This window comes from Sciurus carolinensis, chromosome 8 (assembly GCF_902686445.1).
Source record: "Sciurus carolinensis chromosome 8, mSciCar1.2, whole genome shotgun sequence".
In the NCBI taxonomy this organism is placed as follows: domain Eukaryota; kingdom Metazoa; phylum Chordata; class Mammalia; order Rodentia; family Sciuridae; genus Sciurus; species Sciurus carolinensis.
The window spans coordinates 86,656,784-86,800,962 of record NC_062220.1 but is presented as its reverse complement, the minus strand read 5'-3'; the positions used below and the strand labels follow the sequence as shown (position 1 = coordinate 86,800,962).

The 144,179-nt window shown below is 36.0% G+C and overlaps 1 protein-coding gene across 1 annotated transcript; it reads left to right on the top strand.

Moving 5' to 3' along the window:
- Positions 1 to 27,045: 27,045 nt before the first annotated feature.
- On the top strand, positions 27,046 to 132,313 carry Hibadh (3-hydroxyisobutyrate dehydrogenase). The gene is made up of 8 exons (XM_047562469.1): positions 27,046 to 27,218; positions 39,305 to 39,465; positions 51,358 to 51,467; positions 53,857 to 53,978; positions 120,676 to 120,809; positions 122,351 to 122,427; positions 129,144 to 129,300; positions 131,349 to 132,313. Exons 1-8 carry the CDS (start codon positions 27,128 to 27,130, stop codon positions 131,505 to 131,507), a joined length of 1,011 nt encoding a protein of 336 aa, XP_047418425.1. The 5' UTR covers positions 27,046 to 27,127; the 3' UTR covers positions 131,508 to 132,313.
- The last annotated feature ends 11,866 nt before the right edge of the window (positions 132,314 to 144,179 follow it).

The window sequence follows — 144,179 nt, the reverse complement described above, 5'->3', positions numbered from 1 at the left end:
CAGAAAACTGTCATGTCACTGTCTTTCTGACACAAGCCCTCACTTCAATTTTAGTCTTTCTTCCCTGAGATAATCTTGACATGTTATGGGGGCAACTGGGGAGCATTTACCAATCTTGACTCTGTGCCTTTCGGCAGCTTGATTCGGCTATGTGCCTGATTCAGCTATGCACACCAGCATTTGGGATCTGCTGTGGTTTAGATATCAAAATATTCCCAAAGTTCCATGTGTTAAAGGCTTGGTCCCTGGGTAGTGCCATAGAGAGGTGGTGGAACGTTTAGGGTCTAGTGAGAGGTCTGTAGGTCATTGGCGTGTGCCATTGGAAAGGATTGTGGGATCCTGCCTATCTCCATCCTGCCGCTCTTTCTTCCTCAGTTGGAGAGGTGACTGCTCACTCTGACATGCACTCCTGCCATTGTCATCCAGTGCCCTTACCAGAGGTCAAACCAACTGGGCTTGTCCAATCTTGCACCTTGAACTTCCATTACTGAGCCAAATAAATCTTTTATCTTTATAAAATTAGTTGCCTCAGAAATGTTTCATTGTAGTAATATTAAATTGACTAATATAGGATTAATCACCTCTGACCAAATTAGTCAGTAGATTTTCTTAATCAGGTTTTTGCTTGGTTTCCATTTTTGGCTTTCTTTTTCATTCACATCTAGCTGCAGACTTTTGTATGTGATAATCTTGGTTTTCCCTCAAGAACTTTGCTTTAGACCATTTCTACTAGATCTCCTCTGGTATTAAAAAAAAAATGAGCTAACATAGAAGTCCCAATTGCTATCTTTTCAAACACCTCTTTATAAGGATGATCCTTGGCTGGCATACTGGAACTTGAACTTGGGAAAGATTCTTGACACCCTGACTGATTAAAAATAAAAAAGAAAAAAATGGCTTGCTGTACCTAAACTGTACAAGTAATGCATTTCATGCTAAACACCTTTTTCTTTCTAAGACTCCAGAATTCTGTGATAGGCAGAGGGTTCTATGTGACCAGTTCCCAATAAAAACCCCAAGTACATAATGAGTTTTCATGGTAGACAACATTTCACTTGTGTCAGCTGGACTCCTTGATGAGGAATTAAGCATATCCTGTGTAACTACATTAGCAGAGGAGAATTATAATCTTATGCTTGGTTTCCTTTAGACTGTGCTCCATGCACCTCTTTTTTAAAAAAATTTTAAATTTTTATTTGTTTTTTTTTTCATTCATGTAATCATACATATACATAGGGTAATACTGTCTGTTTCATTCCACTATCTTTCTGTTCCCCATCCTCTCCCACCCCTTTTTCCTCTACACCATCCAAAGTTCCTTCATTCTTCTCTTCCCCCCACCCCCCACCCTCATTATATATTGTCATGCACTTATCAGAGAAAACATTCAGCCTTTGGGTTTTTGGGCTTGGCCTATTTCACTTAGCATGATATTTTCCAACTTCACCCATTTACCAGCAAATGCCATAATTTTATTCTTCTTTATAGCTGTGAAATATTCCATTGTGTATATATACCACAGTTTCTTTATCCATTCATCAATTGAAGGACATCTAGGTTGGTTCCACAATCTGGCTATTGTGAATTGAGCAGCTATGAACACTGATTTGGCTGCATCTCTGTAGTATACTGATTTTAAGTCCTTTGGGTATAAACCGAGGAGTGGGATAGCTGGGTCAAATGGGTGGTTCCATTCCAAGTTTTCTGAGGAATCTCTATACTGCTTTCCAGAATGGCTGGACCAATTGCCACTCCACCAGCAATGTTTGAATGTGCCTTTTTCCCCACATCCACACCAACACTTATTATTGCTTGTGTTCTTGATAACAGCCATTCTAATTGGAGTTAGATGAAACCTTAGGGTGGTTTTAATTTGCATTTCTCTAATTACTAGGGATGATAAGCACTTTTTCATATATTTGTTGATCACCTGTATATCTTCTTCTGTGAAGTGTCTGCCCAGTTCCTTAGCTTATTTATTGATTGGATTCTTTGTATTTTACAAGACAAAGGTGCCACAAACTTACAATGGAGAAAAGATAGCCTCTTCAACAAAAGAGCAAAACTGGAAATCCATATGCAGTAAAATGAAATTAATTTCCAGCTGGCAAAACTGGAAATCCATATGCAGTAAAATGAAATTAAGCCACTATCTCTCACCTTGTACAAAACTCAACTCAAAATGGATCAAGGATCTAGGAATTAGGCCTGAGACCCTTCACCAAATAGAAGAAAAAGTAGGCCCGAATCTCCATTGCATTGGCTTAGGACCAGACTTCCTTAACGAGACCCCCATAGAGCAAGAAATAAAAGCAAGAATCAATAAATGGGATGGATTCAAACTAAAAAGTTTTTTCTCAGCACAGGAAACAATAATGTGAAAAGAGAGCCTACAGAAAGGGAGAAAATCTTTTCCACACACACTTCAGACAGAGCACTCATCTCCAAAGTTTATAAAGAACTTAAAAACTTTACATCCATGCACCTCTTAAGTGTATGAGTTTACTTTGTATCCTTTTGCTTAATAAATCATAGCCATGAGTATGACCACAGGCAGACTCCCAAGTCCTCCTAGTGAATGAATGAACCTGGGCATGGTCTTGGAGACCCTTGACATATAATATACAGAACTTACTAAAGAAAAATCTGAATGTATATAATTTTTGGTTTGATTTTTCCTCAAAAAGAGTTAAAGAGCTGAGGTTCCACATGCTCACATTATGGTACCATTGTGGTTGGGAGACCCAAAGCACTAGTATGTGGAAAATTGGCAGATGATGTAGACTTCTCAAAAGACACTTATTCTGAAAGGTTACATAGGGTACACTCTAGAGAGATCAGTGAAGGAAGAGCAAGGAAAGTTTGGAGAATTCAATATGGAAGAAAGACAATCCTTAAACAGAACCCAAGGTCAGATCCCAGAAAAGTGAATAAAGACAAAGGCCTGTCTTTTCTCAGTCATATTGGCTGAGTAAAGTAACACCAGGAATTTCATTGAAAAACGAACAAACAAACAAAAACTCAAATGCTTAGAATTAGCACATAGACAAACATCTTTCTTAAAGAATATTGCTCTTGCTGGGAATGATGTCCCAGGTCTATAATCTCAACCTAGGAAGGACTGAGGCAGGAGGATTCTAAGTTTTAGGCCAGCCTCAGCATCTTAGTGAGACCCTCAGAAACTTAGCAAGATCTGCCTCAAAATAAAAAACAGAGAGGCTAGTGGTAAAGTGCCCCTGTGTTCAATTCCCAGTACTAAAAAAAAAAAAAAAAAAAGTTGTTTGTTGTTTTTGTTTTTAATTAATTTCTTATAGATGTACACAATGGTGAAATTTACTGTGGGGTATTCATCTATGTACATAGGAAAGTTATGTCAGGTTCATTCACTGTTTTCCCTTTTCCTATTCCCTTTCCCTTCCCTTCATTGCCTTTGTCTACCACTCTGAACTTCTTTTTTTTTTTTATTATTGTAAACAAATGGGATACATGTTGTTTCTCTGTTTGTACATGGCGTAAAGGCATACCATTTGTGTAATCAGAAATTTACATAGGGTAATGTTGTTTGATTCATTCTGCCATTTTTTCCCCTTCCCCCCCACCCCTCCCACCCCTCTTTTCCCTCTATACAGTCCTTCCTTCCTCCATTCTTGCCCCCCTCCCTAACCCTAACTCTAATCCTAACACTAACCCCTCCCACCCCCCATTATGTGTCATCATCCACTTATTAGCGATATCATCTGTCCATTGGTTTTTTGAGATTGGCTTATCTCACTTAGCATGGTATTCTCCAGTTTCATCCATTTGCCTGCAAATGCCATAATTTTATCATTCTTTATGGCTGAGTAATATTCCACTGTATATATATACCACATTTTCTTTATCCATTCATCAATTGAAGGACATCTAGGTTGGTTCCACAATCTGGCTATTGTGAACTGAGCAGCTATGAACATTGATGTGGCTGTATCTCTGTAATATGCTGATTTTAAGTCCTTTGGGTATAGGCCAAGGAGTGGGATAGCTGGGTCAAATGGTGGTTCCATTCCAAGTTTTCTAAGGAGTCTCCACACTGCTTTCCAGAGTGGCTGCACTAATTTGCAGCCCCACCAGCAATGTAAGAGTGTACCTTTCTCCCCACATCCTCGCCAACACCTGTTGTTGCTTGTATTCTTGATAATCGCCATTCTAATTGGGGTGAGATGGAATCTTAGGGTGGTTTTGATTTGCATTTCTCTTATTACTAGAGATGTTGAACATTTTTCCATATGTTTGTTGATTGCTTGTAGATCTTCTTCTGTGAAGTGTCTATTCATTTCCTTAGCCCATTTGTTGATTGGATTATTTGCATTCTTGGTGTAGAGTTTTTTGAGTTCTTTATAGATTCTGGAAATTAGCGCTCTATCTGAAGTATGAGTGGCAAAGATTTTCTCCCACTCTGTAGGCTCTTTCTTCGCATTGCTGATAGTTTCCTTTGCTGAGAGAAAGTTTTTTAGTTTGAATCTATTCCAGTTATTAATTCTTGCTTTTATTTCTTGTGCTATGGGAGTCCTGTTGAGGAAGTCTGGTCCTAAGCCAACATGTTGAAGCTCTGAACCTACTTTTTCTTCTATAAGATGCAAGGTCTCTGGTCTGATTCCGAGGTCCTTAATCCATTTTGAGTTGAGTTTCGTGCATGGTGAGAGATATGGGTTTAGTTTCATTCTGTTGCATATGGATTTCCAATTCTTCCAGCACCATTTGTTGAAGAGGCTATCTTTTCTCCATTGCATATTTTTGGCCCCTTTGTCTAGTATGAGAAAATTGTATTTATTTGGGTTTGTGTCCGTGTCCTCTATTCTGTACCATTGATCCACCTTTCTATTTTGGTACCAATACCATGCCGTTTTTGTTACTATTGCTTTGTAGTAGAGTTGAAGATCTGGTATTGCGATACCCCCTGCTTCACTCTTTCTGCCAAGGATTGCTTTAGCTATTCTGGGTTTTTTATTCTTCCAGATGAATTTCATAATTGCTTGCTCTATTTCTGTAAGGTACATCATTGGGATTTTAATTGGAATTGCATTGAATCTGTATAGCACTTTTGGTAGTATGGCCATTTTGACAATATTAATTCTTCCTATCCAAGAACATGGGAGATCTTTCCATCTTCTAAGGTTTTCTTTAATTTCTTTCTTTAGTGTTCTGTAGTTCTCATTGTAGAGGTCTTTCACCTCTTTTGTGAGATTGATTCCCAAGTATTTTATTTTTTTTGAAGCTATTGTGAATGGGGTAGTTTTCCTGATTTCTCTTTCTGAAGATTCATCGCTTATGTATAAAAATGCCTTAGATTTATGTGCATTGATCTTATATCCCACTACTTTACTGAATTCACTTATGAGATCTAAAAGTTTTCTGGTGGAATTTCCTGGTTCCTCTAAGTATACAATCATATCATCAGCAAATAAGGATAATTTGAGTTCTTCTTTTCCTATTCATATCCCTTTAATTTCTTTGGTCTGTCTAATTGCTCTGGCTAGAGTTTCAAGGACGATATTGAATAGAAGTGGTGAAAGAGGGCATCCCTGCCTTGTTCCAGTATTTAGAGGGAATGCTTTCAGTTTTTCACCATTTAGAATGATATTAGCCATGGGCTTAGCATAGATGGCCTTTACAATGTTAAGGAATGTTCCCACTATCCCTATTTTTTCTAGTGTTTTGAGCATGAAGGGGTGCTGTATTTTATCAAATGCTTTTTCTGCATCTATTGAAATAATCATGTGATTCTTGACTTTAAGTCTATTGATATGGTGAATGACATTTAATGATTTCCTGATGTTGAACCAACCTTGCATCCCTGGGATGAAACCCACTTGATCATGGTGCACTATCTTTTTAATATGTTTTTGTATGCGATTTGCTAAAATTTTGTTTAGAATTTTTGCATCGATGTTCATTAAGGATATTGGTCTGAAATTTTCTTTCCTCGATGTGTCTCTGTCTGGTTTAGGTATCAGGGTAATATTGGCTTCATAGAATGAGTTTGGGAGGGTTCCCTCCTCTTCTATTTTATGGAATACTTTGAGAAGTATTGGAATGAGCTCTTCTTTAAAGGTTTTGTAGAACTCGGCTGAGAACCCATCTGGTCCTGGACTTTTCTTTGTTGGTAGGCTATTGATGACTTCTTCTATTTCATTACTTGAAATTGGTCTATTTAAATTGTGTATGTCCTCCTCGTTCAGTTTAGGCAATTCATATGTCTCTAGAAACCTGTTGATGTCTTCAAAATTTTCTATTTTGTTGGAGTATAGATTTTCAAAATAGCTTCTAATTATGTTTTGTATTTCAGTCGTGTCTGTTGTGATATTTCCTTGTTCATTCCGAATTTTAGTGATTTGGGTTTTCTCTCGTCTTCTCTTTGTTAGTGTGGCTAAAGGTTTATCAATTTTGTTTATTTTTTCGAAGAACCAACTATTTATTTTGTCAATTTTTCGTATTGTTTCTTTTGTTTCAATTTCATTGATTTCAGCTCTGAGTTTAACTATTTCCTGTCTTCTACTACTTTTGGTGTTGGTCTGTTCTTCTTTTTCTAGGACTTTGAGCTGTAGTGTTAGGTCATTTATTTGTTGATTTCTACTTCTTTTGTTGAATGCGCCCCATGAAATAAATCTTCCTCTAAGTACTGCTTTCATAGTGTCCCAGAGATTTTGATATGATGTTTCTTTGTTCTCGTTTACCTCTAAGAATTTTTTAATTTCCTTCCTAATATCTTCTGTTATCCATTCATCATATAATAGCATATTGTTTAATCTCCAGGTGTTGGAGTAGTTTCTGTTTTTTACTCTTTCATTTATTTCTAACTTCAATCCATTATGATCTGATAGAATACAAGGTAGTGTCTCTATCTTCTAGTATTTGCTAACATTAGTTTTGTGGCATAAAATATGGTCTATTTTAGAGAAGGATCCATGTGCTGCTGAGAAGAAAGTGTATTTGCTCTTGTTTGGATGGTATATTCTATAAATGTCTGTTAAGTCTAAATTATTGATTGTGTTATTGAGATCTATGGTTTCTTTGTTCAATTTTTGTTTGGAAGATCTGTCCAGTGGTGAGAGAGGCGTGTTAAAATCACCTAGTATTATTGTGTTATGGTCTATTTGGTTTCTGAAATTGAGAAGGATTTGTTTGACATACATGGATGAGCCACTGTTTGGGGCATAGATGTTTATGATTGTTATATCTTGTTGATTTATGCTTCCCTTAAGCAGTATGAAATGTCCTTCTTTATCCCTTCTGACTAACTTTGGCTTGAAGTCCACATTATCTGAAATGAGGATAGATACCCCAGCTTTTTTGCTGAGTCCATGTGCATGGTATGTTTTTCCCCATCCTTTCACCTTTAGTCTATGGGTATCTCTTTCTATGAGGTGAGTCTCTTGCAGGCAATATATTGTTGGATCTTTCTTTTTAATCCAATCTGCCAGCCTATGTCTTTTGATTGATGAGTTCAGGCCATTAACATTCAGGGTTATTATTGAGATATGATTTGTATTCCCGGTCATTTGGTTCATATTTAAAATTTTATTTATTTATTTATTTATTTTTTGACACATCTTGGTTCCTCCTTCATTTGACAGTTCCTTTAGGATAATTCCTCCCTTTGCTGATTTGCTTCTTTGTTTTTTATTTCTTCCTCATGAAATATTTTGCCGAGAATGTTCTGTAATGCTGGCTTTCTTTTTGTAAATTCTTTTAGCTTTTGTTTATCATGGAATGATTTTATTTCATTGTCAAATTTGAAGGTAAGTTTTGCTGGGTATAAGATTCTTGGTTGGCATCCATTTTCTTTCAGAGCTTGAAAAATGTTGTTCCAGGCCCATCTAGCTTTTAGGGTCTGGATTGAAAAATCTGCTGATATCTGTATTGGTTTCCCCCTGAATGTAATTTGGTTCTTTTCTCTCACCATCTTTAAAATTCTGTCTTTATTTTGTATGTTAGGTATTTTCATTATAATGTGCCTTGGTGTGGGTCTGTTGTAATTTTGTGTATTTGGAGTCCTATAAGCCTCTTGGTCTTGATTTTCCATTTCATTCTTCAGATTTGGGAAATTTTCTGATATTATGTCATTGAATAGATTGTTCATTCCTTTGGTTTGTTTCTCTAAGCCTTCCTCAATCCCAATAATTCTCAAATTTGGCCTTTTCATGATATCCCATAGTTCTTGCAGATTCTGTTCATGATTTCTTACCATCTTCTCTGTTTGTTCAACTTTGTTTTCGAGGTTAAATATTTTGTCTTCAATATCTGAAGTTCTGTCTTCCAGGTGTTCTATCCTATTGGTTATGCTTTCTATGGAGTTCTTAATTTGGTTTATTGTTTCCTTCATTTCAAGGATTTCTGTTTGGTTTTTTTCAATATCTCTAACTCTTTATTGAAATGATCTTTTGCTTCCTGAATTTGCTCTGTTAACTGTCGATTGGTGCGATCATTCAATGCCTGCATTTGCTCTTTCATCTCATCGTTTGTTTCCCTAATCATTTTAATTATGTACATTCTGAACTCCCTTTCTGTCATTTCTTCTGCCATGCTGTCATTGGATTTTATTGATGTAACATCTAGATTTGTTTGGGGCATTTTCTTCCCTTGTTTTCTCATATTGTTCAGGAATCAGTGGGTCATTAAGATATTGCAGATTTCCTCTATCGACTTATAATGTCCCTGAAGATTGCTAGTATATCTCCTCTTATCCTTCAGTAGCCTGAAGTCTTGGAGGAAGTTGATAATGCAGAGTTCCACAAAGAAGCTGCCTCTCTAGGGGTGGTGACCCTCAGGTGGTGTATATTCCCTGCTAGTGGGTAGAGGTGCCTCCACTTGTTGACCAATGGTCATCCAATGGGGAACTAGGCTGTGGGCTGAGGCAAGACCTGTTTGTGCCTGTGTCTCTGGTTTTACCGTTCCTGTGGGAAAACCTCCCCCGGCAGGGAAGACTCACCTGGTGGGGAGGTCTCGCTGGTCAGTTCCCCTCCTAGAGGTTCCCCTCAATCTACAACTACCGCCTGGGCTGGGCTGTCTTCCTCTGCAACGTTCCCAGGGGCCCGGACCTACCTCCTGGGCCTGGGAGCCTCACCCTTCGCAGGCGAGTCTCCTTAGGCTGCCTCTCCCAGAGAATCTGCCCGCAGTCCTGGAAACTTCGCTCCGCCCCTAGGCGTGTCTCTGTGCGGCTCTTCCAGCAAGAAGCCACCTAGGTCCTGGGACCCTGCTCTGCACCTAATCGCCTGGCTATGCGGCCCTTCCTCTGAGCCGCCACCTGGAGCCCCGTACAATAGCTCCGATACCCAGAGACCCACCACACACCTCCTCCTCCGGACAGCGGCCGGGTTTCGACGCAGTCACTAGGAGCCCAAGCAATTCACTTCGCGTCTCCTCCTCCCGCCAACCGCCTGTAGCCCTAGGCAGTCACTCCAAGTCCAAGTGACCCGCCCTGTTCCTCCTCCTCCTCCTCGGGGTAGCCCCCCGGGTGTTCAGGAGCAGTGGCTCCGAGACCAAGTGACCCACCACGCTCCTCTTCCAGGCAGGCCACCGGTGTTCAGGAGCGGTCGCTTTGAGTCCATACAACTCACCACTCGCCTCCTCCTCTGGCAACTGCCTGTGGCTCTGATGCAGTCACTCCTAGACCAAGCGACCCACCGCGCTTCTCCTCTTCCTCCGGGCAACCCCCCGGTGTTCAGGAGCGCTTGCTCTGAGTTCAAACAGCTCGCCACGCAGCTCCTCCTCTGGCAACCACCTGTGGCTCTGATGCAGTCACTCCTAGACCAAGTGACCCGCCGCGCTCCTCCTCCAGGCAGGCCACTGGTGTTCAGGAGCGGTCGTTCTGAGTTCAAATAGCTCGCCACGCAGCTCCTCCTCTGGCAACCGCCTGTGGCTCTGATGTAGCCACTCCTAGACCATGCGACCCGCCGCGCTTCTCCTCTTCCTCCGGGCAACCCCCTGGTGTTCAGAAGCAGTAGTTCTGGGTCTAAACAGCTCGCCACGTAGCTCCTCCTCAGGCAGCCGCCCGGAGCCCCAGTGGTTGCTCCGAGTCCAAGCGCTGTGCTGAGCCGCCTCCTCTATGATGATCCCAGTTGTCCGTGTTTACCGCTCCTGTGGGGGGAGGGGCGTCTCGCCGAGCAACTCTACTTCATAAAGTTCCCTGCGTTCCGGGGCTACCGCCCCATCCGGGACGCCTCCCCAATGGCAGAGACTCACCCAGCGGCTTTGAGTTGGTCCCAAGTCTCTCACTATCTCCTCTTTTGAATCTTGCATCCTGGAGCAACGTGAAATGCAGCCGCCCTCTAGGCCGCCCTCTTGAATCTCCTCCCACTCTGAACTTCTAATCTTTTCCCCCGTCTTATTGTGGGTTAGCTTCCACATATCAAAGAAAACATTTATTTGACCTTTGGGTTTTTGGGATTGGCTTATTTCACTTCATATGACAGTTTCCAGATCTGTCCACTTCCTGGCAAAAATTATAAAATCATTCTTTATGGCTGAGTAATATTCCATTGTATATGTATGCCACATTTTCTTTATCCATTCCTCTGCTGAAGGGCACCTAGGTTGGCTTCATAGCTTAGCTATTGTGAATTGTACTGCTATAAACATTGATGTGGTTGTGTCACTGTAGTATGTTCTTGATAAATCTTTACTCAGGAATTATTTTAAGGACCCGAAATTCACAAATGGAGTGTGAAAAATAGGTTGACATTATTGAGAAGTATTTTAATTATTCTACCATAGAAAATGCAAGTTGTTTGTATATGGATGGGGTGGGTTAAGTTTAGCACCATAGGCCAAATATTTAAAAAATACTAAACCAATCCCAGTTTGGTCTCCTTAATTTTGTTGTCTCACAGAAAATCAGGGTTCAAATTCCCAATAAGAAGGCAGCTTCCGATTTTTTGAAAGTGGTTAAGGGCACAGACATTGGGATCAGTTGCCTGATTTTGAGTCCTAGGGCTAGCGATTAGCTATGTGCTCTTGGACAAGTTAATGACCTCTTTATGTTTTAATTGCAAATAATCTCATACTCAATGCAAATCATAATTATAATTATAATTATAATCAATCTCAAATGCAAATCACAATTATAATTATTTCATAGAGTTGCTGGAAGGACAACCTGAATTAATCCCTATAAAAAAGTTATATAGTTCCTGGCATATGGTATGTTCTCAAGAAATGATAGCTACTATTATCATTATTGTTATTTTGTTATTGTTGTAAGACTGATTCCTGTGCTCTTAGAAAGTGAATTCTTAGGATGGTGGAAGAACATGATATGTTTTAGTAACTTGTAAATGAAATAAAAGAGAATGTCCTCTAAGAATTTGACTATGCAACTGATAAAAAGGAATCATTGGGAGGATAGCTAGGAGATAGCTAGAAGGCCCAGAAATTTCAATGTAATCAGGTTAAAGTTATTATCTTATCTTGTGTGTGTGTGCATGTGTGTGTATGCATGTGTGTGTGTATGCAGTATTGAGTCTAAGGGATTGAACTCTGGGCTTTGCACATGCTAACCAAGCACTGAGCTACATTACCAGCCTTTTTTTTCTTTTTTAAAATTTGAGACAGTCTTGGTAAATTGCTCAAAAAGTTGCTGGGATTAGAGGTGTGCACCACAATGCCAGGCTAGTTGTTATCTTATTTTAAAACTGTATCAGTCAGGTCAGGTGAAGTGGTGCACACCTGTAACCCCAGCAGCTCGGGAGGCTGAGTCAGGAGGATCATGAATTCAAAGCCAGTCTCAACAACTTAGTGAGGCCCTAAGCAACTCAATGAGACCCTATCTCTAAATAAAAATATAAAATAGGGCTGGGGATGTAGCTCAGTTGTTGAGTAACCCTGAGTTCAATCCCTGCCCCCCACCAAAAAGAGTATATCAGTCAGAAAAATTTGTTATTCAATTATGGCAAAATAAAATAGTAGGTCCTGGACTTTGAGTTTTATGACTTTGTTAGAAAAAACTGGAAGACCTGATGAAGAGCTGTCAACTTTTCAATTTACAAAAACTGGGTATAAGAAAGATCCAACAGTCTATGGCCTCCACCTTGTCCCCAAAGAAAAGATGCTTTACCACCAAAAAATAAGAAATAGCATATTTTCAGGATAACGACAGCCCTTCCCAGAAAGTCTGCTCATCTAGAGAGATATTTTTTCTTTTCCTCAAAAACAGGTGGAAGTCTCCTTGAAGATAAGCCACACTCTCTGATCCAGCCCGTGGGATAGGAAAAGTCAAAGAGGTAAACAAGGAAAAGGAAACCATACCATCTAACTTTGGCCTATTGTCTCCAGTTGCAACATCATTTCTAACGTGAAGAGAAACATGGAGATTTAGGCATTGACTTTGAGTACTTCCAGTTAGGAAGGTCACCAAAGTGGCAGCACATTCTCTAGACATTTGATTTGTTTGTTTCCCATTGTTTTGATTTCATGCCCATGAAGCAACCCTGGAATTCCAGTGTGGGTGCCTCCACAGGGAGACAATGGGTTGACCACATGAACTTAATATATTTCTGGCAAATCACTGAAATGGCTTCTGACTATGATGAGCTTCCCATGTAGCTTCATTATAGGACAGAGAATGTGCTGATTATGCCCACAGAGGGGTATTGCTGTTTTATTTTTCCTGGTATACTAATAAATTTGCATTCTGGTGTCTATTTCAGTCTCTTGTCCCAGTCTCTCAGGACCTGATTACTCCTAGCCCTGAGAAAATGAAATTTCTAGATTGTGGAAGTAGTCACTCTTCTTGTAGACAATGTCACGTACACACTGTTCCATTTTCAGAGTCAGGTTTATCTACTAAGACATTTACAAGGAACACACAAAGTACAAACTAAGCTGCTGTAATAAAGAGACTCTAAACTGTAGAAACTTAAAGAAGGCAGAAGTTTTTTTTTTTTTTTTTTTTTTTTTCTTTCATTAGTCTAAACAAGGGCTGGCCTGGAGGCTCTGCTCCAGGAAGCAGAGGCTCAGGTTTCTCTCAGAGATCCATGTCTTCCCTCTCCTTGCTTCATTATCTGCTGGGTGTTGTCTTCATCCATACAGTTGAAACTGGTTGCCTCCATGTTTGTATTCCAGTCCTTGGGGTGGGAAAAGAAAAGGTCCAGGGCAAGGGACTCCAGCTTTAAGGAAAGATCTGGAAGCTGAACGCATTTCTTCTGTTCATATCCTATTGGAATTTCATCATATAACCACCTCTGGTTGCAAGAGAGACTGGAAATGTTTGCTCAATGTCATGTGCTGTGACCAAGAGCAGAAAACACCTTGATTGCTCTAAATAATTTACTTGGACTTTTGAATGATCCCTATGAAATGTGACCTAATTTTATTACTATGGAAAGAAGAAACAAAGGATGGGTACAGTGGTTTGTGTTTATGTTCTTCCTTGGGAGGCTGAGGTGGAAGGTTCACTTGAACTCAGGAGTTTGAGACCAGTTGGGCAATATAGTGAGAACCCACCTCAAAATAAAATAATACTACTAATAAACCTGACTCCCCTTCCTTTCAAATGGAGGTAACCCCCATACTGAAATCTGTGTTTATTATTTTATTGCTTGAAAAAGTATTTTTAACACATGGGTGTGTATTCATAAAAAGAAATTTTTTCTGTTTTACCTGTTCGAGTGCCATCTACATGGATTTATATTTTTGTGACTTGTTCAACAATGCTTTTGAGGGTCATCCAAGTTGACAAGAGCAGCTATATTGTATTCATTCTTACTGCTACGAGAGTTTTCCATTTTGTGCATATACCACAATGTATTTACCTATTTTGATGGATATCTGTCCCCGCTCCTCCCCAGTTTTTTGTCATCTGGAGCAATAGTATTGTGATCCTTCCTGCCCAGGGTTCCTGATGAAACTATGTGTATATCTCTCTAAGGTAAACACTTAAGAGCAGAATTAGAGTTTATGCAAATTTATTAGATAATGTCAAACTGTTGTCCACTGTCATTGACCCAATTTACATTCCTTCCAGCAGTGTAAGAAAGTTCCCATCTTTTTATCGTTTCATTGTATCGAAGGACAATATTATAATAATTTAAAGACCTTAATTGGCTTTATTTTTTATTCTAGAATTAAACACACTTCATTCCAGAAAAGATAATAAGTGTTCCAAACAGTCTAGCAAAAGAAGCTGGTTTTATAGAGAGAAAAAGGGCTTGAAGAAAGCAGGAATAAAAAGCAAAAGCAGACTGGTCATCTCAAAGTTACTTCACTTGTAAGGTCAGCATGGCTACTAGCAACAGGAGAGGGCAGAGAGCAACACAGGACGCTGGAAGAGGAAGCCAATGTCGAGGCAGGCTGTAGGAGACCAGAGAGAACAAGTCTTTCTTAAAGCCAAGCCCATTAAGGGAATGAAACATTCATTTTATTTCTTTAAGCAAATTAAACATTTAAAACTATTTGTGGGCTGGAGCTGTGGTTCAGTGGTAGAGCGCTTGCCTAGCATGTGTGAGGTACTTAGTTCAATTCTTAGCACCGTATATAAATAAATGAATAAAATAAAGGTCCATCAACAACTAAAAAAATTCTTAAAAAAATTTGTGCTATGGTCTGAATGTGTCCTCCCAAAGTTATGTGCAGAAAACTTTCAGTGCTGAAATTCAGGCCCTCACCTCAAACTTTATTCAATTACTTTTTTGTAATCCCTATTTACAAGGTTAGATAATTGTTGACCACCACAGTCAAAGGTACAGCAACTAGAAACACATAATACCAGGTGTACTCATTGCTACTATAGGATCAGTGCTACTAGGTTCCCTTAGATGACAGAGCAAGGACATATGAGTGTGTACACTAACCTGTGTATACACACATTGATAAATACTTCTATATGTAACCATCTGTTCATACTGATGTCTCCAACTCTAAGTCATTTAAATAAACAAGTATTGTGAACTTTTATATGTTCTCTACCTGTGACACAAATCAATTATCTTATCATTATGTTCCAAAACATTTTGAAATTGATTGTTGGCAAAGACTGATCATGCCCATCCAAATCCTATTATTTTTCTCTCAGTTACATTTCTAGTCTTTCTTTTCAGGTGCATATTGCTACATGACTAAGTTCTTTATCCCTTTCTTTCTTCTTTTTGCCTGGGATTCAAGACAAAATGTGAGGCTAGAACAAAGTGCCAGGTAGTAAAACAGGAAGAGAAGCCTGGATACTTGATAACTCAGAGCTGTTACCCTGGCTCTTATCTGCCTATCTCTAGACTTTTCTTTTTTTCCTTTCTTCTCTCTCTCTTTTTATTTGTGCTGGGTATTGAACCTAAGAACTCACACATGCTAAATATGTGCTCTACCACTGTGATATACTCCCATTCACACTTCTTTTATGCATGGAGAAAACACATTGCTATCATTTGGACTTTCTGTTTCATCCAGCCAAATCTGATGCAAACTGGTAATGTTTCAAAGTGACTTTAGATATAGTTTCTTCCTTTCTTTTTTTTCATATCCCTCTCACCCTTTCTTTCTTTCTTTTTCCAGTGCTGGAGATCCAAAACATAGAATCTTATACATGCTAGACAAGCACCTTTAGTCCAGATATAGCTTCTTCTATATCTAAAATATTTTCATAACTGCTTCTACATATAAATTATCTTCATGACTGCTCCTATGTCTAAATTATTTTCATGACTGCTTATTTATTATCCAAGAAAATACTTTTTTTGGGGAAGGTCATTTTGAGTTGTCCTAAACATTGGGGAATAGAGAAGGTGTATTAGAAACTATTGTGAAAAAGGTAAAGGAAAACAGAAGAGAAGGAAGGAAGGAAGGAAGGGAGGATGAGAAGGACAGAGGGAAGAAGGAAAGGACAGAACCTGGGGAAGTCAGAGTGATCTGGGCAAGGGAGACACTTTTGTATCATCATGGAAATGAGTAAACATGAATCATATCTTCAGGACAATCATATCTGCAAAAATGATTACAGAGTGTGGACCTTATTGGGAAACTGTTTTTCCTTTCTCTTCTAGATTCTTTTGTTATAGTCAACTGCAAGCTTCTAGGCTATGTTTACTTTCCACCAGTCTGTTTTTACTCTCTTTCAAGTGGGTAATTTCTATTGTTCTATTTTCCTGTCCACTGAATCTCTCCTTTGTCCTGCTCTGTTGAGTTCATTAACTGAGTTTTTATTTGTCACTTCAACTTTCAGTCCTAAAATTTCCATTTATTTCTTCCATCTTCTATTTCTTTGCTGAAACTTTCTGTTTCTTTGTTGAGATTCTTTGCTTTTTCATTTGCTTCAAGTACTTTTTAATTGCTCATTGAAATATCTTTTTTTTTTCTGATGACTGTTGGTCTTCGTCAGATAAGTTTAACTTTGGGTTTGGCATCTGCTGATTGTCTTTTTTACATTCAGCTTGATAGCTTCCTGGGTTTTGGAATGATGAATTTTTTTTTAACTGAAATCTAGATGTTTGGGTATTATGACATGTTGAGCCTTATTTAAACCTTGTATTTTTATTGGTTTTTCCTAACATGGCTCTGGTAAGGGAATGAAAGGGGATGTTGATTTGTAAATGACAAATAGCTTGGGGCAGGGGTTGGAATGTTCCCTACAGGGCATCCACTGACCATGCTAGCAGAAGGAGTTACCTCCTTACTGCTGGACAATGGTGAAAGTCCTGACTCTTCACTTGGTCTCTTCTTACACACCACAGCAGAGAAAGGCAGGAGCACCTCATTCCTATAAGGTAAGGGTGGCAGCCTGGGTTCCCTGCATTGGTCTCCAATGACTTCAAGTGCAAGGGAAGGCATGTATGTGGAGAATTCATTATTGCCCAGTGTTGGTAATGGAAGTCTCAGTGCCTTAGAGGGGTTGAGGGGAAGGGAGGTTGAGGTGTTGGAATGTTGGAGTGTCTCATTGAGGGCTGGGAAGTATAGAAGTCTAGGCTTCCCACTTGGCCTTTGCTTTGTGCGGTAGGGCCACTGTTTGAGTATGTGTATGTGCCTGTCTTCCATCCTGACATTTTCTGTCTTGCTAGAGTGATGCTTTTACATTCTTTGGCTATACAGAGCAGCCTGTTATTGGGACATTTTTGGTCTATGCCTTTAGGTATTTTGGGGTTTCTGTTTTTTGGCTTTTCCAACAATGAATTTGGGATATATTAGGGTAAATAAAAGCCCAGGAGTTTACTACCACTGTGTTCACTTTGGGTCCTGAAGTCCCTAGTGAGTATGACCTCCTTTCTTTATCTTTCAAGTTATCTTATATTTGTTTTATATACAAATGGGCCCTAAATTATGATGGTTTGATGATAGTTCAACTTAATGATGGCAAGAAAGCAATACAAATTTGATAGAAATTGTATGTCAGTTTTTGAATTTGCATCTTTTCCAGGGCTACCAGTATGTGGTATGATCCTTTTTCAAGATGCTTAGGAATGGTAGAGTAGAGGAGGTTGCTTTCCAATCTGCTCTGTGGTATGAGACCAAGAAAATGCATAAACAGCTTCTCAGTAAAAGAGGGATATTACTGGGATTTGATACTGGACTCTCAGAACAGCTTTGGGACTCAAAAGTTTGGATACAATAAAATAAAAGAAGAAAACCTATTGATGGCAGCCTCTGGAACTGATTCACCATGGGCAAACTTGGGAGAGGGTCCAAAAGAACCTATTTCAGTTGGCACTGTGGTGTGTCTTGGTATGGAGAAATCAGAGACCAAGGACACTGCTGGATGATCCAGAGGGTGAACTATACTACATCTTCCTACAGAAAAGATGCTGCATGTTTCCTAGTTGTCTGCTAAGAGTCAAGGAAGCAAGTCATATTCTTGCTGTGCCATGGTGGCTGGTGGCTATGGAAGCAAGTTCAGGAGCCCAGACCTGAGTAATCTGAGCTGGGTCCAAAAACCAGATCTGGCAGATAACTGCCACATGATTCAGAGTGTGCCTAAGAGATCAGGAGAAATTCAGGTACAGTGAGTGTTTTACCCAGGGGAATAGGGGGCATAGAAACCTGAGAGATCCTGGGTCCCTTCCTCCTCTGAGTCTGGTGGCTTGCAGAACCAGCTATGGTGTGCTGGGAATTTAATTGGGTGGGTGGAAGTGAGTGTGTCCTTGGGGACTAAGCCCAGGTGCTGGGAAGGACAGGATCCATAGGTGGTAGAGGGGGCAAAAGACTGGTTCCTCCACTGCATGAATGGAACAAAGGGGAGACTCCTAGGGTGCAGTCTCCTAGTGTGGATCGGCAGAGTACAAGCCCTGGAGGTGCACCAGTAACATGCCATTTCTGTTTATTGTGCCAATTAACATTGCAGATGTCATATAGGAGCTAAATATTTAGTTTAATGTTGTACATTGGTTTGCATTGGTTGTTGTTTTATCTTCCCCTAAACCATGAGGTACTAGAAACCTTCAGGGACACTATAAATTCACTATAGGGACACTAAAAACTCTGCCACCTCAGATTCACACTGATAAATGGGTAGACACAGAAACAATATTAAAAAGCGAGGGGAAAAATCATCCCAAATAAACCCAAATACTTCAATAATGGAATCCATTGATACCACAGTGGAGGAAATGTCAGAAGGAATTTAGAATGTTCATAGTTAAACTGATCTGAGAGGTAAAAGACAATGTAAAGAGTGAAATAGACAGGAGCTGGGGAGATAGCTCAGTTGGTAGACTGGGTTTGTATCCCCAGCACTCAAAAAAAAGAAAAAAAAGAGTGAAATAGAAAGGAAATACAGGAAAGATCACTTCAAGAAAGAGAGATTCTGAAAAAGAATCAAACAAATCCTTGAAATGAAGGAATCAATAAATCAAATTAAAAATTCAATGGAAAGCATCACCAACAGACTACACCACTTGGAAGACAGAGTTTCAGGCAAAAAACCAAAATATGTAATCTTGAAAATAAAGTTGACCACGAAGAAAAGATGTTAAAAGACCATGAATAGAATTTTCAAGAACTATGGGATAATAGGAGAAGGCCAAATTTAAGATTCATCAGGATAGATGAAGGCCCTGAAACAGAAACTAAAGGAATACACAATCATTTCAATGAAATAATATCAGAAAAATCTCCCAAACCTCAAGGGTGAAATGGAAAAGCAACTACAGGAGGTGTACAAGATTCAAAATAGACAAAATTACAATAGACCCACACCACACACATGATTATGAAACTTCCTGTATTAGTCAGGGTTCTCTAGAGGAACAGAATCAACAGGAAGTATGATTATGAAAAGGGGATTTATTAGATTGTCTTACATGACCAGAAGCTGAATAGTCCATAATGACTTACAGCAGGTTGGAAAGTTGTAAGAACCAGTAGCTGTGCAGTCCAAGAGATGGAAATCCCAGAACAAGAAGGATCAACAGTGCTACCCTAGTCTGAGACCAAGGTTTCTGGAAACTACCTGGAAAATCCCTGGCAGAGTCCACTATGGGAGAGTGAGGAAGCAAGAATCTGATATCCTCAGACAATCAAAGCAGTGATTAACAACCCATTCAAGAAGAGTCTAGCTTGCATCTGCATCTATTTCCTTGTTGTTCCAACTTTTATTCCATCCAAGCTACCATCTTATTGGGTGGTGCTGCCCATGCTTAGGGAGGATCTCCACTTCAGCTTACTATTCCACATTTCAGTCATTCCTAGACATGCCCTCACTGACACACCCAGAAGCCTCTTAATCATTGGCATCTCTTAATCCAATCAAGTTGGCAATTCAAATTAACCATTACATTACCTAACATACAGAATAAGGATAGAATTTTAAAGACTGCTAGAGAAAAATGACAGGTCACATTTAGTGGTAAGCCAATCCAAATTTCAGAAGATATTTCAACCCCGACCCTAAAAGCTAGGAGGTTTTGGAATAATATTTACCCATCTCTGAAAGAAAATAGATGCCAGCCAAGAATACCATATGAAGCAAAATTAGATTTCAGAATTGAAGATGAAATAAAAACTTTCTGTGATAAATAAAAGTTAAAAGAATTCACAGCTAGAAAGCCTATGCTACAAAACATATTCAATAAAATATTTCATAAAGAAAAAGTGAAAACGAAAACCAGCAGAGGGAGGAACTACACCAGAAGAATAGTCAATCAAGGGAGGAACTAATGCAAATTAAAATGTAGAAATAAATCAAAATGACAGGGAATAAAAATCATCTCTCAATAATAACAATGCACATAAATAGCCTAAAATCATCAATCAAAAGCCATAGGCAGATCAGATTAAAAAACAAGACTCAACAATATGCTATCTCTAAGAGACTCACCTCATAGGCAAGGACATCCACAGACTGAAAGTGAAAGGATTATGGATCTTGTAAACAAGCAGGGATTTCTATTCTCATATCGGATTTAAAGTGGATTTAAAGCCAAAGTTAATCAGAAGAGACTAAGAAGGTCATTTCATGCTGCTTAAGGGAATTATACAACAACAAGAAATAACAATCCTAAATATTTATGCTCCAAACAATGGAGCATCTATGTATATCAAACAAACCTTCTCAATATCAAAACTTAAATAGACTATGACTCAAAAATACTGAGTAAATTTAACATACCTCTCTTAATACTGGATACATTTTCCAAACAAAAACAAAATGAAGACACTATAGAACTAAAAAATACAATGAATAGTTTAGACTTAACAGACATATGTAGAACATTTCATCTATCAATGACTCAATACACTTTCTTCCCAGCAGTACATGGGTCATTTTCTAAAATAGACCATATCTTAGACCACATAGCAACACTTAACAAATAAAAAAATAGAGATAATACTTTGCATTCTGTCATATCATAATGGAATGAAATTAGAAATCAATGATCAGATAAAAAATAGAAGCAGAAGAAATAAGGGGTGAAATAAAAAAATACTTAAAAGTAAATAAGAATAGTGACACAACATATCAAAATCTCTAGGATGCCATGAAGGTAGGTCTAAGAGGAAAGTTCACAGCATTGAGTTCATTCACTAAAGAATAGAAAGACATCAAATAAATAATCTAACATTACATCTCAAGGCCCTAAAAAAGAAGAACTAATCAACACTCGAATCAGCAAAAGACAGAAAATAACTAAAATCCGAGTCAAAATCAATGAATTGAAATTAAAAAAGCCAAAAAAAATCAACAAAACAAAAAGTTGGTTCTTTGAAAAAATAAAATTAATAGACCCTTAGCCAAAGTAATAAATGAAAGAGGGAAAATACTCATTATTCAAATACATGAAGAAAAAGGAAATATTACCACAGACACTACTGAAATACAGTGGATAATCAAATTATTTTGAAAATTTATACTCCAATTAGAAAATCTTGAAGACATTTATAAACTTCTAGAGATATATGACCTACCCAAACTGAACCAAGAGGATACAGAAAATTTAAACAGATCAATTTGAAGTAGTGAAATTGAAGATGCCATCAAAAGCGTGCCAACAAAGAAAAGCTAAGGACCAAACGAATTCTCAGCTGAGTTCTACCAGACCTTTAAAGAAGAACTAACATCAATACTCCTCAAATTAGAGAAAGAGAACAGGAGGGAACCCTTCCAAACTCATTCTATGAAGCCCTGATACCAAAACCAGACAGAGACACATCAAGGAAAGAAAACTCCAGACCAATGTCCTTGACAAACATAGGTGCGAAAATTCTTAATAAAATACTGGCAAATTGCACACAAAAACATATTAAAAAGATAGTGCACCACGATCAAGTGGGATTCATCCAAGGGATGCAAGTTTGGTTCAACATATGGAAATCAATAAATGTAATTCACCACATAAGTAGACTTAAAGACAAGAATCACATGATTCTCTCAACAGATGCAGAAAAAAGCATTTGACAAAATATAGCATCCATTCATATTTAAAACACTAGAAAAACTAGGGATTGTAGGGATATACCTCAATATTGTAAAAGCTATACATGACAAATCCAAGGCCAACATCATTCTAAATGGAGAAAAACCAAAAGCATTCCCTCTAAAACTGGAACAAGACAGAGTTGCCCTCTTTCACCACTTTTATTCAACATAGCCCTTGAAACTCTACCAGAGCAATTAGGCAAGAGGAAGAAATTAAAGGGATACTTACTTACAAGAAAAGAAGAGTTCAAATTATCTCTGTTTGCTGACAACATGATCCTGTATTTAGAAGATCAAAAAAACTCCACCAGAAAACTTCTAGAACTCATAAACAAATTCAGCAAAGTAGCAGAATACAAAGTTAACACCCATAAATCAATTGTGTTCCTATACACCACCCATGATAAATATGCTAAAAGAAAATTAGAAAATCTATCCCTTTTACAATAGTCTAAAAAAAATACTTTGGAATCAGTCTAATAAAAGAGGTGAAAGACATCTACATGAAAACTATAGAACACTAATTAAATAAATTGAAGAAGACCTTAGAAGATTCGTGGATAGGTAGAATTAATATTGTCAAAATGACCTATCAAAAGCACTACACAGATTTAAAAAAAATTTTTTTTTAGTTGTAGATGGACAAAATACCTTTATTTAATTTATTTTTATGTGGTGCTGACGATTGAACCCAGTGCCTCACACATGCTAGGCAAGTGCTTTATCACTGAGCCATAACCGCAGCCCCAACACTAAACAGATTTAATTCAATTTCTATATAGGTTCCTATGATGTTCTTCATAGAAATAGGAAAAAAAGAATCATGAAATTCATTTGAAAAAATAAGAGGCTCAGAATAGCCAAAGCAATCCTCAATGAGAAAAGTGAAGGAGGAGGCATCACATACCAGACCTTAAATTATACTACAGAGCTATAGTTACAAAAAAAAAAAAAAAAAAAAAAAAAATGGCACCAAAACAGACATGAAGACCAATGGTACAGAATAGAAGACACAGGCAAACTCACATTAAATATAGTTATCTCATACTAGACAAAGGAGCCAAAAGTGTACATTGGAGAAAAGATGACTTCTTTAACAAATGGTGCTGGGAAAACTGGAAATCCATATGTAGTAGAATGAAATTTAACCTCTGTATCTCACCCTGCATAAAACTCAGCTCAAAGTGGATCAAGGATGCAGGAAGTAGACCAGAAACCCAGCACCTGCTAGAATAAAATGTAAGTCTAACCTTCCATCATGTCAGCTTAGGACTTCCTCAACAAGACTTCTAATGCACAAGAAATAAAATAAAAAATCAACAAATGGGATGGTATCAAACTAAAAAGTTTCTTCACAGCAAAGAAAACAATCAAGAGTGTGAAAAGAAAGCCTACAGAATGTGAGAAAATCTTTGCCACCTATACCTCAGATAAGGTGTTAATTTCCAGGATATACAAAGAACTCAAAAAGCTTAACACCAAAAACAAAACAAAACAAAACAAAACAAAACAAATAACCCAATCAATAAATGGGCAAAGGAACTAAACATACACTTCTCGAAAAAAGAAATATAAAGTCAACTAATATATGAAAAAAATGTTCAACATCTCTAGCAATTAGAGAAATGCAGGGGCTGGGGAGATAGCTCAGTTGGTAGAGTGCTTGCCTCGCAAGCACAAGGCCCTGGGTTCAATCCCCAGCACCGCAAAAAAAAAAAAAAAAAAAAAAAAAAAAGATTTCTAGAGAAATGCAAATTAAAACTACACAGATTTCACCTCATGCCAGTGAGAATGGCAATCATCAAGAATACAGGTAACAATAAATGTTGGTGAAGACGCGGGGAAAAGGGGAAAAGGGTACACTCAGACATTGATGGTGGGACTGCAAACTGGTGCACCCATTCTGGAAAGCAGTATGGAGATTCCTCAAAACCTAGGAATGGAATCACCATTTGACCCAGTTATCCCACTCCTCAGTATATATCCAAGAAAATCAGCATACTATAGTGACACAGTCACATCAGTGTTTATAGCAGCACAATTCACAATAGCTAAGCTATGGAATCAACCTAGATGCCCATAAACAGATGAATGGATAAAGAAATTGTAGTATATATACACAATGGAATATTAGCCATAAAGAAGAATGACTTTATGACATTCGCCTGTAAATGGATAGATCTGGACACTACCATGCTAAGTGAAATAAACCAATCCCCAAAAGTCAAAGGTCAAATGTTCTCTCTGATATGTGAATGCTAACACACAACAAGAGGTTGGGGGAAAAGGAAGAACAGAAGTTCAGTGAAGTAGACAAAGGGTTATGAAGGTAAGGAAGTGGGGATAGAAATAGGAAAGTTAGTGGAATGAATCTGACATAGCTTTCCTATGTACGTATATGAATACAACACAGTGAATCTCCACATCCACAAGACTGAGATTCTAATTAGAATAAGATATATTCCATGCTTTTATAAATATATCAGAATAGATTCTACTGTCATGTATAACTAAAAAGAACAACAATAAACCCCCCTCAAACTCAATAGCAGATGGAGAAGGGATTAGGGAGAGAGAGGAGGGGAGGGAAGGGGGAAATTTTGGGTACTAAATTACAGCAAATTATATTCAATACTTTTATATATTCCATGCTTATGTATATATACTACATTTCTTATTCTTATGTCAAAACACATCTTAATGTTATAATAACTAAAAAGAACCAATAAGAAGGGAAAAATTGTTAAAACGGAAAAAAAGAGGTTTAGCAGCAGCTTTTTGGTACTGTTTTAAAGGTTAGGTATATGAAATACATTTTCGATTTAATAATATTTTCAACTTTTGATCGACTTATCGGCATATAGCCCCATTGTAATTGAGCAGCATCTATATAATGTCCAGGGTTTTCAGTTGTACTTTGTGAAAGGAATAAGGAAAAAAAGCACATCTGCTACATCTTTCTGGAAGCAGAAGTCAACAACCACTATGATGCTTTGAACCATAACTTCAAACAAAAATGTGTGGCAAAGAGGTAGGATGAAGTTGCAGTGCTTTTCAAACAGAGGTATCAGGAAGGCAATCAAATAAAACAAGCTAACCATAGGCAGTGACTGCCTTTGCAAATGCAGTATCTGTGAAGACTTTTTTAAATATTAAGAATTACTAAAACAAAATCAGAGTGCTTCTGGGAAAACTTCTGTGAACATTTCTTGATTTATCAATCAATATAGAACTTCTGGGAGAAGACAGATGTCTACATGACATAGAGATCTGGAAAATTATGCTTTATCCTAGGATCACATTTGAGCAAAAGGAATCAAACTTTCAATACCATTCCCATTTCAAAGTCATCACTATTGAAAGAAAGAAAGAAAGAAAGAAAGAAAGAAAGAAAGAAAGAAAGAAAGAAAGAAAGACCTCATGTAGCTCCTTTTGCTCTTCCTGAGCTCTTTTTTTCTAACCTTGGGAAAATGCTGTTCACAGGAGGCAGCCTTTTGTTTTTAAAAAAATTATACACAAACATTTTCAAGAACAGAGTCCCATAAACAACCTAGAGAAGTAGCTCATAATAAAAATGACAGAAGTGATCTGATTGGGTATAAAATCTCAAGAGGACCGGGATATAAAGAGCTGGGGAGAGCAAGTGATGTGTTGCCTTGTGTGTAAACAGCTCTCTTGGGATTGACAAAGTTGGTAGCTTACTGCACTTCAGCAGTTAAATGTAGAAACCTGTAAGGCTACGTTTATTGGTTGCAGGTCTATTCCAGCTAAAACTTAAGAAATCCAGAAGAGAGAAACATGAAATGCTCCAGAAATTAATTAACAGTCCTATAAGTGGTGGGGTCCCAAATCTTGTAGACTGTCCAATATTTGAAACAAGTTTTTCCTACCTTTCTCCCTGCCTTTCCTTCCTTCTTTTCCTTTGGGATGGTGCAGAGGATTGTGATAGACACAATGAAGGAAATTGTTTTTCTACCAGTTACAGATGGGTCCTTGCCCTGGAAACATTGCTAGCATGCCCAGAACCATGAGAGAGGTGTGCTTGGAAATTATCCAATTACTTGCTTTCGCTTTAGCAGCTCCAGGGATGACTGGGCACAGTTAAAAAAAAAAAAAAAAAAAAAAAAAAAAAAAAAAAAAAAAAAAAAGACCTAAGTCAAATTCCTTGTTTCTACTACTTAGATTAGAAGGTTGAATGAGTACAACCCTAGGCAAATGAATAAAAAGTAATTTGGAAATGGGATTGAGAAACCTTGGAGTTTCTATTGCTCGAGCTCTTTCCTCCTTTACTATCTTTCTCCAAAGGCTACAAGTGGCTTTGGTGCAATTATAGCTCCCAACCCTTTGGTGAAGATAGGAGTCCCTGAAATTATCCACAAGGGGCAGAGATTCAAATATGTACACTAAGGACCCAAAGAATAAAGAATAGATGTCTATTTCTCTAACACGTTAACATGCATACGTATAGACTATTTTCTGGATTTTAATTTACCTTTACGTTCTGCTTTCCAAATTGATCAGGCTGTAAGATTTTCAACTATTAAAGAGATATGTTTTGGAATAGAAAGAGCAAGTTCCTAGAAATTCTACTTTCAAAAAAAAAGTTATCAGTTTTTCAAATTTGTTGAGAAATTGTAGGGTTATACATCATCATATCAATTTTAAAAAATTATTACATATACCGTAGATTTCTTGTTTTTCAATAGACACTAAAAATACAAGTGCTAACATTAGAAGATTCACATTTGCAAAGACTGGAAATTCCTGGTCTTGACTAAAATTTTTGCAGCTGCTGCGGGTCAAAGTTTGTCCTTGCCTGCAACGTAGAAACGCATAGCTACAGCTCTTGGAAGAAGTGTTTCTGGGGTACAGGTGCTCTGTGGAGGCGGTAATGAGCGACAGACACCTCCTCCCACACACCCTCCACGTTTTAGTAAACAAGGAGACACACGCTCGAAGGTTTAAAACGTTGAGGGAGCCTGTGGGCGGGACCGGGGTGGTGGAGGTTCTCGAGTTCTTATTGGTCCATTGCCCTGTCTCTAAGGGGATTGACAGGTCCTGCCCCTCCCGGGCCGCGCCTCTCCGTGCCGCGCTCCTCCCGTTGCGGGCAGACGCCCTCCCAGAACAGCGAGAGCGCATGCGCGAGCGGTCCCACGCCGCTATCGCGCCAGCCCGCCCGCGGGGTTGCGCACTCTCTCCGTCAGTGGCCCAGCTGGGAGGCGGTGGAGGTCACCGCGGGGAGGCGGGGCGGGGGGCAGCATGGCAGCCTCCTTGCGGCTCCGAGGAGCCACCTCCGGCCTCCGGTACTGGAGCCACAGGCAGCGGCCGGCAGCAGCCAGCCTTGCAGCGGGTAAGGACCTCGCGCCTCTTCCCTTGGTCCTCTTCTGGCCGCCTACTACTGGCGACCAGAGGGGCTGAGGAGGTCTTTTCAGCCAAGGTTGCTGTGGTTGGGTTGGGGTTTAAAAAACAGAATTTTCACTGGTTCCAAAGGCCTGGCCCCCACTGCGGCCGCCGCTCCTGCCTGTAATTCTGTCTCTTCTGCCGCATCCCCTCACTCGGCCCCAGATGTGCGGGGTTCAGTGTCCTTTTGGAACTTAGGAAGGGGCGGGCAAAGGCTAGGGGTGAAGGAAGAGTATTTGGGTCCAGGACAGGCTTCGTTGGAGTTTGGGCTCCGAGGACATTTGGAGGACCGAGCAGCAGGGGCGACCCAGCACTCACCCCGGCGACCCCTGGCCTTCCTGACGCCCCAGGTTGCACACTCAGTGAGAGCACCCTCGGGCCCACAGCTGGTTTTGGGAGAGATGGCTGGACAGTGTCCTAGCATTCCAGCAAAGTTTGTCACCCTTGACCAGCAAGGCGGGTTTACCCCTCTTCTGTAACTGCTGCCTGGAAGAGTCACTCCTGTCAAATTATTAACCCACACTCTTAACGTCCTCAAAATTGTAGCCTCAAAACGTCCAGGCAAACTGAACCTTCCCTGTGTCCCTCCCCCCATACCATTAGAAGTTAAGGACACTAACCAGGAACTTAGGAAGAGGCAGTTTTTAGAGCTACATGAAGATCCATGGAAAACTAATTCAGTCTTTGATTTTTCACATAAGGAACCTGAGACCCCTTTTGAATAAATAAGTTAGGATGTCCCCAACAGTATCTAAAAAGTAGTCCTTCATTCTTCTTCGTGCCTGCATGTTCTAGGACACCAGGGTTCCTCTTTAATTGAAAAATTGTTGATTTGTGGGAACACTGTTGTGTTTCTGTAAAAGTGAATTTTAACAATGCAAGGTTTAGTATGATCATATTCAGGATTAACAAAGCCTTACTAGTGGGGTTGGGGGTTCTCTACCCAGTGGTAGGGCACTTGTCTAGCGTCCACTAGGCCCTGAGTTTGGACCCCAGCAGACCGCATCTCCTGTCCTCCAAGAAAGGGTACTCAGTTCTTTCATATTTCATTAGTTGAGTCAGATGTATTTGCTGTTTAGCGATTATACAAGATGTTCTAATGATATTTGAATGAACCCTTCATATAGCTTTTAGAGTTGTGAAGGTTCTTACAATTCCTGGTAGAAAAATTGGAGGCCTAAGACTTTAATACTTGCTTTTATAAATTGGAAGGGCCTACCTCACAGTGCTAGTTAGACTACTTTAGCATGTGATCTTCAGGTTCTTCAGCACAAAGTTGTTGTAAGAATATAGATTTCTGAAAAACTTTGAAGTAGTTCTTTAGTGATAAGTGTTTAAAACATAAGCATTTGTTTTTTTTTTTCTGTGGAATTGTTTTAAACACTCAGGTTGATTTTATTTTACTACAAAAGTGTTAACTTTTTTGAGGTTCAAATCAAAGGATAGAAAAAACAAGTTTGGCATCCAGAGTTTGCAAGTTTGGCATCCAGAGACATTAAGAAAAAGAACCATGATTAAATAGTAACATTATATAATATTCTGAATTTTTTAGGTTATTTACCTCCATTGTATGTTAATGTGCTTATATTAGATGGATGGCAATGTTCTAAGGATTCATATAATTTATTATTAAAAAAATGAAATGTTTAAGTTATCAGTTAATACCACACTTCAATTTTAACATACTTAAAACATCACAAAGGAAATAGAAAAATAAGAAATATTTAACTATACATATATTGATTTCATCACCTTCAATAAAAGTAAATTTTGTTTTTCATTTTTAAAGGAAATTACATTTAGTTTTAGACCTTTTTTTGTACAGAGGAAGAAAATCTACAGCTGAAGGCCCTCTACACATGTGACTTTCAAAATGTACATGGAAAAATATCTTATATCAGGTTATCTCAGTGACCACCTGACGAGGGGTGGAATGGGAAAATTAACCAGCATCATATACAGAAATGGGAATACTAATTTTTTATTATTGATTCTTTTTGTATATATGAAATCTACTTTCAAAGTAGTGTAACTTCAGCATAAACCAAATTCAAATATATAATGGCATTATTTTTCTTGTACATCAGCTTCCAGGGTGGCATATGAGGTTCTGAAAAGTTGCATGTGGTCCTTGGACTAAAAGTTGATATTAAATTTGTGATATTACATAAGGAGAATATTTATTACTAAAACAAGTTAGCCCAAATCATAAAGGTATTTCTAGAGTAAGTCACCAACCTTAATTTTGCAACTTTTAAGCATTAAAGCAAATAGAATGTTCATGACATAATATTATATGATAAAGTGGGACATGGTATTCTATAAATCATATTCTCCTTTTATCCATTTTCTCTTTTTGCAGTTCCAGTTATCTACCATTAACCACATACTGAAAATATTAAATGAAAAGATATTTTCAGAGAGAGAGACCCCATATTCACATACCTTCTTAAAGTATATTGTTATAATTGTTCTATTTTATTGTTGTTAATCTTTTACTGTGCTGAATTTATAAATTAGAGTCTATCATTGGTATCTCTGAACAGAAAGAAACAGGTTGGTACATCCCAAGATTTTGGACATCCACTGGATGTCTTGGAATGTATCCCTCTTGGAAAAGGAGAAACTACTCTACAGTGTAATCTCATGATATAATGAAAAAAAATGCATTCAGAAGATTAGAAAGACTATGTAAAAACCTTAACAATGATTATATTTGTGTAATGAGATTAACTTTTCCCATGTAACTATACTCTTTCAATTTTACAGTTTTCTACAATGTACATGTATTACTTTGATTAGGAAAAAAACCTTCAGAAATGCAAAATTCTTAAGCTGTTATTACCAGTTTTTGCATTTCAAAATTAAGACTGATTTTTGTTAGCATTTCAGATTATCAAGAAATGGGTAATTTTTGATCATGTTATATTTGAGAGATCAAAATCTATAAGCTTACATCTGTAAATTTACTTATTTTTATTTTTTCGATTCATTGTATACAAATGGGGTGCAACTTTCATTTCTCTGGGTCACATTGTGTAATCATACATGTGCATAGGGTAATGATGTTTGTCTGGTTCTATTATCTTTTCTTCCCCCTGCCCCTTTCTACCCCTCATTTCCCTCTATACAATCCATCTTTCCTCCATTCTTGCCTCCTTCCCTGTCCCCCCATTATGTATCATTATCCACTTATCAGAGAAATCATTCGGCCTTTCGTTTTTTGGGATTGATTTCTTTCACTTAGCATGATGTTCTCCAACTCCATCCATTTACCTGCAAATGCCATAATTTTATTATTCTTTATGGTTATGGATATATACATATTCCATTGTGTATATATACCAGAGTTTCTTTATCCCTTCATCTATTGAAAGACATCTAGGTGGGTTCCACAATCTAGCTATTGTGAATTGAGCTGCTATAAATATTGATGTGGCTGCATCACTGTGGTATGCTGATTTTAAGTCCTTTGGGTATAGACCAAGGAGTGGGATAGCTGGGTCAAATGGGGGTTCCATTCCAAGCTTTCTAAGGAATTTCCATACTGCTTTCCAGAGTGGCTGCACCAATTTACAACCCCACCAGTAAGGTATGAGTGTACCTTTTCCCCCACATCCTTGCCAACACCTATTTTGCTTGTATTCTTGATATAGCCATTCTGATTGGGGTGAGATGAAATTTTAGGGTAGTTTGATTTGTATTTCTCTTATAACTAGAGATGTTGAACATTTTTTCATATATCTTTAGAATGCTTGTAGATCTTCTTCCTTGAAGTGTCTGCTCATTTCCTTAGCCCATTTATTGATTGGGTTATTTGTATTCTTGGTGTAAAGTTTTTTGAGTTCTTTATAAATTCTGGAGATGAGTGCTCTATCTGATGCGTGTGGCAAAGATTTTCTCTCACTCTGTAGGCTCTCTCTTCATATTGTTGATTGTTTCCTTTGCTGAGAAAAAGCTTTTTAGTTTGAATCTATCCCATTTATTGATTCTTGCTATTATTTCCTGTGCTTTGGGAGTCATGTTAAGGAAGTCTGGTCCTAAACTGACATGGTGAAGATTTGGACCTAGTTTTTCTTCCATTAGGTGCAGGGTCTCTGGTCTAATTCCTAGTTCCTTGATTCATTTTGAGTTGAGTTTTGTGCAGAATGAGAGATAGGGGTTTAGTTTCATTTCGCTGCATATGGATTTCCAGTTTTCCCAACACCATTTGTGAAGAGGCTATCTTTTCTCCATTGTATGTTTTGGCCCTTTGTCTAGTATGAGATAACCATATTTATGTGGGTTTGTCTCTGTGCTTCTATTCTGTACCATTGGTCTACCTGTTTATTTTGGTGCCAGTATCATGCTGTTTTTGTTATTGTTGCTCTGTAGTATAATTTAAGGTCTGGTATTGTGATACCTCCTTGCTTCACTCTTCCTGCTAAGCACTGCTTTGACTATTCTGGGTCTCTTATTTTTCCAAATGAATTTTGTGATTGCTTTCTCTATTTCTGTGAGTTATGTAATTGGGGTTTTAATTGGAATTACATTGAATTTGGTAGTATGGGCATTTTAACAATGTTAATTCTGCCTATCCAAGAACATGGGAGATCTTTCCATCTTCTAAGGTTTTCTTTAATTTCTTTCTTTAGCATTCTGTAGTTTTCATTGTAGAGGTCTTTCACCTCTTTCGTTAGTTAAAGTCTGTCTATGCTAAGCCCATGGCCAACATCATTCTAAATGGAGAAAAACTGAAAGCATTCCCTCTAAAAACTGGAACAAGGCAGGGATGCCCTTTTTCGCCACTTCTTTTCAACATCACCCTTGAAACTGTAGCCAGAGCAATTAGACAGACCAAAGAAATTAAAGGGATAGGAATAGGAAAAGAAGAACTCAAACTTTCACTCTTTATCCACGACACGATTCTATACTTAGAGGTGCCAAAAATTCTACCAGAAAACTTCTGGAACTCATAAATGAATTCAACAAGTAGCAGGATATAAAATCAACACTCATAAATTGAATGCATTTTTATTCATAAGTGATGAATCCTCTGAAAGAGAAATTATGAAAACTACCCCATTCACAATAGCATCTGTAAATTTAGAAACTAATGTTGCCAGATTTTCTTGCTGGTTTACTAGTTGATCAATGACTATCACCTTTGTATGATGTCTTATTATTATTTTTTTTCAACCCCAGCTTATGGTCTAACTTTGCTATTTCCACATACTACTATCAGGACTTCCTTCAAGAAAGATGTGTTTTTTTAGGTTTGAAAGTTTTTAGGGTAATTATAATACCATTGTATTCCTTGGAATTTCTGTCCCTCTGGGAACAAATTCTTCTTTATTTGCCAAGCACTCCTTCTCTTGTTTGATCTTCACTAAATGTTGTCTCTCCCCAGATACAGTTCATTTCCTAAATGCTTCTATACCTTCTTCAATCTCTGTTTCTTTCTTCTAACCCACTTGGCATAGGATTTGTCCCATAGTTCTACTTCTTGATTATTGTTAATAAAAGTAGCTAATATTTATTGACTATCATGTGCTAAGCATTGTTTAACGTTTTACATGCATTGTCTCAAATAATCTGTACAATCATTTTTCTCAAGTAGGTGCTCTTGTTGATAAAACGGTAGATACTTTTGTTGATTTTAAATATTATCACTATCAATAAACAACTTCTCTTTTAATATCAGATCGACTAATACTGCCACCCTATCTCTAACTGTCACAAGCTAAGGTGAAATAAAGGTAACTGAGCCCATCATTGAAAGCTTCATCTTCAGTGGTATTCATGTTGGCTTATCCACCATGGGCCTTATTGTGCTTGATTGCCTCAACCTCAGCCACATCAGCATTCTACTTTAGCTCTTCTAGATCTTATCATAGAATTTGGCAGAATTTCTCTTGCTAGGGTTTCACAAGAACTGGTCTTCTGATTGATTTAATTCCATGATTCTCATTCTGTTAACCAACAAATATCATTATTACGCCTTGTCTTTGGACCCCTTCTTTTCACCCTCTAACACATGGACACACTTTCTCGTTGCCTCATTTCATTAAGTCCCTTTCTAGTTTTATATCCAACTTCAAACTTATGTATAATCAGCAGTTTCACTGATGCTTTTGATAGCATCCTAGTATTATTTTTCTCAATCTTCTGCTTTAGTTCTGGGTCATATCCATTGCCTTTGGTTTGCCTTCCCTCTGGCTGCCACTTAGGTAGTGATATGGAGAGTCACAAAAGTTTGCTGATAAGCTACAATGCTTTCATGGATCTCGTGTTCCATTTTCTGATTTCCCCCAGCTTTGACTTAGTGCTGGGGGAAACCAGACATTTTGGTAGAAATGGCATTACCATGTATTGGTTTAGACAGTTTGGAAACTGACCCTGAACCTGGGAGAAAAGGATATTCGAGAGTCAACCTGCATTGTGTAATGGTTGCTGCAAAAGTTTAACCTTTGCTAGATCCACTTTGTCACCATTGTTACTCTATAATTGTGTCAGAACTGGATTTTATTCCCTATAAGCCCTTTGATGAAACCTTTCTAGTTAGTAGTGATTTATTCACATAATGCTTATTCAAGCACTTATTGTATGCCATTTCATTTTCTTATAAAAGTAGTTATCGGAGTTACATATATATTGTAAAAACTCAAAAGGATGTAAAAAGTAAGATCTTTTCTTCAGATCTGGTCCATTACTCAGACTCTCCAGATTAACTGCCATTTTTTTTTTTTTTTTTTTTTGCGGTGCTGGGGATCGAACCCAGGGCCTTGTGCTTGGAAGGCAAGCACTCTACCGACTGAAGCTATCTCCCCAGCCCTTAACTGCCATTTATTATGTATCTATATAGAAAACCAGAAAAATAAGCACACTGTACAGTATAAAGTTTTGCGACTTACCTTTTTTGTTTTCACTCAATAACTTGTCCTGGAGATTTTTCCTATGCTTTTAGATACATATATCACGTTCTTTTAAATATTGGTATAATATTTCATTGCATTTAGTATAAATTATTAAGTATCTTTTTAATGCATATTTTATTATGAATTAAGTGGACTATTAGCAGTTATTTAATTTTTTGTGGTTTTTCTGTTGTAACAAACAGTGCTATAATAAACTATTTGTGGTATACAGAAGTTAGTGTATAGTACAGAGCAACAAACTGGTTGGGCACCTGTTTTTATAAATAAAGTTTATAAAACTTTTATAAATAAAGTTTTATAAATAAGGTTGTATCAGAACACAAGCACACCTATTTGTATTTGTATTGCCTATGACTGCTTTCAAACTATAGTGGATGAGTGGAACGATTGTGACACAGGCCTTATGGATTGCAAAGCTAAAAAAATTTACTGTTTGATTCTCTTCTTCTCAAGAATGTCTTTTATGGTTTTTTCCCAAATCAGGATGCACTTGGTTTTCACACATTACATTCAATTGATATATTACTTTCTTAATATAAAGTTGAGAACTCTAATGTTTGTTTCTATAATGTTTCTATAATGTTCTAAAAGTCTATGATGTTGATGTTTTAAAAACAACTATTTGGACTGGGGGTATAACTCAGTTGGTAAAGTGCTTGCCTTGTGAGCCCAAGGCCCTGGGTTCAATCCCCTGCACCACCAAAAAATAAAATGAAATAAAAATAGCTATTTGAGCTGGTCAAGGTGGCACATGCCTGTGATCCCAGCAGCTCAGAAGGCTACGACAAGAGGATTGCAAGTTCAAAGCCAGCCTCAGCTAGAGCAAGGCGCTAAGCAACTCAGTGAGACCTGTCTCTAAATAAAATACAAAATAGGGCTGGGGATGTGACTCAGTGACTGAGTGCCCCTGAGTTCAATCCTGGGTACACCCCCCCAATTAAAAAAAAATTCCTAACCCCAGCTATTTGCAATATAGTTGACGTATAATAAATTGCACATAATTAAACTACAATTTGATAAGTTTGATGTATATGTACCTGAGAAACCATCATCACAATCAAGATATTGAATGTATCTGTTACCACTACCCTAAATTTCCTTGTGCATCTTTGTATTTACAAATAGGAATCTTTGTATATTTTCACTGGGTATAGATTTCTAGCTTGACAGTTTTTTCCTCCTCAATATTTTAAAGATGTTGCTCTAATGTCTTCTCAGTTGCATTGTTTCTGAAATCTGCCTCCATGCTTTCCCTCTGACTGCTTTTAGCATTTTGATTATGATGTGTCTTGGCATAGTTTTATTTTTTGTTGTATTGGGATTCATTAAACTTCTTGGAGGCAGTTTTTAAAAAATTGGAAGATTTTTGACCATTAGTTCTTCCCATAGTTTTTTTTTTTTTTCCTTTACTTTTCTAATTTGAGGACTTCAATTGCATATGCGTTTGGCTGGTTAAAACTGTCTCAACTCATTAATGCTCTTTTCATTTTTAGAATTATTTTTTCTCTCTGTTTTGCTTTGGGTAGTTTCTATTGCTTTGCCAGTAAGGATATTGATCTTTTCTTCTGCAATGTCTATTCTGCTGCTAATTTTCCACTGTAATTTTCACCATCACATTGTAGATTTCACCTCAAGTAATTTTGATTTGGATTTTTAAAACTATCTTCCATATTTCTACTTTTGAAATGTATGGATTACAGTTATAATAATTTATAATGTCCTTATATTTTTAGTTCTAACATCTGTGTCATGTCAGGGTTGGTTTCATCTTTTTGACTTCTAAGTGTACTTATTCCCTTGGGCTTCAAAGAAGTTCAGCCTTTGAACTTCAGCCTCTCTGTTCTTGTTAACTTTCACAATTTCAACTCTGATTTTGAAATAGATGGTCAAATCAATCTGTCTCTCTCTCTTTCTCTCTCTCTCTCTCTCTCTCTTTCTCTCTTTTCTTATCCTAGCCATGGAAACTTTTCTCATTTTGTCCCTACAACCTTGGTCATATTTCTAAGTTTGCTGGACATCTTTCAGCTCACAGATAGCTCATAGTTGCCCTATTTAAAATGGAACCAACTCTCCTTTTTGATTTCTCTACTTAAGGTATTGGTACTACTATTCTCTTAGTGTCATTTTTGACCTTTGCCTTATATTTCAGCCCATAGTCCAATCCATTGTTACATTTTTTTCCTGCCTTGGAATAATTTTGCCTATTTGTCTTTCCCTATGGTTACTACTCTTTCTGTTTTTTATGGACTGAATATTTGTGTCTCTTCAAGATTCATATATTGAAATTCAAACCTTTAAGATGATGGTTTTGAAGGGTAGGATCTTTGGGACGGAATTAGTTTATGAAATTAGAACTCATAATCAGAGACATGAGCTCTCATCCTCTCTTTTTCTGCCATGTGAGAATACAAAGAGAAAATGGCCAACTGGCATCTTTGTTACTTTCATTTGGACTTTCCTCCAGAATTCTTATTTAAGCCACCCTACAATCTGAATATTTGTTATAGCAACCTGAACTAAGATCTAAAGAATTACTGTTACATTTATGTTGATCTTCTTGAATTCAGACTCTTTCTTCCAGTTGGTCTTCTTGAATTCAGACTCTTTCTTCAAGTTCATCTGTTGTATACTGCTGCTTCATTTCTCTTTCTAAAGTGTAAGTCTGATCATATCATTTCTTATCCCACCCTTCAATAACTACCTCTTGCCTCAAAACACAGTCACATTGTTTAGCATGCTTTAACCTTCCACATGTGGTCATATTATTTCTTCTAATTTAAATCTTCTGTTTCATTTCTTTGGAAATACTACAGGAGGAATGGAAGAATGGAGGGCAGTGTCATACAAATCAAGAACCTAGTCAGACTGACCTCATTTGAATATTGAGTTACAACTTAATAAATTCTTAGCCATTTACTGAAAGATGGGTTTAATGATAGTACATGATGACAGTGTTATCTATAAAGTCTTTAGTGTCTGGCATGTAGTAAAACATTAGTCTTCCTAGTTTCTAAAGTTTTTAGATTGTTAAATTATACCTTCCAGCCATGCGTAGGGGCGCACACCTGTAATCCTAGTGGCTCGGGACGCTGAGACTGGAGGTTCAAAGACAGCCTCAGCAAAAGTGAGGTGCTAAGCAACTCAGTGAGACCCTGTCTCTAAATATACAAATTAGGGCTGGGGATGTGGCTCAGTGGTTGAGTGCCCCTGAGTTCAGTCCCTCAAAAACAAAATCAAAAACAAAAACAAAAACAAAAACCTTTCCAACATTAACACAATAGCCCAGAACAATAAGACTACATTTTCTCTCAAGCTATTTTTGTTAGTGTGCTTAAGAACATTAGAATACTCTTAAAAGCCAGGTGCAGTGGTGCATACCTATAATCCCAGTGACTTGGAAGGCTTAGGTAGGAGGGTCGTGAATTCAAAGCCAGCCTCAGCAACTTAGTGAGGCACTAAGCAACTCAGTGAGATCCTGTCTGTAAATAAAAATCTAAAAGGGCTAGAGATGTGGCTCAGTGGTTGAGCACCCCTGGGTTCGTTCCCTTGTATCAGAAGAAGAAGAAGGAGAAGGAGGGGAGGAGGAGGAGGAGGGGGAGGGGAGGAGGGGAGGAGGAGGAAGAGGGGGAGGAGGGGGAAAGAATCCTCTTATAATATATACCTCTCATTCTGTTTAATTTCAGAATAAAATTTATTTCATTTAGGTGTCATTTCTCTGTCATTGAATCCTTGTGGGCCAGAATGTCAGACAAAGGGATCCCGTTATACCCAGTGTGTTAAACTTGGCATTAGTAAGGTGTTCTTGCTTGATCTTACTTGATACCCACATTTAATAGAAGTGATAGTCAATAATCATATTAAAAGGAATTAAATATGCTTCTAACCCAATAAGCATTAGAACTTCAAACATTTTTTTAGAAAAATGTTATTATATTCAGAGTAAGTTCAAGGAAGAACAGGGATCTATAATTTGAGAGGATCTGAAACATGAGAGGGTGACTGTGATTAGTTGTTGCACTCCACAATTTTGAAACTGGAGAATTTCAAAGAAAAAAAAGAAAAGAAAACTGGCAAATGAAATGCCAAGTGGAGTTATTTCTCTCTTCCTTGCCTTGACTGGGAGCTTTTCCAGGTCAAGGACCCCACCTTGCTTTGTCTGTCCCCCACTATCCTCAGTACTTCATATGCAGTGAATGTTTGTTGAGTGGAGTTCTAAAATCTGAGACCTTGTATTCAATGTTATTTCTGTGGTAGTGTAAAACCTTTTTTACTCTAAAGTTTTGAATCATGTGCCCCCAAAGTAATTTAGAAAAACCTTTGATGAAAAACAAAAACCATTCTTGTATATAAAGACACTTCTCCTTTTCCCTCCCTCCTTCTTCCCCTCCCTCCATCCCTCCCTTCCCTCCATTTTCCTACCTTTCTTCTTGCCTTCTCTGTAAACCCCTCTTTTCTGAAGGTGCAAAGGTGCTAAGCCCAGGTCCTGATACTTTTACCTTTACAGTTTTAAAGCCCATGGAAGCATTTCCTTTCTCTCCTTTCCCCACCCTTCCCTCAGGACCACATGTATAAAATAGTAACTTTTCTTGAAATATATTCTCCTAGATTTAACATTTTATTAGGATTTTTAAAACTCTGTGTATTAAACATAGGGTCTTGACTTTCTAAGCTTGTGTTCTGTCACCAAGCTTCACACCCAGGCTAAGGTTTGTCTAAGGGTATAGACCTTTTAGTCTTTTACCTACATCATTACAGGAGATAGTATAAATATAAGGAATTAAAATGCTTTAAATAGTGGGTAACTGACAAGAGGAGATTTATAAATGATAACATTTTTGAATTTATTGTTAAAAATGGTAAAGGGATGTTATAGAGGCAGAAAATAGGAAAGATCGCTTAAAGTTTTATGAATGTTTTATGAAGAACTAAATAATCAGAAGTAAAATTTGCTTGCACATTATTGATACCTTTAAGTGTGGTTAGGTTATTACTTTAAAACTGTTCTTTTAAAAGGCCCTTTTGTAGAAAACATAAATGACAACTGACTTATAAATATTGAAAGAATGTTTACAATGAAAAATGTTATCTGCTCCTATTGAAAGTATTGTATTGAAATCAGTGTGTTCTAGGTCAATGGCTTCTAAGACTCCGGTTGGATTCATTGGACTGGGCAACATGGGGAATCCAATGGCAAAAAACCTCATGAAACATGGTTATCCGCTCATTATTTATGATGTATTCCCTGATGCGTGCAAAGAGTTTCAAGAGGCAGGTGAACAGGTAAGGTCTTCCCTGCATATTGCTTTATATTTTGATAATTAAAAATGAATGTATGCCAGATGCAGTTACTCACACCTGTAATCCCTGTAAGGTGGATATAGGAGTATTACATGTTCAAGGACAGCTTCAGTAACTTAGCAGGACCCTCAGCAACTTAGTGAGACCCTGTCTCAAGATAAAAAATAAAAACAGGATTGAGGATATATTTGAGTGGTAAAGCACCCCTGGGTTCAATCCCAGTATTAGAATAAAAACAACAAAAACAGAATGTACATTCAAATAAATGATATCTTGGAAGTATATCAAATGAAGTTGTAAGCCTAATTCATAGTTAACTTTATTTCATTGGATATTTAACAATTATTCAGCATCCACATGTGCAGCAAAGGAGCACTTCCATTACTGTTTTGGGGAAAGGATATATGCTGTAACAGGTGACCTGGAACATTTCCCAAATTTGATCGGAGGGTTTTGTTTTGCTCTGTTAGTTTCCTGAGATAGTAACTTTACTGATTATGCTGTTAAAGCAGTTTGTTTGGTGGGAGTAGCCTTCCAAGTTAGTGAAGGACAGGCATGATTGTCTTAGAACAGAAATGGGCTTAGAGATACAAGCTTAGCTTGAGTCCTGGATCAGATATTTACATGCTGTCTTAATGGTGGCAAGTTACTTTACCTCTGCTGGTTTTCTCATTTGTAAAATGTGACTGATGAAAACCTATGTCATTAGATTTTGAAACTTCAATGCGAGAATATAGGTGAATGTATTTTGTAAATAACTGTATGATAGTACTTTTAGTTATTGGCTATAAACCTAGAGATGACCTAAAAACACTGTGTGTTAACAGATCTCTAGAGTGTTGTTTTAGGCTACCATTTATGTTTCAAGAATTTGGACATTGGAGTTTATCATATTGAATGAGACTGCTGGTTCAGTCTTGTATATTGAGAAGATGGATTTTACTTTATTTTTTTGGATTTGTTGAACTTTATTAGTAACTCAGATGACATGAGAACTGGGAGAAATCTAAAAACCTCCTGGGAACTATAGAAAAAGATGAGAGAAAAATAAAATTCAGCTGGGTGCAGTGGTGCACACCTGTAATCCCAGTAGTTCTGGAGGCTAAGGCAGGAGGATTGTGAGTTCAAAGCCAGCCTCATCAACTTAGTGAGACTCTGTCTCTAAATAAAATATAAAAAAGGACTGGGATGTGGTTCAGTGGTGGTGTCCCTGGGTTCAAATGCCTGGTACCAAAAAAGTGAAGTGAAGTGAAGTGAAGTGAAGTGAAAAGTAAAGTAAAGTAAAATAAAATAAAATAAAATTTAGCAGTCAACTTCTAGATGATAGACTTCAAGGTGAATACTGTGAAATGCAATGCCTAGATAAAGGACAGATTTAGGTAATTTAGAGGCCATTTGCTGAACTGGACATCTGTATATTCTTCCCTCCCATGGTTACATACCATCTGGAAATGGCAGCAGTCTTTTATGAGAATGAGAGTGTGATTTTGGAACTTGACCAAATAATGTTGAAACTTCCTTAAGCCTATGCAGTCTGTGAGAACCAACACTGTCCTCCCAGTGCTTATAGATGACCTGAGGTAACTTAGCAACTTAGTAACCTTGTTTGAGAGATTTGATCAATAATTTTGCTAGAGAATCTGGAAGGGTGACTTTTTGCTATCTTCAAATATGGTAAGCATTTAAGTTGATATTCAGTCTGGGATGAATCAATTCTCAGTTATTTTGAGGAAATGGATTTTACTTTTTGAAATAACACATCTGTGGTAGTGGTGTAACTTTACAGTGGTTTACATATTGTCTGTAAGAGTAGCTGTGCTACTCAGTTTCTAAACTGAGTAAATATCTCCAATAAATATAGAATTTAACTGAAGAGAAAGAAACCTGGACTGGCAAAGCAGAAGCTTATGACCTTTTAAGTTATTATTGATGCTGTTATTTTCTCTCTATGCCTATAGCCTTTACACCTTACCAGTGGAATAACTGAAATGATGATCACTACTTTGTGAATCTTTTCTGCTTCTTCCTAGATTCCAGATCTTTCTGATGCTCTGCCTGAATTATCTCATATTCCGAAGTTACCCCCCTTACCTCCATTTCCCAACAAAATTCTTGTTCTTTGTTAATTTTAGGTAGGTATGAGGCAAGCCTACTTTAAGAATAAGGCTTATCCCTGAGTATAGGAGATACTTACATATAAAAGGGAAAGGAAAGAATCTAGTATTTAGTGAGTACCTATAGTTTGTCAAGTCTTTTGCTATTTTGTGTTATCTCATTTTATCTTTGCAACATTTTTTCTTATTCATTTTATCATTTTATTATCAGGAAACTTATTTGTGGAAAAATTAAATAATATCCCAAGGCTATACAGTGAGTGAATAGTAAAAACCTGGATCTAAACAAAGGTCTTTCTTTGACTTCAGAGCTTTGGCTCTTAATTACATGACACATAGTCACTAAATAGGGAAACTAATGTGTCAGTCATTTTGGAGCATTTTCCTTATTCTGAAATATAGCAACTTGTTATCTGTTTATAAACTAGGTTTCTGAAAAATGAAGTGCCTAGATGCTTTTTGAATAAGTGGTCTCAAGTCACTGATCATATATTCCCTGTCCCATTCTCTCTTTAATGTGTGGTTCTGTACTCTTGAAGTTTGTTGGAATTAATTAATAATTACCCATTATAATGGGCTGTTGAGTGGGAATACAGAAGTTAAGTATGTCTTAATAGAAGACACAGGAGTAAGTATTCTTGACCTTGGATTTGGCAAAGAATTTTTAGATCTGACAACAAGAATATGAGCAACAAAATTGAAAACAGATAAATTGGACTGCATCAAAGTAAAAAATGTTTGTGCTCCAAAGAACACCATCAAGAAAGTGAAAAGACAATCCACAGAATGGGATAAAATATTTATATCTGATATGGGACTTATATCTTGAATATATAAAGTTAGCTTTTTCATTGCAATGAACTAAAGACTTGATAAGAACAACTTAGAGGAGGAAAAGTTTATTTTAGCTCATGGTTTCAGAGATTCAGTCTATGGTTAATTGAATCCATAGCTCTGAATCAAGGCGAGGTAGAACATGAAGGTGGGAAGGGCACGATGGAGGAAAGCAGCTCAGGACATGGCAACCAGAATGGAGAGAGAGCTCTGCACATCAAGGACAATATATAAACCCCAAAGGCATATCCCTAGTAACCTGTTTCCTCCAGCCACACCCTACACACCTATAGTTACTGCCCAGTTAATCCATATCAGTCACAGCTGGCAAGCTTTCATAATCTAATAATTTCCCCTCTGAAAATTCTTGCATTGTCTCACATATGAGTTTTTGGGGTCACCTCCTATCTAAATCATAATAGAAGCCTTACAACTCAAATGTAAAAGACAAATAATTAAAGGGGCAAAATATCTGAATAAATGTTTCTTCAAGGAAGTTATACAAATGACCAGTAAACACACGAAGATTCTTAACATTATTAGTCACTAGGGAAGTGCAGTCAAAACCATGAGGTATGCACACCAGGATGGCTAGAATAAAAAAATTAGAGAACAAAAAGTTTTGGTGAGGATGTGAAGAAATTAGAACACTCATAAAATGTAAAATGGTTCAGCTAGTAGGAGTTCCTCAGATAATTAAGCATAGAGTTATGACATGACCTAGTAATTATACTCATAGGTATAGGCACAAGAGAAGTAAAAACATGTATGCTGTTAACTTATGTTAATAGCATAATTCATAATAGCCAAAAGGTGGAAGCAACCCAAATGTACAGCAGTAGATGAATGGTTAAACAAAATGTTTTATGTCTATGTGATGAAATATTATTCAATAATTAAAAGGAATGAAGGACTTACATTTGCTACAATACAGATGAACTCTGAAAAGATGTTAAATGAAAGAAGCCAGTTCCCAAAGACCAGATATTGTACAAGTCCATTCATATGAAAGTCTAGAATAAGAAAATATGTAGAGATAGAAAGTACCCTGGTTGCTTAGTACTGGGGTTGAGGTGGAGGTAGACACAGGAATGATAGCTAATGGGTATAGAGTTTCTTCTTGAAAAGATTCTAAAATTGACTCTGGTAATGGTAGCACAACCTGTCACAGTACTAAAAGCCATCAATTATATAGTTTTAAATGGGTAAATTGTATGATATATGAATTATAGCTCAATAAAGTCATTTAAAAACAGAAGTCTAGAGATATAGCTCAGTGGTGGAATATGTGTTTGGCATGTGTAACGACCTGGGTCAATCCCCAGCATGACAAAAAAATAAAAAATAAAAAATAAATCCAAGTCCTAACCCTTGGTACCTATGAATGTGACTTTTTTGGAAACAGGATCTTTGAAGACAAAAATTAAGGATCTTGAGATCATCCTGGATTTAGGGTGGGCTCTAAATCCAGTCACAAGTGTCCTTCCAAGAGACAGGAAAGAAGACATAAAGACCCAAAGAGGAAGGCCATGTGAAGATGGGAAGCAGACATTAGAGTTATGCTCCTGTAGCCAAGGAACTTCATGAGCCACTTGAAGCTGGAAGAGGCAAAGAAGATCCCTCCCCTAGAGCCTTTGGAGGGACGAGACCCTGCTGACACCTCAATTTCAGACTTTGGTCTTCCGAGTTTTGAAAGAGTAAATTTTTGTTGTTTTAAGCCACATGCTTATAGTAATTTGTTGTGGCGGCCAAGGGAAACTGATAGAGCAAGTATTGGGAATCTACAGAATGCCCTGGGTTTGGAATTTGTCTTCACCACTTAGTGTCTATGCAAACATGGGAAAGTTTTAAAATTATCTCTAAATCTGTTTTATGTGTGAAATAAGGATAATAATCATACCTTTTTCATGGAGATATGAGGATTAAATGAGTCAGTATGTGTAAAGACTTAAAATCATCTTTGTTACATAGTAAGTACTGTTTGTTAGTGTTAGCCAGAAATTAGTTTCTATAAACCTTAGATGTGCCAGACTTGGTGGTGCCCTCCTGTAATCCTGGCGATTCAGGAGACTAAGGGAGGAGAAGTGATATTTCAAAGCCAGCCTCGGCAACTTAGCAAGGTCCCAAGCAACTTAGTGAGACCCTGTCTCTAAATAAAATATAAATAAAGGACTGGGGATGTGGCTCAGTAGTTAAGTGCTCCTGGGTTCAATCCTTGGTACCAAAAAACCAAACAAAAACAAAACCAAAAAAAAAAAAAACCTTAGATGCACTTCTACTGTACACATACATCTGTTTTTCTCTTCTGATGCTCTCCATTCAGATGGCAGTGTCAGAGTGTCCTCACTTGTTTGTGAAGGAAAATTACTTTCTATTGCTCTGATTATGAAGTTCCTGCAGATTACCATAGCAAAACAGATCATAGGACTGGGAATATTGCTTGCTCAGTGGTAGAGTTCTTGCCTAGTGTGCACAAGGCCCTGGGTTCAATTTCCAGCACTGAAAAACAAAAACCCAGGACCTTCATTAAGTCATTAACTTAACAGATATTTCTTGAGTACTTTCTGTGTGCCAGGCGCTGGAACTATAACCCAGAATGAGTCATCATCCTTGTCTTTGGGGATCAGTAGTGGTTCTTAGATTATTGAAACACAAATATGTGATTCCAAATTGTGATAGGTAGAATGAAAAAAGTAAAAATATCATATATATTTTTAATATGCATTATCTTAAGTGAGAAGGCATTTGCTTTAAAGACCTGACATTTAGTTAGACAGCAGAATACATAGCATTTACCTGAGATAAGAATGGGATTGAAGGAGCTTTTTCTTCAAAAAGAGGAGTCTCAGACTCTGTTTGCTAGAGATTTTACTTTAGTTCAACAGATAATCACTTGAATACCTGTCATTTGTCTAAAAGTTCACCTAGTGCTGTGGTAAATAAGACAGGTTGAGCTGAATGTGACAAGGTGTTAGATATGTCTCAGGGGACAAGACAAACTAATATTACAAGGAATTCCTATTAAAATTATAATTTGACTATAATATGCTAATAAAGCAGTTTTTAAAAAATAACTATTAAAAGCCATTTCTGATGAAGAACTACAGAAATATTGTGTATAGTCTTTGCTTACCCACACATAGAAATGATGTAGTCTAAAATAAAAGTCATGAAGACAAGGTCTCCCAGACTCATGGATGGAAATTAAAGAGTTCCAGGACACAGACTTAATGACCAGGTTTTTCTTTTCCCTCTTTCTTGTGATATGTAAGTGGGTGTAAGGAAAGAATATGGGTTCTGGGTAACTTTCTTTCAGACTAGCGAATAGTGAAGACTTGCCTTCACTTCTTGTGTGCCCCTCTGACCTCTGTACCCAGTACACAGACAGGTTCTGTGTGTGGTTCACATTGAGGCCGGAAGCCTGGAATATGGAATTCTCTTTTTTTGCATCCCATCTTCCTCCCATCTCTGGTTCTCTTAAGAGTCTGGACTCAACAAGATTCTCTGAGTATTGATTATTATCAGCAGTGGAGGGTAGGAGAATGAAATATAGATGAATGAAGTGAGAAAGATAAGAGGGTGAAAAAGCTTTGGGCCTGAGAGGAAGTACCTGTCATAATAAAATGAAAACATTTATTGATAAATGATATATGTTGACAGCTTAGAAAATGTTTTGAACAGTGGCAATATCACTTGAACAAGTGTGATTTTCTAGAATATTCCTTTAATAAAAGGTAATAGTAATTCAAATGAAGTAAGTTCACATATATTAATATGTTAATATTTTTTATATTTATGTTTACAAAGTATTTGATAAAATAATGAACTTCATTCTGCACTATAAAGCAAAGACACAACTTGAAATAAGACTGGAAAAATATAGGTGAAAACCATGAAACTTGTTACCCTGCGTAAAACAGTGCCCTGAAGGGATTAAAGGTTAAAAAATTCTGGGTGTATTTTAGTTGACTCCAACATTTTAATGACAGGTATTCACCTCCCCACACTCTTCCACCAGTGTGAATATTAAGTGAAGCTGATGAGGTGAAAGCCAAAGTAAACAAAAGTTTCTCCCCCCTCTCCCAAATTGCAGAATGCTTGCTTCCAGTTGATTTCTGATCAGCAGGGAGATTAGCAGGGAAGAAAAAAGTTCCAGAATAGGCATATCTAACTCAAAGAGCAATCAGCTAGTTCTAAAGATCCTCGTAAAAAGTACCACATGGGGCTGGGAGTGTAGCTCAGTGGTAGAGCTCTTGCCTAGTATAACATGAGGCCCTGGGGCCCATCCCCAGGGCCACTCCCACCACAAAAAAAGTACTACATGGCTTATTAAGGAAATAAAAATTTTGACATGTTAAGTGTTTTACATGACCAATTAGCTTATTTATGCCTTTAAAGATTAACCAGTTCTAATGAGGCATTTATAATTTATTAAATTTGTTATTTGTGGTCATTTCCATTAAAAATTTGGTCTTCCCTGGTTTAGTATTTGCTTATTGTATCCTTGTTTCTGTTAGAAATTTAGATTTGACCTACAACACATCATCACAACTTTTAGCATCTTTGTTAACAGTGTAACTAATGACAACCATTAGGCCTGCATCTATTAGAAATTAAAAATCAATACATGGTCAACGTGTGTTTTAAAACATGAGATTGTCTGGGGCCAAATCCCAGCTCTGCTCTGTACTATGTGTGTGGCTTTGAATAGATTATTAATCTCTCTTTTGCGTAAATTTCCTTGTCTTATAAAATAGAGATAGTAACAATAACTCCCTCTTAGTCCTAGAGGACCTGGCACATAAAGAGTGCTATTACTGCTCCTGCTATTCTTCCTGTGGTGCTGGTGGTTGTATCTATACCATGTTTCTCAACATACATTTCCCCCCAATACTATACATACAAGCACATCACTGTTTTTGCTGAATCATGAAGTTTAAAGTGCTTTGGAAGGAAATAATAGACATATTTTTAAATGAAAACTGATAAAAATTAAAATCAAATCAGATGGCTATTTGACAGCATACCTGTTTACGGAACTATTCTGTACTGTCCCTTCTCTCCCACATCTGTGATAAGAAGATGCTTGTCTCTCTTTGTAATTTAAGCCTTAGCATGAAGGGCATGCAACTTGTGCTTCATTTTCATTGTCTAGGATTTTCCATGGAGATGCTGATACGTGCCAAAAGTCTGGGACATAAGCATCATTTTCATATGAGTTTTCTGGTTGAATGAGGCTTAATTAGATCCTCTTTTGTTTTCCCTTTAAAAACTTGGAAACCATTTTGTTGTTCCTGGATTGTAAGGCTGAACATGTTTGGTTAAGTAAATCTCTTGGGTTCTAATCTGGCATCCACTCACATCTTGTTAAATAAGAACTTTAAAAGCCTCTTGCTGAGTGGGCTCCATCATTGTTGACCAGATGTTTCAAAATATAGGCACAAAACGTTTTTGTCAGTCAAATGTAGTATAATTTTGAAGTAACAGTGTGTTTTTCTACTTCCAAAGATTAAAAACCACAGGAGTAGAAGTTTAACAAGGTCACGTTCATATTGTTTCTTTGCAAGCTCTGTTACCCATTTACTTGGAAATAATGCTGAACTTGACTTTTCTGTCTTGACTGGAAGAGAGCAAGATTTTTTCTCTTCATATAAAGTAATGAGGCAACAATTGTCTCCTTCCAGTGGATTTGTAAAGAGGAGGTACAGTTCCTTCAGATTATTCTTGGTCCTTCTCCCTTTCCCTGCTTCAGCAGAGCACATTTTGTCTAGAATTTATCCAGTCCTTTACTCTTTATATTACACAGTTACCATTGATGTATCCTGGCAGACAGATGAATCAGGGTGAAGTCCAGAGAAACTGGCTGTGAGAATTCTTAAAGACTGGAGATATTGAGATATACATGGAAACCAATAAAAAGATAGACTCATCTTAATTCATAATGGTATAAAAATGAGGTTGTTGTAATTAGCATGAGACCTGTCTGGACAGCCTCAGCAGTCATAGCAGAGCCAAGATTCAATCAGCCAGGCCAGGGATTGTCCACAGATGTGGAGGTATTGCCGACCTGACCTGCACAGCGTGAGTCCTGCTAATGCTGTCCATTTGTACTGAATCACTGCAGGTGTTCCAGCCCCATCAGCCCTTTCTCACAGGGACCATACATTTCCTAGTATTTAATGTTACTAAGTGTGAAAAGTATCTCTGCCCAGTTTCCTTTCTACTTTGGAGATGGAATCCCTTAACGATAACCCAACCCATATTACTATTTTTATCTTATAGATTGATTGAGAAACTGAAGCCAGAGGTTAAATGATTTGTACAAAATAACACATGACTTCTTGGCTGAGCTGCAACTGAACCTGGTTCTCTGGCTTCCCCAGATTAGTGTTCTTTTCTCTGATCCATGCTGTCTTTGCTTATCCACTCAATTAGCAAATGTAATTGAAGGGACTCTAATTAGTTTGGCTCCTAAAGGCTTTTGTGGTTAGTGTCAGATTGGCAATGAGGTTGTTTTTTTTCCCCTTAGCTTTTGAGTTGTGGCCAAATTTCATCAATTATTTCAGTCTTGAAGTCATCACATTGATGGCAAGATTATTTGAGTGTTTGCCTATCTGATAACATGCCTTTGTAATGCAAATTAAAGGCTGCTATTATAATATACCAATGTATGTCATTATAAGACATGGAGCAATCATGGCCAGTATAGTGGTGACATTCCAGCTATCACTATCATTGTGTGTTTTTTCCAGGCTTGTGAGCTTTGACACTACTTTCCTATATAATTGAGGGGTTAGCAGTGCTCTGGCAACCCAAGCATCCCAAGAAGCAGATGCTAGGGATGCAGGGGGTTGATTGGCCACCCCATGCACTTGGCAATTGGATGATTTGGCACTGCCAGGTCATGGGCATGAGAAGCTTGAAGGTGTGAAGCACCCTTAGATCTGTAAGCTAATTGCTGGTGCCCTTTAGGGACCTCTCAAGGTGTTATCTAGATGAAATTGAATTTCTTTCAATGGAAGAGAACTCAGTTCCTAAGAAGAAACCTAAAATTGACTCTTAGACCTCAGAACTTGTTGATATCTCTGAAAGATCTAGAGATGAAACTACAATAGAAGGAAAGGCCTGAAAGATAAGCTATTGTTTGCATTGTGTTTACTATTGTGCAGATGAATAAATGGGGCTCTCCAAGTAACCCATGTTTTTGAGATAGTCTAGGAGTAGAAATTATGACTCTGATGACTTCATTTCTTATCTTTTCATTTTACTGAGCTATATTTTTCTTGAATAAATTTGAGTAGTTTTCCAGGAAATGGTTGCCTCTTTTTGAATCTCAGTATTTGTGTGTAAGAAAAGTTTTCATGTAACTTATTTCTTTGTAATTTGATGGAAAGTTTTTAAGTTTTCAAAATTATTTGTGGCCTATCCCTGTTATACATCAAAATATACATGTTGAATATACCTCATGTAGACTTCTAAAATGCGCCATTATTGTTAGATTGCAACATTGAGAGAGAATATCTATGTTTTGTTTTAGAGTATGAGGTGTTCTACATTTCTTCTCTGGATTTAGTACACAAATTGCTGGAATACTAATTGTCTGAAAATTTATTTATTTATTTATTTATTTATTGCTGTGCTGGGGATTGAATGCAGCTTGTGAGGCAAGTGCTCTACCAACTGAACTATATTCCCAGCCCTGATTGTCTGAAATTTAAAGAATGATTTATGAAATTGCTTTATCCAGAATTTGATTTAGAAGCTGATGTTCTAAGAAAAATTGAAATGTAATTATTTCTAGTTCATAATATTTAGATTACACATCATGTTTGGTTTTCCATTCCTTGACATTCATCAAATGCACATAAAAGATAAAAAAAAAGTTATGTAAACTTCTACCACATGAAAAGCAGAGACATTTCCATTCCTAAGATGCTTTCTCATCACTTCACTTTTTCTAGTAGAAAATAGGTCAGTTTCTCCATACATGATGCTTGTCGAATTGTGTCTGTTTTTACATATATCAGTCATTCTGGAGAGGTCTTCAATTATTTGCCTGATAGTCATTTACTTTTTTTTTTTTTTTTTTCATGAAAAGAGAAAAGACATTAGAGAAAGTTTTGTGACATTTGGGATGACAGGCTCCTTTTATTAAAGGAGAATTAGAGTCTGAGAGTGAACTCTTAGTTTCTCCTGACCTCTTTGGTTGCCAACTGGCTGGCCAGGTTTATCAAAGTATATATGTGAGAAAGTGAGAGGAGCCAAGGGCAAGGGAGCATGTGAGTGAATGTGTATGCCTGCTTGCATACACATATATAGAGGATGCACAGAGCAACTTTCCTCTCTAGTATGTTCATGGTCATTTTAAAGCAGGAATGAGATTGAGAGGGTAACCTGATACCTATTCATGTGTTTCTTGTATATAGTTTTCCCATGAGTTCTGATAATTCACCACATTCTGGTGGTATTCATAGTTATTGCAGTAAGTGCTCATGTTCTTGTTCTGACCTTTTCTGAAACAGTGAATTTTCTTGTTTGTTACTTTGAAAATAGAAAGTAGAGGATGGTGGTGATTTGGATTTGAGATTTTGCTAAGGGATTTTGTTGCCCATCAGATTACTCTATCTCCTATAGTAGGGCTACCAATTGTTTTGTACATTTAAACATTTTTTATTTTGCCTTTTTCCCATTGACTTCCTTCACATTTTTAAAAACAGATTTATTTCACAGAAAATGCATCAGTACATGGATAAAAGTGGATTCCTTATTTTGGACAATAAGGTTTTAATTTTTGTTATTTGGAAGCAAGGTTTGATTTTTATGTTCTGTCACTTTTAAGCATGCATACAAAGTGGATCCTACTTGTGCTCTAGAAACTGCTTACATTTTAATTTAAATAACATGCCTTTGCAATTTTTTTTTAAAGGTAGTGTCTTCCCCAGCAGATGTAGCTGAAAAGGCTGACAGAATTATTACAATGCTGCCTACCAGTATCAATGCTGTAGAAGCTTATTCTGGAGCAAATGGGATTCTAAAGTATGTATTTTTCAACTATGGATATTTTCTTGTTACGCTAGTTCATGAATTTCACATTTGTTAGAACTGTTAGGAAATTCTTTTTGTTAAAACTTTCTATACTGTTTTCTTATATCATAAAGTGAATAGTGTGTTTTTTTTCCCTCAATGTAAAGGGTTTATTTTTTTCACTGAAGTCAAGTTTGTTTGGGAATAAGGTTTTTTTGCTTCTGTTTCTTTTCTTTAACTCTTACGTTAAACTTACCCTTTCTTTGGTAACATATTTAAGAGGCTTTTAAAGATTGCATTTTAAACTGTACAACTATTAAAAGTATAATTTTCTTATGGCTTTTAGAAATTCAGAAAAAGGATTCTATGAAAAATAAAACCAAACACTGGAAAGAACACTGTTATTTAACATTTTATTATATAATACTGTCCTTCGGGTTAGTATATCTGTAGTAAGAACTTTGGGAAGTTGGAATAAGGTTAGCAGCAGCTCTTTAAATGAAATATAATTTAGGTTAGAGTTTCCTACCAGTACCTATCTTCCCTGGTTCTGGGCACCTTTTGGTTAATTGCCGTCTGTTGCCAAATCCTTGTGGTGGTTGTGTTAGGATGACAGTGGTTGAATTCCCAACTTAGTTTTCTGGTCTTAACTGGTTCCTATTCCTAACTTATTTTGTTGTTGAATTTCAGCAAAGAGCTTGTACAAACTAGTAGGCTCTATGGACACATAAAGAGCTTAAAGAAAGGGTTGAATTCCAGGAAATTGTAATACATGAAATTTGAGGTTTTTGGAAATTGAATTACTTTGGAAAACTAATAAAATTGGAAGCAAAAGACACTTGGATATTAGGCAGAAAACTGATAAGATAAATGTTTAGATTTCAGGGATGGTTGAAAGACACTCCTTCTGCATGGAGCCAGGGAGCTCTCGGTGTGTGTGGTCCTGAGGCACTCTTGCTGACTCACTACCCCGCCTGTTTCAGTTATGGCCCTGTCTTACCTCTCAGGGAAAAATTGCAAAAACTTGTGGGGAGACAGGATCCTATATGTATTAATATCCTTTACTTTGGAGGATGGTGGCCAGCCACCTAACTCTTTGCAAAGCACTCTCCAGGGAGTGCTTTGAAAGAATTTGGCTTTACATTGAACTATAATTTGCTTCTCATGGATGGTTCTTTATTTTCTTCTGGGTCAGGATCATTTCCCCATAACCAGTGCATGTGTAATTTTTTAGATGATTTCCATTTTGTTTAAAGATTTAATATCTTAAAAATAGAAAGATCACAGAAGACTGATAAACTTAATTCTTATTTTTTAGGTTACATAAAGTGAAACCTACACAGAGGTGATCTCTAATAGTTTGTTGTGTCTCTTCTATGGAATATACCCAAGCTTTTAAACTGAACAATTCATATGTCTAAAATTGTTGTTTAAATCGTTTTGTGTGCTATTTTTTCCCTATAGAAAGATTTTACTTTCCTTTTTAGTAGTTCTTATCAGTGATTTTTTTTTATCCCCTATTTTCTCCTTTAATATTTACACTTGCTGAGTTCTCATTTCCAGTCATGATTCCATGTCCTGGCTGGGAAATTTGAATTAAGGGCTAGCCATTGCCCTTAATAAATTATAATTGAGGTGACAGTATACTAGCCAGTAAATTAGGCACTGTTTTTTAGATAGTAAGGGAACTAGGTAGGTATATATATCCTTTATTTGTAGTAAAAACAGTAACGTTTTACTACAAGAATGCCATTTTGAATATTGAGGTAAGATATATGAAAACATTGCTTCCTCTTTGTGTGTGTATTTTAATTTCCCACAAAGAACAAAAAGATTGTGAAATTTCCTGATTCATTCTTGTGATTTCCTACCTGTTTGATATTTTTGTCTTTAAAAATGTTTTACTTGTAAAAAATATATATATAATCCTGAAGCAAATAGCTAGATTTCAATTTTGTTTAGTTCATCTACTAGAAATTATATAGATATGTGAAATTTGCAGGCTTGTTAAAGACAAATTACTTTTTAAAGACCCAGTGACTTTACAAACAAAAATTAAAATCCTGTCAAATACCCTTTTAAAGTTCACAGTTGTTTTAAATTGCTTACATCTTAGCTTCACCTATATTATATAGTTAGTGTGTACTTTACTTGAAGCCAGAATGTGTACCATGTAGTTTATTAGATTCTTTTGGGTTTATTTGGAAGAACTTGGGTTTATTTTGAACTGTAATTAATCTGGAAATGAATATGAGATTTTTGAACCAGTTCTAACTAATAATGTTTTTAATACTAAACCAAAGACCCCATTGATATCTGGCATCTTTTAGCTGATTCTATGTAAGTAGTTACATGCAATGTTATTCAAAGTCGTAAACTATGAATATTTTTATTTATTTAGAAAAGTGAAGAAAGGCTCATTATTAATAGATTCCAGTACTATTGATCCTTCCGTTTCAAAGGAATTGGCCAAAGAAGTTGAGAAAATGGGAGCAGTTTTCATGGACGCCCCTGTTTCTGGTGGTAAGTGGTAGCTAAAATATATGCATACCTATTTCTGTTTGTTGAAAGTAGCTCTTATGATTTTGTGCTACCCAAGATATTTCTAGTTATTTTTAGATGTGTTTAAGGATTCTTAGCCTCTCATTAAAAACAAAACCAAAACAAAACAGGCATATTTAGTACTCTAACGATACGTTTTTCTCAATTTAGACACAAGGAAATTATAGTTTGAATAGTTGCAAATTTTTGGTCTCATTATTATGGTTAGAGATCGGTCAGTTCCTAGAAATTTAACTTTTTTTTTTTTTTTTTTTTTAATACTAAGGATTGAACCCAGGGATACTCTATTTCTGAACTGTGATTCCAAGATTTTTAAAATTTTTATTTATTTTATTTTATTTTTAAAAATTATTTTAGTTGTAGATGGATGCAATAGCTTTATTTTATTTATTTATTTATTTATTTATTTATTTATTTATTTATTTATTTATTTGTGTGGTGCTGAGGATTGAACCCAGTGCCTCCCTCACACATGCTAGGCAAGCACTCTACCACTGAGCTATAACTCCAGACCCTAAAATTTTTACTTTTGAGACAGTGTTTTGATAAGTTACCCAGCTAGCCTCAAAACTTTCAATTCTTCTGCCCTAGCCTCTTAAATTGCTGGGATTACAGGTGTATACCATTGTACCTGGATAGAAATTTAACTTTTAAGAACTAATTCAAGAATTAGCTTGAGTGATTCTTTAACTATTGAAGAAAGTGAAGAAGTGGTAAAAAGAAAAAAAAAAAAAATCATCTCAAAGGGAAATAGGCCCAGATGGTTTTACAGATGAGTGTTACCAAATTTTCAAGGAACAGATGACCTAAAATTTATATAGATTTTTTCGGAGAATATAAAATGAGGAAAATACATCTCAACTCACTCTACAAGACCTGTATAACTCTTGATACTTAGATAAGACAGAAATAGTAATAGAGAGAAAAATTACATGTAAGTCTGTTTTAGTCATGATGTAGAAGCAAAAACTTAAAAAGCATATTAACAAACCACATCCAACCATGAATAAAGGAGATCAAACACTACAAAGAAGTTTGGTTTAGCTTTGTGTACATAAATGGCTTAATATTAGAAAATCTGTAAATGTAATTCATCATACAACATATTTCGATCATCTCTGTAAGAGAAGGAGACCTACTAATGAAATTCTAAAAACTTACTGTACCAAATAATGGAAGGATCTGGGTATTTTGGAATGGCAGGATTACAGATATGATTTTCTATAATTTTCAAGTTTTTCAAAATTACTGTGTGATCAAAATTACTCTGTGCCTATTTGTATACATATGTATACATGTATTTTTCATAATAGACAATAGAATAAAAGTTTTATTCTGATTGCATTAAACTTGATTGCAAGTTTTGGTGGTAATAAGTAACATATAATAATTCAAATCAGTTTCTGTTTTTTCCATAAGGAACTTGATGTTTGTTGTAAAAGTATCTTATATCCCAAATGATTTTTTTCCCAAACCATTTTTGTATATAGGTGGAAGAATATAATAATTGTTAGCTTTTATTGTTATATTGAATGGGTTTAGGCACTTTGATCACAAAATACTAATAAACTTGGTGTTGGTGTGGCTTTTTATTGGATGGAATTAATAAACTGAACAATTCTTTCTTTGAATGGATCTGTAGTTAAATTTGAAAATTGATATGGTGGGGCCTGGGGTTGTAGCTCAGTGGTGGAGTGCTTGACTGGCACATGTAAAGCACTGGGTTCAATCCTCAGCACCACATGAAAATAAGTAAATAAAAAAAAGGTATTGTGTCCACATTCAATAAAAAAAATTATTTAAAGAAAAGAAAATTCATATGGTACATTTGATCTTACTGTTGACTTTTCAAATTTTAAAAAGTTTTAAAAATTGACTCATAACTGTTACACATATTTATGGGGTACCATCTGATGTTTTGATATGTGGGTACATTGTAGCAATGTTCAAATCAAGGTAAATGTATCTTATCTCCTCAAACATTGATCTTTTTTTTTGGTGGTGAAAGCATTAAAAAATGCTTTCGCCTGACTTTTTTGAAATATGCATACATTATTATTGTATATAGTTATCCTACTGTGCAAGGAACATCGGAACTTATTTTTCCTAAGTATAGTTTATTACCTTTTGGTCAACCTTTTGCCCTCCCTACCTCCTCCTTACTCTCCCTAGCCTCTGGTAATCATTGTACTACTCTCAGCTTCTAGGAGATCAACTTTTTTAAGATTGAACATATAAGTGAGACCATGTGACATTTGTTTTTCTGCTTGACAACATACTGACCTCTAGTTCTATTCTATATTTTTGCAAACGATAGGATTTCATCCTTTTTGTGGATAAATAGTATGCTATTTATTTACTTAATTTTTATAGACTGCATTTTGATTCACAGTACACAAATGGGGTACAGCTTTTTGTTTCTATGGATGTACACCATGTAGATTCACACCATTCATGTAATCATAGGTGTACATAGGGTGATGATCTCTGTCTCATTCCACCATCTTTCATACCCTGGTCCCCTTCCCCCTCCCATTTCCCTTTATGTATGTACCAAATTTTCTTTATCCACTCCTCAGTCGATAGATCTTAGGTTGTTTCCATCTCTTGGCCATTGTGAATAGTGCTGTAGTGAACCTGGGAAATGTGATGTCCCTTCAACAGAATGATTTATTTTCCTTTGGATATATACCCAGTAGTGGGATTGTTGAATCAGATGATAGTTCTGTTTTAAATTTTTTGAGAAACCCCCGTGTGGTTTTCCATAATGGCTGTACTAATTTACATCACCACCAACAGTGTTGTATGTAAAGATTCTCTTTCTTCACATCATAGCCCGTACTTTTATTTGACTTTTTGATAATACTTATTCTAACTAGAATGTCTGTGATTTTGGTTTGCAGTTCCCTGATAAATAGTGATATCAAGCATTTTTAAAATATACTTGTTGGCCATTTTGAATGACCTCTTTTGAGAAATGTCTATTTAGGTCTGTTGCCTATTTTTTTAAATCAGATTATCTGTTTTGTTTTTGTTTTTTGCTATTGAGTTGTTTGACTCCTTGTCAGATGTATAGTTTGCAGATCATTTCTCCCATTCTGTAGGTTGTCTCTTTGCTCTGTTGGTTGTTTCCTTTGCTGTGTGCTCTTGTTGTTGTTTGATACTTTGTTTCAAGAGTGCAATTTGAAAATATATTGCCCAGGCTGGCCTTAAACTCAAAGATCCTTCTACCTCGGCTTCTACCTCATGAGTAGCCTGTGAATACTGGAATTACAAGTGTGTGGCACCATAGGAGGCCAACTGGATTTTAAAGTGTTGTTTTAATTTTTAAATTGCAGTCATAATTGTGTGGAAACTTTGAAATTACTCTTTTGTTCTTATCAAACTGTTTAAACCCTAATAACTGTGAACACATCTGAATCTGCTTTACTGTTGATTAAAAGCTTTGTGTAGGGATTTATTGGTTGATGTATGATCATTATGAGATGAATTAGTGTATAATAGCAGCTTGTTTACATTGGTCTTCTCATAGTTATTAATTTTATAGCTATGATGGGTTAGAAACAATTCCACTTTCTCAGTTAGAATAGATAAAACTTCCTGTATGTTAAATAGCCTGGTTTTTAAAAACATTATATTTTAACCAAGTAAACTTGAATAAGAGGGATGTGGGAGAAGCATAGCTTAGATACCAATTGTGGACCCACAGTTTCATAGATGTTCTAAATTCATCAATCTTGAAGTGTGAGATATTTGGAATCATTTGAACAAAACCTTAAAAAACATTTCTTCCTGTGTATTATCCTTTTTTCCAAGCCCAATTTTATTACTTATCTCAGGTTTTAAAAAAAACTTTTAAAGGAATATGTGTGTGTGTGTGCGCGTATGTGTATGTATATACATCCATATATATATATATATATATATATACACATATGTATACACATATACACACAGATACAGTAGTATTATAAAATTATAAAGTGACTAACGTACACTTACTGCTTTGTGGTTAGCTTTTTCATTTTTTTTTCTTTTTTAAAATTTTTATTTTTATTTTTACAGACTGCATTTTGGTTCATTGTACACAAATGGGGTACAACTTTTCATTCCTATGGTTGTACAAATCTTCTGATTCTTTGAGAGAAGTGAGAAAGCCAGGAGTCAGGACCGTGAGGGACCAGAGCACTGGCATCTGGGACCAGGGAGTTATTTAATTTCTGTTCTTTGAATGTAGTAATGCTGCGCCCTAGCATGTGGAAACCACAATACACTGAACAGCAGTGACTTGGAGGCATGGGGTAGGGTGCCTGCTATCTTTTCTAGTAAGAGGCATAGTTGTCTCTATTCTTTTTTTTTAATTTATTTTTATTGTAAACAAATGGGATACATGTTGTTTCCGTTTGTACATGGATTAACAGATAGCATTTGCATAATCATATATTTACATAGGGTAATGATGTTGATTCATTCTGTTATTTTTTAGCTTTTTCATTTAAAGTAATTTTTTTTAACCCAGATGAATTTAAAAGATTTTTGAGAAGTGAATGGTTTCCCCAATCCAGCATTTTCCTCTACTTCTGGGGAGCAAGTAAAAAGAATCATTTCTGTATCATTTTACCAGCCCATGAAGTAACAGATAGTAGATTTTCCTCACATTTCATTTCAATATTTAACAGACCCATCGTAAATGACTCCTGTATACATCATTTATTTATTTATTTTGATAGTCCTGGGGATCAAACCAAGGGCCTTGCATATGCTAGGTAAATGCTCTACCACTGAATTACATCCCCAGCCCTGTACATCATTCTTATTATAAATAATACAACTCTACTTAAGTGCTCTATGACTCATAATATGAGGAACCATTGTATACTTGTACAATTTTCATTGTATAGTAGATTTTTTTTTATAAGGTACTTTGGCATGATTTAACCTATTTGGTGCTTCTCTTTGAAGCTGTCAGACTGTACATGTCTTTATCAAAGCTCACATTTATAGCCATAAATTCCCTTCCTCTTCTGAAGTTTAAATTTTTTTGAGTAGAGGGAGTCCTTTTGTTTTTCTTTGTTTTTATTAAATACTGACTATATATAAAAATATCAGATATATATATAAGGTATAAATTGTAAGGATATGTTGAGCTAATTCATACTACCCAGTTTAAGAAATAGTCTTATATTTATTACCCTTGAAGTTATTTTTAATATACTTTAATTTCTAATTAACACATAGGAATTATACATATTTATGGTACATTTCTTCAATATAGGTATATGACAGATAATGCTTCTCTTTACAGTTTAGCTCCATTTAAAATCTCTTTATAGTAGTTTTACTTTCCAGGATTTGGAACATTCTAGAAATGGAATTATACGTATATTCTGTGACTTGCTTTTTAATGTTCAGTTCCTGGATTTCGTCTGTGGTGTTGGTAGAGTCATTTACTCAGTGCCTTCTTTTTCTGGGCACATGGATCCCTGCATGAGGGTTTATGGTCTGGCAAACTGTGGATTGAATTTGGCACCTACCATAAAAAAAAAAAAAAAAAAAAAAGAAGGAGAAGGAGAAAAGGAGAAGGAGAAGAGAAGGAGAAGGAAGAAGGAAGAAGGAAGAAGGAGAAAGATCAATGGAGTAGACAAAGGGGAGTGAAGGGAAGGGAGAAGAGATGGGATAGGGAAAAACAGTGGAATGATTCTGACCTAACATTCCTATGTACATCTATGAATATACCACCGTGAATCTCACCATCAGGTACATCCACAAGACAGTAATTTAAACAAACAAACAAAACCTTTAAGCAAATAGCAGAAAGATCAATGGAATAGAAGGTAGGATGAAGGAGGAGAAGGGAAAGTACCAAGGACTGAATTACAACAAATTATATTCCATGCTTCTATAGTCATGTCAAAATAAATTCTAATGCCATGTATAACTAAAAAGAACTGATTTTAAAAAAATAAAGAATTTAGTCCCTACTGATATGTATGGTGGGATATCCATGTGTAGTGAATAAATATCCTGCCTTTACATGGTTCTTATGTGTAACTCATTACTTTCAACTGCTGTATGGCATTTTTTCTAGATAAGTACACCATACTTGGATCTTTTCTTTGGTGACGAACATTTGGATTGTTTCCAATTTTTTTATTATTTGTATTTTTATACATCACAGAAGTGTGTCTGAATTTTCAGTCTTTGGTTTTTCCAGCATAATGCTTGGAACATGGTTGGTCTTAAATAAATGTTTAAAAACTTTGGAGTTCAACTGGGAAGACAACCACATGAGTTAAACAGGCAGTAGTGATATTTTTATAAGTGATGATATTTTACCAAGATTGGAAATAGCACACAGGGATGTTTTTAAGTAGTTTATCTCAAGATCATACTGCTATTGAGTGGCAGAGTTGAAGACTAGTATGATGATATTTCATATTCTGCTGTTTTAGGGAGTATTATTTCCAAAGAGATCTGATTTATTCCAGGAGGAAATAAAGATTGTAAAATGGAAGAATGCCCTTTGAAGTATAATTTTTTTCTCATTAATTGGTTAAAATAACTAATAGCTGATGTGATATACTGTTATAGTAACCACCTCTTGCATTGACTCTGGGCTTAGCCATCTGACTTGCTTTTGGCCAGTGGTATTTTTGTAAATGTTAGGCAAGGAGTGGCTTTGAAAGCACTTTGTACGTTGACATAATGCCTTCTCTTGTTACTAAAAACTCTTCCACCTGCAGAAAAGCCTGGGCTAGCTTGCTGGAGATATGCGCACTAAACCACCAAGCATCTGGGTGAGGCCATCTTAACCAGTAGGCTCCAGTCAAGATGTCAGATGACTGCAGCCACATTAGTGACCTCAGGCCTGATCGACTAGGCCAAGTCAAAATTGTTTACCTACAGATTGTGAAAAAGAAAAGTTACACCCACAAAGTTTTGGGGATAGGTTTTACGAAGCAGTTGATAACTGATGTAGCCAATTGAGTTGGAAAACTAGAATTCTAGTCCAAGAGTTGCTAATAAGCTGGAGAAATGAGCTGAGTCCAGAAAAGAGTTGTTTGCTTGCTGTGTCTATATTTCTGAGTACCATGGACATCTTTGACCAAATGTTACCTAAGCATCTACCCTGAAGAGCTGGTAAGAGATACTCATATTAGAAAGATCTGAAGCATAGTTGATGAAAATTCAACAAAATTTTTTAGGTTTTCTTATGGACTTGTTTATCAAGTGTCTCTTGTGCTCTTAGAATTGAGTTTTATTGTTAGAAAGGGCCTTATGAGTAATTTAGTTTTTACTGTTATTTAATAGATGGAGAAATTGAGGTTTAAAAAGGGTAAGTGATTTGCTTAGGGTTTGCCATCTTTTAACATATCTGGGACTAGAATCCTAGTTTTCCAAATCAGTCCAAGGCACTTCACACACTCTGCCAGACTTCCCTTCAGTCTTTTTCTATGATGGTTTCCTCCCTTTTTTATAGCAATCCCTTTCTGAGAACTCATTTTCAACAATTTCATCACCTCAGTGGCTAGTCCCCTCTCTTTTTGCTAGCTGATAGGCACTGGCATGTAGTGAAAACATAGGGGAAATTGCCTTATTTTCTAACCTGAAGAAGCTTAACATATCTGTTCCAGAGTTACTTGAGAAGAAGTGGTTGAGAAATTATTATTCTAGAATTCGAAGACATAAGGAGAGATCAGATCATTCCTATTAACTGTTCCAGGGAGTCTTTGTTCTGCAGATAGATTGGGATAGAACCAGTTTTGGGGGTCTTTTCTGTTTGGTGTTCCCTGGCTAGTACTATTTAATCAAATGAACCTCCAGAGAAATCAAAAGAAAATGCTGTTTTGACATATACCTCCCATGTTTGAGTTTAACTGGGACAGAATCTATTCTGAGGTATAAAGACTTGGGAGTTGAACATGATTATACCTGAAAGCAGAGGAATGAGAAGATTGTTTTATATAGCAATAATGAGACTATTTTCCCAGATGTGAAACACATATAAAAACTTAAAATATAGTATATAATATTATGTAATTATGTAACATATAATAATAAAAAATAACATAATTATAATAATGTTAATTTTCCATACCCTTCTCTGTTCTTATTGTATTAGCATCTCTGCTATTTTAAGGACCATTGTGTTATGCTTATGATTGTTCCTGTTTCTTCTATTAGACTCTGAAGAGGGCAAACAGTTGAATTCTATCTTTATCCCCACTGGGTACTTTTAGTGGGCATTTAAAAAAGTATGGCTGATTAAATCAAGAATCTTGTATGTGTGTGGTGCTGGAGCTCAGATCCAGGGCCTTTCCCATGCTGTGCAAGCATGCTGTTGAACCACATCCCAGCCCCTTTTCTGTTTTTGAAATTCAAGACCAATGTTAAATATTTGGGGCCTTCCTGCAATTATTCTCCACTCTCAAAATATTAGAACAACTTAAAGAGGAAGTTCTTACATTAAAAGTTTAAAATTTGGGAAAACATACTAATAATGTGTGAGTATTTGCAAAATAATGTAATATGGTAGTATTCCCAGTACTTAACAACCTGAAAGAGAACTTCTCATTAACAGTTTGGTCTCCAGCAGCATTCTAGGCACTGTAGAGAAACATTGCTTGTCCTGTCTGAGTTAGCTGTTAACCCGTTAAATTCCAGGTTTTCACTTCTGCAAATATTTCAACAATATTGACACAGCTGCATTAAAATAAGTTGCAAATTATAACCTGGAATTTATATGTGTAATTATATTATTATTATATTATAATTACATTCTTATTATAAAATTATATACTATATTTGAGTTTTTATGTTTGTTCCACATCTGGGACCATAGGACAAATTGGTTAATACTTTTTATCTCATATTCAACTTTATGGATATTTAAAGAGAGAGTGACATCAAATTTAATTTATACAGCTAATTCTGGGACAACAAAAATTTTAAGTCAGGAAATGGAAAGTCTGTGCTAAAGGTCAACTGGAAACTCATAGATGATTCCCAGTAATAACCCAAGGGAACCTGTGGTATTTGGACTTAGACTTGATAGCTCTTTAGTAAATATTCTTAAAGAAGAAAGGGAATTGGTTAGTTCATATCATTTTCTTACTACCTTTAGTTTCATTTTTGTTGATGCTGTTGTACTTCTGTTAATGAAGAACTAAAAGAAGAAACTTTCAGAAAAAGAAGGTAAACTATCAAAGTCAAGGCTTACATTTCTTCAGTGAATTACTTGGCACTTAAAATTATTGTTATTTATATAATTGTTACAGAATTACATACTGTTTTCTGTTTATTGACCTTTATCTGATCTTCCTTCTTTGCTGACAGCACCTTGACCACAAGAGACATGCCTCAATCTCCATTTCATTCGATTAAAACTTCTGAGTACTTTTTCTGGGCCAAGTGTGCTGTAGTCACTAGGGTTAGCACTTTGCCTCTTGGAACTTTTGTTTAATAGGAATACAGAGAGTAAATAAAAATAATTTCAGTAGGAAGTGCTATGAAGAGAATGAAAAGGCACTATTAGTTGAGGTGGAGGGTAATAAGAGGGCTCTTTCATAAAGTAGGTGGATGCCCTTTTTTGGGAAAATGACATTTAACCAGAGATATGAAGGTGAAGGTCCAAGGGAATAGTATGTTTCAGTGGAGGGCACTGCTTTGTGTAGACTCTGAGACATGAACAAGCCAGTGGGTTTCTGGAACTTTTATTGTTATAGCACCAGGATTTAGCTGGTAGTTTTACTTGAAGGTTGTTAAAATTGAATAACCTATACTTGACTTCCCATATGTCTCATACTCTGCCTTTGTTTAACACTTCATGATTGAGGCTTCATATAACTCAGCCTTTTTGACACTGGTCTCATAAGTATGATGCCCTAATCTATTATTTTATATAAATCACATCATTATGAAATTTGTAATCCTTACTTAATGCAAATGTTTAGTTGTACCAGTTTGGATACATATACTTCTTTGTGTGGAGGAAGTGGATGTGTTGCCACAGAGTTGTTTCCAATTTGATCAGTTCTCCTTTATAACAAATGCTGGGCAGAAAGCAAATTTAAATTTATTGTTTGTGACTAATGACCAAATACCGTTTGCTCCAGAGACATCATTATAGCATTTAACTGTGCTTGAACAATTGAAGATAAATTCATTGATTACTTAATATATCTATAGGTTTGCACAGAGAATTTAAGTTGAAGTGACTCTGAAGTGGCACTTGTAGTTAGCCCCAGGCTGGCAAGCCTCATTGATTCACTAAACTGTATTGTTCCAGTTAGGAATTAATGTCAAAGTTAAATAATTGAACTTGTATGTATGTGTTTATATAGCAGCTCCCTACCAGGAAACCAAATTTTATACTCTACTTGGCTGGGTTAAGTTTTAGTAATTTGAGGTATTCTTAGAATATGGAATAGTAAGCACAGAACCTATTAAGTTTCCCTTAGAGTGTTAGACTTGCTTGCTAAATCTCCATGAAAGTTTCATATAGATTCCATTATTGTTTTTAAAATCAAGAGTGCAGTCTTTTCCTTTATTGCTCACTGAGCTGTATACCTACTGTTTTTCTACCAGATCTGTATCTAATTTATGGTAAAGGGACCACAAAAACAAAAATTATTTCTATTTTGGCACCTATTGCTATTATAGTTAAGGGTCTGTTGGCATTTCTATTAAATGTTTTCTTAGAGAAGTTTATAACTTGGCAGTTTTACTTGGCTTTGGGCTGAAACATTGCTATTTCTGTCCAAAAGCAAATTCTTTTATCAAATTTCATAGAACTAAATTTTCTGTGGTTTATAATGTGTTAAGGGGGGATGGACTATCATTATAGGTCTTTTTTTTTTTTTTTGATGGTCTCATAAGCTCTTTGCACAGTAATGTTACTTGTTACCTCAGTAAGAATTTATTTTTGTTGTGGAAGATGAATGAGTTCTGTAGAGCTGCAGTTACAACATGGTGCCTATAGTTAACAATACTGTATTCTATACTTAAACAATTGGTAAAAGGGTAGGTCTCATGTTCAGTGTTCTTACCACAAAACAATAGCAGCAGCAGTAAGAAAGCAGGAAGATGAGGAAATTTTTGGAGGTGATAGAATATTTACTACCTTGATTATGCTAATAGTTTCATGGATATATGTATATGTCTAAACTCATCAAATTGTAGACATTAAATATGTATGAATTTTGGCATATCAATTAATAAAGCTGTTAAAATAATTTTTAATTGTTGTGGAATAAGTTGGCCAAATAATTTATATTCATGGGCCCCTCCCTTTCAAGAGTTGTATTGTGGGTCAGTGGTAGAATACTTGCCTAGCATGTGCAAGATCCTGAGTTCAATCCCCAGTGCACACTCATATTATTGTTATGATGTTTTTAAAGTTAACTTTTCAATTGGCATTTCCTATGTATTATAAAATTTAAAAGTACATTGTAGCATTGACATTTGTGTGAAAGACTTGATTTATTCTATCTTGAAAATAAAGTAATAAGACTCTTTGGTCTTATTTAATTTTGGTATTATTTAAAGTTTTAGTAACTCAAATAGTTCAGATATCCTTTAACTTAGTGGAAAAATTCATTTCCATAGAAATGACTTAAGACTCATTGGTACTAATACACAAAATTAATTATGTTAGTTATGTTACTTAGCTATTTACATTTTCCCATAATTTTATTTATTACCCTGTATGTATTTGGTATCCTTTTTGTGGTAAATAAATTTCAAGGCTTTCTTTGAAATTGTCCCTGAAGAAGATGTGCCCATAAACTCATTTTTATATTCTTTGGCATACTAAGACTCCCTTACAATAGTTGTCACAGACAAGAGCCTCTGTATAAATTGTAAATAATTTCTTAACACAGTGAAAGAAGACTGTTGACTCACTGACTTATTGCCTGAGATTGGAACAAAAATAGTTTTGTCTCCTATGAAAATTGTAGAATGGGTTTGAGAAGGTCAATGTTTTATCACTTTACTCAGAATTTTCATTATTGTTATCATTATTCATTGTTAGTAATAGTTATTCTTTCTAATAACCTTGTTTATTTCTAAAAATTTATTCTCTCAATTTGTAATTCCTTCATGTTCAAATCTGAAGGCCTAATTTTTAACTCCATGGTCATTTGCCGTCAAGTAACCATTTTAAGGGTTGCTCTTGCCAGGTTCTGCCTTGTGGTGGAGAGACATTGTATTCTCTTTACATGGTTATGCTGGAAAGTGTATGGATAAGGCAGGGGTCCTGCCTAGAGTAATCCCAGGGTATTTTTAATGTCCTTTAATTGCCAGTCAGGATGTAAGTCAGACCAGACACAATTGGGTCTGGTCACGTAGTTTAGGACTGCCTAGCCATGTTTATATAGGGTGAAATAGAGTTAGCAAATAAATCTGAAGCTATTATTTATGTATAATTTATGTTTTTAACATCTCTTGATTCCTAAGCAGTGTCAAATTAGTTCTGTTATACTTTATCTACTATATATCTTTATGTTGTTTTGCTTGTGATCCCTAGATAGCATTGGGGGTGAGGTGGGAGAAAGAGATGAAATTAAGAATTTTATAAAGGTCTTTTTACTATGATCAAAAGCAAACTGTTAAGAGACTTAGTTACAGTTTTCCAGGTGCCTGATTTTCTTAAAGTATGTTTATGTTCGATAATATTAGTGATGAGAAGTATATGAAGTTTTAAATCCTTCTTTCTATATTTGCCATATAATTCTGTTTTGTTTTGCATTGTGTTGGGTGTTTTAGTTGTGACCATTTTAAATTTACATGCAAATTTCATAATAGATACCCCTTTTTCAGGGCCAAGATTGGTAGAGCAACAGACATGCCTTCCCCGTCTTGCTTTGAAGGGATCTTAACCGCACCTGAAAGTGGAGGTTTTTGCTTTGTATCTAGCTCAAATTACCTCCAGGGATATGGCAGATTTTTTTTTTTTCTCTCTTTTTTAGATGAGTACTAAGAATTTCAAGATTAGCACCTGTCTTTTATTATTGAGGTATAGACTAATAGTTGTAGTTATCATAATTGTTTATCCATTGCAGCCTCTAAAAGGGCATTATTCTTAAGGAGTTTTAAAAAATGAAATTTAATATAAGGCCAGAAATAACAAGTAATTTAATCGTTAATTAATTTCATTGCTCCTAATTCTTCTTATGTGTGAAAGTAATACTTGTTCTCAAGTGGCCAACATTTTTAATGTACTTTGTCTATATATTAAAAGAGTAGAAAAACAGTCTTGGCGGACACTGAAATAGTTAATTGACTTTTCCAGCCAAGATAGGTTTGTAAAACTTTCTGAAAATTAAGAAGTGGAGGAAAAGAATTTTTCTTTGCACTAATGACATATTTTATTAACCCTTTACCTTAGGCTGTAAAATTTTTTTTTTTTTTGCAGTGTTCTTTCACTGGATAAGCAGCTGGGGGAAGAAGGATAGTTTATTTTGTACAATTGTTAAATATCTTTCTGCAAACATTCAAATAGTTAAAAATTATTTTGATCTCAAATCCTGGGTAGATATAGTTTTTTTCCTAAATATGTGATAACTTTGAGAAAAAAGTAAGAGCAACCATGTAATCTGACTTTGAGACCTATAATTTTTTAATAGCAAACTTTTAAAAATAGCATTTAGAAACATTTGATGATATCTTGTGGTCTTTAATTGGGCTGAACTTTTATATTCTTATTAGTACTCATATAAAATCAACAGGTTTTCATGATCAGGCATTTACATCTTAAATCCCGCTCTCTGCTCCATAAGGAAATAGACTGTTCAACTCTGTATACTTTGAAGTTAAGTGGAAGAGTCTACATTTGATACAAAAAAGTTACCTTACATGATGTCCAAGGGCTAATAGACAAGGGAGAGCGACAGAGTGAGTGATAGAGCAAGTGAGCAGGAACTTGAGCTTGAGCATGCTTGGAATGAGAGATGACTTTATCCTTTTCCATTTGAGCTGCTAGTTTGTACTGCAAACTGTAAAGTTAAACTTTTTGGAATTGTTACTACCCCAAGTGGGAATATAAACTATATTGAACAAAATTTATTTAGCCTGTTAAAAAGTCAACATAAAACTGTAGTTAATTAGTTTATATTATTACATCACTTCTAGTAGAGATTCAAACTAGTACAGAGTAAGAAGAGCTGCATCAGGTGAGCTGACTGCTACCCATATGGGGCTTTAAGATAATGATGAGTTTAAATTTCCTCTTAGAGTTAAGTGAGAATAAAACTGGAGGCAATAAATACTCTTGGCTAAAGCCATTAAATGAAAAAGCTGGGAATTCTCCAGCTCTTGACTTAAATTGTTTGTTTATCAGCTGGCGCCTAGTCTGGAGTCAAGAGCTGGAGATTTCTATCTGTGACAGAACTTTGAAACTCTTGCAGGACACTTTCATTTCAACTTAAGGTAACTTGAGTTTATAGCTTCGGCTTTAAAGATTACTAATGATTTACTCATTTCCTTACCATTTAACCAGAGTGGACTTTTTCCCAGGAAGGGATCTGTGTTTATTTAGGGCCTTTGTCTGCGGAGGGATTAAAAGGCAGCCCACCAGCATTGTGAACTTGATGGTAATAAAAGGTCACCAAAACACACCATAAAAACATTCTTACCATGGAATTAATTATACAGTGTAATTTTACAAAGCAACTCGGTTACTCCATCCATCCCCCTCCTTAAACATTTCATCATTTAAAATTTAAAGTTTTGATGCAGTTTTGGTTTACGAAAAAATATTTTGCTTATTTTATGCTATTTAAACATTGAGGATAAATTATCACGGGCATACATGCAGTTAATAGCATTTAAAAGCCTAAAATTTTAAAACAAAAATGATTTTTTTTTTTTTTCAGTTATGGAATGAATAGCTTGTTTGGGAGGAAGGTGGAATAGTCAAAAGGGTTGACTGGTATTTCACTAAACAGCTCAGTTTCTAAAAACCAAAGCTCAGTTTAAGAGTTTATCTGTGCCACCAGGTGGCATTGCATCCAAACCTGCTTGTGATAAAAGAATTTTAAAATACATTATTTTGTTTTTGAGAGAATATAATGCTTCTAGATTTTGCTTTTGAAATCAACTTAAGACTGCATCTGATATCAAGGTTGATTAAATGTCTCCAAAGAATTGAAAAGATTTCTGAATTTTGCAAGTATGTGTTTTTAGTTTGTTGATATTGAAATGAAAGTAAATTAAAATGAAATATTTTTCAGGGATTGCCTTTTTTAGTAAAATAAACATTTGGTTATTATTATTATTGCTATTATTATTTTGCTGTACATTGCATTACTTTTTTGCTGTACTTGTCAAAACAGTAGAGAGGGGATCCTGCTAATAAAAATTCTCACAAATATTTCAAAACCCCCCAGTGCTGCAGATTACACGCCCCCACACACCCCTACACACACTCTCCCAGTCCCTTGTAAAAAAGTGTCAGCAGGTTTCACTGTATGGGAATTTTTAAAAAGAGGGAGAGACCTTTGAAAGGTGCAAGTTGGTCCTTTTCACAAGGCTAACTATGAGATTCATTAGGCAGTTCATGTTCATGTCTTAAAAGCTGTTTTTGGGGAAAGTAAATTCTTGAGTTTCCTGTACTGGTTTCAGGGAGTCTTTATAGTTTTAGAATCAATCAGCTCATTTTAAAAGTGATAATGTAAAAGCAAAAAAAAAAAAAAAAAAACTCATTATAAATTTTATACAAGTGAGATATTTTCATTAAAATACGCATTTATGTTCTATTTTTATGAACCCCTTAAATATAAGTTAATAAACTATAGCAGAAACAAATTATTTAATACAACTATCCAGGTGCTACAATATGTTGTCAGAGTAAATAAGATTCAGTGTACATTATATTGATTTTTATTCTTTTAAAAAGTATATTCACCATACAAAGAGATGTTTAATGCTTGACTTTGATCATTTCTCAAAAAACTTTATGAAATGTTATTCATTGTATACTCTTGCCTCTTCTCTGAGGCTTCTTAATGTGCACAGCCTGTTTAAGAAATGTATATGTTTTCAAAGTAAATGTTTGACCTCCCACCTTGATGGTCCCTTTTAAAAACAAAACATAAAACCCTCTTTTTTTTCCTTATATTTTGAATAACTTGATTGGAATGTGTGCTATACTAAACTAAATATATACACCCTTCAGTATTATAAGAGAGATCTTTTTTATTTTAAAAATTATGATTTCACATTTGAAAGTAGTCTAGACAAAGGTACTCATGACATTTGACCCTCAATATTTTACTTTTAAACTTGATACAACAGTCTGCTTCCTAGCTTTGTTGTATGCTAATATTTCTACTTATTTAACATCAAAAAGCTGTAGTGGTTTCTCTTTATAGATTATGCCTGCGTTCTGGAATTGCCTCCTGCTGTCCATGAATTGCTTCATGGCTTGTTGTGTTAGAATTTCTCGCCAGGGTTTTTGTGAGCTTATACAGCCAATATTTTTAGAAAAATCAAATTTGATACAGTAAACTGAATTAGCACAAATTATACTTACTATTCATAATTACAATCAAAGTAATCTTCTTGGCCTGGCAAATGCAAATCTCATGTAATGATATGCATATATATAATTGCCTACAATGACTGTATTTTTCTTATTTCTTTAATGTTAAATGACTCTTTTTAAAATTCCAGAAATATACTTTTTCATTCAAAAGAAGTTATTAGAAAAAAAATCCTACTTGTTAGGGTGTATGCTATTTAGTGATGGAACTATTAGATTTTGGCTGCTTTCAGTTGAAAATAGTATTGGTGTGAGTGGGTGTTGCCATGGGAACCTCCACATAGATATAAAAGGCAAGACTGTCTTAAGCGGAGGAGGAGGGGTAATGTTCTAAAATACTGGTGACCTAAATGATCTATTTTACATATGTGTTAGTTGGGAGAGGGTGTAGCTAAGATGAGAAAGGGAGAGAAAGTAGTGCAGAAAGTACATGTTAAGAGTTAAGACCATCTATTTATACTTTCAGAATCTCAGATGGAGGTGTTTGAAGTCTGATTCTTATTTATTTGTATCATTTACATATATTGGGGAACTCTTCTTCAAATATGTTATTTTACAACTACATCTATGGAATATGTTTAACTTGATTTGACTTTAGATAAAAATGTTTAATTCAGTGAAATTTCCTGGTTCAGAAGGATTTACGTCTTTGAGATGGCTTTATTTATATATTTTATTGATGGCTATGGTTATTTAATTCTTTTTCAAATACCTGAAATTTTTAAAAAACTAAACTGGCTAGGCGACAGCTAATGTGTCTTTCATGGGAAAGTTGGGGTTCAGGTATTATAGTGTTTTTAATAGTAGCTTTTAAAATTTTAAAAATTTCAGTAATTTTTTGTTAATATTTAGGCAGGAAACAATGGCTTACTGTATCTTTACTGTGTGCGCATATATAATGTGTGGTTCCTACTTTTTTTTTTTTTTTAGGGGAAAAAAAAAAGCAAAAAACCAAGCATCAAATCCTTTATATCCTTTAGGAACACATGTGCAACTCTGATAAAGGTGATTTGAGATCAACCATCTTAACTGTATGCAAAGTAAAATTTTTGTTTTTTGCATACTTAAGTTACAAAAACAAAAACAATGAAATTGTACCCAATATGAATGGGCATGGTAAAAAGCAACATCATCATCATAATCATCATTATCATCATCATCATCATTGAGATTTAACACGTCAGATACTTATGTAAAAAAAGAAAAGACATTAAACTGACAAAAACTGTTTAAACATCTTTTTAGTCAATTTGGAGAAAAAGTAAAGTTGTTAAGTTTTTAAATTAAAAAGAATAGTTTAAATTAAAAGGGTTGAAGGGGTGCACTCAGGAGGGAAAAAAAAAGAGGGGATTAAAGACAAACACTGCTTCCTGGGCCTGGCTGCATCTGATATAAACGAACCAGCCCTGGGAAGTGTATTGTTTTCAACCCCAGGTAAACAATTCCGGGTATCTCTTTGGGGGTGGATGAGTGTTGGTTGGATAGGGATCCTTGAGAAGTGAACTGGCATGCAGAAAGTTCAGTTATCAATGGATTTTTCAGTGTGAAAAACATAGAAACAAGAGTAAAGAATGAGAAAGTATGTTTGCATAGAAAATTGACCAGGTGAAACCTTTGAGTGATGTGAAGTAATTCCCAAATGTTAGAAATAATTAATTTTCAGTGATCATTTTTTTTTGTTTTTTTTTTGAGAGACTTTGGCTTTCTAGTATAAAACATTCAGCAATTAAAATACTTTTAAGGGAACTTTTGGCATACTATTCTGCTTCTGAAAAAGGAAGGATTGTAGAATTAAATTTCTTGGAAATATAGGTAACAAGAGAGAGAAAAAGTTATGTTTATTTAAAAAATTTTTTGACAGAATAAAAGTAAGAGCAAGATCCTGTTTTTCTGTTTTAGTTTTTCCCTGCCGCTTTCTTTCCTCCATTCTTCCTTGGAACAAAGTCTGACAGTCTTAACAAAGTGGAAAACATTAAAATGCATACAGTCTTATCAATAAGGATGTTAAACATATTTTTAATTTTAATCATCTTAAGACAGTTACATAATAGAGAATTTCCTAGAAGAACTCAATTCTAATATTGATTAAGTACCTTTTGTGGGTCAGGCTGTCATACTGAGTGATTTATGTTTTTTAAAACATTAATTCTTAAAACATCCCCATGGAATACAGATTCTTCTCATTTTAGTAAAGAAGTTGAGTTCACTTTGGAAGAGATAAAGAACCACAATGCAGTGATTGTAAGAATTAGCTTGACTTAGCTCAAAGAAGACATTTTAGGTAGAGGATTTCCAAATATTATGGTAGGACCATTACTTTCAAGTTTAGAATTTCTTTTGGTCGCTAGAATAAGGAAAATGCATACCACCATTCAGTGACATCCTGCCCATTCACACAAGCTACTCCCAAATATGGAAAGAATTATTAGCAAACTTTAAAAGATCCAATTAGATGAATTAGCGCAGTTTTATTTTTGTTTTTATGTGCTTGAATCTATTAAAGGAGAGGGACAGAGGGGTGAGAAAAGGTGGAACCAGAAGTGAAAACCAGAAATTTTAAACTTCTAAAATAACTTTCTTTGTAGGTTGTTTAGGAGTTGGAGTATTAAAAAGAGTATGTCTTATTAAGTTATATTATCATAATATGAATTCACATTTTCTCTTTTTCAGGTGAATGTAGATTTAAAACTTTTAAAATACCAAATATTGGTCTTTACAAAATATCAGTGAGAATTTCAGTATGCATGATTGATCAGTGATATACTTTTAAAAAATGTTTACAGAATTCAGCATTAAAACTTGTGAATAACAGTGTGCCAAGCTTATCAGTCAATAAGAGCAATGAAAGCACTACACCATTCAGTTCTAATTTGACATCACAACTATCATTTCATTTTTTACTGAAAGAACTCTATAATATATTAGGGATTTTGATGATTTTCATCTTGTCAGTATTTTTAAGTACTCCCAATAAACACAATCCTTCAGTAGTATTATTTAAAAAAAAATTGATTCCAGCAACTTTTTAACAGGTGATCTTTAAGAGTGTGTGTGGGGGGGGTGTTTGTGTTTTAATAGTTTTGCCTTGAAGAGAATGCAGTGATACTTTCTGTATTTATTTCAGATTATATTTTTAAAAAACCCAATCCATACTTTCTATGGTGTAACCACATAATTTTCATTGAAAGTGGTAAGAATTTAATCTTTATGATATTTTGCTTCCTCTCAATATTATATTTCTTAGTATTTCTCTGAATATTATAGGATTGAGTATACTGAAGTGTGAAATGCTAAAGTGAATATTTTGGAAACAAACAGAACCCCATCCAACTCCTATTTTAAGTATTCTAAGAGTGAGAATTTCAAGTGTTTAAATAGCCTGATATGTCTGGTTTATGACTCATAGATTTCTAGCTCCAAAATGATTGGCAGCAGTTTGAGAAGAGTGAGGAGGAGGCCCTAACCAATATTCTTGTTAGAAAAGATTAGCAAGAAATTTATGGGGAAAAAACCTGTTAAACAGATATTTTGACCCTGACCCTTACTAGGATAAAATTCCAAGGGTGTAATGATTATTACTGATTATAAAATTGCCCAGAAATGAGTGATGAGAACTGGAGTTTAGATGAGTCTTATTTTTGTGTGGTTTTGCTCATTTTTTTCTTTTTGGTCAAATTGGAAGGAACCTTCAGTAGGCTATCTGATTATGGCAGGACCAAAGTCAAGTTCAGCTTTGCCTGATTTTGGTGAGTTATCTTTTCTAACCAAAGTGCTACATGATAATGAGATTCTTTACCAGGAAAAAAATGAACAATTCTCGATCTTTTCTGTGCATCACTTTTAAGTCATGTGTTTTTTTGAATATAGAAATTGTGACTTTAAATGGTGAATCGTGATATTGCAGGAATATGCTAATGTTAACATACAGCTGTGTTTTCATGAAGGGGAGATGATGTGGGCAAACTATAGTAATGAGGGTGAAGAAAGGGAAGGGACTTGAAAGAATTCTGTTTTTGTTGTTTAAGGGCTGAAACTGTGGAATTTATGTGCATTGTCAATTATACGGGGATTAGAAGTTAAAAAAAAATAGGAAAAAACCCTTCAGAATGGTAAAATTTTGATGTCTGAACTGAGCACCCTTTATTAATTATCTTTGCAATACAGTTAAACACGAAAATAAACTCCTAAGGAATTGTTGACACATATTTTAATTTGTAGTATGTGTCTTGTGGCTATGAGGTTACAACTTGGGAATGAGTTTTGGGATAAGGTACTGTGGGAATGAATCTCCTGTGGCTCACCATTTACTATTTCCCATGTATTTACTGTTTCAAAGTAGAGATGCACATCAGTGTAGCTGTACATCTATGCTGGGCTCTTCTCCCCGAGCCCATCAAAACAGTTTTATTGTCTAAGAAGTAAGTTAACTCTGTGTTTCACTCCCACATCCTATGATAACTTAAACTCTGAATTTCTTTTTCATTTACCATAAAAATGAAGGTGATATGCCTTCCTTTTACTCATGTCCGAGTTTTAAATGTTCTTGAATTTTTTTATATGGTGATACCCCCAAATGCACAATTGTAAACTATAAACATCTACGTATAATTTTACGTGCAAATCTTTTTTGAGAGAAAAACAAACCTTTCCTTTAAAAAATAAAACCTAAAGTCTTGAGTAATTGCTATTTAATTTTATTTCTATTATTTGCTTTGGCTTGCTTGATTTTAATAAATTTTTAAATAAATAAAACATTTAAATATGAAAGATTCAAAGTAAAGTTTAAGATGGAAATTTTATCTATTGAATTCATTTTTTTTTCTGTTTTCTACTGAAAGTTCTTCAATAAATGTACTTACCTTTGACCCTTCTTTTAATTAGACCCAAAAAAGACTTTTTTGGGGGGATGTATGACCCCAAATCACAACTTTTATTGGTATCTGCCTTATATATGAACACCTGTCTTTGATATGGTGATTGCTTTCTAAAGGGCTTCTTACTTATTCTCTTTCAGTAATGATCTAAAATGAATGGATTGGTTCAATCACTTGTCTTCTTAAGGTGTTCTGCATTTAACCTTTGTTTGAGGGAAACAAATGTTATTATGTCTAGTTTCAGTTGTACCCACTTTGCCTTGATCATGTTGGGGCTTATACTTTTTCTTGTCAATGTTTTCTTATCAATGTACTCAATGTGTAGTTATGGAAGTGAAATAGTGACAAAGTTTCTGTGGGAAAGAAGTTCATGTTTCCTGTCTTTGTTGGTATTTGTGGATTCCTAATCTCCTAATAGTCTTGGGATGTAGATTTGTACATCACAACCAAGGGTGGGTAGTTTTATGGTGAGGAAGAGGGGGAAAAGATAGTATTGAAGCAATTCCTGTCTAGGTCTGCAAAGTGCAGATTGCATTTCTCTTTCAGTGGTGTTAGGTTTATGGCCCTTTTTTTGGGAAAGTGCTATTAAGTGTTTGGAGACCTTTATCTTTGTCTGTTTTGTTGCAGCAGATGGAGTTGTCCTCTGGTGGTTTTGCTAGGTATGATAAATGTCGTACTAAAACTGTGCTTGTTGGAAGTTTGATCTGCAAAGATTACTGTCTTTCAGTTTCCTAAAGAAAATGGAATCATGGTATTCACACTATTAAACAAGCCCATCAGCAGATCAGTAATAATAATATGTTTATTAAATAATATGTTTATTATTATTACTCATTGATGTTTGTGATTTTTCCTTTTAAAACAAAGGTTTAGGAGTAAAAACCAGAAATAATCAATTTTGTCAGAAATAATGTAAATAGTAGAAATAGTTAAGCCTTTTGCTTCAGAGCTTCCAGGGAGAAATGTTTAGATAATGAAGAATTGTCCCTATTTTATAAAAGAATAATGAAAGCAAAGAAGTTATGTAATTCTCTTATGTTATAGAAAGATTATTCCAGGAACAAAATTTTCAAGTCTTCTACACACATATAGTGTAGCTGTCCTTTGTTTTCTAGAAAAAGATGATTTTGTGCATATTTCTAACTAAGAGGTATTTCCCTTTTTGCACTTTCCTTTGTTGGTTTAATTCTGACTGTTTTGACTAATAGTATCTTAGATAATACACACTTCTAATAGCTTTTATGCAGTCTGTGGTTAATCTACCCTGGTGCTGAAAGATGCTAGTCATCGCTTTGCTCCTTTATCAAAATAAATTTAATTGAATTCTCCCAACAAATAAACTTGTTACTAAAAACAGGAAAGTCTAATCAAATGATGGGGTATTCGAAGACAGAATTTTTTTCTCTTTTGGGTGATTTGCACTGCAGATGTAGTCTGATACAAGTAAGAACAAATTTATAAGCCTGAATTGAGTCTGTGGAGTAATTTGCAAATTATTATCCTTACATTTCAGTTATTTGCATTTATAGTTCCTTACATTAATATAAGGTGATGGTGGTTCTTGAATCTGAAACTCCCTCTTCAAGCTTCTTTATGTCGTATGTTTAGCTTTTCTGTATTCCTATCTTCAATAGTTAGGAACAACTTAAGGAAGGAGGGTTGTGGCAGTATCCATAGTCATAAGCTCCTCTTTTTACTTGTACTTAGGAAAAATGTTGACTTATATTCAAAATAGTAGTTGGGGACCTGGGGCTTAGCTCATTGATAGTGCTCCTCCTTAGCATGTGCAAGGCCCTGGATTTAATGCCCAGCACCAAAAAAAGAAAAACAGAATAGTAGATGGTCTCAGTGATATCTGGACTCCACTCTTTGTTTGTAGTTGTAGCACTAAAGATGTAGGATGCAGAGGAATCCATATGGGGGATTCTGGTGGTACTTTTGGAAGGTTATTGACTCACAGCATCATGTTTTTCTTTCTACTGAGATTGCTAGGAGGCTCAGAGCTTTTGGTTCCCAGTAATAATCATCATTTCTCCCAGTCTTCCTTTTTCTGTATGGTTTACATTTCACTTGTGTTTTTAGCTTAAAATTTTTATTTAGTTTCTATCTGCCAGACACTGGGAATATAATATATTTCCTTCTCATAGTACTTATAGGCTATGTATTTATGTCATTTTAGAAACTAACCCAAAATTCTTTTTGGAAGTAAAGGATTTAATCATAAATATGGACTCATAGCCATCAGATTTGCTTACAATTTTTCTTTAAAATTTTCCTGTCTACTTTTTATTTTTGTGGGAGGCGGGGCAGGTACTAAAGATTGAACCCAGGCATTTAACCACTGAGCCACATCCCAGCCTGTTTTATTTTTTACTTTGAGACAGGATCTCACCAAGTTGCTCAGGACCTAAGTTGCTGAGGCTGACTTTGAACTTTTGATCCTCCTGCCCCAGCCTCCCAAGGAAGCCATTGGGATTGCAGGCATGCACTACCATGCCCGGCCTCTGTGTACTTCTATTCTTGCCTTTATTTTCATTTTCTTTGCTTAATTTTCCTTTTGTTTTTAAAATGAAATGAAGATTTCCTACCTCCTTTTTCATCTAAGCTTCTATATATTGTAAATGGAAGATTATGTTAATATTTTAAAAATACTTTATTGTGTATATGTGTATGCATATAAAAACAAAAATGAAATTCTTTTTTACAACTCATTTTCCATTTAATATATCTTTTAGTATATAGATTTGCTCTATACTTTTAAAATTACTACAAAATACTCTATTAAGTGGACAGACTTCTGCTGTTACCAAGAGGCTACTCTGAATATTCTTGATGTTTTTGTGTATATGCAAACTTATCAGTTGGAAAAATTCTGAGAAATGAAATTGCTAGATCAAAGAGTATGTATAAGTGTTGGGAATGTAGCTCAGTGGTAGAGTGCTTGCCTAGCATGCAAAAGGCCCTGGGTACAATCTCCAGTATTACAAAACAAGAAGAATTTTTAAAAAGAATATGTATATTTTAAGTTTTGACAGAAACTGCCACTTTTTCATCAAAGTTTATATTTCAGCCAATAGTGTAGGAGAGTAATATCTGAACGTGTTCTTCAAAATTTGTTAGAAATTTAATCCCCAGTGCAACTGTGGAAGATGGGACCTTTTGGGAGGTTTAAGTCCTAAGGATTCTACCCTCATGAACGGATTAATGCCATTATAAAAAGACTTGACCAAGGAAGTTGGTCCCTTGATCCCTTTTTTGCCTTTCTACTTTCTGTTCTGTTGAGAACACAACATTCTTTCCCTTTGAAGGATCTATCGTTCAAGTCACCATCTTGGAAGCACTGGACCCTTACCAGATGACAAACCTTCTACTGCCTTCATCTTGAACTTCCTGTATTCTAGAATTTTGAGAAATAAAATTTTGTTCTTTATAAATGGCTCAGTGTCAGGTAATTTGTTTTAGCAGTGCAAGCTAAGAGTATTCATTCACATTTGCCAAGATTGTCTTTGTACTTTAGTAGTCTGATAGGTAAAAATGGTATAGTGCAGTTTTAGTTTTCTTCTATTTTTTCTTCAAATTATGTGCTCCTTTGTGTATTCTAAGGATTTTTTATGTTTCTTTGAATATTTTAAGAATGGTTTAAAACTTCTTAATGCTTATCATTTTTTAAATAATGATCATTGTTTCTGTTCTTTGGACATACTTTCATTAGATTCATTCATTCAGCAGCTATTTGTTCATTACTTACAGCATGCCAAGTGTTCTGCTAGGTATTGATTTTTTCTAACTGATATGCTTGCTCATTCATTCTTTTATTCAACAAATAATGAACATCTACCATGTACTCAGTATCATTCTAGGCCTGGGAATACAGCAATGAGAACACACACACACACACACACACACACACACACACACTTGTTGTTATGGAAGTTATATTTTAATGAGTGTGAGTATGTGTGGGAAAATAGAAATGTTGAAAATATTTAGCAATGAGAACACACACACACACACACACACACACACACTTGTTGTTATGGAAGTTATATTTTAATGAGTGTGAGTATGTGTGGGAAAATAGAAATGTTGAAAATATTTTCTGCCAGTTCTTTTTTAATCCAATTTTTATGGTACTTTTTGAAATATAGAAGTTTTGTATCATTATATGATTAGAATCTATTAGTTTTATCCTTTATGGCTTCAAAGTTTTATGTTCTATTTAGAAAGGAGGATTTACCCTATCCAAGTTTGTGAAATTAAAAAAAATTACATATGATTTCTTTTTTTTAAAATATTTTTTAGATGTTGATAGGCCTTTATTTTATTCATTTATTTATATGTGGTACTAACAATTGAACCTAGTGCCTCACACATGCTAGGCAAGCGCTCTACCACTGAGCCACAACTCTTATACATGATTTCTTTTAGTTATTTTATGATTTCATTTTTAACAATTTAAATCTTTAATCCATATGCAGTTTATTTTGGTGGGAGGATTGATGGTAGTCCTCTAGAGTACTTTTTCTTTTTAAAATCTATTTAATGAAAAATATCTTATCCTTCCCCATTAATTTCAAATACCCCATTATTTTAATGCTCTCAATTCCTATAAGTATTGGGGTTTATTCCTGAGCTTTCTATACCATTCTGTTGATGTCTCATGGTTGATTCTTTCATGAATAGGACCGTTTTACTTTCTGTTGCTTTATTATTTGGAAGGGTAGTCTCACACTGCCCCACCCCAAGAATTTCTCCCAAATTTCCAGACTACTTTTTCTGGTTATTGTTCTATAGAAACATAAGTTATTTTTATCATGTTTTCCCCAAAATATTCTGTTAATATTTGCACTGGGATTACACTGAAGTTGTAAATTAACTTAGGGGAAGTTGGTGTATTTACAAAACTGTGTCTTTGAGTAGGAAAGAGGATAGATGGGACTATCAAGGCCCTTTTAGTCATGCTACCCATTTTGTTCTTTATGCTAAGAACAATGAGATGCCATTGAAAGTTTTAAGCAGAAAGGCAGCATGATCACATTAGGATTTCTAAAAGATGGTAGTAGCCATAGTGTGGAAAACATTTCGGAGACAGGGTAAGTAAAAATTGGGAGACCAATTGGGAGGCTACTGCAATAGTGCAGGCAACAGTGATGATAGTTTGAGCTAAATTCATGGTTGGGGGAGGTAGAAAATGGTGGAATCATGACTTTTTATTTGTTTTTCTAAAAAAACTAGATTTAGGTATTACAAGAAGTCAGCCTGTAAAATTCACTAAGAATATAACTCAGGTTGAATGGAGCTTGGTGAAGTGCTACTTTTTTGGTGAAAAAATGTACAAGTTGGTCCTGGTAATTGGTTTTATTGTTTTCATCCTGTCTTCCACTTATTCTCATCTTTCTTCCTTTTTTTCTTTACGTAGAAATCAGTCTTTCCTCATCAGATTTCTGTTCTTTATTCTTAAACATTCTTTCATCCAGCAGATATTTACTGAGTACTCTATTAGTCTACTTTCTGTTATTACAGAAATAATTGAGGCTGTGAGCTGGAAAATGAACTTACATGTCATTCTTTTATCAGAGATGATAAAAATGTAAAATCCCTAATACATCTTACCTTCTTGAGACTTCTAGCAATCCAAATAATCTTTGTTTTACTCTTTTCTTTCCAATTAAACCTGAAGTATGAAAGCTTTAAATCCAAAGAGAGTTCACTACTTTTGGCATTCTCCATCTGTATCATTTTATTCTCAATTTGTATTAAGTATTAATACAAATAATTAGTTAATTATTAAAAATAATAATTAGTTCATTACCACCAATATTAAAACTTTACTTTTTTTCACTTTCTATATGAATTTAATAAGCCATGAGTCAAACATTGTTTTACAAATTTTACACCAGCAGTCTGGGCTCTGTTCTCTATAACATTTTTATCTGAGCAATGCAATGAAGAATAAATTCATATTTGTAAAAGCTCTTAACACAATGCTGGACACATAATTTGTTCTCAGTAGGTCTTTACTAAATTTTATTTGGATGCTAGCATGCAGATAATGACAGTGAATAATGGCACATGTAGAATAGTATTTAGGAAGTAGGACAGTGCTTACCCAGAAGGATGTGTCTTCTATCAAGCCGCAGCGTTCCTGTCTTTGCTTGCTATAAGATTTTTAGCCCTTTCTCAATGTTGATGAAGAGGATTGGATCATCAAATCTGTGACTGACCAAAAAAAGGAAGTAGGGGATTAAATATCTTGGATCATGAAGTAAAAATCTAGAATCATTTTTTTTAAAAAGAAAGAAATACTTGAGGGGATGGGTGACTTTAGTAAGAAAAGAGTCATATTTTGATTCATGGTCTGGCAGTCCAAAGTTGAAGGTCTGCATGGGGTAGTGACCTCTTGCTCTGAGTCTGGAGGTATGCAGAACATCACATGGCAGGAGACAGGAATCATGCATATGTCTTTTCTGGTCTGTCTCTTTTCTTATAAAACTACCTATATTCAATCTTGAGGGCTCCACCCTGCTGTCTTATCCTCAGATATAATTGAGGAAATTTTAGTAATTTCTAGAAGAAAAATTATTGAATTGTGCATTAGTAAAATTGTCTTAGCAGATAACAAATGACTTCATGATATTTTTAAAAGTACTATGTTCTGATTTATCCAGATTTCTTATCTTGTGTTTGTCCTGGCCCTCTTCCCTTACTCATTTTCCAGGTTCACTTAGTAAATGACGCAAAACACACATCAAACCCCAACATCTCTCCCTGGCCCACAGGCTTTAAACTTGAAATAATGTTTACATTTGGTTTGTTCCTGGCCAGCAAACATTTTATTCTTTTAAGTTTTAAAACATTCAACAGTGAATTGTTACCTTCAGGGTAAAGATCCTGTACATTCCTATGTAGAAACTTTCCTTATCTGAACTGGGTCTAGATACGATTATGTTTCTCTGTAATAACTATTTTAGCTAAATTTCTCTTGATATGTATATCATTGAATGATTCATAACCAGACATTTATTTAGACCCTTTCCCTCCTAAACTGCTGTACTCAGATTATGAAAATGACCAGTTTGAAAATGCAACTACTGACTGATAACCTTCATCTTTTGCTTTTACCTTCCCAATTATTAAAATGTCTGATTTTTAAATGATATTGCTCTGATGAAAATCTTTAAATTACAGCTTTACCCTGGTAGAATCTTTTTTCAGTTGTCTTTTGAATAGATTAGAAATAGTTAAATGCCTTTGAATACTTACTTCCCAAATAATATTTAAATCACTGGTTGGTTAAAATGAGTGTTGACAGAAAGAAGCCTCCTAATTGGAGGGGAAGAGGGGGAGGTGCAGGCAATGTGGGGAGTGCATGGCTGGGTGTGGCTGGGAAAAGGGTGCAGGGAATTGACACGAGGCAGTGAGCCATCCCCATGAACCTTACCTTATGAAATTTCTTGTCATCTCTTGCCTTTCGTATAAAATTGGGTATTAGTAAAAGTACTATTACAGCATTTTTCTCCTAATAATTCATTTTTAAATCTAATATAACTTGTTATACCAATTTTTTTTCCTGTTGTTAAGATTTAAATTTTCTGTTTCTGGTAGTAAATCATCTCTGTCAAGTGTAGGGAATCTGCAGCTTTAACACCTCTTCATGTCTGATTAGAAGGTTTTCTTTTGTAATTAATTTTCCACTGAGCTCTTGTGGAGAACAGGAGCCCACTGCAGAGAGGTTAGAACACCGTGGACTTTAGCTGTTCAGTTTTAATGATACAAGGGGATGGCAAAGCAAGAATAAATGAGGTACTTTTTGGTGAGCAGAAACTGTGAACTGACTGTCAGCGTGAGATGGGTTCTAGGAGCAGTTAACCAGCAGTACTAGGGCACACTCCAGTGATTGAATTTGCATAACAAGGCTTGCTGAAGAGATCTGACAGGCACAGAGATTTGTCTAGCTGGAGAGCTCCAGATGGACGTGACCATGCAGCAGCTGGGTGGCACGTTGCTCAGCATGGACAGTACCGCCCAGACTGGCAGCTGGACCCTGGCGACTGCAGGGCTGTGGCAGGCCAGCTGGTGGCTTCTGACAGCCAGTGGCCCTGTTAGTGGGCCTTTTTATAATGGCCTGTCAGGGTACTGGACCTGCAGGGACTCGCAGGAGAATGTCACAAGTCACTAGTGAGGGTTGTTAAGCTAAAGAAATCTGTCCCACAGAAGTGGAGATGGTCACTATTGCAGTCACAAAACTAACACCTCCCAGAGTGATTCCCCTCTTTTACAAAGAGGACAGACTCTCCTCCCCGTCTCCACAGTTGCTCTAGACCGTAGTTGTTCTGGGTTTTTGTAGTTTTCTTAAAATTTTGAAAGCAACCTCCCTGGGGGCCCATGAGAATTATCACTTGGAATGGAAATGAATGTTCCTTTTTTCATATTTTCCCTCCATCTTTGGTATTTGCAACAGGGCACCCTTGTTTAATACTTTATCACAGATTTATTATTCATAGGAAAAAAAACCAACATGTTTAAAAATAAACTGCAGAGAAAGTGAGTGAACTGGTGTGTGAAATCAGTTTGTTCAGGCCATTCCACCTCCCCATGTCCAGGTGGATTACATTTATGTAAGGCATTAAAATACCCATCTTCTCACATTAGTTAACATGGAAAAAGGCTAACTTTGAGCCTGTCATTGGTAAATTTTATTTCTGTGTTCTTAAATTGAGGATTTTTCTATCTTGTAACATTTCTCCTCTTAAAAAAAATCACATATCTAGATAATGCAACATTTTTTCTAAGGAAGGAAAACCGCTTAGATGCATTTCTCTTTAAAGTGAAAATTTTGCTTATAGTCCCTAAGCTCACTTTTAGTACAACCTAATTCTAGTGAAAAAAAAGTTAATGTTTCCTTCGCATGTCATTGACACTTGATTTATTTTTACTTTCATTTTTTAATATTTTATTTAGTCCTTATTCATCCACTAATATTAAGCAGGGTAGGTGATACCTCCATTTTAATGAGGTGAAATGGGGGCCACAAAGAAGGCAAATGTGCTCTGTTGCTTGGCTAATTGTGGGACAACCTGGACTTGGACACAGTTAAGGATGGTCTAAGAGAATTACCATTTTTAATCATCAATTTGGCAAAGATACAAAAGTGTGTTCTTAGCAAAGATAGGGGAAATGTGTAGCCTCATAGTCTATTTTGATGATGTAAATCACTTCAGCCAGTTTGGCAATATGCATCAAAATCTTAAAAAATATATATTTGTGTACTTTACCAAGTAATTCTACTTCTAAGAAATTTTCCTCACAATTTAAGAATGTATGTAAAAGATTTAGCTGTAAGAACTTACCTTGACCCAGTGGCTCTGGAGGCTGAGGCAGGAGGATCTGAAGTTCAAAGCCAGTGTCAGTAAAAGTGAGGTGCTAATAAAATACACAATAGGACTGGGGATATGGTTCAGTGGTCAAGTGCCCCTGAGTTCAATCCCTGGTACTCCCCACCCACCTACCCCCCGAAAAAATGTACATTGAGCATTGTTTAGAACATTGGTTCTTAATGTTCCATTTATGGGCCTGCAGTGGAGCTGTGAGGTCAAAATTATTTTCCTAATAAAATAGTAGTATTTGTGGTGCAAAAGGAATGATGGGTAGAACTGCTGTTTCTTAGCATAAATCAAGATGGCAGTGTTGTGTTAAGAGCCACAGACATATAGTTTCACTTAATGTTCTTGAAGAAGCAATAAAAATTGATTTATTAAATCTTGATTTTTGAGTGCTTCTCTTTTTAGCTTTCTATTTGATGAAAAGAAGAGTATGCATAAAGCACTTCTACAATTGGTTGTTGAAGAAAAGTATTTATATATTTATGAGTTACTAGCTAAACTGTCAGCTTTTTTGTGGAACAACATGTTTATTTGAAAGAATGACTGACAAGACATCTTATAGAACAGAACAAAGTTAGGCTTTTATTGCAAAGAAAACAACTTGAAAATATTCGTTGCCAACAATAAATCTGGATCCTTCAAGTAAAAATTAGACCTTTGGAATACTTGTACTTGACTGTATGAGCTCGATATTTTTCTAATACTTAAAGATGTTTTTGATTAGATTGGTGGTGCTATTAGAAAGTGTGGATTTTTGATATTACGTATTGGGAATTTGGAAGATCTTTATTATACACTGATGGTATCTTCCAAATGCCCATTATATGATATTAATTATGTCTGCATAAAAGACACAAAGTATAAAATAAACTGTAGATTTTAACATAACCATATAAAAATTTGATGGTAACAATTTCAGATTCCATATTAGAAATAGTCTTTGAGAAATCATTTGTCAGGTTTTGGTTCACTATCAAAGAAGTATATTCACAATTATCTGAAAAGGTTATTAAAATGCCTGTACCTTTTCTAACTACATTGTCTGCATAAGGCCAGCTTTTCCTTCTCTTCCTTAACCAAAAACACATATATCTGTTTCTGCATTTAATCTACTATGAAAACCTGGCTGCCTTCTCTTAAGCCAGAACCAAATATTTACATTTGTAAAACAATGCTACTCTTCTAATTTTTTTCCCTTTGGTAATTTTAAAATTTATATAAAAATATGTAAAATAGGGTTGGGGATGTATGTACCTTGGTGGAGTGCTTGCCCAGCTTACAGCAAGGACCTGGGTTTAATACTAGTACTGTGTTTAAAAAAAAAAAGGTGGGTTTGATATAAAAATATGAAACATATAGTGGGTTGATTATTGTCTTTTTAAATAAATCAAGAAATAAATATTTTTTAAAATTTATTTTTCTTTCTTTCTTTTTCTTTTTCTTTGGTATCAGAAATTGAACCCAGGGTTATTTAACCACTGAGCCACATCCCAAGCCCTTTCTTTTAATTTTTTTTTTTTTTTTAATTTTGAGGCAGGGTCTTGCTAGGTTGCTGAGGGTCTTGATGAGTTGCTGAGGCTGACTTTGAACTTGTGATCCTCTTGCCTCAGCATCTGAGCCATTGGGATTACAGGCGTGTGCCACTGTGCCTGACATAAATTTCTTAATTTTAATTTCTAATATAATAAATACTAATAGGCAACAAAGTGCTGGAATTCTCAGTGATACTTAAGAGTACAAAGGGGTTCTAAGACCAAATAGTTTAAGGAACATTGATTTAAAATATTGATGAGACTTGGAAATAACCCAAATGTCCCAATGAGGAAATTGATTAAATTACCTATGAATCAAAATACTGTAGATAAATATTTGACATGAAAAGATTTTATAGTATTTTTGTTAGGTTGTAAAAGCAGGTTATGAGACAATATGATATTTAATTTTTGTTTAAAATTATTATAAATATACTATAAACTTATTGTAATATTATTCTGTAATACTAGGGTGTTAATCCATTTTCTCTGGAAAAGGAAGGTAGAAATGTTTTTTAAAAGGAAAGAATATTAGGCTGTATCATGAGGTACTATTTCCCCTTGGCTTTTGATGAAGACATCTTGTTCTGTACTCATTTTGTAACATTGGCCAAGTTGTTTAACCTGAATTTTTTTCTTCTTATTTTAAAAGCAAGGACAACAATAACTGTCTCTCCAATTCATTGAAAGGATTAAGTGAAATAATATACCTGGCTTATAATGGCTGTACACTATATTTACTTCCCTCTAACATCTCTTTCAGCTCTAAAATTCTGTATAACATCAGTGTGTCTGTGACAGTCAGTGGCTAATAAAACTTCCTGTGAAGGCAAAATAAGGCTTCTTTGACAATAAAAGGAGCATATCATGTGAATGTCACATTATTTCTGTGAAGAAAAAGGTTTGCAGAATTATAACTATAATATAGAAAGTAAATGTCAAATGCTTGCCTTTTGGTAAAAATAGTTAAGGGAAACTAAATTTAATGACTGCAGTTATATAATAAGTCTTAGACCAGATACTTTTATAAAATTACTTGGTACTTTGCAGACATTATTTCATTCAGTCCTCATAACTACTCTGTGAGTTAAATACTATTGTCATCTCTATTTTACTGAGGTAGAAATGTTCTCATAAAGAGGCTGAGGAACTTGTCCTAGTTATTTGTGGAAGTGGAACTAATTTAAAACCACGTCTAAATTACTATAAGTTTTGTGCTTTTCACCTATACAATATGCTACCTTCAACAAAAGAGAAATAAAAAACCATCCAGTGAACACAAATTACAGCTCCCAGCTCCTCACTCTGGAAGACCATATGGAGTTTGAGGTGAGAATAGTCTGGATTAAAGTTCAGGTACTTCAGATTATCTTAGCTTTAAAGATTCAATCCCCAGTATTCAGTTAAATTAAAATAATGCATACAAAACTCAGTGTCTGGTATATCATAAGCATTTAACAATTTAAAGCAAATTATCATAATAAATCTAAAAATAAGATGGAAGTTTGAGTTTTGTTCATAAAATAGGAGAAGAAAAAATCATTCCCCATAGGTCCACAATCCCTTACTTGAAACTCTGTGGAGCCCCATGAGTTTTATTTCAGAATTATAAAAAGATAGTATGTATATTTACTATAATATATTATGTAATATCCCTTAGCCTCTGTAATCAAACACATGAATTATTTCTGTGGTGAAATATAGGACTATTCACACTAACTAGAATAAAGACAGATAATAAATAGTGTTTCAGTCAGCTTTTTTTGTCACTGTGACCAAAAGACCTGACAAGAACAATGTAGAGGAGGGGAAGTTTATTTAGGGCTCACAGTTTCAGAGTTCTCTGTCCATAGACGGCCATCCATTGCTCTGTACCTTAGGTGAGAAAGAATATCGAGGCACAAAGGTGTGGTATAGGAACACAGGTTAGGACTTGGCTCACCAGGGACAAAATATATACCCCAGAGGCATACCCTTGGTGACCTACTTCCTCCAGCCACATCCTATCTGCCTATAGTTATCACCCAGTTAATCCATTCAAATGAATTAATTTACTGATCAGGTTAAAGCTCTCATAACCCAATCATTTCACCTCTAAACTTTCTTGCATTATCTCTCACCTGGGAGACACCTAATATTTAAACCATAACAAAAGCCTTATATCAGTTCAGGTAAACTCTTGCTGCCAAATGAGTAAAGAAAAAATCTGTTACTTCTTAGGACTTATTCTATAACAGGGCTGTAAGGGAGGGATTATGGACTTGTAAAACTGAATAGTACTGTTTCAAGTAGACCTTACCAATTGAGATAGTCTAGTGATAGCATTCTGCAAGAGAGACTCCTAAGTCCTAATTAAAAGCAGTGCATTTTTTTCACACCTGTTCTCAAATACTAATAATTATATCCAAAGAGAAAATAGGTACTTCTTCCCTCAAATAAATGTACTTTATTTTAAATAAAGTTGAGGGCTGAAGTACCCTCTTTCTTCTAAAGAATCAACCTTTATCACGGAAACCATAAAAAGCCAAATCCATCTGAATTGTCTTCTCTTTCAAGATTCCTTTTTATAATAGAATCTCCTTCCCTTTTAAGTGAAAAATATCTGAAAAATAATATTCTCTGTTGTGGTCTTTTTAAGTACTAAAAGATCTACAAATAGTAAATTTTCCAGAACTGTGAAAAAGACTAAGATATATATAAAAGAAAAAAAAAAAAAAGTAATGGAGGAAACAATGGTAATTATGCAATGTGTTAGTTTGATTTACTCATTTTATAGTGTCTACGTATATCAGAACATCACATCAAACACCATAAATAATTGTTATTTGTCAGTTAATAAAGTTGGCAGGAAAAAAAGGAAAGGAAAAAAGGAAAAAATGTAGATTTTATAAAAAGAAAAGGAATTGGGCTGGGGGATATAGCTCAGTTGGTAGAGTGCTTGCCTTGCACAAGGCCCTGGGTTCAAATCCCCAGCACCGCCAAAAAAAAAAAAAAAAAAAGAAAGAAAGAAAGAAAGAAAAGGAATTGAGTAATTTTAAAGGAAGGAGACTTCAAATGTTAGAAAGATTGTTAGAAAGATAAGCCATCATAGTTAATGACAGTGCCTGTTGGAGCCAGTTCTAAAGCAGAGTAATGAAACAGCTTCTTCTTTATCCCTAACCTCCTCCTGCCTTTCCTTCCTTCCATATTGTATTTACATCTTCTATTGTGCCTGATTATATATTCCTAGCTTCCTTGTTTTTTACCTTTGTTGAATTTGACCCCATCCTTAGTCAAATCCAGCTGTTCATTTGTGCTACATTTGCCCTGGAGTAGCTGAATGTGGCTGGAGTAAATGGATGACCATGTTGACGTGGCTTCACTTTTAATTAATGATCACTAATTTAAAGTGGACCCTTAGAACTGCTGGACAGCTCTCCTTCATTCCTCAGTCCATTTATGTGTTCCATCATCTGAACAATTAATTTACACCTTCTGTTTTTAAACCTCTGGTACTCCGTATCAGCTGATGATCTTCCTTCTCTCACTAAGAGAATGTACGCAAGCCTGTAAGAATTTCTGTGTGATCCTACCACTAAGTCTGCAAGCCCCCACATTCTCTTCTTTCCCTTCTGTCACAGAGGATGAACTCAGTGGTCTCTCTGAAGTCAGCCTCTCTACTTCTGCTGTGATTCCCCTCTTTTGCCTTCTCCCCAGTTAAACCAGAATTTCTAGGAGTATGTCCTCGTATGCAGTTGGAATTAAAGACTGCTCTATTAGAATGTAAGTTCCACTAGAGCCAGAATTTGTTTTGTTTTATTCACTGCTGTATTCTCACTGCCTGTAACAATACCTTACACATAGTAGGCACCTTGATTTATGTGGTATGGATAAATGAATGAATGGACAAATAAGTGAATCTTTCTAGAAGGAAAAGATGTAAATTGCAGTGTAAGCTCTGGAGAGCACAAAACATACCTGCTAAATTACTTTTCCCTGTGTTTTATGTTCAGTTGGGAACTAAAAATCTGTTCATCTGACAATACTGGTTTGAGGAGCTTTCTACGTAATTACTACATTATCAAAAAAAATTTTCCTAGAATTTAATGCAGAGAGTTGTAGTTTTCTGAACAAATTTTGATTACTGGGGACCAGGATTTTTCTACTTCAAGTGCTTAAGTTCTTTTCAAATGAGTTTCTTCGAGGGAGTGGATCTATACAAATTCTTGCTTCTCTTCTTTTTACTTATCACTGCTGCTAGGAAGATGTAGATCTAACTGCTTTCTCTATCACTTTTTCTCATCTGTGAAATGAAGATAGGGTATGTCTTATATTGAAAAATGCCTGTATGGCCTCACTATAATTGATTGCATTTCTTTAATTAAGCCAGGGAAGCATGTTTTTTTTCTTGACACTTCTGTTCTTTGAAAAACCATAGGAAAAAATCCACATCTGTTTTAATTTGGTCCTATACTTTTCCCAGTTTTTAATTTGTATAAGTGTTGCTATTTAAACAGATTCTTTTGTATTTTGAAAATGTACATGTGCACTATACATACAGTGCAGTTTTAGTATGAGAGTCAGCACTATGGATTTTCATGGGCCATAACTCAGTAGCATGGCAGTATGTTATAGAACCAATCTGCGAATCTTGCTTTTCTTACTAATATGGGTCAAATAGTATTATGATAAAGATTCCTAGCTTTTTTTTGGTGGTGGTTTTTATTTATAAGACTACCCTAAAATGGAACTCAGGTCATTTATGTACACAATGCTGTAGTAGATACCGTGGAACAAATAGCATTACTATGGTTAGTCATTCACTGGGTAAGCTATTACCAGGGCAGACTCAGAGCTATTAAAGACAGAAACACATGCAAATCCAGTTATTAAAGTGGAGATATAATCAATTTAATTAATAATTATTCTGTTTTTAGAAATTTGACTCAAGTGTTTCAAAAAAGTGTCTAATTTATAAGTTGAGATGGTTATTTATTTCTATTGATCTTTAGGTCAGAATTTTTCTCCTTTACTTCCTCCCTTTTTAGAAGACAGTGAAAATAGAATTCATGAAACATTTCTAAATATTGAGTACATAGAGTTCCAGTCATGTGTGGATCAGTGCTGTTATCTAATTATTTGTTCTGTGTTTAATTTCAGGTTATATATTCTTCTTTCCCTTCATCTTCCACATGCATGATTTCTTTTTCCTTTTTGACTGAACCATTCACCCCCAGGTACTTGTAGCATATATTTTCTGGGAAGAGGGACATTTTCCTATATAATTCCAAGGCTACTATCACACCTGTATAATTTGACATTAACTCAGTGTCATTTAATATATAGCCCATGTTCCAATTTCCTCAATTTTCCCCCAAGTAACTGGGCTTTTCAGTTTTCTTTGGTTTAATATCTAATAAAATAAACAGATTACATTTTTTTAAATATACATTTTTTAGTTGTAGGTGAACACTATACCTTTATTTTATTTTTATGTGGTGCTGAGGATCAAACCCAGGGCCTCATGCATGCTAGGTGAGCGCTGTACCACTGAGCCACAACCCCAGCCCCACACATTACATTTTGTTGTCATGTTTCTTAATCTTTAATCTAGAGTAGTTCCTATGCCCTCCCTTAAAAAAAATTCTTCAAGATACTGACATTTTTTACTCTAGATGAGTTGTCCTATGGAATATTCCTTATTCCAGATTTGTTTGTGTTCCTCACTATTAGTTTCAGGTTAAATCTTTTTTGGTATCCATATAGAACCTGATTTACCAAAAAGAGAGAGAAAAAAAAAGCTTTTAGTTGTAGAAAATCTTTTACTTACTCTGCCTATTCTCAGATTCTTTTCTTAGAGTCCCAACTTCCTAACTCAGGTACAAGGAAGCTGAAATTGAATTCGCTTTGAGCAGATACTAGAACCCTAACTTGTTGTAAGGAAGAAAGTTTGGTTCTCTTTCAGTAAAAATCAAGTATCTAAGTTGTGGTCTAATGAGCCTTTCTGAAACCCATGTGTGCTTTTCTGTGACCCCATAGGAATCTTAAAATGGCAGCACTAAGTGATCTCTTCTGAAATGCCAGGCTTTCAGGTTTACATTCCATCAAAATGACCCACTGTATAAAACAGAAACAGTCTGACCTGCAGGATAATGTATTTCAGTTGTACTGTATAAATGAAATATTTCATCTCTTCTATCTGTGCTCATGGAAGGAAATAGGAAATCCCCAAATCTGTATTTTTAAAGCTTTCTAAAGTTCTAATTTGGTTATTTTTAAAACTTATGTACAAAAAGTAAGAGTTTACCAGTGAATTTTATAACCAAAATGATATGTTACTCTTATACTAATGTATAATGTTAACGAATTTTTAAATGACATGCTTAAAAAATTTTTTTAGTTGTCAGTGAAACTTTATTTATTTATTTTATGTGGTGCTGCGAATTGAACACAGTGCCTCACACATGCCACTGAGCCCCAACCCTAGCCCCTTAGATGACATATTGAACTTATAAAATCGTGTATCTTCAAAAAAAGTTTCTCATAAGTGTAACAAATGGTCCTGTTTAATTAATGTCCTCAGCTCTTTTCAGAACCTCATTAACTCTCACTTTACAAGATTAGCATACTGAACTCTAAAATACTGTTTCATTTAATGATTTGGTTTATATATTTCCATACTAAAGGACAGTGGATGTAAATAAAATTATTCTACTGTGAGGAGTAAGATTTTCTTATTATTTTGTTTTGCTTTTTGAGGTCAGCAGTGTTTAGATTAATCAGGTTGACATTTCTTGCTGGTGGGTCATGAACTGTTGATAATAGCATTAAATGGTGATTCAGTTGTTACAGAAGGTACAACTCATTACTCAGCTACTATATTAAATCATAAGGAAAAGCAGCTGACACCCCACATCTATGTGTTCTGCAGCAGTGGTACATGAGGGAAATATACATGTTTCTTTTGTTTACATCTTCAATTTATTTGCAGCTTAGTCACATTCTCAAAGAATGTGACTTGCAGCATTGCCATTACTTTAGAGAACCAAGATCAATAGCTTGAATGATTTGGTAGGATGAAGGAATACATATAATTCTTTTTATAACATACTCAAAGTCTTCTCTTCATATTGTTAACCTTTCTATCTTGTTTTAGTAATGAGTGTATCTGGGTTGCAAGTAATACAAGGAAATATTTTTATAGAATTGTAGATTGAACTTAAACTACTACTATGGGCATATGGATCCTTTTAAAAGATAATGTATTCATTTTAAGGAAGAGATGATGCTTGAAAAGTTCACATGTAGAAAAAAGAAGTAGATACCTTGAGAAAAGTCATCGTTGTAAAAACTTCTTTAAGAAAATTTTAAGACAAGCTAGATTTCCTGTTTTTGTTTTGCAGTGCTGGGGATTGATTCTGAGGCCTCCAGTGCACAAGCACTACCACTAAGTCTACAATCCCAATTTATTAGGTTTTCTTTCTTTTAAAATAGTTGCTAATCAGTTGCTTTTTAAGATAAAACTAACTAGTTCAGTATGCAGTGAATCAGAAATTACGGGTCTCTTTGAATTTTAAAATGCGTGTTTTCAGCATATGTCTTATGAATAGGGAGTGAATACATAGTAGCATGACAATTGTATTAACATTGGTTTAAGTTTTGATCAGATAGAAAAGAATTTGTGAAGTCAGTTGCTAATTAGTAATAAAATACCCTTGCTCCCAGCCCAGGGTCTCACAGATAAGTGCTAAACTGTGATTTGTTAATGAATGTGTGACACTTGGACCGAAGCAGGAGAGCTTTATAGCACTTTATATTGTCACACCAAATGTATTTTAAGGGGGAAAAAGAAATGTTTCTCTTTATAGGGAGGAGTAATTACCTTATTTTAGGTACATAAGAATCTGTACTGACTCTTTAAGAAATAATATAGCATTAGAAAATTATGGGCCACTAGAGGTCACTGTTTAGTAATCAACTTTTAATGAACCAGAACAGTCAGGAAAGCCAATAAATTACAGTGTAGATTTTTCTAATTATGAATTCATATTTAATCATTCAATGACAAGTTAACTGTGGAAATGGTTCTATGTACTTTGCATATGTGGTTATGCTAATACACTATTGTATTTCTCAGATATTAGTCCTCCATCATTAGAGTAGTACATTGCCAGAGGCTTTGTTACATAATCTTAATTACTAATTATGAGATGTAATTAACTTTGTTACCACCTCCACCCCTTTTGTGGGCCAAAAGTTATTTTTAAAAATTAATGTTTCACTGTAAATACATGTTAAATTTAAGTGAACATAGGTATAATGGTTGATCAGTTCCTTCCTCTTTCCCTTAAGTCTTCATGCTTCATTCCTGCTTCCATCCCTTTCTCTGCTCTATCTCACCTAATTCCTTTCTTTCTTTCTTTCTTTGGGTTCCTCTTGCGCTTTAATGGGAATCAGCCATTTTATTTTGTCAGTGACTACATGTTCTCAAGCTTTCCAGCCTTGATTCAGTGTGTAGTAGAATGTGACTTTTACTGCATGTGTTGAAGGAATCCCAGGGTGGGCAACTTGAGCTGAACCAACCAGCAAAGGGAAGATGGTATGCATGTAGGCAAGTGTGCTGCTGCTGTTACTGCTAAGAGCAGATGGCTCTCCTCAGCCTGTCCAGCCGGAATCCATTCAGGAAAAGGCAGATTTCCCTACTCATGTGATTTAAAAAAAAAAAAAAATGTTTTCTTCTTTAAAGACTAGGCTGGTTGCCCAAGAGGAGGTCTTCTAATCATAGGGAAGATGCTGAACATATGCACATGTGTTTCCCTTTCTTGAAAACAGTCCTGTGCATTCTTGCTTAGAAAGCAGGTACATAAAGACAGACTTCCTCTCCTTTTTACTGCCTTTACCACCCCTGCTACAATGCCACTGCTCTGCTATTATGTCCAATACCTCACTGTTGGGTTTGCTTCAGTTCGCCCATACCGACACATTGTCCAGAAACCTCTGGTTCCTAATCCTCAGCCAGTCCAGTCCAGTCTTCTCAGCCTTCCATTCAAGGTCCTCTATCATCTGAATCCAACTCATTTTTTCTTTTTTGTTTCCTGCTTTTTATCTTCATGTACCTTAAAATCTAACCAGACTGGAACCATCACTATTTCTTAAATGCATATTTCATTTACTCAGATCCATAGTTCTTGTTGATACTTTCTTTTACTGGGATTTTAATCTCTGCCTCCTTTTTTTGTCTGTCAAATTTCTAAGTGTAACATAGATATTGCTTCCTGATATTGCCTCCTCTACCTTAGGTAGAGGTGACCTTTCCTGTGAACTACTGTGTCATTTAGGGCACTTACCATCCACCTTGCATTGCAATTACTTTGTACCTGTTTTTTTTTTTTCCTTATCTATATTGTAAATACATTGGATTTTGAGATTCTTAGAAAATAAATTAGAAGTGCTAAAATTTTCAATAAAAAGTTTACTTGGAAGGATGTCTGGCTTCTTAATTTTATGCTGGGGAAATTTAAATAGTTTTATAACATTAAATATTAAGTTTGTGATATTAGAGAAGCTTGTGGAATATACTTCATTGGAACTTTTTTCCATAAACTTTTGGTGGACCTTTGTCTAATAAGTTGGATTTTGTCTGATCATGTAAGATTGATAGCGAACTTGCTCTTTATTACCTCCTTTGTAAAATCACTAGAATTATAAGCAATTCTCTGTTAAATCTCCTGAGAGAAAAATGTAATCTACACTAATACTTTAAGTTAATATTAGGAAAATGTAATTTTACACCTAATACTTTCATAGCTTTATTTTTAGGGAAATTGAGAATTTGATTAAAATAACCCTTTGCTTACAACTCCAAATTTCTTATGTTTTGATAAAAATAAGAAATATGGAGGTTATATATTATTTCCAGTGGTTATACACTATATATAAATTCCATGTTATTAGAGAAGGAAGTATCCATAACCAATTTTTTTTCCTTTCCTAGAAGAACAGTAACAAAAAGTTTTTCATGCCTATACCTATATGTACTTTGTTATGATAGAAACTAAACTTGCAGAGTTTTTTGTTTGTTTATAAATCAGACAGGTAGAGAATTACCTATTTGAAGTTTGGGGTATGCTTTTCCTTGGAAGTAATATTTTGTAATAAATTTGGGTCCCTTTTTTTTGCCTCTACTATATTCAACCCAGAATCTCTGTAAGTTATAATACTATTAGCGTCATGTTTCTGTGTAAAATGATTTCTGAAGTCTGGGGTGGAATGTAAACCAGAAAGCCAGTCCTTCCCATTCTTTGAGAAAAATCTGCTTACTTCCTCTTTCTCCCCTCTCCTAAATTGTGAAATCTAATGAAATCTAAGTTGTCCTATGGGAATTTACTTAAAATATTTCAACTCTCTCATCTCTAGAGTTTTATCAATTCTGTATTTCTATTATAGACTTTTCTGCTTTCTGGGCCTGCGTTTTTATCTTTGTCCCTTAAGTCATTTTTAAAGTTAATCTCATCTTTTCTATAAAATCGGTTCTTCCTTTTGATTCCTATTTATAGTATTTTACAGTTTCAATTTTTCTGATCTTTTGAGTTCAAATTCTGAGAGCAGCACATTCCAATAAAAATATATGTAAGCCACATATGTAATTTTAAATTTTGTGGTGACATTAAAAAATTAATAAAGTAATAAGAAACATAAAAGAATATAATTTTAATAATATGTTGTATTTAACCCAAGTATCTAAATTTTATAATTTCAAGATGTAATGAATATGAAGATTATTGGAGGATTTTATATCCTTCATACTATGTCTTTGAAATGTGGTACGTGTGTCACACATAAATCACATCTGAATTTGAACTAGCCTTATTTTAAGAACCATAGGTGACTGATAGCTACTGTATTAGATAGTTCACTGCCTTAGAGTCAGTGACTGTGTTCCTCTCTCCTCAGCCAGTGACATAGTATGGCTCTTCACTGTCTGCCAGAGTTCCTTCAGTGTGTGCAAGAAAATTTACAGTTTTTTTTTTTTTCCTTTCCCTTTCTTCCATCTTCCTCCATTCCTGTTTTTGGAATAATGTATGTATGAGGCACTTTGGTAGCATAGGTCATAATCCTTGCTCTTGAGGAACTCACACTGTAATCAGTGAGATGGGTGTGGAAAAGGGCACTGCGTTGCTGTGTGGACTGATAATGGTCATAACAGAGCTATAAACAAGTCCTGTGATAAGCTGATGATATCATTAGGGTCATCCACATTTACCAGATCTGACTTCTAGGCCATTTTCTTCCCTGAAGAACTGGTAGATGTTTACTGTTTATTGTGGGGTTGGGTAAGGAAATTCCAAGGGGAGGGAAAAAGTTTCAAGGTTCTGAATCAGAAAAGTGCATGGCACATTTGAAGATGAAGTGTCAGTCAGTGTTTGTTCTAATACAGTTATTTATTATTTCCTGAATAATTTCCATACTTTTATACATTATGTTTTTGCTTTTACGATTCTTTTCACCTGGAATTTCTTTCTCTGCCCCTCATCATTCCCTGTCGGCACATCACAATCTTAATCTCTTTCATGGCTCACATTAATCTGATCCTTTCAGTGAAGCTTCTCTTCTCTTCTAGTTTCATACCCCAAATGTGATGTTTCCCTCATTTGAATTTTGAGCTTTTTAACTTTTTTTATGGCAATAAATTTTCTTTTTATTTAAGTCATTTTATAGTGCAGCAACTCTTGTCTGAGTCACAAAACTTAATTTGGGCAAAAATTGGGCCTTAATTATTTCAGTATCATCTGAAGCCAAGAGTGTATTCCTAGTATACAGAAGATATCCAGTAAATACTTACTTTGTGGATAGTAAATATTTTTATGAGAATTTTAAAATAAAAAAGTAAAACACAAATTGAAATGATCTAGAGATTCCAAATAATCTAATGTTTTTTAGATTGCTTTCACAGAGAGTCTTAACTTGATTGACCACTATATCTAGTTGGATGAAATTTCCTGATTTCTTATGTAAAAATAGATGGCATAAAAGCAACATGCTCTTCTAAATTTTTAGAATATTACAGGTGCTAATGGCAAAGATGAAACCTGTTTTATTATCAGAAAAGAGTTAAAAGTATCATAGCATAAAAATAAGAAGGAAATAAATCTTTCCTTTGACACTTAAGGACCCCACCCACCTATCCCCTCCTTTTTTTCTTTACATAGCCGTGTACCGCATCTGACAGTATAGAGGACTGGATATAATACACTGCTGCCATAAAATACCCATGTTCTAGATAAATTGCAGTAAACATCTTTTTTTCCCCCTGTGGTGTTGGGAATCAAAGCCAGGTAAGGCATGTACCCATGATACAAGTGCTCTATCACTGAACTATATCCCCAGCCCTAAACATACTTTTAAATGCATCTTAGATTCCTCAAAATATAAGTGAAATCTTCAGTGACCAACTAATTGAGTAGTAACCTGAAATAAGAAGGATAGATAAACCCAGCAGCTTTGGCTGCCCTGGGGCAGATGCTGATTCTGAGAACCAGGGGCTTTGAGGGTTAATGTTCATGGGTAAAAATAAAACATGTGGTAAGAGGAACCCAGACCTTGTGCTCACACAAAGTGAGGAAGGCAACCCCTATCTCCCTTCCCAAAAAAGGGCAGAACACCCAAGAGGAGGCTATACCCTTGAGGAGAAAGAATGGTCTGTGAATGTTCTGCCTGCTTGTTAAGGAGACTAGAAAATCTGTTTGTCTACCCTGACTGTAGGCTGAGAAAATAAATTAATCTTCCTCAAGTCTTTGTAACAGTAGCCCTGAATTTATGGGTATAGAGTTCATATTTTCATATTTAAATTACCAGATTGGGAAAATACCCAACCAATAAATTTAAGGGCTGCTAAGTTGGGTTAATAGAGCCTTTGCCCATAGAAATAATAAAAATCCTCTCTGGAGAAAATTATCTGCAATCCAGGACACTCAGAATTCACAAATATTAAGTACATTAAATATAAGCTCACAGTTAAAAATAATAATTACCAGAGACATAGGAAGACAAGTCACCAAACAAGTCAATAGGAACAAATTAAATTCTTATAAATTACAGATATTGAAATTTCCCAAACAGAACATAAACATACTTTATATGTTTACAAAACGTATAAAGTAGTAAAAGATGGAATTGAAAACAATGAATAAGGAACTAGCACATATCAGAAATGACTGATTATATTGGGGAAAAATTATTAAAATCTGAAAATTAGTAGATGAGTTAAATAGCATGGAAGCTGAAGAGATAATTATTAAGTAGGAAAGAAGAATTTGTAGAAGTTATGCAAATGCAATAATCAGAGGTGGAAAGTATGAAAGAAAGATTAAAAGACATGGATACGTGGCTGGAAAGAAAAAGTTAAACAAGGCATCTGAGATTTCAGATGGAATTGGGGGAGTGGGCAACATGATGTTTGAGAATTTTCTAGAATTGACTTAAGTTCACAGAAACAGAAAGCACAAGATATACCAAATAAGAGTTAAAAAAGAAATCTTAACTGGGCATGGTGGTGCACACCTATAATCCTAGCAGCTGGGGAAGTTTTGGCAAGAAGATTGCAAGTTCAAAGCCAGCCTCAGCAGCTTAGTGAGAACCCCCAACAACTTAGCAAGACCCTATCTCAAAATAAAAAAATTAAAGGACTGGGAATGTGGCTCAGTGGTTAAGCATCCCTGGGTTCAATCCCTGGTACCAAGAAAAAGAAATCTTAGTAAGTAGACAGTAGAAAAAAAATTAAAGTACCAAAGGCAAAGGGAAAAATATTTAAAACAACAAGGGAAAAAAACCACACCACCTATGTAAGAACAATAGAGTAGCACCCAAGTCTCTCTGTCCTGTCCTAGCATTATTGATATGTAATTTGTATGTAATAAAATTCATCCATTTTAAATGTGGAGATTGATGAATTCATTGATAAAATTTTTTATTTATAAATATTCACATAGCTATCATCACAGTTCAGGTGTAAAATATTTCTGTCACCCAGAAAGTTCCCGTGTGCTTTTTTGTAGTCAGTACCTTCCCCAGCCCTGGATAAACACTGATTTACTTACTGTCACTGTAGTTTTGCCTCTTCTAGAATATTGTATTTTACAAATATCATGTAAATGTGCATGTAGAGTTTATACAATATGTAGTCTTTTGTGTCAATAGGAGACTTCATAAGAACAATTGAAGCCAGAAGACAGTGGAACAATATTGTCAAAATACTGACAGACAACTGTTCACCTAGAATTCATCCAGCAAAACTTTTCTTCAAGAATGATGACTAGGTTACAGTGTGTTAAGAGGGAGTGAATACATTCTTCCCTTCTTCTTCTTCTACTGAATCTGACTAAAAAAATCTTGGACTGAAGTAAATGGCAGCAGGTAGAATGGAGAGGGAAAGCAACTTGAAGCAACACAAACCCCGGCAGTGAGTTTTCTGGCCCTCCCAACTCCTGCCACCACCATGTTTTGTATCTTCTAGCCCGTATTCAAAGGCAGCATGAATCCTGTCTAAACTGTGCACAGGTTACAGGCAAAAGGAGAATTCAAGTCCAAGAGCAGGAAACAGGTTACTATGATACAGAGAAGGAGGGGGAATTTTTTATTTATTTATTTTTTACTTTTCACAACTCTGTCACAGGAGCCTCCCTCCTGAAACTGCAATTCTGTGGGGCCAACGGTGGCTGAGCAGATAACTTAAAAATCTGAGAGCAGAATCCCTTTCATGTAGCAGAGGAACTATGGTCTAAACAATGTGAAGGAATCTCTATTACTTTTTCTCTTTTATTTCCCTGATGCCTGACCATAGAGACAGAACCCGTGGCAGGAAGTAAAGAACTTTCTCGTAAAGTGGATTAGAAGGGGAAATGGAGGTGGGATCCTAGAACGTCAAAGGGTTGGGGACAGTTCACAGATAAGAAGGGACATCAAAAAATGATGTTGTGTGTGATCTTCTGAAACTCCCTCTGAGCAAAACATCATGAATGTGACCCTAAAGAGCATACCAAAGGCTTTATGAGTTTAGCTGTGGAATAGACAGTCCCCTAAATATCAAACCGACTTTGGGCTGGTGCACATGTGGGACAGATTCAAATAGCACTGCAAAGAATTTGAAAACTGAACTGATATTTGAACTATAGCCTATGAAAGTAGGTTGGAATGTGCAACCTGACCCTAACCTGGTTGATTGCCTGGTAAAACACACACAGAGAGACACATACAGAGGTAAACTATTCTTCATAGAATTTGAACAAGACCTAGAGTTTCAGAATGTATTATATTCCAAACGTCCATGATACTATAAAAAATTACTTGGCAAAAAGAACCAAGAAAGTGTGATAAATTCTCAAGGAAAACAATTAAATTGCCAAACACAAAATTACCTAAGATGCCTCATATCAGTCATGACTTTAAAACAGCTATTCGAATCATGCTTCAAAGAGTAAGAATATAGAAAGTATCAGAAAAGAAAAAGAAGTTTTTTAAAAAATAATAAAATGAGAATTTTATAACTGAATCATACAATAATCAGAAATTTGAAGAAAATCACTGTATGTGTTCAAAAGCAGAGTAGGTATCACAAAGAGTCACTGAATCTGAAGATAGAAATTACATGACTAGAAACTATCCAATCTGAACAATGGAAAGAAAAATAAATCTTTTTTAAAAATTGAAGAGCCTCAAGATCCTGTGAGACCATATCAAAAAGTCTAATGTTTGTGCCTTTGGAGTTCTAAAAGGAAATGAGTATAGCTCAGAAAAACATTTGAAGAGAATAGTGACTGAGGGCTTCCCAAATTTGGTGAAAGACAGACTTAACAGATTCAAGAAGTTTAGTGAACCCCAAATAGAAATCTATGCCCAAATTATTATGATCTAACTATTTAAAACCAGAGACAAAAATAATCTTGAATTGGTCAGAGAAAATAATGCATTACAGGAGAAATGATTGGAACGATCAGAAAAACCTTGGAGACCAAAAGTCAGTAAAACAAAATTTTTGAAATGCTAAAATCAGAATTTTTTGTGGCACATACTTTTAAAGAATGAAGGTAAAATAGAGATATTCACAGCTAAAGGAATACTTAAAAAAAAGATTCATTGTCAACTGACCTGCTCTGCAAAAAATGATAAAGAAATTTCTTTAGTTAAAAGGTAAATGATATCAGGGAGAACTGTGGAACTTTAGAAATGAAAAAAGAGCAGCAGAAATTGGATAAATATGATAAACTGTTTCTCCTTTTAAGTTCTTTAAAATTGTCTGCTGGTTATAACAAAAAGTATAACAGTAGAATTTTCTATTTATCTAAATGTAATACAAATGGCATTTATAAAGGTAGTGGTAAAGTAGCGGTATATTTTCTACTTTCTATCTGAAGTCGTAAAGTATTAATTCTAAGTGGACAGAGTACATGTAGTTAAGTGTCATATAGTAATCTCTATATCAGTCACACACATTAAAATGACAAAAACTACACAAAGATACAGTAGGAAAGTTAGAATGGAATATTAAATAAGGTAATATTCAAACATTGTGATGCAAACAAAAGCAGGAAAGGAGAAGCAGAGGAACTAAAAACAGTGGACAGATAGAAAAATAAAATCATAGAACTAAATCCAAGACTATCAATAATTGTATTAAGTAGAAGTGACTTAAACCTACTTAAAGTCAAAAAATTATCAGATTGGATTTTTAAAAAGAGGCCAAATATGTGCTATTTTAAGTTAATTTAAATATAAGATGTAGGTAGACTAAAAGGAAAAAGAAAAAGGCATACCTTGTGAATATTAATCAAAATGAAGAGCAGAGGATCTGAATAAATGGAGAGATATCTTTTATCTGCTTGAAAAAGCATATAAAATAAATCTCTTTAGAGACTATATAAATTTTAATGCAAAACCATATCATTTTTTTTAAAAAACTTAAACTTTTCTGGAAGAATACATCAATAAAAATTACCAAAAAGTTTTTAATAAGACAATTACAATTCTGTTACATATCTGAACATAGTTTAAAGTTATAATGATTAAAACAGCATGCGTTTGTTCAAGAATAGACAGTAGATTAGAGGACAAAAATGAGTACAAACAGAACCATATCTATATGAGGACTTATCTGAATAAGGCAGTCAGATTAGTGAGAGAAATAGTGAATTATTTAATGAATTACATTAGGACAATTGATTATTCATTGTTAGGCAGATTCTTCATACTATACACAAAAATAAATAGAAGAGGGATTGAAGAACTTTAAAAATCAAAAACTTTAAAAAGACCAGAAAAAAATATGGAATATTTTCATCATCTTAGCATAAAGAAAACTTTCTGAAACAAGATACATGATCAAAAAAATAGAAGAAAAATGTTAACCAATCCAAGATTTAAACACACACACACACACACACACACACACACACACACACACACCTGTGTGACAAGATGCAAGATTTAAAAACACTGACAGAAGAAAAATAAATGACAGGTTATCAAAATATTTTCAAGATATAAAAAAAAAATAGGCATAACAACTACCATAAATAAACAAGAAAAGACCAAGAAATCAGGAGGGAATACAGAAATATATGATAAGCAATTTTCTGAAGAAGTATTATATTGACTTATATGAAAAGGTGCTCAACTTTGCTAGAGGACCAAGAAAGACCATTGTGTAGCAAGCACTGCTTATTTAGTCTTTCACAATCCTGTTGAGTAGGTGTTACAACATACCAGTGGACATTTTTTCAAATATTGCAGCTCATGAAAGTGGTGAAATGTTTTTTCCATTAAAATCCTTTCTATATTCTTTAACTTATGATGGATTGTTTTATTATAAATTTTATTTCTAGAGTACATTTGAAGGTGTTAATTTGGTACAGTTCCTTGAAATGAATGCAAGAAATGCAGTTTACTACTCTTGATTATGTGACCCCCCCCCTAATAGGTTAAGCTTTCAAAACACATTCACACACACACACGCACACATTTACTTGAGAAGATAGACAAGATTGAAAGAATGTATTTATATTTTACTTTGGAAAATACAGCATAAATCATGTCTTTAGATTTTGACTTACTATACACCTTATATGTCTGAACTTCCTGATACTGTATTGAATTCACTTTCAATTGATGCAGGGGTTTTTGTTTGTTTGTTTTCTGAAGCCTAATAGGTAGTTTGTCAACATCCAATTCATTGTTTTATGAACTATGGTTTCCTTTATCACATTTTCCTGAGCAGTAGAATTACTGCGTGTTTTAAACGCACACACACACACACACACACACACATACACACACACACACACAAATGAGACAGTGTGGATGTAGGACGGTAAGAAACATTGAAGTTCATCTTTGCCAGATGGGAAAAAGAGAGAGTCATCTAATTTGGTTAGAGTGTCAGGCATTGGTTGTCAGGGGCCATAAAATGAGCCTATATACAAATACATTTTAAAATTTTGTAGGTAAAAGAGTTTTTTCTTTTATGCCAGCAAGATTTATTCTTTTTAATCCTAGGATCAACCTTTGACCTTTTTAATCTTTTAAAATACTGTAGTAGCTTTAAAACTTTCTGACATTACAGTGACCAGAACTCATAAGTATTTTATAAATGGTACTGTACAGATTTCCATGACTCTCTTCAGTTTGTTTTCTATAACAAATCAAGAAGAAAACTTTATAAAGTGATATTCATTATTTCTTTGAATTATTATTTTCTACATCATTTCTCTCTTACCTCTCTTTTTTTTCTCCAATTTTTTAACCATCAATTTATTAAATGGTTTTAATGCAAAGAGCTCATGGTCCAGGGAAAGCAAACAGGTAAGCAACTATCAAGCATTTCACTTTCACTTTCACTATAGAAAGTGATGTGATCAATAAGAAGAGTGTAAATAAAGTGCACAAATGGGCTTCCTGAGTTCCTTACTGAAAATGGCACTTGAGCAGAACCATATGAATAAGTGGAGTTTTGCCAACTAAGCAGAGCCTGAAATGGATGTTGGAGTAGGGCGTGAATGTAGATGAATTATACCAGTAAGAGGAGGCAACATGGGTATAGGAAGGCAAGAAAGATGAAAGTTCATCTTTCCTAGATGGGGAAAAGAGTCATCTATTTTGGTTAGAGTGTCAGGCATTTGGTGTCAGGGGCCATGAAATGAGTCTAGAAAGCTCAACTGGGACCAGACTTTGAAAGACCTTGCATGCCGCACTAAGGAATCTCTATAGGTAAGTTAGACATACAGAAAGAGATAAGATTAATGGTCCTCATGGCATTGGGTGAGAATTGAGTTCAAATGAGTGTGTAGGCAGAGGAAGATCAACTAAGTTATTACAGTATTTTAGGTGAGAGATGAGCCAAGCCAGGGCAATAACTATGAAAACTGGAGAAAAATAAAATGCAGAGTTTGGTCAAGATGGTAGAGTAAATTCACATTCAGATATACCTGCTCTGTTCTAAGCACAGGAAAATAACAATATAGTAATAGAAATGAGAAAGTCAGTAAAAGAATGCTGCAAGACAAGATACATGTCTCCGTGGGCCAGAAATAAGAGTAAAAATACAGTGGATTAAGTGGCACTAACACTATCAGGCAGCTGAGCTCTGCATCCAAAACTGGGCAGTAGTGGCAGAGAGTTCTTTTCCCAGGTAAAACAGGAATAAAAGTACTCCACATGAGTAATCAGGTACTGATCCCATCCTCAAAGCCTGAAGCCTGAAGCTAAGATCTGCTTTATCTCTTTACTTGGGCTATACTTTTTAGCAAGACTTGAATCTTGGACATAGGAAGGGCATGATTATAATGATAAGACCAGGTACTGAACCAGGCACCATGACTGGATTCGCTTTATTTCTAATAGGGCAGGAGCTCCAACCAACCAGTATGAGAACTGCTCCTAAACTGAAGGCTTGAGAGGCTCAATGAGACTACTGTAAAATCACACAGACACATATCTGTAGTCCCAGCAACTAGGGAGGCTGAGGCAGGAGGATTGCAAGTTTAAGGCTAACCTGGACATCTTAGTGAGATCCTGTCTCAAATAAGAAATAAAAAGAACTGGGGATGTATCTCAGTTATTAGGTGCTCTTGGGTTCAATTACTGTTACTAAATCAATCAATCAATCATATAGAGGGGAAAAATGAATGAAAATGGCCAGGGTGGGGGCAAGGGATAGGGATTAAATAAAATGAACCTGAAAGAATTCTAAACCCATAAAAAAGAAGAAAGTCAGTCAACAGAATAACCTTACTTTACTAATTCCTAAATCATGTATTTCAGTAAAAAGAAAAATGATTCTAAGGAGCAAAGCAGAATATAAGAAGTAACAATGGACGCAAAATGATTTTTTAAATTATAAACTTTTAAGTATTGACTCTTTTAAAAAACTCTTTCAAAAATTAGTGCTTTTTTGTTTTTCATTTCACCATCATTGTCCTTAACTGCAGACACTTAATGTAAACCTCCAGCACCTTAGTTTAGCAATCCAAAGCAGAATTCAATTGGTTTTGTTGGATTGTCTTGGCCCCCAGTAGATTAGTCACTGTTGCCATGAATGTGGAGTACTCTTATTGTCCACATTATAGTTCTTTGGCAGAGGGGCAGGATTTGTTATCAAAACAGGATGGGAAACCTTACTGTTCTGAAGCAAAACAAAGATGTAAATTTATATCACCATTAATATCCTGTAGAACTAGCAATCTAAGGAACTAACCTTGGGAAAGACTGCCATAGAACTTCTAGTATACATGGGTAGTGGTATTGTCTAAATTGAGAGTGCACATGCAGAAAAAGAAACCAATTTGAGGAGTGTTTGAAGGAGAGAATGGAAGACAAAAGTTGTTAGAGTATATTGAATTCATTGTGCTTCTGAGGGCCAGCAATAAGGAATGGCCAGTAGATAGTTGAAATTTTGACTCAAGACTTGGAACTAACAGATTGACTAATGCCTTTGTTCTCAGTATATTGAACAAGTTGTAGCTATTGGCTGTGCATATAGTGAAGAGATAATTTGTATTAAGGGGAGAGGAGGGAGAAGGCCATCATCCATGACAGGTTAATACATATAGCTTATTCATTACTTTAAAAAAAAATAAAGCAAGAATGTACCTTTCTGCTATGATTAATTCTCATGAAGTCAGAAAAAGAGTTCTCCCTACTTATGTTATCAACATTTAGTAAATAGTTGCTTTTATCATATGGTTCACAGCATGCTATAAAAGTTTTATTTCAAGGTTTTAGTACTTGAGGTTGACTAAAAATATAATTTTTAAATTACTTCCCATGGGAGTGTTCTTTACTCAGTAAGGAAACAACCAAGTGGAATGCAGAGTGTAAACAGTAATGTCCTTTCTCATGCAAATCTGGTTAGCTACTTTTTCTTCAAGTTATGTCATGCATCATTGTAAATGGCTACAAAAGTACACTGTGACTGAGGGCCTAACAAGAATGGCAGGGTGTACCACATACAAATTGTATGTGGAAGCTGCCACCTCCAACTAGATTTTCCCCCCAAAATTTGGAGTTCAGATTCTCAAGGGATTTCCAATTGGATTTCAGAGATGGTAGTTCATGGTTAGCCTAGTGCATCTTAGTAGTTCTGCATACTCTTAATCTTTAATTTTAGTTTTTTGCTATTAACAGTTCACTGCTATTGCAATTAGGTTAACATCTTGCCTTGTGCTTATTCCTTTTTTTTTTTTTTTTGGTACTAGGGATTCAACCCAGAGGTGCTTAACCACTGATCCACATCCCTAACCCTTTTTTAGATTTTTTATTTTGAGACATGGTCTCACTGAGTTGCTGATGCTGACTTTGAACTTGTGATCCTTTTGCCACAGCCTCCAGAGCTGCTAGAATTACTGGCGTGCCCCACTGCACCTAGCTTACTTATTCCTTCATAATTACTGCTTTTTCTTCCCTAATTCTACCCTCTTGTCTACCAGCCATGACTTCCTTTTCTCTGCCCTCAAAGTTATAACACCTCGTGTGAACAATCAATTCTCTATAGAATGGAAGGCTGATGATTATTGTTTGTTCTTCTTCTCACCAGACTGGAAGAGGGTGGATCCAGAGGGTTGTGGAATATGACAGTAACTGGATTACTCAAAACTTGTCTATTAGTCTTATTTTACTTTGTGATTGATAATACTAAATGAAAGGAAGGTATATGAAATTTTTAGGACAATATCCAACTTCAAATGCAGAATTATTGCAAATTATGCAGCTCCTAAGAAAGTAAGGTGAGAAGGACATAAAGATTACAGGCTATTTAATGAAAGATTCTTTGACTTTTAAAAATAATTTTTAAGACTGAAAGATGTGTTGGTTACAAGATGGAATTTTGTTTTTGTGGTGTAGGCAAGTGCTCAACCACTGAACTACATCCCTGTTCACAGGATGGAGTTTTTAAACTCATAGTTTCCAAAGGCATTAAGTCAATTCTTCTTGGGCTTCAGCGATTTGGCCTTCAGGAGCCTTGTGTTTCTTTGCAACCTGACATTGGGCACCATCTTGATCTGGGCAAATGTCAGGGAATTGCTTGCTTGCTTGTTTATTTATTTATTTATGTTTTTATGTATGTAGTGCCAGGGATTGAACCTTGGCCTTGTGCAAGGGAATTACTTTAAAAGTGATCTTCAAAATGAAAGCATACTATTTCATTCATTGATTAACCCAACACTAAAACCCTGCTCTGTGTTTCTGCTGAGCTTCTGTATTGCGCTGGTCCTTCTCGAGCTAGCCTAGCACCACATGGAACATTCTGTTGCTCTTTCAGCATAAGCAGGGCTATTGTGATATTTATCTGAATTCAAACAAGGCTAATTAAAAGAGCTGCTGACAGTTGTTGTGATCTGACTTTGACTGCAGCTTGATGGTCATTATGGGTAAATAATGAACCAGGTCTGCAAATGTAGCAGCTGCCAACTTGGGATAGAAGAACGGCTATTGCTTCCAATTTAAGGATCTATCGACCGCTTCTCTTCTCCCTGCAGATCTTCTGCAGAAAACAAATGTTTTCTGGTGCTGTGTATTGTGGTTTCAGCTGTTTCAGATATAGCCTATAATTTCCTTCTTTAATATTTAACTTAGGACATTATTAGCTTACAGAGTTAACTTTTCTATTTTGAAAAAGTTCAGCTTTGTCCTTATGTATGCTATAACTAGCTAAACAACTGTAGTTATTTTTATGCATTTAATTTGTGTATTATGCAGAAAATAGCAGGTTTAGAACAGCAAGGTGTAGCTTGTAAAAATATTTCAAAATCTACGTAGATAGCTTTTTTTTAAAAAAAGAGATAGATACATGTTCTTTACTTTCGTTTTCTTAAAGATAAGACATTTCCTGCCAAACCTTGGTTTTGGGTTTTGTTCATCTCATCAATGGCTTATGAAATATTTTGATACAAATCCCTATTTATCAATTCAGAGGAACTGCAGTGACTTTCATTAAAATGCAATACTGAATATATTGTCACTCCATCACGAGCTTTCCCTTGTCCTATTAGTACGTAGGAACAGGTGCATTAAAGGTAAGAGAGACAGCAAATTGCATTCATAGATTAAATATACTTCCCTAAAGATTTCCCACACTTACAGGATACAGTTTCTGGATTTAAAAGTCACAGTCTAGAATTTGATACAAACCAGTACTTAACACATCTCTAGCATTTATTCAATTGCTATGGAAAAGACTTATCTGCATTATGTAAAGTCTGAGAATACAGTGATGCTTTGTGCATAATGCAGCAGAGTTTCAAGATCTTGCTGGGAGGAAATGATCCCAAACATGCCCCTCAAAGACAAGTCTTACTTTGAAAAATAATGATGAAAAATTGCTTATTTCTCCATGTATTTGTGTCTATGTTTATTTCAGGAAAAGCTAACCAAACTTCGTTTATCTGACTCAAGGAAGGGTGCTCTGAGTGTTTTTGCTTTTCTGTTTCCAGCTTGGATAATGCCAGAAGTAGTGTTAACAAGGGGTTATGTTATGCTGGCTTATGTTAAACCAGATCACCCCTAACATGTGCAGAGCCATTCATCTGTGTCACCAAAACCCAAGAGAACATCTGACATGGACTCTGAAACAGAAACAGTGATCACTTACAAATCAAACATGGCACGCTCTAAACTGATTGTGCACGGCAATCTTTTCTAGAAAGGACAACTAATTGAACATGATAAAGTGTAAAGTTAATTAACACCCTTAAATTTGTTGATTACTTTCACGGGATTATATTGTTCGTTGAGTAGCAGCTTTCTGTCCCAGCTGTCGCCTTTTTCAGCGAATGTCGCTGGTAAACAATAGAGACACCATAACAAGTCGTAAATGGTCCCTGTGACAGCAGCCCCTTGTGAGGCTGCATCTGTAGAAAATGATTAGAACAATTGCATTTTAAAGACGGCTCACATTGCAGCCCAAGTCCCATTGGTCCTCTTCTTGATCTCTTTTGATGGCAGATTGGTTAAAACATTTAAGTTCTTTGAGTAAATTAAGTGATTTACTACATTTTGCTATATTTGAGTGTGAGTGCTTTGGTGGCAGGGTTTTTACAGTAGTAAAGACAAATGTAATGCTTTAGCTTTCCATCTCTTTCCTCTCTGGATTCAAAGGCTTCTTTCCAGTAGTCATAGAATCAAAAATGATCTATCTCATTTGTGATTTGTAAGTGGTTATTCTGGGTTATCAGCAGTTGCATAATGGTTTATCTGTTGTAATCCTTTGGTTCAGCTTTTCAGCAAGGCTAAATTCAAATTTTAGTTATTTGCTACTGTTAGGTCAAAGTGCTATTAGATGTATCACTCAGAACTGCTACTCAACAAACACGTTTAATCCTAACATGCTGTTATTTTTTATAACACTCGTATAATAACTGTATAAAATACCTTTCCAATGTAGTCTTTCATTTGAACTTAAAGTAAGTGGCAACTTTTTGGGGGGGTACAAGAGAATGAACTTAGGGGCACTCAACCACTTAGCCACATCCCCAACCCTATTTTGTATTTTATTTAGAGACAGGGTCTCACTGAATTTCTTAGCGCCTCACCATTGCAGAGGCTGGCTTTGAACTCTAGATCCTCCTGCCTCAGCCTCCTGAGTGCTGGGATCACAGGTGTGCGCCACGTTGCCCAGAGCAACTGTTTTTATCACCATTTTCACATGGTGAACTCAAGACTGAGAGGTGTTATGATTTGTTCAGTGGTGTGACCTTGAACCATGATTTCATCCCAGGTCTCTTAATTCAAATTGCATCTTTTTCATTTTTTAACTCTAGATAGTAATGTTCCCATACATGTGCATTTATATTCATGCTTGTTTATGCAGCAGTAAGCGAAAATGCCAGTACCACATATGGAGAGTCACACTACTCCAAAACTGGACTTTTAAAAAATATCTAATTGACAAATAAAAAGGTATATATTTACCACGTACAACATGTTGTTTTGGAATAAAAATACCTTGTGGATGGCTAGATGAAGCTAATTAACATGTGCTTTACCTCACACACTTAATTTTTTGTGTAGTAAGAGTACCAATATCTGGGCTGGGGTTGCAGTACAGTAGTAGAGTGCTTGCCTAGCATGTGTGAGGTACTGGGTTTGATCCTCAACACCACATCGAAAAATAAATATATAAAATAAAGTTATTATGTCCAAATACAATTAAAATATTTTTTTAAATAAAAGAATACCAGGCTGGGGAAATAGCTTAGCTGGTAGAGTGCTTGCCTTGCAAGCACAAGGCCCTGAGTTTGATCCCCAGTACTGCAAAAATAAATAAATAAGTGAAAAAAATAAAAGAATACCAATATCTACTCTAAACAGTTTTCAAGAATATAATTCATTGTTATTGAATAGTTGAGCTATTTTGAGCTGGGTGCAGTGGCCAGGCCTATAAACCCAGTGACACAGGAAGCTGAGACACGAGGATCTCAGGAGGATCTTGAGTTCAAAGCCAGCCTCAGCAAAAAGCGAGGCACTAAGCAACTCACTTGAGACCCTGTCTCTAAATTTAAAAAGTGGGGGCTGGGGATGTGACTTACAGGTTAAGCGCCCTGGGTTCAATGCCTGGTACCAAAGAAAAAAAAAAAGTTGAGCTATTTTGATAAACTGGGAAATATTCGGTCTTAGTATTCTTGGTCATTTTATTAATCACTGATTTCTGCTTTACCTACTTTCTAAGAAGAAATTAAACATTTATCAGACACATTCTTTATGTTGGTTAGTAATATTCTAACCATTCCTGTGTATAAGGATCTTAACAAAACACACCAGAAAAATCGTGAATTAGAGTAGTATAAATGCTTTTATTAGAGCTATCACTTAGAACATTATAAGAATAGAAAAAGGGGGTCATGGCTATGAAATGCTTTTCAGAGTTGACGTGAATATGGTTTTTAAAGATAAGCAGTGGTTAGCCAAGAAAAGAAGGAAGGAAAGGGAATTTCATATGAGGAAATAGCCTAGGAAAGGCATGGATCATTGTACATTCAAGCCACTGCTAATACTTTTAGCAAGGCACTTTTTCTTGAGGTGTAGTTGATTTGAAAAAAATAAATAAATAAAATAATTAAGCATTTTTTCTTGAGGTAGTTGATTTGAAAAAAATAAATTAATTAATTAATTACAGTTCATTAGCAAGAAAAACAAAGATTAAAAATCAGAACCAATTTAAAGGAGAAAGAAAAGGAAGTTCATTGCTTCTTACAACTAAAGACAAAAGAGAAGGTAGAGTGAGTTGCATAGTTTCGCTGAAACATAAAAGTGTAAGTACTTCAGAATAACTTTTTCTTAATGGGAAAAAATAGGTGGAGCTCTTAGACTGTAGAAGAAATGTTGAGGAACAGTGAATAATGCTTTTAACTGCTGTTTATATTCATGTTAATACATAAGCTGTAATTACGTGTAGTCATTATATTGTACAATATTGTAAAAGTTCTCTTGAACTTATTCTTTATTCCTGATTTTCTTTTCTCTACTTGTTTTGTTCTGATAAGCAAACTCACATCTCTTGTGAAGGGAGGTGGGGCATTGTGTGCATTTAGATAACAGGCAGAACTCAGTGTCTATATGTAAAACCTACTGAATTTCTGGCTCAGTTCATGTTAGTCTAAACCACTCTGAGCCACATTTGCTAATGGAGTCAGACTACCTATATTCTTATAAAAGTTTCCACAAGCCTGCCCAGTTGTCAGCAAGACCATTGCTCTCTGAGAACAATTTCTTGTTTCCTTTGAATTCATTATTCTTTCAGTGACAGAGGTTGAAAAATGGAAGAAAAGAAGAAATCAGAATTTGGTGGTGATTGCCCTCATTCATCTGACACTTGGAATGATACTGCCTTTGGTATTATTTCTGGGTGTACATCTCTTTTCCTAATTATATTTTAGACCTGAGTATACATCTCTTTTCCCTAATTACATTTCAGTGTTCCATATCTACCATGGCTTTACATTTTGGGCTTTCTGGAATAGTCATATTTCAAATATTTTCCTTACCACAAAATAAGTCTTGATTTTTTTTTTTTTTTTTTTGGGGGGTGCTGGGGATCGAACCCATGGCCTTGTGCTTACAAGGCAAGCACTCTACCGACTGAGCTCTCTCTTCAGCCCCCAAGTCTTGATTTTTGATCAAGAAAAATTTCTTACTTGTTGAATCTTTCCACTTAGCACAAAGACCTAGCAAATTGTTAAAGGTACTGAATAGATGCTTGCTATTGAAATTTTTCATCTGTGAACCTGTGTTTGACTATATTTACACCTCTCCTGAGGCATGCATCTCTCTTTTATTATTCAAATTTCCTTATCCCTTCCCCATTCGATGATCCCCTCTCACCACCACTTCCACCACCACACACACTAGATTTCAGTCTCCTTGAGGGCAAGGACTATGTCTTCTTCATTCCCAGGGTTGGAAACCACTGGAGTATGAATCTTAGTTGATCAAATTTTATGTGTCAACTAAGAGACTTTGATTATATTTTAAAACACTTCTCCATTGTAATGCTGGTTGAAATTAAAACATACTGCCAAGAGAAGTCTTATCATCTTAAAAGCAAGGTAGTCAGCTACCCATTTTAAATGATGTGTACATTCATCTTTTTTTAATTTGTTCTAATTAGTTATACATGACAGCAGAATGCATTTTGACTCATTGTACACAAATGGAGCACAACTTTTCATTTCTCTGGTTGTACACCATGCAGAGTCACACCATTTGTGCAATCATACATGTACATAGGGTAATGATGTCCCTCTCATTCCACCATCTTTCCCACCCCCATACCCTCTCCCCTCCCCTTCCTCTTTTTTATTTGTCTGTACAAATGAGTTCAATTTTTCTGATTCTGGGGTCATGGAATGGAATCACTAGAAACATCATGACCAGAAAGTGTTAGATAAAGCCCTATAGGCAATCACAATATTTAGACTTGGTAGATTTAATTAATGTAGTTAGAAAATTAATTTTTTTGTACTGGGAATTGAACCCAGAGATACTTTGCCATTGAGCTACATACCCAGCTCTTCTAAATTTTTATTTTGAGACAGGGTATCACTCAGTTGCAAAGGGCCTCACGAAAGTGCTAAGGCTGGCCTCAAACTTGGCAATTCTCCTGCCTCAGTTTCCTGAGTCACAGGGATTGCAGGCATGCATCACTGTACCCAGCTTCTTTTTTCTAATTGGAAACAATTTATATATTATTTGTACAAAGTTTTTTGTGTTAATATGATAAATGTTTAAATGTGGATGTATGTGAATTTGAAAAATCCAAATTATCATAGAATAGCAAAAGCTTCAAAGTAACTCAGTGATTATTTTGTCTGATTCACTTCATAATTGAAAAATACTTAGGGCAAGCAGTATTTAGTGACTGCTAGAATGACAAAAACACTTTATGATCCTGGACAGATTTGGCAGATCTCCTGACAGCAGTTAGCTCTCAGTAATGACTATAATTGTTCATTTCCTCATTCTTCCTTTCTGTTTACTGCCTTGGTCCCTTTCATGCTGCTATAACAGAATACCTGAGACTGGATAATTTATGAAAAACAAATTTATTTTTTACAGTTCTGGGAGTAGGGAAGTTCAAGATCAAGGGGCTAGCATCTGGCAAGGGCCTTGCAGTATCATTATGTGACAGAAGGGCAAAGATAGGACAAGAGAGTGTGTGTGAATGTGAGAGTGTGCCGGAGAGGTCCAAACTTGTCCATTTTTAAGAAGCCCATTCCCATTCAGCACTGTTTCCAACATGTGCCTTTTGGGGGGACACACTCAAACCATAGTATTTCTTTCTCTTTGAAACAATAGTCAATTAACTGAGCATCTCCTATGTTCCAGACTGTGGCTATGGAGTCAGGGAGCCAGCTGTCACTGCCCTGATGGAGCAAATGTTCATATGGAGAAGACAAACTGAAATAGAGGTCTTAAAATAAACACGTGGTAGTTAAGTACTGTGAACAAAATTAAGGCAGGTAAAGGAGATCAAGAGTTATAAGGTACTCTTTTGGATTGTTAGAACAAGCAATCAGGGAAAGCCTCTCTGAATAAGTGATTTTGAGCAGAGATGTGAATGAAATGAAGGATATAAGTCATGAATAACTGGATGAAGAACATTCCAGGTAAAAGGAAGAGCAAATGTAAGGCTGTGGTAGGGGAACATGCTTGACCTGTTTCAGGAACTGGTAGGAAGCCAAAGTAGCTGGAAAGCAGCAAACGATGAAAAAAGAATGGTATGAAATAAGATAGGAGAAGTAGCCAAGGGCCACGTTGAAGGGCCTCTTGGGGTTTTGTGGAACTTTGGATTTATATTGGAAGTGATGGGAAGCCTTTGGAAGGTTGAGAGTAGACAGGAAACACGAACTAGGTTTATATTTTAGGAGGATTATTCTGGCTGCTATATGGAGAACAGACTGTGAAGGCAAGAGCAGAAAGGAGATCAACTAGGAGATTATTGCAGTAGTCCACCCGAGAGGTGGCAGTTGTTCAACTAGGGTGGAAGTGATGGACACAAAGAGAAGTGGGCAGATCACAGGTTTAGATCTTCTTAGGACAGGGAGAAAGGTCATTCAACCTTGACCCTTGTTATGATTTGGATGTGAGTTGTCCGCCAAAAGCTCACATGTGAGACAATGCAGAAAGGTTCAGAGGAGAAATGACTGGGTTGTAAGAGTCTTAACCTTATCAGTGAATTAATCCCAGATGGGATTAATTGAAGTGGTAGGGTGTGACTGGAAGAAATTGTAATTGGGGCATGGTTTGGGGGTATATATTTTGTATCTGGAGAGTGGAGGTCTCTCCCCCTCCCCGCTTCCTCCCTCCCTCCTTCCTGATGATGTGAGTTGTTTCCCTCTGCCACATTCTTCCGCCATGATGTTCAGCCCCACCTCAAATCCCGAGGAATGGACCTGACCTTTTATGGATTAGATCTCTGAAACTGTGAGACCTCAAAAAAACCTTTCCTCCTCTATAATTGTGCTGGTCAGATTATTTAATCACAGTAGGGAAAAGCTGACTAAAACAACCCTATAACTAATCACAGGACCTGATACTTACTATTCACTCAGTTCATTTTGTTGAATGGATGAAGCAAATGCAGGTTCCTCATCCCTTTTCATACTGTGTTGCCATTGAGAGATTTTGCAAGAGCTATTCATAATGTTGCAGTGTTACTATGGACTGCTCTATAATACTTCTTAACTTGAGCTGGCCTGCTTCTCTTGTTTATGGGTGTGGGGTAAATCAGCTAATATTTAGCAAACAAGGCTAAAATTATCCCAGAGAAGACCATGGCTTAGATAATCAAATAGTAATTAAACACCCACTTTATAGGCCCACGTTATAATATAGTAAGCCCTTATATTTAAATGGCACTTTTATTTTACTACATATGTTCACATACTCATACTCCATGAAGAAGTTATTAATGCTTTTCCAATTTTATACTCTGAGACTCAAAAATTAAGTAATCTTGTTTATTATCACACATCCAACAGATGATACATCCCCAAACCCAGATATTATATCTCCATATCCTTTACTCTTTTTCTACTGTGCTTATTCTTCTGTTTTCTAGTTATCTATTAAATATATCATGTACTGTGATTGATAATGGGGATGCTGACATGAACCGGACCCCAATGGTGACCTCATAGGAGGACTCAGATGACAATATGAAAGATTTTAATAAAGTGTGATAAATGCCATAGTAAAATTAAGCACAGAGTATATTTTGGTTTTGTGTATATAACTATTAAAATATATAAGTAAAATACAGGTTGAGTATCCCTCATCTGCTGGGCCCAGAAGTGTTTTAGATTTTGGATTTTTTTCAGATTTTGTAATATATTGCATGTCTTGGGTTGGGACCCAATCTAAACAAGGAATTCATTTCTGTTTCATATATCCCTTATAGACATAGCCTGAAGGTAATTTTACACAGTATTTTTAGTGCATCTGCGTTTCAACTGCAGTCTGTTACATATGGTCAGGTATGGAGTTTTCTACTTGAGGTGTCATGTTGGTGCTCAAAAAGTTTTAAATTTTGGACCATTCCAGAGTTTACATTTTTGGATTAGGTATCCTTGACCTGTAAATACTTCTCTCAGTATTCTAGCAGCTGAGTATGCAATCCATGTCTTCCTATTTTGGAAAACAGACTTGAATTAAAATGGTATAACCATTTAAAATAAAATACATTTATTGTTTACTACTGATAGACATAAAAATCCATGTCTTCTGAAATTCATAAAATGTCTACACCGTTTTTGAGTTCCAGCTTCCTAGATATTCTTTCCTTAGTTCAAAACAGGCTTCTTTTAGGATAACTTAGGTCCTCGTTTTGCCTTTGCAATGGGACTAGGCTTGATAGTATTGTATGGATAAAATTATATGTTTGGAAATATAAGATTTGGTCCTAAGAAATGCCCAAACTTTAAAATTACCCAGTTTAGTCAGACCCTTGCATTAGGATATAGGTTATGATAAAATCAGAAATAATTACAACACCTTTTTGAGAGGAAAAAAGTGGAACTACTGGAGACTTGAGAATTAAAAGATAAATTATTCTTTCTTTTGTGGTCTGCTCTTGTTTAAATAACTTATTTCTTCTTTTTGAAATATGTGTTTGAACAAGTGAGAAAGTGCACCTGTCAAAAGATTAACCAGCTGAGAACCATTGTCAGCATTAATTTTCCTTTAATAAATGACTCTCTGAAGCTATTTAGCAGTCTGTAATCTAGATACAAAGCTGTTGACCTATGATGGATAGTGCTGGATTTGTTTGTAAGCTTTGACTTAAATTGTCTACTTAATTTCTCTAGGTCAGATCAACAGGATTAGGAGAAAGAGTGGTTATGTGGTTTGAATAAAAATGGCTAAAGAAATTGAGCAAAATAGTTGTAAAACATTAATGGTTCACCATCTTGGTGAAGGAAGTTAGAAACAAGCAAAATGACAGCCACTTAAACATCAGCATTATCAAATATTCAAATGACATGGATCAGCTTATTGAAAGCATTTTTATAATTGGATTTTTGTACTTAATCCATTCCAAAGTGTATGTGAAGATATCATGAAATAATGTAATTTAACTATATGTGCAAGTGTTACCGGTTCTGTAACATGGGCACTCTCTCCTCCAAGGTTGATTGACTAACAATGCTACCTTCTTTTGCTTTTAATAGTTGGTTAAAAATAGTGTGAACTACAAAAGAAAAAGCTACTAAAGTTGACAAGAGCAAAATATTCACATTTAAATTAAATAAGGAACTCTGGGCCTCTGGGCTTTTTTTTTTTTTTTTTTTTTAATGTGTAAAAGCTTCATTTTATTGAATAAATTAAATTGGAAAGCAGGCCTTTACTTATAACTATTTATTCTAATGGCTAGGTTCAATACTTAATACCATACAGTTTCTTTATTCCGAGCTATGTGTAAAATAAGTTATAAAGCCAAAAATTATGATATGATAGCTTTTCCATTTACCTCCCCCCCACACCCCCCAGTATTAGAGATTGAATGCAGGGGCACTTCTACCACTGAGCTACATCCCTAGCCCTTTTTAAATTTTTTTTTGTGATAGGAGCTTGCTAAGTTCCTGAGGCTGGCCTTGAACTTGTGATCCTCCTGCTTCAACCTCCCTAGTTGCTGGGATTATAGGTGTGTGGCACTGTGCCTATTAAATTACAGTCCTATATTTGAACAAAATCTAACCTGAAAATTATGAATTAAGATTTCTCTCAATATTAAAACAGTAATAATACTCTTGCTTTTACTTTATTGTTAATAAAATGAGTGAGGCTTTCTGTGCCCTTTTTAGACAAGCCTACGCCAAGTTTCTTGTGCCAAATTAGAAGTTTCTCCAGTTATTTTAGTCAATGAATATGCATTAAGCCTTTGTTAAAAGCAACTAAGAAGTAGCTAAACTAAAGTTAAAGTTAATTTCTTTTTCTGCTCATGTTACTAGGAATGAATTGCCCAAAAGATACAGCAGGAAGGGCTGGGTGTGGTGGCGCATGCCTGTAATCCCAGTGGCTCTGGAGGCTGAGACAGGAGAATTGCGAGTTCAAAGCCAACCTCAGCAATTTAGTAAGACCCTGTCCTTAAATAAAATATAAAAAGGGTTGGGGATGTGGCTCAGTGGTTGAGTGCCCCAGGTTTCCATCCCTGGTACCAAAAAAAATAAATAAATAAAATAAAAGTGAAAGGGAAAGAAAAATAGAAATAATACTGGAAAGTACACACAGGAATAATCAGTCTAAGTAAACAAGCTTTCTTTCTCTTAAAAAAAAAAGAATCTTACCACTTGAAATGCCTTCTTCTTTATGGGTCAAAGAGCAAGTACACTTTTTGTAGCTCTCATCTGTGGATAGTATTGGAGAGTAAGTAACCAGAGACCTCAAATCCAAACTAGGATAAGATCCTTCTGACTGCCTGGCTGCTGCTGTACTGGTCAGGGCCCAGGCAAATCTGTTTTGTATACATTCTGTCATGGAATAGATTTCTTAGGAGAATAATAGATTAATTAGGATAAAATTCACCTTTCAAAATCCCATGTGTATTGTGCCAAAATATTTAAGATGAATCAAGAATGAGAATATGACTAAATCTGTGTGTTCCTTTTGGTTTTCGATTAACCTGCATGATACTTGATTACTGAAATATTCCTATGGAGAAAAGAGTATCTTAGACATGCCTGGCATATATACAATTTGGAGGCCAGATGTTTTCATTTGGTTTTGGGATTTCCTTTCCTTTTACTATTTGAACATTTAAAGAAATATATCCTTTTGCTTCTATTTCTTTGCCCCCATATGATTCAGGTGTGGGAGCTGCTCGGTCTGGGAATCTCACATTTATGGTAGGAGGAGTCGAAGAAGAATTTGCTGCTGCCCAAGAGTTGCTGGGTTGCATGGGCTCCAATGTGGTGTATTGTGGAGCTGTTGGAACTGGGCAGGTAACATTGTCACATTAATGACGTTGACATAATGATGCAAAATTGGCTGTTGTTTTCTATTTCCTGATCACATTCTTATTTCTCTTCATTCTGTTTAATCTGTGGATTCTTTGCTCAGATTTTCTTAAATTAATTTGGAATAGAGTTTCCCATCATTCTTGGTGGGTGTAAGCAGATGCCAACCAATTTACTTTTTAAAAGAAAATATCAAAAGTTCCATCATTGTGATCTTGGCATGTCTTCCCTGAACTCATCCATAAAACTGCTTTTGTTTAGGTGTTTGTGTTGTCTGAGTGACTGTTGTCCTTCATCTAATTTTGTAATTATTTGCTATAGCTCCATTTATACTACAGTCAGGTAGAAGTAACCTATGCCCTTTAATCTTTTTCTTAAAAAACAAATAATTTTCATTTAGAAATATGAGGTGATTGACAGCACTGAACTATGAATTCAAACAAGTTGTACCCTTCCCACTCCTAACATGCACACAGTCCCTTTAATCTTAGGCACCAGTACTCTTTCTCTTACTCAAGACTTCTGTATTATCTCAGATACATTTATTGTTTCCGTACTCTTCTTTGTCATTCTCTAAGCTCCGTGGAGTTTTGCTTCTGTGACTGATTGCTGACCATCTTGTCCATTCCACATGTGACCTGGTCCGATCTTTCTTTCATTATCTCATACCTAGTTTACTGCTCAGAGGGCCTAATAGGTCTCTAGATGCCAAATGTATCACTCTGTGCAACACAATAATCAAAACCAAGACTAACAAGGTGCTTGTATCATGATGTGTACTTCTCTGTTCTGAAACTTTATGAATAGATTCCTATTTCCTAACATCAAATCTTAACTCTGGACCCTAGCTTTCATAACTCCTAACCAACTCTTGGCAGTTTTAACAATCAAATTTCTTACCATTCCCTAAAATATATACATATGAGTAATTTTCTTACTGATCCAGAAACATCTAATGCTCTTATACATTTAATCCCTTTTATTTATATATTTACCTTTTACCCTAATCTCTTCCCTTTTCTTTCTTATCTATTTATATCCTCCTTTGGGCTTCTGAGAGATGATTTCCACCTCTTATGTGCTCTTGCCTTGGGTGATCTTATTTCTCTGAACTTCTACTATCTCTGCCTTGTAACCTCTATCTTATACTTTGCCATTTCATTGTTTTTGTTTGTTCATTTGTTGCCTTTCATGTAGCATATTAGTCCCATTCCCAGTTAGGTCTAAGTTCCATCACTTAAAGAGCAGTCATGCCACGTGGACGGATATTCCCTATAGTGCTGAGCCCATAGTAAGTCCTGGGTCACCACTGTGGATTTATGACCTAGTGGAAGAGATCCCCACATCTGACGTGGGGTAGACTTTGGGCTCCAGAGGCATGCTGCACCTCATTATCTTTCCCATTCAAGAGAATCAACAGTTGAAAGCTACTTCTTTTAGAAAGAAGCCTATGAACTTAGGCAAAGAAAAACTTCCTGTGAGTTTTAACTTGAAAATAGAGATATTTCACATGTACTCTTTTTCAGGCTGCAAAGATCTGCAACAACATGCTGTTAGCTATTAGTATGATTGGAACCGCTGAAGCTATGAATCTTGGAATCAGGTTTGTTGAGTAGTACATTTTCATATACTAACAGTTTTTATTGGCTTTCCTATTTGATTTTCTAGTATTAAAAAAAATGATGTTTGTGAGAGATAAATGAGTTGATCCAGGGACATTTTGAAAGTACTTCATTATTGAACTTTAATAGACTTTGCTTATTGGACAAGCAATAGGACCCTGGAGAGCATGAATACTCTTGCCATAGCCATAAATGTATTGCACTGTGCATTTCAAGTTATATTATCCTTTTTTATATGGAAATCCCATTTCTTCTATTATGTTAAATGCAAGGAACACTTTTACTATAAAAATTAAACATTCTTTGGCAGTGTCAGGAAAAATCTGTATGAAACATGGCTTTAATGTATAGTGAATTCAAGTTTATGCTACTGTGTGACTAGTTTTATGTAACTCTTTTAAATATAGTCCCAAAATCTGCACTAAGAGTTCTTGGTGGTTCAGTTGCATTCATAAAGCTACAATTCATATGTGTAACTTTCATATTTAACTTGCCTGTAGTTTGGTTAGTTGGCATTAGGATCTATCTTTAAAATAAATGTCATTCATACTTTATTTAGAGTGATTCAGGAATTCTGTTTTTACTGCAAATGCTCATCTTTTAGAATGCTTAAGGTTAATGTCTTAATTTTAGCCTTTAATCTTTCAGGTTATGAATGCTACATATGATTAATCACCTAATTAATTTTTGAATATTTTATATTTTGTGAATATAATAAATATACATTTCTTACTTTAGAAAATGCTTAATAAGCAAGGTGCTTTATTCAGATGCTTTCTTTCTCACATCCACCAAACTGCTAACCAAATATATCACAAAGCAGAGTAGTGGTTCATATCACAGCTTTTGATACAAGCAATAGAAAGAGCCAAAGTGCTTGAGATATTTTTTAAAACATGGTAATGGATTCACATTTCCTCTTAATTACCATATCAAGATGCTGTTGTTTTATTGAATTGCCCTTGTCTCAGATGTTAAACTATCTTGACCTATTAAGTTGTCATGTTGTAATTGAGATAAAAGAGGAATTTGCTTTGCATCAGAGCTAATTGGTTTATCAATATCCTGTACCATTTACATTTTAAAATTGAATGTCTATAAGATGGTAAGGCATATCTTTATAAAGCCTTAATAAAAAAAAAACTAGTAGTATATAGGGAGTCCTTCAGAGTGTTATGTCTGTATTGTGGCCAGTTGTAGGCTGTGGGTCACTTATCATAATTTAAAAACCGGTTACTAGTAACTTGTATTCATGTCCATTCTTTAGACTAATTTCATAGAAGAGGAAAATGTAAGTTTCTGGAAACCAAATTGCATATAAAATTAATTGGTGTTGACAATGGGATTAGTAGGCATATGCATCTTTATAATTTTATTTCCATTTTTCTAGATATGTGGATATATCATAAAAAGTAAAAGCCTAGATGGACCTATGTTCTACTATACTGTGATGTACTCCCTTGTCTTTGCCATTTAGTTTTTATTCAGTACCTGCAGCATCACTGGGTCAGGGTGTTCCTTAGGCACAGTGGTGCATCGTCTGGCATTCCTTAAATAATTTTCCTATTGGAACTCTGATTAGATGACCAGTTGCCCTTCTGAAATGAAGTTTTGTATAGGAAAGTGCTTGTGGATGTTCTCCTCCAAATACCAGCAAAGAAAGAAAAGTAGGAAAATCAATTAAATAAAATGTATATAATGAAATGAAAACCATTGGTTACTGTAGTGTGTGTTTTCAGGGAAAAAATGAAGAGTAATATAGTTCCAAATAGAGAAATTTAAGAACAAAAGCAATAAATAGAGTTTCCCTGACTTTTGACATTGATCCATTATCACAAATAGTATTTAGAAATATGAAACTTTAAAATACTTATTTTTTCTAAAACTCTACGTATGTTCCAATACACACACACACACACACACACACACACACAAAATATACACTAAAAGTCTGAACACAAGGTAGAAACTTACTCATTTTATTTAACTGTTAAAATAATTTATAAGTTTCTAGTGTTACAGATAGTACTAATAAATTACTTATTTTCATAACATTAGGATTTTATCACTCTATCTTACAAAGATTCTCAGTGGTTTGAAAGCCCTAAAAGTGAGTGCTTCTGCTATTGTCTTTTCTCCATGGTTTACAGACATGGTTTTAAATGACAGGATTGTTCTCTAGTATAGTATAGACAGTGGCCACGATTTATTGAGCTTTGCAAGGTGAAAGAGAAAATTGGCATCAGCAAGCATAAATTCCCAAGTAGTAAATTCCCACAAAGTAGTATAGCATCAAAGTGGTTCAGCCACATTTATATTCTGTTCACTTTGAAGTGAATTTTTTTTAGAGTATCAATGTCAACATTTACAAATTGAGTTACCTATTCCTATGAAGTGATCATTTCTGATTAATTTCATTCTTGTAAGTCAGTGTTTTTTCTGAAACACTTTCTTTTTTTAATAGAAGAATAAAATCTTACCATTTAAAATTCTTATTGACCTCTATGTTCTTTTACAGTGAGTCTTTATGGATGTTAGTGAAATTTTTAAAATGTAGTAAAAAAAGTAAAGAGTGAAAAATATTGGTATACAATATATTTTGAAATTCTTTTTTATTAGATCTTTCTACTTTCTAATTGGGTTCCTGGTTAGCCCTCAGAAGTAGTTTTATGGCCCTGAGAGTCTCCTGCTTGCATTACAGTCTCCTTCTTGTTCTTATGCATCACCTAGGAACAGCATTTTTAATGTGAGTTTTGTTGTCTTGTTTTTATTTTGCTCCACTGAGAATTAATTTCTTCTTCAATATTGCTAGTGTGATATGTTATTTGCATTGCCAGTAAGGTCCCAGGCCCCTCCAGCAACCCTCTTGTCTTCTACCAAAAGAAGCTTGAAATAGTTGCAATTCTGATGAACAATTGAAAATTGTTCAAGATGAGAACTTTCCCACAGCATAATTTTATTTTAATATTTTATTTTACTGCCCTTAGTAGTTATCTTTTTTTATGTGATGACTGAAGTCTCTTTGTATAATAAATAGAAAAAATGACAAACAGTTGTAATAAAAATATGAAGAGATTACTAAATAATCTGATAAAATGCCATCATATTGGCCATTCACCAACCACCTGGCACTCAGTGAGTCTCAAGCTGTTTAGAGGGTATCTTCTAGTTCTGCATTTCAGTTATGCTACAGACTTCAATTTTCTCATTTAGAGGCAATAGTATCTATTTACTGGGTTGTTCTGAAGATTGAGTTAATTCATGTAAATCTTTTAAAACAGTTACTGGCACAATGTTGGTGCTCAGTGCATGGTAGTTCGTGGTTGTGGTGAGGTGGCATTTAAAATGTTTTATTTTTTCCTAACACCTCTCACTAGCTGTTATTATATGTTTCTTTGTTTATTTATTGCCTGTCTTTCCATCTGGAAAGTAAGCTCCATTAAAGGGAATGACTGTTTACTCATGGCTGTATCTTAAGAACATTCCTGGCAGATAGCAGGCACTCAATGAAGGCTCAACTAAATGAATGAGGAGAAGAGGTGGGGGAGTGAGGGGACAGGATATGGCACTTCTACCTCAGTCACAGTTATCGGGGCATGTGTCTCAACTCACACCCTCTTGACCTGCAGGCACAGCTTCCCCTTAACTTCTTTATTGCCTCCTCGACTCTATTCATATCTCCTGCACATGACCCTTGGTGAATAAGTGAATGACTGATTAAAATTGACATGGTTTTAGATGTTTCATTTCCAAATCTGTTCCTGTGATACAAACATCCCGGTTTGGTGAAAAATTGTTGTTGTGGTTCTTACATAAAACCAAATAGTAAAAATGCTTAGAAACAGAATAAAACAAACTTTTTTGATCCTTAAAAGCTTGATTACAGTGAAGGCAGAAGGTTTGGATTCTCTTTAATTTTTGTTTTTACAGTTTATGCATCATTTTTTTATTTCTCCCAAAAGTTCATTTAACATTCTTGTGTTTTAGAGGTGAGTAGATTTGACACCATGACGTTTGAGTTGCATTATATATGCAATCAGAGCAATGAATTCATTCTCTGTTTATATCAGAGAACATTCCAGCAATTGTAAAGCCACATGCATGCACACACGTACTCTCGAACCACATCCAGTGGCAAGTTATTATGGGGACTGACAGACTGTCATCCTTTTGATGGCTTGAGCTGTATATCTCCTGAACAGCAATGGGGCTCTTATGCAGAAAGTATCATATGTTCCCAGCCAATTTACAGGGAAACAGCAATAACATTTTATCATGGTTGAGAGCCCAGTAGCTGCTTCCTATTAAACTTGCCCTTTCAGATACCTGTCTTGGATTAATTTGTTGATTTCAAATGGAAACTCAGTCTTCTCCAGTGAAGCATGACGTTCTAGGATAGACTCTCTGAATGACAATTACTGTGTATTCTAGCTGGTTTCAGACCATTACAAGCCTTGGGCACAGTGGAAGACAGAGGACTTCAGTAACTGATTTTAATATCATGTCTAATTCTAACTGTCAGTTATGTATGTGCCAGGGAAAGAATCCTCGGAAAGATGAAATGCAAAACACTTCTCACTTGCTCTTTTTAATGATACACTTTGCTGCAGAGTGGGGGGCAGGGGAGGAAAAGCAGGGAGGGAGTAGCCATTTCCTGAAGGGAATCTGCACAGCAGGAGAAGCTTCAGGTTTGAAAAGTGAGCTTGGAACAACTGCCACCTGATTTTTTTATGTGTGTGCCCCTCAGGATGCTTCTAAATAGTACTCTGTTCAACAAAACAGGTTTCCACAAATCAGCGCCAGTATTTTTCCTTGAATGTTCAAATAAAATGGAGGGTTTCACAAAGTTAGGATAATAAGCTTTACTCACCATTTTGGTGGGTGTTACAGAGTGTAAGTTTCCTTAGCAGTAAAGATTCTTAGGAGATACTGCCAAGTGTAATCTGGCAGATTATAAAGAAGAATGTTACTCTGCTGCTTTAAATGATGAATCATCTTAAAGAAAAAATCTAAGATAGTAAGCCCCTAAAATATATTTCAAATGGGTGGGAAAAGCAGTGTTTTGTGAAGTCTTTAAAAACACCCTGTCTTTATGGAACACATCAGACATAACATCTTGAACATTTGCGCTTAGAGAATAGATTTGCAGTTACATCAAATTAGGTGGTTGTTAATTGTGATTTTTCTTTCAGTTATTCCTTAAGCACATTGGCTTTATCTTTTCCTAAGTCAAGTGCCACAACATCATACTGATAGTCTAATTTTATTTAAAAGGGGAAAGAAAGCATCCATAGCAAATTACATATTCAACAAACTTTGATCTTTATAAAAGAATTAAAGAAACTGTTGGGTTTTTCTCTGGTAGTCTACCATTGAACAATGTACGGTAGCTGATTTAGATGGAATCTTCTGTATCTATTGTACTCCTTAGTAAAAACCCATCATTTTAACGGACCTCTGTATGAATTCAGATATGTGGCATGCCACAGCATTCCATGAACCACTGCTACCCCTTAAAAGCCACTTTATATATTCCATATATATCCTGTTGATTCTAGCCCTTGCTCTAGCATCAGAAAAATGTTTTACTGTTCACAGTATTCAGATTTTGAAATGAGAAAACATATTTCAAACACAGAATAAGCAAGAACTTAAGCATGCCAAAATGCAGTTTCACACTTAAGTGTTTCTTTTCAATCCTTTATTTTCTAAAAGAGATTGGTTTTAACAAAACACAGAAGGCTTTTATGAAAATTGTTTTATAATAGCCCTTTGCATGAAAGAAACCAATAAATTGCTGGGTATAAAGTTTTATTTGAAACTTTATTCAGTAATATTTGACAAAACTATGCTTCCCAAACTGTTAAGATCCCTAGAATCAAAGTAATAAAACATTTTGATGCTGTTTTTTCTAGGGTCCACATTGAACAGCCGCTTATGCCATCCTCCCAGTGGTAGAACAAATGATGTTTCCGCTTGGGCAAGCTTTGTTTTATCAGGATCAGTAACCTTATCAGCAGTTGACCCAGAACTATAATGCATGTCTCTGAATAGATAGCATATGTCACAACTCTGGGTAGACTTGCTTCATAAGCAAAATTGTTTAATGAAGATTTAATAAATAAGGAAAAGTTTGCAGCAAGAAATGTCTTCCTTATAATGATAACTTCTCCAAAGCTCATTTTACTACTCATGGCCCATCTCTTGCATTTATTCTCACAAAAGGAATAAACACATAAATAAATGCATCCACACGGACTCCCATGCTATATCATTTATCTGTCAGTATTTCTGAAATATATCATTTGTGTGTAAAGAATGTAGCATTTAGATTTTCATATTGGTTTAAAGTTCATAAGTGACACATAAAAGCAGTAACATTCAAAAAACTAGAAAACCCCTGAGTGTGACAAACCAACAACATTTTTATGCAGTTACGTATTATTTCCTCTCAATAGTAGAGTAGTGCAGGTTTTCTCTAAATGTGAAATGTCCTGGCTCAGAAATGATCATGTTCAATCAGTGTCTTTTAACATCCTGTAATTCAAGATTAAATTCTTCACTCTCATATTAATCTACTTTGATTTTAAAAGACATAATAAATGGAGAGAGAAGATGGAGCATCCTCATGTGTAAATAAGTCATGCATGACTTGTGCATTTTGACATGTAACACTTTTTTCTTTGACCTTTGACAGGTTAGGACTTGACCCAAAACTATTGGCTAAAATCCTAAATATGAGTTCAGGACGGTGTTGGTCAAGTGACACTTATAATCCTGTACCAGGGGTGATGGATGGAGTTCCTTCGGCTAATAACTATCAGGGTGGATTTGGAACAACACTCATGGCTAAGGTATGGTAAATGCAGAGGCTAACCAAGGAGGGTAATGGGGGTTACTTAGTGGTCTGATTTCTCTTCCTCCTTCTAACAAAATATGTCTCTCCTAGAATGCAAAATTACTATAGTAGTGGTTCATTTTCTCAATAGAAATGAGTAAAAATTTATATTTTAAAATCCCTTATCTTGTTCATTTTATTCCTAGGCTTTTAGAAGACTGGGCAAGGATTTTTCTTTTGTCCTTAGGTTTGTTTATAACATGAGCTAGTACAATTTTGTTCTTCATCATAAATTTATGCTAATTTACCAACTCCCTAGAGTGGGAGCAGTGACTTTCCTAATAGTTAACACTGCACGTACACAGTGCCAGGGAATCTTTCCCATGATTTCTAAATATATCTTCCTGCTTTAAGAGTATATTTGGATTTTTGTGTAAATTAATTAGGTCATTTGCAAAGCAAGTTTTGGGCCTCCGTTCATTTGTGATCTTAACTGTAGAAAATACTTTTTAGACTAGCAGACTTTGAGATTTCTGTATAAAGCTTATTACCCACCAATTGATATTTTTTTTCTTTCTGATTACAAAAATAATAACAGGCACACCTGGATATCACACTTGGCTTACTCTTCCTCATGTCTTGTGACATTTGTCCATTGAACTTCTTGAATATACCTTGAATTTATCTACTTCCCTTTTCTTCTTCTAGCCATATCTTGGCTGCAGCTCATTTTTTAAAAAAAATATTTTGTTTTAGCTGTATATGGACACAATACCTTTATTTTATTTTTATGTGGTGCTGAGGATCAAACCCAGGGCCTCATGCATGCTAGGCAAGTGCTCTACCACTGAGCCACAACCCCAGCCTGACTGGAACTCATTTAGCGATATCACAGGTGTCCTTAGCTGGTCTCCTTGCTTTTTGACCTCATCTTCTCCAATTCATTTTTTACACCATTTCTCAAATGTGTAAACCTGATTGTGTCACTTTTCCCATAAAGTTCCTTTAAGAGTTTCTGATAACTTACAGATTAAAGTCCATCCCCACAACTTTTCTTACAAGGCCCTTGGTGATTTGGACTGCATGCCTCAGCAGACTCATTTTTACTTTGTCCCTCCCCTCTCTTTGCTTCAACCATACTGAACTCATTTCCACCTCTGCATTCTCACCTCTCAAACCTTCCTGTTTGCTGTTCCCACTGCCAAACATTCTTCCTTGCCCTCACCTCCCTGACCCCCCCATGCTTTTACCTGGCTTATGCCACTCATCCTTCAGATCTCTGCTCAGCCATCTCTTCCTCTGGAAGACTTGACCCAGCACCCACACTGTGCCTCCCCACCTCCCATGGTGGGTACTTCTCCAAATCATATAAATGCTTATTTAATTGTCTTTCTTCCTCAGTAGACTGAATTTGGGTGGGCTGTGGCTGTCGTGTTTATCATTGAATTCCAGCTTCTTGTCCATTGTCAGTATACTTTCACTATTTATTGGAGGAAGTAATATTTGAAACTGTGTTTCCTATTTTTCCGTTTTATTTCCCTTCATGTTAGATTTTTTTAAAAAATTTATGGCAACCTTACAGACTTCCACAGATTTTAAAATCATTTCCTTATGTAATCCTACTTTTATAGTAACTCCTATCCAAAAATAAACAGGTCTTGTAGACGATAGGGTAATGAAGGAGACACTCAGAAATCAAGGTTTCTGTTTTAAGTAGTTTTGCAACTCTGTGAAAGCACTTGTAAAAGTATATACGAACTAGGGGTATTGCTAAGTGGTAGAGCACTTGCCCAGTATATGCAAAGCCCTGGGCTCAATTCCAGCTTACCAAATGAGGGGAAAAAAAGAAGAAAAAGAAAAGAAAATATATATGTGTGTGTATATTATATGTATGTGTGTGGATATATATGTGTGCATATGTATGTAGGAAACTTAATGTTAGTAAGAATCATTATTTTTAGACTCTGTTTTTCCTTCTCTGAAACCAAAACATTAGGACTGCAGTTAAAAGTCAGCCTTTACCACCAGTCTTAATGTATTCCCTCCTGCCCTTGTTCGATTTAGGATCTGGGGTTGGCACAAGATTCTGCTACCAGCACAAAGAGCCCAATCCTTCTGGGCAGTCTGGCTCATCAGATCTACAGGATTATGTGTGCAAAGGGCTATTCCACAAAAGACTTCTCAGCTGTTTTCCAGTTTCTCCGAGAGGAAGAGAACTTCTGAATATGCCCTTTGGCCATGGACGTTGTTGGGAACCAAACTGTCTTGGAGCCACCACCTCCTAGCTCACTCCACAAGTAAATGGGTTTAATCAAAGGTCATCTGTCTCTTTTGATTGTCTGTGTTAAGTAATCCCTAGGATTTACCACCCATTTTTAACTACTTATTCTTTTTGTCTATTTAGCAAACCTATTATCAGGAAAAAAAATTTTTTTTTCTGCCAGCCACTGATGGTCTCTGCTAACTAACTGAATTAATCTTTTTAAAAAGTATGATCCTAGAGTATCTTCTACTAAATTGTTGAATACTTTGAATGGGAAATTTACTTTGCAAAAAAATAAAATATTGCCAAATGTTTTGTTAATAGGATGAAACCCATCTTAAAGAAAAGAAAAGAAATCGAAGTGAGGAAAGGAGTTAGAGAAAGGAAGTATAGTGAATTACTACCTATATCCCTCAGGAAGTTTGTCCTGTTAACCAAGTGCTGGTATTCTTGCATTCCTGAGGTTACTGGTTTATTCTCCAGGGAGTTGATAAAGCAAGAGGACTTGTTGCTGCATGTTTTATAATTTAGACTCTGTTACAGTATCTCAGTGTACCCCTCTTGTTACAACTCCTAGTACTCAGCAGATTTATTTCTATATTTTTTTGCTTCTGTATACATTCTTACTACATATTTTTGGACTTCACAGAATGATATCTTTAGACTGTTTCAGAGCCAATGATGATATTTGCTTTAGATAATTATTACATTATTCTAAATATAACCATATTATTTTGAATTCAAATAAATTTCTATGCTGATAATATCTTCTTGGAGTTTTTGTTTCTTAAAAAAAAAAAAAAAACTGACTTTACAGTCTAATGGGGAAAGGAAGGTAAGAATGAAAAGGAAGGGAGGTGGAAGGAAACATCTTAGAGTTGGCCTGCAGTGGGCCAGCCTCCTGCAGCTCTGCCCGAATCCTTGGTTGTCATTGGTTTGAATGTTTTCCATGTCATGGTGCTGTAAGAATTCAGCTTACCTTAAGTGTAACACACATGCCCCATTATGGAGCACAGTCCCCACTTTTCCCATCTCAGCCCCAAGAAACATTCCAGGTGATAGACCTAGACACCAAAAGTACTACTACTTCCATTATTTTCCTGGTGATAAAAAATTCCAGGCACTATTATAAGTGATAGGGAAACAGTGATGAACAAGACAGAGCTCCTGCTCCTATGGACCACAAATTCTGGTTGTATGTGTGTGTGTGTGTGTGTGTGTGTGTGTGTATTCTCTAATAAACAATAAGTAAATGTTTACATGTCAGGTGATAATAAAGATCAAATATTAATAGTAATAATAATAATAAAGCAGGATAAATGGCATGGATAGGCAGTTCCAGTGGTATTTGTTAGGGTGGTAAGAGAAGTTCTTTTTGATAAGGTGGCATTTGAGCAGAGATAAGGAAGTAGTTGGGGAGCTGGGCATGGTGGCCCACACCTCTGACCTCTTCTTGAGAGACTGAGGCAGGAGGATCTCAAGTTCAAAGCTAACCTGGCAACTTAGCAAGTCCCTGTCTCACCATCAAAAATAAAAAGGACTGGAGAGGTAATTCAGTAGTTAAGTGCTTGCCTAGCATGTGTGAGGCCTGGGGTCTATCCCCAGCACCACAAAAAAGGAAGAAGCTAGAGAGCAAGCCATGCAGGTATCTGAAGGATATTCCAGGCATAGGGAAAAAGTACGCAGACTGAGAAGCAGGATAATGCTGGAATAACAAGGAATAACATGAGGCCTGTGAGTGAAGTGAGGCAGGTTGAGGGAGTCTGGTTGTGTAGAGCCTTGTAGGCTATATTGGCTTTTATTCTGATACATTGAGATGAGCAGTGTATCAGTTAGCTTTTGCTGGGTGACAAACCACCCCAATATCTAGTGACTCAAAATAACACATTATTTTTTAAAGATCTCCAGGTTTGCTTTCTTATTCTGGAGCAGGCCAGCTCATCTGGAGCTGGAGGGTCTTACTCTGCTGGGATAGCTAGAATGGTTGGGACTTCTCTCCACATGGTCACTTGCCCCACAGGAAGCCAGCCTGAGTTTGTTCACATGGTGGCAGACAAGCCACAGTGAGCAAGCACTTCTCAACCCTTGGCTCGCTTCATATTTGTACTGTCCTGTTGGCTAAAGCAAGTGACACAGCCAAGCCCAGAGTCAGCATAGGAAGTGAGCACATGAGAATGTGGACACAAGGACAGGCATGATGGCAGACGTTTTGCAAACAACATTTTAAAAAGAATCCTACTGGATGATGCATGAAGAATAGACGACAAGAGCACAAAGGGAAACAATGGGACCAGTTAGGTGATTATAATGATCCAGATGAGAGAGAGTTGGGACCAGAATATTACAACAATGAGAAGCAAGAAGTGATCAGAAGTCAGGTGCACAGGCACATGCCCGTGATCCTAGCTACTCAGAAGGCTGAGGCAGGAGGATCACAGCTTTGAGGCCATCCCTCAGCAAAACTTAGCAAGACCCTGTGTCAAAATAAAAAATAGAAAGGACCAGGGTTATAGCTTCAGTGCTAAAGCACCCCTGGGTTCCATCCCTGGTACGAAAAAAAAGAAGTACTCAGATTCTGAACATGAAAGATAGAACCTCTGATTAACAGATGGGGCCAGGGAGAAAGGGAAGAGTTAAGAATGACACACCAAGGTTAGCAGCTGAGAAACAGGAAGAAAGGACTTGTCATTACTGCGAGGAAGATTTGGGGAGGATTGTACAGGGTTTAGGAGTTTAGTTGAGATGTTCAATAGACATCTGAGAGAAGAATTAAGGATCCAAGAACCAAACTCTCTGGTATTCAAACTTTTAATGATTGAGAAAATAAGGTAGAAGAGGCAAATGCAACTGAGGGGGTGACCAGTAAAATAGGAAAACGGGCTGGGAATAGGGAGCAGTGTCCTGGAAGCCAAATGAAAACTGTTTTAAGGAGGCAATGATTGTTTGAAAAACCACTGATCAGAATAATATGAAGGCTGGAAACTGATGATTTGGACTTGGCAAATTTGAGGTCACTGGTAAGTTTTTGAACAGTCTAGGAAATGAAGGTGATTGTGAAGGACAGGATGGGAGGAGAGGAACTGGAAATAAGTGTAGAGACAACTCTTCAGGAGTTCAATGCAAAGGGAGTGAGGGGAACTGGGGTGTAGCTCAGGGACAGAGCACTTGCTGAGCACGTGAGGCACTGGGTTCCATCCTCAGCACTGCGTAAAAAAATAAATTTTTTAAAAAGTACAAAAGGGAATAGGGGCCAAGGAAAGTTTTATTATATGTTTTTTAGATGGAAAATATTGTAGGATTATACTGGTGGGAATGGAATGGTCTCATAAAGAGGGAGAAAGCAATGATATGAAGGAGGACATCTGCTATGTGATATCTCAAGTTGTTGAGAGGGGAGGGGTATAAGTGTGGGTAAATCTCTGAAAATTAAAAACCAGCAAAATCGTATTACATGTCTTGGATGAAGTATAGAATTGTAATTAATTATACAGCTTTTCAACATAGAACAATGAATATTCACCTGGAAAGGAATTTAGTGACATCTAAGTGTGACCTTGTGCAAGTCACCCTCCTTTAACCATTTATTTTCTCATCCATAAAGTTGTCATACACCATGTAATCTAACAGGAAGTACTTGCTTAGAAACTTGAAAGTACAATGGATATGAGCTAAAGATGGTGACCATGTGGTGAAATTGGAACCCTCAGACGTTGCTGCTGGGCATGTACGATGGTGCCACCATTTTGGAAAGTATTTGGTGGTTTCTCAAGTGGTTAAATGTTAGAGTTGGCACTTGATCCAGTACTTCTGTCCTACTTGTGTACCCCACAAAATGAAAACATATCCACAGACAAAAATATACACAAAAGGTCATAGAAGCATCATTCATAACATGAAAAATGGAAACAATCCCATATATCCCCCCACAGTCAATCAGATGAACTGTGGTTTAGCCACACAATGGAAGATTATTTGACCATAAAAAGAAAGTGCTGATACATGCTACAACATGGGTGAACCCTGAAAGCATGCAGCTGAAGAAGATGGACACAAAAGGCCACATATTCTATGTTTCTACTTACATGAAGTGTCAGAAAAGGCAAATTCATAGAGATTTGTGGTAGATGAGTGATTCCCAGGGACTGAAGGGAGGGGTCTGGGGAGTGACTGATAATGGGTATGGAGTTTCTTTTGGGGGTGATGAAAATATTTTGGAATTAGTGATAGTCATACTTTATTAGTATGTTCTAAAAACACTGAATTGTACAATTTTAAAATGTATATACCTATTTATTATTTGAGGGAAGAAAATCACAAGTTTTGTTCTGTATCTTGACAAATCTTTCTCTCCTGGGGCAATTCCCCCACCCCTGCCCCGAGACATATGGCAATGTCTGGAGACATTTTTATGGTCACACTCTATTGAAATTTGGTGGATGGGACCAAGGAAGCTGCTGAACATCCCATAGTCCAGAACAACACCCACAACCAGAATTATCCTGTCCAAAAGGTCAAAAATGGGGAATTCAAGAAACCCTTTTCTAAGGTTCTGCATTGACCCCCCAAACCTGCATATTAAAGCCTTTTGGTCCCCAGCTTTACCAGCAGACCTGCTTCTAATCCTGGTTCCTGTTCATCCAGATTCTCAGGAACAATCTCCAAATCCTCCCTCTCCTTCATCCCCTCTCCACTCTGCACAGCTAATTCTAAATCTCTAGTGTCTATTGCAGGCCCCCTCACTTTTACTTATGTAGGCTACTTCAGTATCTTTGTAACTGCTCTTTTTAAAAATAGCTTTATTTTTGAGTTATTATCTTTTTGAGTTATTATCTCAAATTATATTAATTTTGAGTTATTATCTTTATACAATAGAAGGTTCTCCTTTGATACAATTTGGCTTTTAGGAAGTTTAGAGTTATGCAACCATCACCCCAATCCAGTTTTAGAATATTTTCATCCACCCTCTGAAATCCCTTGGGTCCATCTGCAGTCGCTCCCTATTCTTCCTCCTCCTCCGCTCCAGTCATGGACAACCAATAATCTTTCTGTCTATAGATTCACAGCTGCTTCTTGGCCTTTCCCAATTCATCCCTCACACTGCCTCAAGAGAGGTCCTTCTAAGACAGAAATCTAATCCAGTAGTTCCCCTACTTAAAATTCTTTAGTGTGCAATGCAGTCTGAACTCCTAGGCATGGTGTTCAAGTTTCTTTGTGCTCTGGCTTGTATTTTACTCCACCAGCACCTTTGCCCATAGTTCTTGCCATATCCCAAACCTGTCATGCTTCTCATACCCCAGTTCCTTTGCACATGCCATTTCTTCCCCTGAGATGCCCTTCTCTTCTCCTCCCGATTGACTGGCTGGCTCAGGTACCTTTCTTCTAAACAGCTTTCCTCAGCTGCTGCAGGCTGAGTCATTTCCCCTGTTTCATATCTCCTTGTTGATCTCTCACATCGCAGGACTTACCCTGTTACCTTATATTTACTGCTTTGCTCATCTGTCTTCCACCAGGCTGAGAGCACTTGAGGGCACAGAATGTGTCATATCAGCCTTGAATACCCGCATTGATTCAGAACCTGGCATTGAGTAAGAGTTCAGTAAATGAATATGCAGATGGGTAGAAGTTATAGCATTATATTTATGTTAGGTGAACTACTAACTGCATAAACTTTTTTTACTTAAAGATTCTTGCTTAGCAGACTTGAGTTTATTTTACTTAGGGTTTCAGTCTCAAATGAATGCAGTTTGTTACACATAACTGCCCCAAAAGTCTTGTAGAACGTGGATCTTTTACAAAGTTGTTTTGATCAAAATTTTAGTGTATGCTGTGAAAACTGAAGAAAGTTGTGGGGACAGGAAAGTAGGCATTTTTGGTAGCAAGCTCGGTCTAACCTGGAGGTTCTTTAATCATCCACTTGCACGCAGGTGAAGCCTGCACCTATTTCCTGTGTTGAGCACAACAGTTCCAAAACTGCATAAGGTGAATCTCACAGTAGCACAGGTTTGACCTGCTCAAGGAAGATTGTAAACAGGTCAGTGTTGGAAAGACTGTTTGCTGTCCTACTGATCTGGCACCGTTATAATCTGACTCAGTCATAGCACAGTCCAAATTTAAGTGAACACCAAATGGACTGGACCTTTGCCTTGGCTCTTCTCCTTGAGTAGATCTTGATCTTATTTTCTAAGCAATCAGAAATGTGTATGATCCGTCCACATCGTAGGGGGAGAAAGGCAAACCTGAACAGAGAATGAGGCAACTTTATCCTTGGGCATAAATTATCCCCGGGCTACTGTCAGAAGGCGGCTGCTGCTCAGGAAAACATCCCGAGTTACTACCAGCCGTAGCTGCAGTAACTGTACCCTTGAGCATTCTCAAATGGCCAGCCAATGGGGAGTCATCTGCCCGAGTGGGGTTTTTAGCCATCTTTCAGTTCAATTGAAGAGGGAGCTTAAGGACATCATAGGGATTTGTAACGTTCCATGCAAGGTGTCAGACCCGTAAACTAGCGTGTCCGTTGTGCCATGCACGCATGGAATCGTCTCTCGTTGGCGACAGACAGATTGAAGATGACCTTTTACTATTTAATTGTATTCATCATTTAATAATTCAAGAGTACCTAAAAGGAATGAAGACTTCTTCATTCAGACTAGAATTAGGTGCTTTCAGAATGTTAATAGGAAAATACAGTAAAGCAGAAGCACCTTGCCACCAGCCTGCAGAAAGTGCTTTTTAAATGTCTTGGTTACAAGATCTGTCCCTGGGCTGGCGGACTGGAGCCCTGAGTTCTCACTTCAGGGCAGCACTGAGATGCACGATATTGTAGACATCTTTCCTTCTCTTGACAATGAGGGCATTGCACTGATCTCTAAGGTTTGTTTTAACTTTAAAATTCTGATTCCCTTTAGTTAATGGTTTAAGAAAATGTGAAGGCATGTTCTTCTGACAGGTTTTGGACTCTCTCTTGTTAGGTATTATTTATTGCTCATATAGCCATCTCATTTATTAGGGTTTTTTTTTTATAGCCAGGAATAGATTCAGAGATCAATACATTTTTATTAATGATAGTCCGTCATGCCTGGTAAAGAGATGGCAAGAGAGCTCATCTAGAATGAGCCACTTGAATAAACCTGACACACAAGCTTAGCTGCGAGCTGCATTTTGGCAGGCCTCTCTATAAAATAATGACATTGGCAGAGGGGGAGGCTATGGAAACCGTCCTCACAGCCAGACTCATAAAATCAAAGGGCAGGTTTGGGGCGTGTTTCTCAGTGTTGGCTGTATATGCAAATCCTATGACTTTTTGAGTATAGCATTTTATCTTCAAAAGGACAAAATTTGGCATTTGCCATAGTCATTAAAAATGATAAATGCCTAAAATACTTTAGCGTTTGGATTACTGGAGGCTAGAGCAAATATTGTTTCAATATTAAACAGGATTTCAGAGTAGAAAACTTCTCACTGAAGTTGTCAAATCAGAAAATTAAAAATCTTTCCCTATTTTCCCTTTAATCATTTGAAATTAGACAATAATTGTAACTTATTTTCCTTGCGAAAATGAATGGGTTTTTTGGAAGTGAATTTCTCCTCCCAGCTTCATTAAGAGATAGCCTTGTGCCCTGAAAGAGTTAATCCACTTCCAGATGGAGCTTTCTAGCCCCTGTGAGCAGAGTTCAGATGATATCAAGTTCACTATTCTTTTACATTTGTTCTGAGCCTCTTGAACTTCATTTTCATTCCAATTATGGGTAGAATGTGAAGTATTCTTTGGTCATTTTAGACTATTTGAGACCTTTTCCAGAAAATTTCACCTCAGAGTTCCCATTCCAGAGACCCTGAGAGCAAATGTAGCTTTAATCTCTTGTCTGTCTCCGTCTGTCTCCTCTTAATGACCTTAACCCTGACCTGAGGCCTGCTCTCTATAAGTGCCAAACTTGATTCATGCTCCTTGCTTGGTTTAGTTTTGTTCCTTTAATGAGCCAAGATGGCCAGGGAGACCTGATAGCTTATTTGTGCTAATGTAAGTATGCTCTGCTAGTTAACTCCTAACTCATTTATTTGGCTTTTACTTTTGCCTAGAATTGACTCTTTGTCTCTGAGATGACAGGTCCATATTTTAAACAAAGAGCTGCAAACAGTTCAGGTAAACACGAGAGTCAGGAGCAGACTACTACCTTGAATGAAAGATAAGGCAGCTTTTAGGGGAAGGACAGTGTCCGTGCATTCCGTGCAACCACCGTGTGAGAGATGCAGGAGAAATGCCCATTGTCTTCTGTGCTCAGGGGCCTGCTGTGCTCCTGCTCAGGTCCTTTTTCTTCTTGGGAATTCTAGGAGTCATCCTGTCTTCAAGTTCAACTTTTTTGTGTTTGAGACTTTATAGTCTGAAAGTCTTTATTTCTCCAGCTTCTAGAACTAACTGTCTGAGCCTGTCAATGTATGCAGGAATGCTTTCTTTTCATGTGCATTTAATACATAGTATCTGGGTTTTTTTTTTTTCTCCCTAAGTTACAATGGCAGAACTGGGCCATCAAGGACACTTAGAAGGTGATAAGCAGGAAGAGGCTCTTAAAGGGAAGATTTATGATAGGTTTGGCTTCCCTGTTGTCCAGCTTGAGACTTTCAGCCCAATTCGTTTTGGATTGGTCTGTTCATAGGGTTCTGACAAATGTGTCTTTATCCTTGTGAAATTTATGCTTGCTTGGGTGTCAAAAAAAAAAAAAAAAAAAAAAAAAAACTATTAAAAACTGATGTGACTTTGAACAGTGGCTTGATCCCTGATTATGGCCTTTCCTAGCCATGCCATTTAATTTCTGGCTGGACCATCTAGTGACATTAAAAGCTGCCCCTTCCAAGGCTGGGTGTTCCCTGCATGGCACTGTACTCATAGCAGTTTAGTCTAGCTCCTTTTATAGGTCAGTGACACCCGGAAGCTTGTATACCTGTGTCGCCACAAATCTTAAAAGATGCAATTTTCTTGGCAGCTTCATCCTCCTAAAATGAAATGGAAGGTGGGAGTGAAGGACAGGGTTCTAATTTCAGTGTTAGGATCAGGGAGGAAGGACTCTGGCATTCCCCCCACAGGGAAACTGCTGGCCAAAGGACCAGGAAAGAAGGATGCTGTAAATGGTGTTAGTGGCACAGGAATTCTTGTCTTTTTAAACCATCTGCTTGTTCTCCGAATGTGCTTCTTGAATGGAACCGACGGGCACCCTCGTCTATAGTACAGCTTTACATACTTGGCCTCTTCTGAAGAAATAAAAAGAAAACTTCAAAGAAAATTCCTCCCAAGGCAGTCAGAGTTATCAAATCTCCAGCTCTTCAGAGTTGAGGAATCTCTTCTTGTTGTTAGCCCTGTTATGCCAGATGGTTTCCTCTTAAAAAAAAAAAATCATAAATGCATTCTGCATGGTCAGGTATTGTCATCTTTGCAGAGAATTTTCTTTGCCTAATGTCCTATCTGATGGGCCATTCTGTGTATTATATGCTACATAATCTCCACAAATGTATACTGTGGTCCATAAAACTGCCATACTGTTTTCAGAAACTAGTAATTCACAAAGTAAACCTGAGACAGTGCTGTTAATAAACACAAATTGCAAACAAGAAGGTAGTAAGTGGAAATAATGCACTCATTTAGGAGTAATAAAGCCTTTGATCTTACTTTGAAGGAAAGAGTCTATGTTTAAACTACCCATTCAGGGACAGCCAGATGCCCATAAAGAGCAGTGCTTTGCTTTGATAGAAAATCACTGAGGCCTGTCTAGCAGGTCTGGTTTGTAAACAGATTAGTTAAGGGCTCATCAGGACTGATTTGCATAGGATTCAGGGAGCCTCAGTTACTTTTTCAACCTTAATGAGCAGTACCGGTTCCAGGTTGGAAAAAAACATCATTTATTTATTTGTTTGTTTATTCTTTTTTTTTTTTTTTTTTTTTTACTTTTTCATTTTAGTTAGAAATCTTAGAGAATTACTTTGTGGAAAAGGGAAAGAATATTCATATAAAAGGAACCTCTTGTCCTCAGCTAATGGGAAAATGATGACCTAAGGCTTGCTTTGCTTGCTCTAAAGGGTGGAGGAAATAGGTTATGAGTGTAAAATTAGGTTACAAACAAAGTTTTCCTCTCGTTTTCCATTGTTTGAGAACTAAAGGGGGATTAATCTGAATTATTAAGAGAAAAGGCAAATGACTGCAGATGCAGACCAGAAATATTTATCCACAGATGCCGGAGCCAAGCTGTGCTCTAGCCAGGGATCCTGTGGTGCTCAAGGTGGGCAGAGCCTCTGGCCTCTGGAGCTTGCCTTGCAGAGCCTAACAAAGGAGGAAAGCTGCAACAGTGGGCAAAGGAGTTCCGCCCGTGTAGGCACAGGTTCTGAAATCTCCACCAGGTAGCAGCCGTTGACTTGAGAGACAGTAGAATGGGCATCTCTAGAGGAAACGAATCCTCTCGTTAATCTGGTGGTATGTATGTATGTATGTATGTATGTATTTATTTATTTATTTATTTATTTTTTTACTGTGCTGGAAATCAAACCCAGGGTCTCATGAATGCTAGGCCAACACCCTACCATGGAGCTACACCCCCAGTCCTGCATTTTAGCTTTTGATTTTCAAAATAACTGGTAATCATCTTCCATCAGTAACTGAGAAAATGTCTTCTCCTTAAATTTCGAAGTGAAAGTCAAAAGAAAATCTTTTCTTATTCTGATCACTGAAAATAACAAATAGAACAGTTGAGTAGAGACAAAGGGTAATTTTAAGTAAAATGAAATGATATCTGAAGTTTTCCACTCTGACCTGCCAAAAGTACAAGGGAGGGGAAGGTAGCCGTGGTACACTTCTTTGTCTGTTGGCAGCAGTGTCCCAATGACACACAGTATTTTTAAATATTGTCCACACTGGTGACAGTGACCTGCTCAGTTCAGAACTTTGGCTTTTGTGTCCTGCCTCCTCAAGGCCGAGGATCTCAGCCTTACCCTGCTTCCGAGAAGCGAGATCCAATCAGCACACTCCTATAAATGTCACCTTGGATGCATTGCACTCGGGAGGACACAGTGCAGCCCTGGTAGTGTTAGAAGAGAGACTGGGGACAATTTCATACTGACTCAAGCAGGACTCCAGGTCCCGTCCAGGAAATTCAGATGGATGGCAGTGTAAAGGGAGGCCGTGCCCTCTGCTCCTCCAGATGGTTTTGATTAGTCTGAGGAGGAAGACGAGGCTCCTTAGGTTGCCTCCTTAGGAAGATCTGTAGGAGATGGTTCTAGTAAAATCCATTTAAGACTGAGTAAGACACCTGTACCCATCTATAGGCAGACTGGGTCCCAGGAATCTCCATCCTTCGAGGGACATATATGAGGCCTTAGGGACTACAGCTCTCTTTCTGGCACCTTCTTCCAGCCCCACTATTTCCTGATGGGGAGGTCTCCTCCAGTTGGCCTTTTCCACTTCTGTCTCAACTTCCTTATGGTCATACATCTTTCTGGACATATGCAGACAAAGTTCCTTACCTGGGAGCAGCCGTCTCGATGGGCACTGACAAAAGGCCCCAACCTACCTCCTTCTCAGGGGTCCTGCTGACGTGTGGTAGCACCTGTGTCTTTACCTTCACCACAGGCTGGCACAAGGCAGATCAGCAAGACCACTGCATAGAGATGTCCAGATGTGAGCTCCATGATGGCTTTGTCACTGAGGGATCACAAGCTTCCAGTACAGTGCCAGGGGCATAGTGTGGACTCATCTAACACTGCACTTGGTGGGTGAATGAATGAATAGATTAAGAAATGAATGAGATAACAGTTTTCTCTGATATGCACCCTCAATTTTATTAGTAAATCTCTTGACAAGCCCCTTTCTTTGGCTTATCAGAAATAGTCAAAACCAAAGCTCCATGGCTCTGGAGTGGAACTGGAAGAAAGTGAAACTGTGATGGAAGCCGCTTTGCCCGTTGTTAGTCTGAGATTTGCCGATCTTAGGAAGCCTGGCTCCAGCATTTGGAAGCTGTTCTTCAGTTAGAAATATGCCTCTTGTTATGGGTTTCCAGATCATCAGGAAATGTCCCTGTAAACTCCATTGCATGCACAGGCTGCTAGGACCATCACTTATCTATAGAAGATGCTCAATAAATTTCCCTGTCCCTGCTCCCATTGGGACTGCATCTGAATGCTGGCAGGTAGAATCTTTGACAGGAGTCACAAACTTATTGCTACACTTAAATGCTGCTGTGCTCATCATGCTCAGAAGACACAGAAACCCACTGCAGCAAGAGACCAGAAGTTCTGCTTCATCTTGTTTTTGTGGGTTAATATGAATAAGTGGAAAAAGTTTAAAAGTTCTCCTTTATTTTAGAAACATGTCATCAAACTTTTGAAAATAATGCTGAAAATCATCTATTGCTGCCCTACTTACCTCCTGCAGCTTTTAATGTGGAAACATTAAGGCGGTATTGAGTCAGGCTGGGACTGGGGGTGAAGCTCAATTGTAGAGTGGTTTGTTTAGCATGTGCAAGGTCTTGGAATCATCCTTGGCACCTAGATGAATAAATAAGGCCTGAGTTTTAATTCCAGCTATGCACCATTTCCTAGTATGGGCCTTAGGCAAGTGACTTAACCTCTTCCAATGTTAGTCTTCTCATCTTAAA

What these genes read in the sequence shown, in the direction of transcription:
- Hibadh (XM_047562469.1), top strand. Translation starts at nt 27,128, where the DNA reads ATGGCAGCCTCCTTGCGGCTCCGAGGAGCCACCTCCGGCCTCCGGTAC. An exon ending in GGACGCCCCTGTTTCTGGTG is followed by an intron (nt 53,979 to 120,675) that starts GTAAGTGGTAGC and finishes CATATGATTCAG; the next exon opens with GTGTGGGAGCTGCTCGGTCT. An exon ending in GAACAACACTCATGGCTAAG is followed by an intron (nt 129,301 to 131,348) that starts GTATGGTAAATG and finishes TGTTCGATTTAG; the next exon opens with GATCTGGGGTTGGCACAAGA.